This window comes from Rhododendron vialii, chromosome 9a, assembly GCF_030253575.1.
Source record: "Rhododendron vialii isolate Sample 1 chromosome 9a, ASM3025357v1".
Classification (NCBI taxonomy): domain Eukaryota; kingdom Viridiplantae; phylum Streptophyta; class Magnoliopsida; order Ericales; family Ericaceae; genus Rhododendron; species Rhododendron vialii.
Window position 1 is genome coordinate 25,275,314 of NC_080565.1, and position 144,179 is coordinate 25,419,492.

General features: G+C 38.3%; 6 protein-coding genes, 4 non-coding genes and 2 pseudogenes across 11 annotated transcripts; 5 read left to right on the forward strand and 7 right to left on the reverse strand.

The window, feature by feature from the left end:
- Positions 1–1,681: 1,681 nt before the first annotated feature.
- On the reverse strand, positions 1,682–6,976 carry LOC131299736 (uncharacterized). Its single transcript, XM_058325317.1, has 5 exons — positions 6,077–6,976; positions 4,589–6,019; positions 2,117–4,123; positions 1,956–2,042; positions 1,682–1,711 (listed from the first exon to the last, which is right to left on the reverse strand). The coding sequence occupies exons 1-5, from the start codon at positions 6,974–6,976 to the stop codon at positions 1,682–1,684; spliced, it is 4,455 nt and encodes a 1,484-aa protein (XP_058181300.1).
- Positions 6,977–7,046: 70 nt separating this feature from the next.
- LOC131302219 (small nucleolar RNA R71) lies at positions 7,047–7,153 on the forward strand. Its single transcript, XR_009191681.1, has one exon. It is a non-coding gene; the product is annotated as a small nucleolar RNA R71 (small nucleolar RNA).
- A 9,535-nt stretch (positions 7,154–16,688) lies between these two features.
- On the reverse strand, positions 16,689–30,816 carry LOC131301859 (phosphoglucomutase, cytoplasmic). Of its 2 annotated transcripts, none has more exons than XM_058328341.1 (19): positions 30,675–30,816; positions 30,410–30,502; positions 29,263–29,344; positions 28,204–28,259; positions 26,047–26,160; positions 25,874–25,936; positions 24,213–24,332; positions 24,003–24,103; positions 23,841–23,900; positions 23,642–23,741; positions 23,332–23,489; positions 23,152–23,247; positions 22,790–22,853; positions 22,619–22,700; positions 22,313–22,488; positions 22,143–22,219; positions 18,545–18,677; positions 17,088–17,204; positions 16,689–16,992 (listed from the first exon to the last, which is right to left on the reverse strand). In XM_058328341.1, exons 2-19 carry the CDS (start codon positions 30,488–30,490, stop codon positions 16,921–16,923), a joined length of 1,752 nt encoding a protein of 583 aa, XP_058184324.1. In that variant the 5' UTR covers positions 30,491–30,502; positions 30,675–30,816; the 3' UTR covers positions 16,689–16,920. The 2 variants fall into 2 exon arrangements, with proteins under 2 accessions (XP_058184324.1, XP_058184325.1); XM_058328342.1 differs by having other exon boundaries at positions 30,410–30,507; positions 30,675–30,757.
- An 8,080-nt stretch (positions 30,817–38,896) lies between these two features.
- LOC131301860 (HMG-Y-related protein B-like) lies at positions 38,897–39,892 on the reverse strand. Its single transcript, XM_058328343.1, has 2 exons — positions 39,724–39,892; positions 38,897–39,628 (listed from the first exon to the last, which is right to left on the reverse strand). Exons 1-2 carry the CDS (start codon positions 39,796–39,798, stop codon positions 39,125–39,127), a joined length of 579 nt encoding a protein of 192 aa, XP_058184326.1. The 5' UTR covers positions 39,799–39,892; the 3' UTR covers positions 38,897–39,124.
- A 13,813-nt stretch (positions 39,893–53,705) lies between these two features.
- LOC131299737 (uncharacterized) lies at positions 53,706–67,086 on the reverse strand (annotated as a pseudogene).
- On the reverse strand, positions 53,968–54,045 carry LOC131302226 (small nucleolar RNA snoR28). The gene has a single exon (XR_009191688.1). It is a non-coding gene; the product is annotated as a small nucleolar RNA snoR28 (small nucleolar RNA).
- A 3,973-nt stretch (positions 67,087–71,059) lies between the features above and the next one.
- Positions 71,060–104,214, forward strand: LOC131301861 (origin of replication complex subunit 1A-like; annotated as a pseudogene).
- On the forward strand, positions 74,338–74,415 carry LOC131302225 (small nucleolar RNA snoR28). Its single transcript, XR_009191687.1, has one exon. It is a non-coding gene; the product is annotated as a small nucleolar RNA snoR28 (small nucleolar RNA).
- On the forward strand, positions 81,210–83,031 carry LOC131301862 (uncharacterized). Its single transcript, XM_058328344.1, has 2 exons — positions 81,210–82,557; positions 82,692–83,031. The coding sequence occupies exon 1, from the start codon at positions 81,225–81,227 to the stop codon at positions 82,554–82,556; it is 1,332 nt and encodes a 443-aa protein (XP_058184327.1). The 5' UTR covers positions 81,210–81,224; the 3' UTR covers position 82,557; positions 82,692–83,031.
- Positions 102,627–102,719, forward strand: LOC131302183 (small nucleolar RNA snoR113). The gene has a single exon (XR_009191653.1). It is a non-coding gene; the product is annotated as a small nucleolar RNA snoR113 (small nucleolar RNA).
- A 3,744-nt stretch (positions 104,215–107,958) lies between the features above and the next one.
- On the reverse strand, positions 107,959–113,870 carry LOC131301863 (cysteine-rich receptor-like protein kinase 43). Its single transcript, XM_058328346.1, has 6 exons — positions 113,489–113,870; positions 113,162–113,301; positions 112,017–112,227; positions 109,304–109,538; positions 108,995–109,145; positions 107,959–108,539 (listed from the first exon to the last, which is right to left on the reverse strand). The coding sequence occupies exons 1-6, from the start codon at positions 113,547–113,549 to the stop codon at positions 108,150–108,152; spliced, it is 1,188 nt and encodes a 395-aa protein (XP_058184329.1). The 5' UTR covers positions 113,550–113,870; the 3' UTR covers positions 107,959–108,149.
- A 21,859-nt stretch (positions 113,871–135,729) lies between these two features.
- On the reverse strand, positions 135,730–140,557 carry LOC131301864 (myosin-binding protein 2). Its single transcript, XM_058328347.1, has 4 exons — positions 138,906–140,557; positions 138,644–138,799; positions 137,026–138,483; positions 135,730–136,454 (listed from the first exon to the last, which is right to left on the reverse strand). The coding sequence occupies exons 1-3, from the start codon at positions 140,197–140,199 to the stop codon at positions 137,063–137,065; spliced, it is 2,871 nt and encodes a 956-aa protein (XP_058184330.1). The 5' UTR covers positions 140,200–140,557; the 3' UTR covers positions 135,730–136,454; positions 137,026–137,062.
- Between the last annotated feature and the right edge of the window lie 3,622 nt (positions 140,558–144,179).

The following is a 144,179-nucleotide window of genomic DNA, read 5'->3' on the forward strand; positions in this document are numbered from 1 at the left end:
TCACCAAGTAAAAAAAACTAGAACAACATCCCATGATAAGCGCTAGCAAGAATTTGCAATAGCAAGAGACAAAAAGAAGAAGCTATGCAAGCTAATCAAAAGAGCGCCGACAAAGAGAGCTAAGGAATTATTCACAACTAACTGAATTAATAGAAATTTCATACTAAATTAGCATTAGATATCGATCACGCATCAAAAAGAGTTAGACGAGCGTACATTAGGATCAATTAAGGACTTTAATAGCTTATAATGACCTTGGTGCCAAGAAAAGGGAAACAAAAAGGGTAGCGGCCATAAATTTCTGCTTGGTTTCAACTACCCTTGGCCACTACCATCCCCTAAACTACCCAAACCACGGCCACATGTATTAGCCAATCACCAAACAAGGTTACGAAAATGAAATGAAGAAAAACTACTAGTTATGTCCTACTAGAATTACTACCACCGACTCCACCACACCTAGTCATAATTCTCATCCGGCTCCTCACGTTATTGAGCCTCGAGCTCTCCCTTCTCATCGGACTCCTTCACATCCGGAATATATGCTAGTCTGGATGTCTAACCAATCCTCTCATGATAGTATTCAACCCTCTTTCAAATTCGATTTTTGCTCTTTCATAGCACTTCTTTGATTTTTCTTTGAGGAATAGGGTCATTTGAGGTGAGATTTGTAGTGAGAGAGATTGAGGGGCTAATTCCAAGAGCTTTGGAGAGGGAGATGAAAATTTGGGGCTTTAACTTTTGAAGTGTGTGAGGGGAGATAGGGAATCACATATCAATTCTTCGTTCTTTTGCATCCCAACCACTTCTATCTGGTTCACACCATCCCAAAGCACCTTAGATCATTGACACACAATTTCACACAACCCTCCAAACATCCGGTTCCCTAAGCTTGAGCAATAAACGGAGACTCGGACTTTGGTTCAAAATTAAGGACAAGGGGACTCTTTTGAGGTTTTATCATGCAAAAATTGCCTTGTATCATTTCCTACATACGCCAATCAACTCCAATATGATGCATAAAAGATATCTAAACTACTCAAGTATGAACAAACGGAAATTATTTACGCAAGTGCGGAAAGAGACAAACAAGCATGGGATGCTTCAAAACGAACTTCAACTCTAAGCGATGCATACTACTTGACACACCTTGGAGCTCAATTTGTTCAACAAAGTTCATATATATGCATGCACATGGATTCAACACATAATCAAATTCGACAGGGTGCTCGACTCTTGCCATTATTAGGAAAATTGAGCATAATCTAAGTATCTAGCACTTGAAATCACTAATTACAAGGGAAAATTGCACAAAAAATTTTAAAATTTTCTATGCAAAATCGAAAACGCAAACCATAAATAATCTATCCCCCCCAACTTGAAATATGCAGCGCCCTCGATGCAAAGAGACGGAAAATAAGGGAAGGGAGAACAAAAATGTACCGACGGGGTGGAATGTCAACCACCCGATACCTCGACCAAGTTGGAGGATTTTTCGTCAATGCCACCGTTCGTCATCGGAACCGCTTCCAAGGCCCACTCTTTCGGCCCCGCCATCGGAACCATAGCTAGTCGCACAGAGCCATCGCCGGAGCTTTCTTGGGCTAACAACCGCGACACATAGTCGCACCCATGCTTAGGGCTCCTGAATGCCTCACTCACCCCGGTTTTTAGACCCAAACTACCAAGGCTGGTGCGGTAGCGTGTTACCCTGCAAAAGACTTAAGAACCAACTACCTAATAGGAGACAAACGACATTAGTACCGCCGGCTCGTGATAGCCCGGCCCAGAAATTATTATGAACAAGTATTTAAATCCACCGAATCGTCACGTGATTAAACGGGTACTACTTTTCTCCCCATGTTTCACTTAAGGTGTCGTAAAGCAAGTTAGACAACATCTTAAGCGAAGCACGGGTGGTTATACCGGACCACAAAAAATTTGCCCTTACTAACCGGAGCTGGGTACACGAACCTTGTTTGAATAGCGGCGTGCGAAGCTATAACCCAAGTCAATGATGGGTACCCCCGTAGAGGCCGGGCCTTCCAAACAATTAAGTCCAGAAGTACGCAAAAGCTCCCCGTGAAAACATTTTTATTTTTAGAACCTTTCAAACCAACGGATCATCCGGATAAACCGGATCAACTAACTCCTCCACCGTGTCCTCCACCGCAAAATTTTCCAAAAACGGTTTTAAACGTTGACCATTCACTTTAAAAATATGACCATTGGCGGGATTCACAACTTCAATGGCACCGTGTGGAAAAACTTTGTGCACAACATAGGGCCCCTCCCAACGAGATCGCAATTTTCCGGGAAAAACATGGAGTTTAGAATTGTACAATAACACTTTTTGCCCAACATCAAAATTCTTTCTTTGGATATTCTTATCATGAAATTCTTTGACTTTTGATTTATATATGTTGGTATTATCATAAGCATCCCGCCGGATTTCCTCGAGTTCGTTGAGTTGGAGTTTACGATGAACGCCGGCGTCGGGCAACCGAAAGTTTAAAGATTTTATCGCCCAATATGCCTTATGTTCCAACTCAACCGGGAGGTGACACGCCTTACCGTAGACAAGCCGATAGGGCGAAGCGCCTAGCACGGTCTTGTACGCGGTTCGGTATGCCCACAAGGCATCGGTCAGACGAAGTGACCAATCCTTCCGGTTCGGATTAACGGTTTTTTCCAAAATGTGTTTTACCTCACGATTGGCGAGCTCGGCTTGGCCATTGGTTTGTGGATGATAGGCGGTGGATACCTTGTGGGTAATGCCATACTTCTTCATGAGGACCGTAAAAGGCCGATTGCAGAAGTGTGACCCTTGATCGCTTATAATGGCCCGGGGCGTTCCGAACCTTGACAAAATATGCTCCTTGAGAAAATCAAGCACCACTGCATGATCGTTGGTGCGTGTAGCCACGGCTTCAACCCATTTGGACACGTAGTCCACCGCCAAGAGAATATAAAGGAACCCGTAAGAATTTGGAAATGGGCCCATAAAGTCAATTCCCCAACAATCAAACACTTCCACGACTAGGATATTGGTGAGGGGCATCATGTTCCTCCGAGTCACCGCACCTAGTTTTTGGCATTGCTCACAAGCCCGGCAAAATGCATAAGCATCCTTGTGAAGATTTGGCCAATAGAATCCACATTGGAGAATTTTGGCGGTGGTCTTTTTATGAGAGAAATGGCCACCACATGCCTCGGTATGGCAAAATGAGAGAATCCCCCGTTGATCGTCATCGGGCACACACCGCCGGATAATTTGGTCCGAACAATATTTGAAAAGATAAGGATCATCAAAGAAGAATCTTTTCACCTCACTAAGAAAAAGCCTCCGGTCTTGTGGGGTCCAATGGTCCGGAAGTCGCCCGGTGACAAGATAGTTGACGATGTCAGCGTACCACGGGCAACTTGAAACGGCAAAAAGTTGTTCATCCGGAAATGAGTCGACAATTGGAATCCTCGAGGAAGAATCCTCAAACTCAAGACGGGATAAGTGATCCGCCACCACATTCTCAACTCCCTTCTTATCCTTGATCGTGATGTTGAATTCTTGGAGCAATAAGATCCATCGGATTAATCGAGCTTTCGCATCTTGCTTCGTGAAGAGGTATTTCAAAGCGGCATGATCGGTGTAAACAGTAATGGGAGATCCCACCAAATATGACCGGAATTTGTCTAAGGCAAAGACGACGGCAAGCAACTCTTTCTCGGTGGTGGAATAGTTCATTTGAGCTTCGTTTAGAGTCTTGCTCGCATAATAGATAACATAAGGATTTTTGTCCTTTCTTTGCCCGAGAACCGCCCCAACCGCATAATCACTAGCGTCGCACATGAGTTCAAATGGCAAATTCCAATCCGGTGTTTGTACAATGGGAGGAGAAGTGAGACTTGATTTCAACTTATTGAATGCTTCCTCACACGCCGGAGTCCATTCAAACGGGGTATCCTTTGAGAGAAGATGGCACAATGGCCGAGATATTGCACTAAAATCTTTGATAAAACGCCGATAGAAACCGGCATGCCCGAGGAAAGAGCGGATGTCCTTGACACATTTAGGGGTCGGGAGGGTGGCAATAAGATCAATCTTGGCCTTGTCGACTTCGATACCCTTCGACGATACAATATGACCCAACACGATACCATGAGTCACCATGAAATGGCATTTTTCCCAATTGAGCACCAAATTTTTCGCCTCACACCTTGCCAACACCTTCTCCAAATTTTCCAAGCAAGATTCAAATGAGTCGCCGAACACCGAGAAATCATCCATAAACACCTCAACGATCTTCTCAATCATATCACTGAATATGCCCATCATACACCGTGAGAAGGTTCCGGGCGCATTACACAAGCCGAATGGCATGCGTCGATAAGCAAACGTCCCAAATGGACAAGTGAACGTCGTTTTCTCTTGATCGGGTAAGGCGACTTCTATTTGGTTGTACCCTGAATATCCGTCTAGAAAGCAATAATAAGCATGTCCCGCCACTCGCTCCAAAATTTGATCAATGAAAGGTAGAGGGAAATGGTCCTTCCGAGTGCTAGCGTTAAGCTTCCGATAATCGATACACACACGCCATCCGGTAGTGACTCGAGTAGGGACCAATTCATTGTTGGCGTTGGGTACCACCGTGACACCGGATTTCTTGGGAACTACTTGAATGGGGCTAACCCACTTACTGTCGGCAATAGGATAAATAATTCCCACATCCAAGAGTTTCAAAACCTCCGCCTTCACCACATCTTTCATTATGGGATTCAACCGGCGTTGGGGTTGGCGAGAAGGTTTGACGTTGTCCTCGAGGGCAATGTGGTGGGAACAAATTGAAGCATCGATCCCCTTAATATCCGCGATAGACCAACCAATGGCTTTGGTATGCCGCTTTAGAATTTCAAGGAGTTGGGATTCTTGCGAGCCGACGAGAGAGGAGGAGATCACCACCGGGTAAGTTTCATTTTCACCTAAAAAGGCATATTTCAATGTTTCCGGGAGGACCTTCAACTCGAGTTTTGGTGATTGAATACTCGAGGGAAGGGTCTTGCTCTCGAGAGGAGGCAACTCTTCAAATTTCGGAGACCATACGTCCGTCCCACAAACATCTTCAATGTCAAGCAAAGAACACAAATACTCCACCTCCAATGAGTCAAGAAAATTTTTTTCTTCGGCGGTAAGGCACACCTCCAACGGATCCTTACACAAGAAAGTGTCCATATGCTCTTGGACCAAAGAATCAATAAGATTGACTTCATGAACACACTCGTCATCCCCCATTTGGCTTCCGATATTAAACACATTCACCTCCATCCTCATGTTGCCGAAAGTGAGGTTTAGCAAACCGCTTCGGCAATGGATAACGGCATTGGAAGTGGCCAGGAATGGACGCCCAAGAATGACCGGAGTCGACGTTGACACTTGCGAGGAGGGCACAGGGCATGTATCCAACACGATAAAATCCACAGGATAGATAAAGTTATCTACTTGCACGAGTACATCCTCCACCATCCCGCGTGGAACACGAATGCTTCTATCAGCCAATTGAAGGGTCACCGATGTTGGCCTCATCTCCCCCAATCCAAGTTGTTCATAAATAGAATACGGAAGCAAGTTCACACTAGCCCCCAAATCGAGGAGGGCTTTTTCAATCTTCTTGTCGCCAATGGTGATGGAGATGGTTGGACAACCCGGATCTTTATACTTGGGAACCACGTTGGTTTGAATAATAGAGCTCACTTGTTCCGTCAAGAAAACCTTCTTTTGAACATTCAACTTACGCTTTTGAGTGCATAAGTCTTTGAGAAACTTGGCATACGTGGGAATTTGCTTGACGGCATCCACCAACGGAATATTGATTCTCACTTGCTTGAAAAGCTCATAAATCTCGGCATTGGTATTGGCACGGGCCGGTGCCTTCAATCTTTGGGGAAAAGGAGCTGGAAATTGAGAGGCGGGGCCTTTGGGTTCTTCCTCTTGAGATTTTGCCGGTTGCTCACCAACGGGAGAAGGCTCCGAGGTTGGTGAGTCAATAAAAACATCCGGTGCTTGCGATACAATAGGTGTAACCCGTGGCTTGCTAGGCTTGGGGACAACGGCCGTATCAACTTCCTTGCCACTCCGCAGTGTTATAATGGACTTGGCTTGCTCGGGACTAGGCACCGAAGAGCTCCCCAGAAAATGAGTTCCGTTGGGATTTGCTTGGGGTTGAGTCGGAAGCTTCCCCTTTTCTTGTTGAAGAACCCCCACCGTATTAGTCAACTTTGCCATTTGATTTTTGATTTCCCCAAGCGTTTGAGTGGTTTGCTCGTTGAGGGACGTTTGACTTTGCATAAAAGATGACATAATATCCTCCAAAGATCGCTTTTGAGGTTGGAATTGATTTTGCCCATGAGGAGGTCCCGGAGGTGCAAATCCCGGTGGTTGTTGATGTTGAGAAAACCTCGGCGCTCCTTGAGATTGAGAAGGCCGGAAAGCTTGGTTTTGTTGAGGCGGTGGAACTTGTGGCGGTCCGGGAGGTTGAGAATTGCTCCATCGGAAATTAGGATGCATCTTCCAACCCGGATTGAAAGTCTGAGAATAAGGGTCAAACCGTTGATTAACGGCGTTGACCTCCGATGGGCCGGTTCCTTGGAGAATATCCTTAACGGCAGGGAGCATTTGACAATCCCCCGTAGCATGACCTGCAACTTCACATAAAACACAAATGTCTTCCGCCTTGGCCACAGAGGCCACCCCAGCAACTTTGTTGAGTTGTAAAGTTTCAATTTGGCGGGAAAGCTGGGCGACCTTGTGGGCTAGCTCATTTTGCTCATTCAATTGAAATTTACCGGAATTGCTCGGAGCCGGATTAAACACATTCTTTTCAGAGGGGTCCGAGCAATCCCAGTTTTGAGTTTTTTCAGCTAATTCCTCAAAATAGTCCCACGCCGCTTCAGGGGTTTTTGCCATAACTCCACCAGCACACATGCTATCCATAAGGTGTCGAGTACTTTGGAAACATCCCTTTAACAAGTACTCGACCTTTTGAAAAGTCGGGAGGCCATGATGTGGGATGGAGTTTAGCAAATCCTTGTACCTTTCCCAATATTGGTAAAATGATTCCCCCTCTTTTTGTTTAAACGTTTGGATTTGATGCATGAGTTCCTTTGTGAGATGAGGGGGAAAAAATTTCATGTAGAAAGCCTTTGATAAATCCGCCCAGTTTGCCAAGGATTGGGGCCTCATGTTATTCAACCAAATCTTGGCTTTGTCTTTTACTGAAAATGGGAAGAGTTTTAGCTTTGCGGACTCAAGTTGAGCGGGCGTGGACACTATTGTGGATACCAATTCCTCGAATGCCCGCATATGAGTGTACGGGCATTCTTTGTCTTTGCCATAAAAAGATGGCATCATGTTAATGTGATGCATTTTAACGGTGAAGTTATTCGCCTCGGTTGCGGCCGGAAGGACTATAGTGGGCCGCGGAGTAGAACGGGCCGGATTCATATAGTCACTCATGGTCCTTTCGGGCACAACCGGTGGCATTTCGCCTTCACCGTTTCCGGCCATTCTTTCTCGAGGAGGGGTTCTTACAGAAAATGGAATTCTTTGGGGTGGTGGTGTCCTAGCTCGAACCCGACGAGGAGTTTTGGGTCGAGGAGGAGAAAAAGATCTATGAAGCCTTTTAGAAGTTGGGCTCCGAAAGGCTCCACGATGACCACCACGCATATACTTGAAAACCCTTTCTCGAGAAACAATGGACAACAAGATTAAAGTAAACAGACAAGAGGGGCTATGCCGCCACCTCCGAACAATAGCTTCGAGGGGCTATGCCGCCGCCTCAATAAGAAGAGCAATAAAAGAAAAGGTGATTTGTACTTACTCTAGCTTCGTTACACCTCACGTTTGAGAGGCTCAAGTTAGAGGTATCCACTAGATTAATTACAAATCACACAAAGTAAAAATTAACGAGATACTTACAATGGGTTGGCGAACCTCCAAAGATAAGCTATAAAAGAAAGCGCTCCCCGGCAACGGCGCCAAAAATGCTTGCGACCTTAATGTGTGTGGCAATAAGAATACCCCAAGCGTAGGGTTAGGTCGGTTGAAAGCATAATAAAACCCGGAAGTCCGGGGTCGAATCCACAGGGAGCGCATCCATAACTCGGTTCGGAGATTAGCTTGCGTAGAGATTTTAGCGTTAAGACCGCCAACCAAACTTCGGCGTTGAGACGGCCAACTGAGAGATTTAGGTAAAGTGGCTACTTAACCTATCTACGGCTTTTTAACTGGAGATTAATCTAAAGGCTAGGCTTAGGGATAGTCAACACCCATAACACAAAGGTAAGCTTGATTCCTCTCTTTTAAGTAAGGATGTTAAGCAAGTCTAGGGTTCTTTTGAGACATTTAGACAAACACAAAGAGGGACATAGCTTCAAGTATCAAATGTGGCAAGTAGCCTAACCCTTGCCTACATTTGATCAAGAAGATTAACACCTCTACGTTTCGATACATAAAATCAACCCTAACACATGCTTAAGCTAGAAAATGAAGTTTTACAAGAGAAGAACGAGCAACACCCATGGTTACGGGATGCTAACCATCCCACAACCTAGCCTTACTACACTACTCACACATATCGAAAGAAGACATGAAATGAGCAAGGGTAAAGGAAATGAGAAAATTAAACATTGAGATTACTTGAAATAAAGACAAGATCCTTGAAGAGGAGAGCAATTCTTACAACTTTAATGAAGCACACCTACCTCAAAACCCCACAATCAATGCTCTTTAAGGAGGGATTGAGAGTTAAAGAAGAGAGGAGGTAGAGAGAGAAAGCTCTAGGGCTGAAAAAATGAACGATCCCCCCTCAAAATGAGGTTAAAAACTATTTATAGCCCCAAACATTCGGGATACAAAAGTCCAAACTACCCCTGAAATGTCCAAAAGTCGGGCACAAAATCTGCAGAAACTTCCAGGTGCTACGGGTAGTACCATTTTTGGGCTACGGGTAGTAGTCTCGTTTTGCAATTTGACACAGCTTCTGATCACTGGCTACGGGTAGTACCATTTTTGGGCTACGGGTAGTAGCTGGACAGATTTCTTTCTCCTTTGGTTCTTTAGCCTTTCCATGCCCTTTGGGCTTCCGTTGTCCCGCACACCCTCCAAAGCTACTGTTCATCATTTTTGGGACTCGGCGATGGAGCGCCAAGTGGCCTCGGGTGTACGGATAACCTTGGAATTGATCCATGGCATCAAAACACGCCTTATTTCCACCTTAAACCTGCAAGGGCCAAAAACAACAACTCCGCGCAATATCATCTTAATAAAGTAAGTTAAGCACGTGTGTGTGACAAAAAATGAGAGAGATAAGCCCTATTATTTACATTATAGAGGGCTTATCAACTCCCCGCCATGGGGCAATGAAAAAAAAAATGTAAACCCAATGTTACCTTAATTTTATTTATTTATACTTGTTTCTTCTTTTACTTTCTATGACTTAATAGTAAGTGGACAACCAAGTTTGGGGTCGGGCTTGGGCACCGCAAACATCGGGGCCGGCACTATTTCTACCTAGTGACAGTGATGGCGACGGATCTTCATGGAAGTGGATGATGGCTTTGTTAGAAGGTGGCGGTGGTTGTCTTTGGCTGCGCCGTTGGAGGTTGTCTCATGTCGGCTTATTTGCTTTTGGTTCAACTCGTCTGTTACAGATCTGGTCTACTGCTCATGGCAGAGGATGGCGGGTTACGGCTACTGGGCGTAGGGGGGGACAGCGACTACAGAAGTTTCTATTTTGATTTAGGATTTTTTTTTCCTATTCTCTCCCCTGTTTCTTTTTCTTTTTTACATCAAAAAAGAACTTCATAGATAGATAAAAGTCATTACAAGAGTCATAGATAATAAATACAGCCCCAAAGACAAAAAGATACATAAACTTAAATCTAGATAGAGGAATACAACAAGCATATATATAAGATAGGCAACTCCCAAAGTAACCGTCATTTATACAAGGTGGGAGTGGGTTGTTACAAAAGATGACGGCTTTAAAGCACTTTAATGACATTTCACAACTGTCATCTTTTACTTTCAATTACATTTGTAAAGCTTCATCTTTATAGATATTAATGACAATTTCAAACCGTCATTTTAAGATTCAGACTTTTAATGACAGCTCCATAGATGATAGTTTCAAAACTGTCATCTTTTATAATTATTGTAGTAGTGATAAGATAGGCAACTCCCAAAGTAAAAAGATACACTTGAGAAAGCATATCTGTTGTCAAAAGATGGACGAGACTCGCAGAGGCTAGGATTGCTTGCAAAAATGGCAAATGGATAAACCTTTCCATCCTCTATTAATTAAGAGGTCACCCTTGGGTAAGCATTCGTGGCTCAATTGCCATAAGAAAAATTGGATTTTATGGGGGATTGGTAAGGACCAAATGAAGTTCCATGTAAAGTTTGGCCAAGAGAAGTGAATACATGAGCTGGGGGCAGAGGATGAGGAATGGAGCTAGTTTGAGGGATCGATAAAAGAAGAGAGTATGCTGAGTTTACATTGGAGTCTCCATCTTTAGAGTGACACCAGATGTACCTGTCATCAAAACCAAACTAAGCGAGTGGAATGGATACGATACGAGCAGAGATATCAAGAGGAAAGAGAGAAAAAATGAGATGCTGATTCCATTCTTTTTTCCCTAAGATGAAAAGTTTATCAACAGTAGCATTCCTAAGAGGAAGAAAAGAATTGAGAGGTGTGTCATCAAAAGACAGAAGTTCGGTTTAACAGGAAGAGGAGATGGGAGCCAAAAGTCATTCCAAATAGAAATTTATCCCCAGCACCATCCTGCCATCTAATACTCATGACAAGTACATCTCTACCTAGAAGAATGCTCTTCCAAGCCCAAGAACTTGAAGATGTTGATTTGACTTCTAGGAAAGGTATGGAGTGATAGAATTTTGAGAGGAAAAAAGACGAGAAAAGACAATTGGGATTTTCCAGAATTCTCCATCCCTGCTTGGCTAGAAGGGCTTGGTTAAAAAGTTTTAAGTCATTAATACCCAAACCCCCCTTAAATTTTGTATAATAGAGAGAATCCCAATTCTTCAAATGGAATGATATCTTGTTAGCGTCATCAGACCAAAGGAAATTAGAAAAAATAGAGGAGATTTTCCTAGTGACGTAGGATGGGAATTTGAGACAAGACATGTGATAGACAAGCAAGGAAGTAAGAATGTGTTTTATAAGGGAGAACCTCTACTTGCGACCTTAATGTGTGTTGTAATAAAAATACCTCAAGCGTAGGGTTAGGTCGATTGAAAGCATAATACCCGGAAGTCCGGGATCGAATCCACAGGGAGTGCATCCATAACTTGTTTAGAAGTTTGCTTGCACAGAGATTTTAGCTTTAGGACCGCTAACCAAGTTTGGCGTTGAGACGGCCAACTGAGAGATTTAGAAAATGGTTCCTTAACCTAACTACGACTTTTTAACTGAAGATTAAACTAAAGACTAGGCTTGGGGATAGTCAACACCCGTAACGCAAAGGTAAGCTTGATTCTTCTCTTTTTAACAAGGATGTTAAGCCTGTCTAGGGTTCTTTTGAGACATTTAAACAAACACATGGAGGGACATAGCTTCAAGCATCAAATGTGGCAAGTAGCCTAGCCCTTGCCTACATTTGATCCAGAAGATTAATACCTCTAAGTTTTGATACATAAAATTAATCCTAACACATGTTTAAGCTAGAAAATGAAGATTTACGAGAGAAGAACAAGAAATACCCATGGTTATGAGATATTAACCATCCCACAACCTTACCTTACTACATTACTCACACATATCGAAAGATGATATGAAATGAGCAAGGGTAAAAATAAGAGAAATACTAAATATTGATTAAACTTGAAATAAACATAAGATCCTTGAAGATGAGAGAATTCTTTGCAACTTTAATGAAGACCAAAAGTTTCGAAAGTAAATAGATCGTACCTAAAATCTTTGCTCAAATTATGAATGAGGAGAAAGGTGAGAGCTCCGTTAATGGAGGTAAAAAGAGAAAGTGCAAGAGTAAAAAATAACCTAACAAAATGAGGCTTAAAGGTATTTATAGCCCCTCAAAATCGTGTTACAAAAGTCCTAAATGCCCCTGAAAAGTTATAAAGTCGGGCACAAAAAACGTAAATTCTTTCCAAGCTGTACTGGTACTAGACTTGGGTAACAGGTCGTGTCGGGTCATGTTCGTGTCGTGTTAGTCGGGTTCGTGTCACAAACCACCCAACCCGAACCTGACCCATTTAGAATTCGTGTTTTTCAAGTCGTGTCATTTTCGTGTTTCATGTCAGAAATGCTCAACACTAACCCGTTAACTTCGTGTCCGGTTCATGTCGTGTTATCTTGTCTGTTGCCTAACTCTATATAGAATTACAGATATACCATATTATATATAATATATATATGTTCGTGTTAATGGGTGACACATATTAGTAACCGTGTTGGTCATGTCAATTTTGTTTCTCGCGTGTTCAACCCGAACCCGACCCATTTAAAATTCGTGTTCTCAAGTTGTGTCATTTTTTGTGTTTCGTGTCAGAAATGTTTAACTCTAACCCGCTAACTTTATGTCTGATTCGTGTCGTGTTATTGTATTTCGTGTCCATTGCCCAGCTCTAACCGGTAAAATTCCAGTACCGGTACAGGTCTTGTTTCTCAACAGTTTTGGACCGGGTCTATCCGAGGTGTACAAGTATAGTAATTCTCAATACTGGTACACCTCTGGCAGATTGCTTCCGAATTGTTTTCTTCCTTTCAACAGCCCCTTTGACGTCCCCAGTACTCCTTGACACTTCTTTACATGCTCTTTGGGATTCGATGCGGGATGCCACATGGCCTTGGATACTTCCAGGAGTCATCCTTGGCGTTCAAAATATCTTATTTCCACCTTTTTACCTGAAACTCACAAAAACACAACCTCCGTGCAATATCATCTAAATAAAGCAAGTATGTAAGAGTGACAAAATTGGGATCGATAAGCCCATTTATTTACACTATCGAGGTCTTATCAGCCTCCCAGCTTTATTAAGGAGTAATGAAACCCAGCCTTGACATCTGTCATCAATGTTAGAAATGATATCCTGAAAAATCTCTCTCCTCTTAGTGACTAAATCCAAGTTTATCCCAAGATACTTCCCAAAGTAAGGAGAAATGGAAATGTTAAAGGCAGAGGATGTGAAGGGATAAAGGGATGGAGGAGAGTTTGGGCTGATGAATATGCATGATTTTCACTGGATGAAAAAAGCAAGAAGAGCCAGAAACCATGTTTGGCAATTAAACTCTTCCTTTGGGCATGTCTTGAAGGATGAATCTGATATTAGGATTGAGTTTCATCAGCACATCAAATCTTTCTATTCTTCAGCTTCTCTCTCTTCCCTATATTCACTTCAGTCCTTTGTTCATTTCTCCACTCTCTCAAATGATCAGCTGGCTGTATTAAATCTTCCATTCTAAGCTTGGGAGGTTAAAAAAGCTCTTTCCCAAATGGCTCCCTTAAAAGCTCCTGGTCCTGATGGAATCCCACCGACTTTTTATCAAAAATGTTGGCCGCAGCTTTCTGTTCAAATCACTTCAGCTGTCCTTTCTTTACTCAACTCTGGGAGATTACTTAGAGAAGTTAACAAAACCTTTATTGCTCTCATTCCAAAGAATGGCAACCCAGTTCTTGTTGACCACTTTAGACCTATTAGCTTGTGTAATGTCATCTATAAACTCATTTCTAAGGTCTTAGCTCCAGAATCAAAATGGTCATTAGCTCTTTGGTTTCTCCATTCCAAAATGGTTTTTTTTCTGGTCGTGTTATTTCTAATAACACTTCTATTGCCCCGGAACTCACTCACTTTGTTAGAAATAAAAAGAAGGGCTCTGATTGCTATGCTTCTATCAAATTGGATATGAGTAAGGCTTTTTGACCGCATTTGATGGGATTTTTTGGAGCAAGTTCAGCATCTCTATGGTTTCCCACAAAAATGGGTCCATTTAATCATACAATGTGTCTCCACTGTCTCATATTATGTCCATGTTAATGGGTCTTACACTCTATTTTTTCATCATTCACAAGGCCTATGTCAAGGGGACCCTTTATCCCTCTATCTCTTTGTCCTATGTGTTGATATCTTATCTTCTATGATTGTGTGAGATTTTGAATGTTTTTCTTGGTGTTTAGGCCTTTATTGTGGTTGTTGTATTTCCTCTTTTGGGATGGTTGCCCATTCGTTTTACTCTCTTCATCAACAAGAAGTATCCTATCTTTTCAAAAGAAAGAAAAAAGAAAAAAAGAAAAGGAAAAGAAAAGAAAAACCACAAACGAATAATGTGAAAACAATTCCAAACAGATAGTACCCTCCAAAATGCACCTTTCATTGGATGTCAAAAGCGGGCCCCCAAATAAGTACATCACGGATGAAGGAGTTGGAATCTTGGGGGTACTGGAAATGAGAATTTTTTTGCTTTGATGGACCCCTGGACTGGATTTGAGTTAATTGCTAAATGGACCCTTTTGCCATCTCCATCCCACTCCACACTTTTTGACCCCTCTAAACTAAAGTGCTTTTCAGGGTCCACTGGAAAAATCCTCGTTTTTTCATTGGGCCACGTCTCTCCATGCTATCTTCACAATTATAGCATTGATTGATTGGAAGTTGATTAAAGGTCGTTGTGATTGAGAATTTAACAACCGGTTAGCTATTCTAATCTAACTATTAAAAGTTTGTTTAGCGGGTGGGAACAACCGACGTAACCCAAAAATTTATTTAGGACCCACAATCTTAAGGGATGTCAATTTTCATACCTTCTAATCCATTTAATGGATATTTCTATATTATGCAATGCAGGAGAGCTAAGCAAAGCCATCAAACAACTCTAATCAGGAATCAATTAGTAAGTGTGATATAGTTAGCCTCTATGATAGAATCAGTTAAGGGACCTGAGAGGCGGTCGTTTACCCTGCGGCGGATGTCAACGGTTCGAGTATACTTATCATCTCAGTTTCGTATAAATATTTATATAGTCTTTGAAAAAGACTTTCCATCAGAAAAAAGAAAAGATTAAACTATTCTTGAGATCTAATCATACACTGTTGCTCGCTATCGTCATGGCTCAACGAGGAAGTCAATCAAATCAAAAAAAGAAAGCAGATGAGTTCTTTTTTCTTTCATTGCTTAGGAGCCGGTCAAATCTTGATTTATTTATTTTTTAATTGTATGACATTGATTTCGCTATTTTCGTATTGCCACGTGATGCTCTACTCTTCTCCGCCACTCCTCTCCACCATACATTGATGTGAGTTTTATCAGAAAATGTATTGCTCCTACACCAATATGTGATGGGGAAAATTCCCAAAAGCACTGAGCAATCACTCGTAATTTGGTCATCATCTAATATGTTGTGCCGTAGAACTTCTACAAAATGGTGCTTTTGGCAAAAACTATGCAACGTTGATAATAGCCACATCCATCCTTTACAATCATTTATTTTCATTATCATTTACGTCCATTATTACTATCAGAGAATCTTATTCACTGACCATTCCATAAAGAAGGCTTTACAAAGGCCAATCGTGCACGTCCAAAGTGTTTTTAGACGGTCCGGATTGAAAATCAATTATGACCGGTCAAAATTGTAAACGAATCTCACCCATTGATTGCGCGAATGGATGGCTAAGATTACAGTCGCTCACCTGTTCACAGAGCCTCCGTGAATAAGTTAATCTCTATTACTATATTCTGTCACAATAAAAGAAGACATCATTTGAAAATAACCATAAGTCGGATGTTCAACTCCAGCTAGTCAATGGCAGATCCAGCAATTTTACAAGGACATGCATTGATCATAATTTTGTAAATACTTAACATCAAGCACAAAAAAATTCACTAGAATGGTATGCCTATGCAGAACACAATAGCATTTCATTTCCTCCTGTAAACACTCGGTCACTATTGTGGGAAGGGAAGAGATTGATCGAGAAATGATATCCACTCTTGGACAGTTCAGGGTTGTCAATGCGCGTAAACAAGCAACAAAGTGCTTTCCCCTCCTGTCACGGCCCACTTTTATATCATCTGTAAGGTTTTTGTATAAATAATTTACTTGTTGAACCCTAAAATCCACTAGATTTATTAATGAGATTCGTCTCAAGACAAATAAATGATTATTTTAAGAATTATATAGGCCAAGAAAAATAAAAAAAAAAAGGTTTAACTTTACCTCTTAGTATCCTCTCAGTTTCAATCTTCCAAGTCTGGAAGTTTCGAATCATATGGCTGGTGGTCAGCCCCTACCAGAGGAGGCAACACAGGGTTGCCCCTCTCCATAACACACAGCCAAGACTTTTCAAGTTCCAAACTCAACAAATGTATTCCGGGAGAATGATGAAGCATCAGATATAGATTTGAGGACAAACTTGAACGTCAAAAGAACAATCGAATTTTCAAAGTTAGAAGAGCACATTGGAGTGCACTTGAAAACTCTTTCAACTTACCACGAGTCACCAGAGTGTATATTCAATGTACATACCTTAGAATTGCTCGAATAATAGTAAGTAGTTGCAATCGGTTAAGCGACTAGTTCTTTTTGTAGGATAACCTAAGCACATGATTCAAGCTCGTATGTCGAAACATTAATGGACCAACAAATAGGCAGACAGAATGTCAACTCTTCAAACTAGTTATAAATCAACGGAATGATACACATTCATTTATTCTGAACAAAAATGGTTTTACCAAGACACAATACTCTCATGAGCCAACAGTAAAGGCAACATAGAGCCGAATATATGAAGTGAACACCTTAGTGCAGTAGTTCATGGCACAAGACAAAACTATCTTATTATTTTCTAGAATACGTACGGTCTGATGCTGTGTGTAGCAGTATGGATCTATGTAATAACTGTGGGGGCAGATCGGCCGGTGAATTCCTGCATCTTAGACAACTTGAGAGCAACATCCACCTGTGACCAAAATACCCCAAAAATAGTGAGAAAGTAACTAAAAATGGTGGAAACAAATTGGCAACTTAAATGTAACAATGTTGAAGATATCTCACAAGAGGAGCAAGTGCGTCTTGAGAATCTCTCCCGATTTTTGTGGGATCCTTCTCGTATTGTTCAATGTAAAGACGAATGGTTGCGCCTTCTGAGCCAGTTCCCGAGAGGCGGAAAACCTGGAATGCAATGTCAGAATACTTCAGGACGAGGAAAGTAACTGGCATGAGAACAATAATGCAGTGCTTGAATTTATTGTTCTGAAATGAACGGAGTTGGCATCACTTATTGATGAATCATGTCCGTTATTTCAATGTTTTGCTCCAGGTCTACAATTCAAGAATGGATTCCACAGTTCCACATTCAAATTACTATTTTACCTTCAGGAGTTAGCTTCCTATGATTTTATGAAGTTCAACCTCAAAAACTTTCATCTCAAAGCCACTCTCCACAGAGCTTAAGTTTCCAAAAAGACTTCTAATCAACGACACATTCTCGTAAATTTTTTTTTCTCAAAATCATAGACATCTGATGTTTGTGAAAGTCAGCAGTGAATAGGCTCATATTGTTAGATTTCTTGGAGGGTTCCAACCTAAAACCAATTGGCAATAGGTGGAGTAGCCTCTAGAATTTATTAACCAAGCTTGGGTGGCTTAGATGAGCGATGTGAGACAAGTCTAACACTCCTCCTCACGTCCAGCCCGGATGCACGTGGAGGTGACAGACCAGGAGCTGACTGACTGACTCGGGCGACAGAAATGACAGAGACTTTCCCACAAAAGGTGAGGCCACCCAAGACCTAGCTCTGATACCATGTTAGATTTCTTGGAGGGTTCCAACCTAAAACCAATTGGCAATAGGTGGAGTAGCCTTTAAAATTTATTAACCAAGTTTGGGTGGCTTAGATGAGTGATGTGGGACAAGTCTAACACTCCCCCTCACGTGCAGCCCGGATGCACGTGGAGGTGACAGATCAGGAGCTGACCTGACTGACTGACTCGGGCGACAGAGATGACAGAGACTTCCCACGAGAGGTGAGACCACCCAAAGCTTGGCTCTGATACCATGTTAGATTTCTTGGAGGGTTCCAACCTAAAACCAATTGGCAATAGGTGGAGTAGCCTCTAGAATTTATTAACCAAGCTTGGGTGGCTTAGATGAGCGATGTGAGACAAGTCTAACACTCCTCCTCACGTCCAGCCCGGATGCACGTGGAGGTGACAGACCAGGAGCTGACTGACTGACTCGGGCGACAGAGATGACAGAGACTTTCCCACAAGAGGTGAGGTCACCCAAGACCTAGCTCTGATACCATGTTAGATTTCTTGGAGGGTTCCAACCTAAAACCAATTGGCAATAGGTGGAGTAGCCTTTAGAATTTATTAACCAAGTTTGGGTGGCTTAGATGAGTGATGTGGGACAAGTCTAACAGGCTCATATAATATACAACCTTAATTGCAGCAATCTACTATTTCTGAAATTGACTTGGAAAAGTGAATGGGTAAAGAAAGCAACTCACCAATCGTGACCCATCTTCAAACAGATAGCGAATACCCTGATGCTTTGAGATGGAACCATCAACAGGATCTTTGTATTCAAACTCATCAGCCTCGACAACATTTGAGACATCTGAACGTACCCCCTTTATAAGACTGCACGAATGCACAAATAAACAGCATGAGCTCTTCAACAATTAACAACAAAAAATACAACCTTTCACCATAGAGGACACCAGTCTTCAATACTCTTTCTCAACAGGAAAATGGCAGTGCAGCCTAATTCATTCATATTCGGTAACCAAGCAACACAATACATACCAGATTGTCAAATCAATAATGTGGAAAAACTGAAGGACCTCAAAATGAGTTTTCAGGGCCATAGCCATTCCCATCGACCGACCAGAACAATGGATCACTCTCAAGTAAGAACAGGTTGGGGAGGTATGTATAGTTTGTTTGGTTAGGTTGTATGAACACGCCTTGATGAATATCCAGTATGCCTAATGTCTCTATCAGAACATGCACGAAAAGTATCATAACAAGAGTAGAACTAGAGGAGAGCCAAATAGAACAATTGCAAATAAAAGGAAGAAACTGAATATAGTTGGCATTAATTTGAAGCAAAATCAACTGTGCAGCCACGTTAGGAGTTAGACGTGATAAGAACCTTTGTTAGTGGTGCCATACATCATACTTCCTACCTACAGATATACAAACTGGCTCTGCAAGCTGAAGCTAACTAATTGTTTCTGCAGCCTGGTCAAGTTTCAGCCCTACATGTATATGCATTGTAGTTCTATATACATATATAAATACATACAAAAATACACGACCATATATCCTGGCAAATAGGGAATTCCACTGTTAATGAGGCTTCCTCCGGTTAAGTGGAGAACTTAGATCAGCAGTTGCACAAAGCATCGTGGAAACGTTGAGTTAATATGAACAGGCACTAGGTAAAACCATTTTAAAGATCATATTTAGACACCATTAATGGATTATTGTCTTCCAGCATGCAGGGCGATACCACAAAGGCTACACATACAAAAATACACGACCATATATCCTGGCAAATAGGGAATTCCACAGTTAATGAGGCTTCCTCCGGTTAAGTGGAGAACTTAGATCAGCAGTTGCACAAAGCATCGTGGAAACATTGAGTTAATATGAACAGGCACTAGGTAAAACCATTTTAAAGATCATATTTAGACACCATTAATGGATTATTGTCTTCCAGCAGGCAGGGCAATCCCACAAAGACTAGAAGCCCAGATATCAATATTGTTGGCCAGACAAAAGACGATTCATAAAGTACATACAATAATCGTAACAAAGACTTTTGTTAACCAAATCACTTCTATTTGATTTCTGCTTTGCAGTTTGCACTGCCGGCAATTCAACTATTTGAGACCCAAAAAGTGTTTGCAATCATCATTGCGTGAGGACACATAGTATACATACATATCTGTCATCCAGTTAAACTTGAACTAGGATTCAATACGAAATACAATAAAAGTGTAAAGGAATACAACAATCCTAAAAAAGACTTTTGTTAACCAAATCACTTCTATTTGATTTCTGCTTTGCAGTTTGCTCTGCTGGTAATACAACTATTTGAGACCCAAAAAGTGTTTTCGCTTTTCAATCATCATTGCGTGAGGACACATAATATACATACATAGCTGTCATCCAGTTAAACTTGAACTAGGATTCAATACGAAATACAATAAAAGTGTAAAGGATTTTCATTGGATATGTTTGTTCCATAATGCCAAAAACACTTCCCAACTGATAATGTAGAACCCAAAACCAAAGAACTGAACATGTCTTTTACTAGGGTGCCGAAAGAACCATCTCTCCTTTATTAACTGGGCATGTCTTCCAAACTAAAGGTCCAAAGAGAGAGAGAGAGAGAGAGAGAGAGAGAGAGGCGGAATTTCTGTGAATTACAATTTACAACATTAAGACTTTCACTCCTTCCATGCAAGGCAACCATTCAATGGACCTGGGTCATGCCAGTCATCTCCAGTATAGAAGGACAGGATGTGGCCACCTTAGGTCATGCTTTTTGGCCTAACGATTAGGCTACCTCTAAATAGAAATATTTATTAGAATACAACAATTAGGCAACCAAATCAGAGTTGACTTACAGATCACCAGAAAAATCTAGACCAACAGACTCAACTGGCCACGCAAGAGCAAAACTAAAAAGGGGCGCAGAAATCATCAACGAAGTACCACACTATAACTCCTCTGTTGGAACTTGTGGTTCATATGTTAATATGAAGAGATACTAAGAAGTTCTAGAAAGAGGCCAGATGCCGAAGCGGAACGAGTGGAGCGAAGTGCAACGAGTGGAGAGGAGCCCTAATCTAGTATTTGGCATGTATCCCAAAAATACACCTGTGGACCCTATTTCAGTTGATTGAATAAGAAACGACTGCCGCTTTCGCTCCCGTGGACATACCCGGTATTGGGGAACCACGTATATTCTGTGTTGATTTCTTTACTGTTTTCTATTCGCATATCGTGTGTGTGTGTGTGTGTGTTTCGGTCCTACATCCTCCATCCACTACCAAACCCCAAAAACTTGGGATTAGTCTCAACCAGAAAAGAGTTTATACGGAGCTTCTAAGTTTGAACTCTATCTCTCTCCAAAAGTTGCTTCATCTGGGGCACAATTTGGAATATGTACATTTATGACCCTAATTTTTCTCTTTGGTTCGTTACTTTCATTTTGAGTTTTGATAGTTCAATGTTTCAACTTCAAAGAATTCATGTATTCCAAAAATGTCATTTGAACATCTGTTACCACAAAATGCTAATACCAGCACAATTAAGGATTTTGAATTACACACTCCGAAACATTGTCTGCTTCATGGAACAGCAAATCTAGCAATCCAGACGATCCCAAAATTTCCTAGGAGTCGGAAAACAAATACATGACCTAAAATCTAGAGAGAACGAAGTTTTCATGGGACAAATCCATGGAGAGACCATATTGAGATTCTTCTGCGTGGCTTTCTTTATCTTCATTTGTTTACGATATTTCTGGAAGAGATTTCTCAGGCAAGAAAAGTTAAAAGCCGACATGCTTACGCAACTTAAAATCAGGATTTTACAGCATTTCCGTCTAACTACTTGATTGAAAATATTGTAGACTTCCACTTACGAAACAAAAGACAAGAAACATGGAAAATAAAGGAGGCTGAGCAAACGCAAGAACAAAACAAGACAGGACACCTAACAATTAGAGAAGGAAAAAATAACAGAAAATGAAGAGTAAAACCAAAAGAGGGTCTATAGAAGTGAAATTCGACAGAAAAGCAATGAAACATTATCACCCAGCCAGATCTTGGACTTTCAAACATCAATAACGTAGGCCTCGAGCCATCCAAAGGAGGGGAACTGAAACTAAAGATAAACAAATATGCTTGACTACATGCACATATAGACTGCAGACACATGTCGTAACATGTGTGCAACGTGTCGTGACATGTGCGTATAGACGACTGTAAGAACATTGAGAAGGAACTTTTAAGGATATTAAGAATGCTACTACTGGACACCCAAGAAAACTTTGCACCACATATCTTGAAAGTAGCACGAGAAGCATACTTGTTCACTTCAGTAAGATCAGATTGCAGCTTGACCAAATATGCCATCAGTTCTTTCGCCGCAACTGCATCAACATTCTTAAAGGGGAAAAGAAAAGTGAATCCATAAAAGATGCTTAACGATGTTAAAGAATCAAACATTACGTAACAAGCATCACAAATTATACAAACCTCATAATCATATCGAGTATAATAGTGGCGACCATAGGTAGCCCAATGCTGGCGGACAATGCCTTCAACAGTCTCAAGCTTTTCCCCATTGAGATTATCCTTATTTTTATAGGCAAGAATTGAAAGCCAAGCCAATACAGCCCAGATTCCATCTTTCTCACGAATATGGTCAGAGCCTGTTTAAGATAAATTGTAAAAACAGATCGTTAACATACTGGTATTACAATTTTTTGATGTCGCACCTGCTCACCTACATTATTACTCTTCATGTTAACTCAGTATTAAATAATAGGAACAAAAGCCCACCAGTTCCAAAACTTTCTTCACCACATACTGAACATAACCCAGCATCCATTAGGTTACCAAAGAATTTCCAGCCAGTAGGCACCTAGCATTTCAGAGGAAAAATAAAATTACACCTCTCATACCAATGGCATAGGAAGCCATAGATAATTCTTAGTTTGTGCGAAAGACAACCTCAAAAAATTTCAAATTTAAATGCTTAGCAACAACGTCTAGAGCAGCAGAAGTAGGCATGCTCCTGCAGGAAGAAAATCAAATCGGAGATATTATTTAAAAGGCCATATGAGTGAAATAAACAATAAGATGGTACTCATAAAAAAATAAACAATAAGATGGTCAAACTTTATAGGATGGCCATGGAAGAAGTACAAGTGCACCTTTAGATAAAGCAGCTATGACAGAATAGGCACACAAAAACTTTTTGCATGTGCCTAGATGAGGTATGTATTACTTGGATTAATATCAGATATAAACTTGCCAGCGGACATGAAAATAAGTTATTACATGCACACAAGTTAAGGAGAGATTTAGCAGACCTGGCAACTCCCTTCAGACCACCAGAAAAGTAAGGTATAGCTTGGACAGCATTTGCAGCAATAATAGCAACTGAATCCGATGGAGTAACAAAAAACCTGAAATTGCATGAGAAGTTTTTTGAGTGATAGATTCTCGGAATAATACTTGTTCCAAACAGAAGTCAAAGTATCTGATGTTACCTTTTACCAAGAATCATGTTACGATCAGCATCGCCATCAGCAGCAGCTCCAAATTCTGGTGGTTCAACTTCAGAGCTTGACTTACCCAACCCCATACGTGCAACTAACTCCTTTGCATAGGTCAGATTGGGATCTGGATGCCCTCCTCCAAAGTCTTCCTGCTCACATAAAGTGATACACCCAACAAAGCATGGAGCAAAATCAATATAATACAGGAATTAGTTTGACAATGTTATCCCAAACCAGAACTTACGCACGCCGAAAAAAACAAAAAACACAAAGAAGTTATTCAAAAAACAAAATTAAATACCTTGGGCACGCAGTTCAGTAATGACCTTTCTTGTGCACCAAGCTCCTCTACAAATATGCGCTTGGCATAAGCTCCAGCAACTCCATGAAGTGCATCATAACTTCAAATGATAACGAAGTTAAGCACCAAATACAGAGTGAAAAAGTATATCAGGCATGGAGAAGAGTAATTCAGACATTAGGAATGCGAATCCACATACCAGAATGTAAATTTTGGAGAAGAAAGCAGCTTTCGGATCGACTCAAAATCAAATATTGACCTGTGAAATCAACAGCAATTCTTGTTTTAGGACTGAAATCCAATTCGTAGTGAATATACTACGAAAAGAGAATATAGTAACGCAAATAATATAGTAGCATACTTCATCAATTTCACGTAATCAGTAGCTGAATCAAAAACATCAACATCGAACTGCCCCTCAGGTCCAGAAAAGCTTGTTATCCCTATTGCAAAGATATCCACCTGGAACATGTTTCAAGCATTATGAAACTTGGATTTTGAGATAAGGATACAATCAGTACAAGTGATGCAACATAAAATTAGTGTATATTGATAAGGCATCATATCATACATCTGGCAAGTTTTCTGCAATTAGGTACTCCTTTATGGTTTTTGTGTTCTCAAAGATCCTGTCGGTAATTCCTTCTGGAGCAGGTCCACCATTTTCCATGTTGTATTTGATTCCAAAATCCTGTTAAATAATATACAAGAGATCAGACCTTCAGTTTTGCAGTTGGATATCCAAAAGTTAAAAATGAAAATTGGACTTCAAAAAATCACTGGGTAAACAGTTCAAATGGCAGACTCAATAAAAATCCTTCTCAGCCAATTCACTTGCTTTTCATTTCCAGTTATTTTTTGTGTATTGCAGACATGCTTAATGAACTCTGACATGGATCCCAACAAGCAGCTATATATACATTAAAGTGAATTAGTCATCTCTGGGCCTCTGGCCAATGATTTATCCCTCCTTAGATAGAATGTGCTCATTCTTCTTCCTTCATTTTCAATTCACTGACTTCCTTCTTTGTTTGTGTGTCTAAGCGTGGTCAAAATAATTTGACCTTACAATATTTTTGGACTTTTTTCGAGTCAGTAATATTAAGATCAGCGGATTCATGTAGCCAACCCAAATTGATGGGGACTTAAGGCTCGGTTTGTTTTAGTTTGGTTTGGTTAGCAATTTCAAGATCAACGGTCAGCAAACAAAATTTTGCCTTTACATATTGTGTAAAATATGCAGCATAAACAAGAAGTTACGCCTACGGGTCAAAGTCCTATGAAGCACCGACACCTTTAGAGGTCGACGTATTGCAGTGTCGGACACGGGGACACGTATGGGACACGCCACGTGGTGTGTCCCATAATTTAAATTAAATTTTTGAGAGGGACACGGCTGGGGATACGGCAGGGACATCGATGGGAGCACAGTGGGGGTCAAAGTGTAATTTTTTTAAAAAAAATTGGGTAAAAAAATTTGGCGGTCAAACCGTAATTTTTTAAAATTTTTAGGGGTCAAATTGTAATTTTTCAATAAGGTTGTATTGAATGTCCTGTTTTGTTTGAATGGTATTGGAACTATGGATTTTTTCGTTTTGTCCACATTTTGCCATTTAAACTTGGAAAAACATTGAAAACAAATATAAATAAATATACACATGGCGTGTCCCCCGCCGTGTCCGTGTCCCCATTTTTTTAGAATTCCCGTGTCCCCGTGTTGGTGTCCGTGCATCATAGTGTCAAACACTTCAGAGTGAAACTCATCAATATGATACAAGAACTAGAAGGAAGAATATAAATCACACTCCATATTGGCACTGGAGCGAGTGAACCAAGGAGAGTGGGAGAATAAACAAGTGGTTGCTTAAGGACAAGAGAAAATCTTTTGCACTCTTAAAAGATGTTATCTTCATTTTCAACAAAATAAGCCCTTTACAAGGGAAACGACACATAGGCTAACCGAATCTTGCGCTAAATGCCAATCAGCAAATGCTATAAAACCTTGACACAGACAATTTCAGATAGCTAAATTAACAAAAGGACGAGATAAAACTGGTTATGCATGCTTGCAATGCATTTTTGTGGACAAGAAGATGAATACTCTAGAAATAGAATCACGACACCCGCTTGACTCTTTCTATCATAGACGTACAAAGTTAAGTGTTGATCGTCAACCTTAAAAAGATCCCTCAAGTTAACGTCAGGGGGCCAAGCAAAGCAGCTGGTACGTACCTCATGGGGACCACCTGGATTGTGACTTGCTGTCAATATAAATGCTCCGGATGCCTTGGATCCCTGCATTGAATTAAAAATCAAAGTTTACTAATTTATCTTTGAATAGGTTTTACGAGACTACGATAGGCAATTACAAGGAAAAATTAACGACATGAAACAAATTAACTTACATCAGACCCAACTCTTTCGCGTATCACAGCTGATACAGCAGGAGTGGACAGCAAGCTATTTTGACCAACCCAAATACGTCTTACTCCATTTGCAGCTCCCATCTTAATTATAATCTGCCAGTTTCCACAAGAATGATTCAGTACATACATAATAACAGAAAAAATTGAACAGCGAAGAAAATTTATTAACCTTTACTTTCGAAAGATGAAATGGTACAATAGGAAAAGAAATGCATCGAGGGAGGTTCAAAAAGTACAATGACTCTTCTACTACTGCTACTTGCAAAAACTAAACCTACCTCCAAGCCACTCTCTCTTTTACAAAATAAAACAATAGAAAATAAGCAACACATTGCCGACAAGGTACCAACAAATAAAAAGCTGATCAAATGTTCCAAAGCCCTCCCTAAAACTGTGCACTGCCAGAGAAAAAAGGTGCACTCACCAAGAAACTAGCCCCTTTCCAAGAAGATAGTGCATCCACCAAAGTCATGAAAACCCTGCAATCCGCCGGGGAAACCCCTGGATAACCCCAGTAAGATTGTCGCTGGAAAATCCCCTGAAAAACCATTGCTACTGTCCTGTTCCATCCCAGCCACCACCACGTCTCAATCAAATCCCCAAAAACCCCTCAAACTTACCCCTCAACTCGCAGTTGCAGTCATCGTACCCCTCAAAACTCTGGCCCCAAAACTCGATCAATCCCTCTACCCGCCTCAACCGAAACCCCAAAACCTCTCAACCCGCAAGCCCTCGAATCCCTAAAAAACGCTGGCCCCAGCCTAAAACTCAATTCGCCAGGCCCCAAACCCTCTCGGTCAAACCCCTCAAAACACCTATCCAATGCCAGAATGGCAGCCTCCAAAACCCCTCCTTTGAATCCCTCAAAGGGCCGATGCACCATTGTTACCCCACAAATTGCCTTTGAGAACCAGGAACACCCAAATCGGAAAGAACAAAAACTAAAATCAACGGGTTCCGACGAAATAGAAGATCTAAACTGAGGGAGATAACCGAGGGAGGGGGAAATGCAAAATGTGTAGAGAGAGGACACGAACAGAGAGAGAGTGTAGTGACATGAACTCATACAAACTAAACATTAAGCTCAAGGAGAGGTGAAAACACACAATTTGGATACTAAGTCGCAATAATTAGTTTGTTAAGGCGACTAAGGTCGGTTACATGGGACATTCACCGAAGCTCAAGAATGATGCAAAGTACAAAGTTTGCTAAACCTGAGTTTTTAGTCGTCACAAACCTTGACCATCAGGCTTGGAGTTTGTACTTAGCGATTTCACAGTTCCCACTATAAATGGAATGAAGATGCCATTACATAGCTTCATCAGAATGGACTTGATCAGGTACTCCAACGCTGAGCCAAACTCTAAAACTATAGTATCAAGTTGATACTATGAACACAACATGCAGCAAGTTGGAAACAACAACGCAATTGCAAACTAGGAAAACGAAACTGGACTTCAGCTTAAACACACCCAAGTTTAACATCAAATTTGAACAATTTTGCAGCCAGTATGATAGGGACGAAACTAGGTCATTCATATTGATCTGTGAGGTTATTTATTTGCGGTATTATTATTTTTTAAGGGATATTACCTCGTAGCTTTAGTTGTTTCTTTAGGATTCATCCATTAGACAATGTTGTTAGGTTGTTTTATCTCATTTGTAGTAGTTACCATCTGGGAGATCCTATTTAAAGGACTCTTCATATGTTGTTTTGAGTAGTGTCTGAAATCGAATTGATTTCTTTTTAGCAGGGATGTCAATACATTTACTTCCCCTTAGATGTGGATCTTTAGTGTTCCTCAAGTGTGGATTCCAAAGGTTTTATCTTTGTTTACCCATGTTTATTTATTGTCTCACATCATTGAGACAACTCAGGCAAGCCAGTAACAAGTGACATGAATCATTTTTCTGATTGTATATATTGCATTCGTCAATTAATAAAAACCAAGATTTCCTTACATGGGACTAACAGTACAGTAACATGCTATGGAATGATGGATTAAACAATAACGACACCCAGTCCCCCAAAAACAAAGATATATGCAGGTAATTAGGAACACATGCGACAGGCAAAATCTTTGAACAGTAAATCTGCACCTAAATCTGATTGGAAATAAAATGACACAAGATCACCTGGACGGCTTCCTTTGAATAATAGCGGCCATCACCAGAAACAACAAGTGTAGCACCTGCATCAAATGCAGTTACAAGTAAAATTAATCACTATACAACATTCGATAAGAAGCACTAGAACTATGACCTGAGTAACAGCCTAAAACATGTTGATACATACAGGTGATATAACAAAAAGTAAAGAAACAGTATCAGACGAAGAAAGTAAAGAATTAGCTAAATATTAAAAAAAATCTTCCCTAGAAAATGGAGCACTTTTAAAACCATTCCCTCCAACAACTATCAGGAAAAGATCTTTGTTCAGTTAGCTATCAATCTAACACAATGTCCCCCCAAAATACCAAGAAAACTCAATGCAATACCATCTAAAAAAACAAGAGAAGCTAGATTATGTCTCAATGTAACGAAAATGTTATCTGGAATTTTATGGTCTCTGTAGGGTGTCAAAAAGTAGATGATAGCTCAGGACTAAATTAACTGGCAATTGGCAATTCTCAATCAAGAGAGAATCACACATTCTGAGTCCTGACAAACATGCCCTTGAAATCTGTTCAAGTCAATGAGTGCAGACAAAGATTGTTTGTATACAGTGTACACAACCTTTTATAAAGCATCTGCAGATTCTGCACGAGAAAATGCATCACTAAGAAGTGTTTCCTGAAAATGCTATTTGAATGGTATGAAACAGCCAATGACAGAATATGTTGCACGTTGTTAATAATCCCCAAGTCCCACTGATGAAGGGACTTGTAATTTCCAACCCTCTACCAACTGCAGGTTAAAATGCAATAAGTTTTCCTAAGAACTATCCATTATGCAGAAATAATTGTGTGGGCTAATTCAGTTCTTCAGAAACAGAAACGAAAAACAAGGATCAACACGTAGCTGAATTAGTTCCTTGACAGTCCTCATTTAAAAAACGAAAAACATAATCAGAATAAATGTTATGTTACTTAATGCATCGAATACGAGAAAAAAACTCTTTACTCATCACAGTAATGTGATACTATCATACTGAAAATCCCGGTGAGTCCTAAAATAAAGGATCCAACCCCATACCTCTAACTTTCTCTGCTGAAAGCGCATTGAATGTTGCCTGCACAAAATTTTCCAAGTAATGTGCTTGCATGAACACTTTCACCTGAAAAAGTCCACCACTGTGGTATCAGATAACTAAAAAACATACTCCAGAACCCATAGCAGCTAAGAATAAAATGTGCATTGCCAAAAGAGCAACCTTCTGTAACATCCCAACGTTGATCTTATTGTTTACTGAACTACCAACACTCAAAATCAGATTTAACAGGGATCCCTAAAAGTTCGCCGAATGAAATGTGGCAAAACTTAACTACACAGAGAAAGTTCACACATGAAGGAGACCTGGACTCCAATCTCATGATGATGAATCCTTGTGGTCCGAAGCCCTTAGCATGTTCAAATATGTCAGATTTGTTCGAAACCATGATTAAGCCAAGCATCCAACAATAATTTGAAAGGGGGCCATATATGGTATTCGATAAACAAACATGCAAAAACCCAGTTACTTTCAATTCAATGTTAGTAGTATCAATCTAACAGATACCTTTAACCAAAACTATCATGAAAGTAACAATACGCGAGTATCTTCCTAGCAGTAAATTACAAGACTTAACATAGGCTTTCCTCGTGCTTCTGATTCAAACATTTATTAAAGTACTTTTCCCATGTCCAATATTCCGTATTAATTGTAGTCGAGAAATTATATCAATTATGACTTGAAAGTCAGTCACGACTTCATTACCGAACAGATCAAACGGTACTAGCAGTACATGATTGGGGGAAACCATTAAGATCTTATCAAGCTTAGAAAGACATTTTCATGGCTCTTTGTTTATGTCAGGAATAAATAATTAAAAAGTTAGAAGAACAGGCAACCATTTTGCAAAGATCAGCTGATCCATGAACACCTTCAAACACACCATTTCAGACCATAACAGCATCGAAGGAAACCATAACAGATTCATCAGATCCATAATTAAAAGATTCAAAAAACACAACAGATCCAACTCAATAGCCATTATCGAAAAAAGCACGAGGATCGACAATTAGGAAGTTATTTGACAGGTCAGCTGGGAAGGATTACAATTGCACATTGACAACGAAAGGAGATTAAAGTAATGATGAAGATGACAGTTAAGTGAAAACGAAAACGGGAATTGGAGATCACCTTCTTCCGCAGACCCGAAGTCCCCGGTTTCTGGCCATCGTAAGGCTTGGTTTCGACACGAGCAACCTTGAACATCACCATTTTCTTTGCAGTCTGTGCTACAGAGGGGATTTAAATTAAATCGCGATCAGAGAACAGGGAAATTGTAGAGAAAGCAAGAGAACAGTCTATATAAGCACAGAAGTGTTCAAAACAGACATGAGGGGGTATAGATACAGAGAGAGAGAGAGAGAGAGAGAGAGAGATACGGAGTATATGCTTTTACATGTTCCGAGGAGTGTTCCAACTTCCCCCAGAGAGAGAGAGAGAGAGAGAGAGAGATAAGCAGAAGCAAGAGGATTATTCGATTCGATGGGAAATTTTCAAACCGCACGTATTTTGTTTAGGCCAAGCGGCTTGCGGGGACGGATTGCACGTGGCGAGAGTTAATTGGATCTATAGCCCCAGTCATCTCACCCCGTCACCAAATCAGGGAGTAGCTCCCCTCCAGTTTTTTTTGGTCCAATCTACAGTCTAGTTTGGCCGTTGTGGGCCCATTCTGGGCCCATAATAATAATCAGAATCGTTCATTTTTTAGAGCTTGTTGATTTTTTTTGTTCACGTGAAAATTAGCTTGATTGAACGTTGATGAGTACATGATCGAAACAGTTTTGCACAAGAAAAAATAGGAATTTTAAGTTTTGAATTATTTTTTTCATCCCAAATTTCTTGAGCAAATCTGTTTCGATCATGTATTTATCGATGTTCAATCAAGCTAATTTTTTACGTGAACAACAAACTCAACGAGCTCTACAAAATGAACGATTTTGATTTTCGTTGTGAGCCTGAAATGGGCTCACAAAGGCCCAAAACTGGACAAAAAAACTGGTGGGGAGCTTTTTTTTTTTTTTTGATCCGCGAGGGGAGCTGCCTCCCACCAAATGACTCCTTTCCCATAGTGGATCAGCCGCATTACACCATGTAGTACAGCTAATTCGGTCGTCCATCTCGGCTCGAATTTAATCCAAACCCCTATAAATCCGAATCATTCATTGTTTAGATTAAAATACGAGTCGTCCATTGCCGAGATGGACGGTTGGATCGGCCGCACTACGCGCGTAGTGCGAGAGGTGCACTACAGCACTCCCAGACCCCATAGGCCCATATCTCCAAACCTTTTCATAGGTCCTCCTCCCCGAGCCAACACAAATGGTCCGAACAATTCATCTCGTAGAATTTGTGCGAAATTTGATAAATGTAAGAAATCAGTTTTATTCGACGTGTAGAGAGAAATAAATGCTTGGCATTTTATTTAAAAAAGACGAACTTCGGGTTTTAATCATATAAAATGCAATCGCTTCCTGCATCATTACAAGCCTAATGACACTCGTTTTCCGCACATTTACATTCCAATGCGAGTACTACAAAATGAGCGATTTGGATCATGGATCTTGGCTCAAGAATGAGGACTACAAGAGAAGTACTTCGAGGTATAGAGAGATGGAGAAGAGGAGAGGAGCTCGTCCCCGCCCATAATTTTAAATTTTTGTTAAATAATAAAACGTGGTGTAAGCTAAGCTGGCTTTTGGCCTACTCATATGTAACATGAACCGTTGAATTTGAAGAGATCCATGATATATATATTAGATTGACCCAATAAGAAAGAGATGTGCTACTTGCACCGGCCAAACCCCTACTGATGGGATACCGATGGACAGGCGGGATTCACTCCGGATCTCGCACGGATAATATCCCATCCTAAAATTTGAATGAAAAAATAAAAGATTTGATCGAGCACCTATACATATCGGATTGAGTTAATTTTTTATTAGCCCACTCGATTTGTTTTTAAATTATTAAACGGCTCGAATCATTCGTGTGGGTCCGCGTTCCCGTCGATACCCTATCGGTAGGAGTTTGGTCGGTGGAAGTAGCTTTTTTGAATAAGATACGCATATGATTGTATCTTTGTTTTCAAAAGTAGACTGTGCACAAAGGGGAGAGAGGTCCCTCCCGGTTTTTCTTGTGTCCATTCTGGTCCAATTTGGGCCGTTGTGGGCTCCTATTTGGTCTAAATAATAATCAGAATTTGTGGAACTAGTCGCTTAAAATATGCAGTCAAAAAAAATAGTTTAATCGATCATCGATAGCTATGTGAACGAAACGGTGTATGAAAAAATAAAAACATAAGTTTCAAATCAAATTTATAATTTTCAGTTTTCTTTTCACAAATATGTTTTCTTCGACATATTTATGTTTCCCATTATTCCTTCCACAAAATTGTTTTCTTCACATAGCTATAGCTATCGAAGAAACTTATATTTTTCATTTTTTCTTACACAAATCTATTTTGTTCACATAGTTATTAATGTTCGATTAAATTAGAGCCTAGGTATATTGTGTGTGTATCATACTGGATGAGCGCTATAAAATGAACAATTTCAATTATTGTTGTGGGTCAAGTAGAGACCCACAATGGTCCAAACTGAGCCAGATTAGACATGCCCTTGTTCCTTAGTTTTTTGGGCTTTTTTCTTATTTTGTCTTTATTCAAACAAAAACCGCATTTGATGGTTTTTTGGATTTTATCTTGAATGTTTCTAAAAACATTTAGGTAAAAGTGTCTTATTTTTTACTTTTCCACTTCCTTTCGTTGAGGTGAACCAATATTTCACAAAAGTTTGACACAAGACTATCAAACGCAATTTTTTTTAAAATAAAGACAACTCAAAAAAACTCCAAAAAAAAGCTTAGGAGAACAACCACCATAACAAAAACTGGATGGGAGCTCTCTTTTTTTTTTAACTGAACTGGATGGGAGCTTGATCCTCCACAGAGTAACCACTGATTTCGCCTCATGGTAAATTTGTTGAACACTGCTATAGCTACTGACGGCGTACTGAAGGCCACGCGGGGTCCAAAACGGATCCCACGCGAAAAATCCGAGCCATTCAGTAATTTTAAAAAACAAAACCGAGTGGGCATCATGGTTAATCAACTCAATTCAATATGTGTAGGTGTCCCATTTTTCATCTAATCTTCCCATTTTTTCAAATTTTCAAAAATGGGAATATTGGATCGAGCACCTACAAATATCGGATTGAGTTGATTTTTCGCGAAGTCCACTCGATTTTTTTTTAAATTATTGAACGGTTCATATTTTTCGTGCGGAACCCGTAGTTGACCCCGCGTGACCGTCGATATGCACGCCATCGGTTCCTTTAACTTTTTCGAAATTTGTTTAAGCTTATAGTTATTGATGGTCAATTTAATTTAACTTTTTCCATCAATAATGTGTTTGACAAACAAGGTCAACAAATGGTTCAAATCATTCAATTGGACACCGATCTTGTTTAAGTAATTGCGTTTCCTAGACCTTTTTTTATTTAATAATATTAGTAATTAATAATTACTAAGTCGACGCTTTATTCTATGTTACTCATGCGTTGTCAACATATTTGCTTCCTAAACTAGTAAACTTTCATATTCCAGAAAAAAAACCCAGGAATTTATTTTTTCTTTTATATGGCATGAAATTAAAAAGCTCTCCAAACATTGTCTACATGAGGGTCAATTACACTAACCTTTCATAACTTTCAATTATTGGAGAGATCTCTTATTTTAACAAATGAAATGAAATCAATCTCCCTGCAATTAATTCTCGGTTGGCGTCATAAATATTGTCCTACTTAGTATCATTTTTTTCCTATTTTGTGGATGTAGCCTTAATCCCTTTGTATTCGTTTGGGGAGCTAAGTTTCTTTTAAATTATGAATAACCGATTCTTGGAAATCAGCATCCGTGAACGTGTTTGAATGATTATGTGTAAATTGCATTTTAGTAAAGTATTTTTGAAAGTGTAATCTGAAGACTAATCTTAAATTTGTTTGGGCAAATTTCACTGACCTCCCCTGAGGTTTCTAACACCGACAGAAACCTCCCCTGAGATATCTGAAATAGCACTACCCTCCCCTCCTTTGGTTGACAATGCCAAAGGATCCCCCTCCGTTAATCTGCAGCTGTAAATTGGATGGAAAAAGATGATGGTGTCATACACTAACTTGTAATATACCCATACTACCCTCACGCTTACTCTCCTTTGCTTATAAATATATTCCCTCACCAACTTCATTTCATAAAAGAACACACCCAGTAAATAGAAAGCCAAAAACAAAGGCATAAATATTGAGCTAAGAACCCAGTATCCATCACATTTCAAATCTCTCATCTGTCTTATTTTATTTTCCTCCTAAAACCTATGGTGCTGCATTTGTTTTTGTTTTTTTTTTCCTCCTAAAACCTACCTATGGTGCTACATTTGCAACCACAGGTTCAAAGCCAAACAAAGGCATTTGCAACCTGAAAGCTCAACAATTATCAAGCTCAAAGTGTGGATTATGGATTGGTGCAAACCATTCATCAATTATAAAGCTCAAACTCTATGTAGCACAGACACGGACACGACACCGATACCCCAACACACAAATTTTTAAAAAATGGGAGACACGACACGTTAGGCTCAAAGTGTCATCCATGTAGCTCAAAGTGTGCAAATCCAGAGGAGGATCCCCACGGAATGTGTCCAAGCAAGTGTTCCAAGTTTCCAAGCATGTAATATAAGTCAAAATTAACGAAATGCTGACTTCTTTGCCATCATATTGGAATTTCATACATCCAAATAGCAGTCAAAAGATATAAGTTGCAAGTTTACAGTCATCCAAAGTACATAATAGGGCTATATCACACCATAACCAAGACTATACATAAAGTTGTATCCAACACAGGATCACAAAAGTGCTTAATCTAATTTTCTCTATACAAAGAAGTGGGATCCAAGACAAGGCCACATTAAACTGTTGGTAATCTACCCTATATAAAAAAGCGGTTTCTAAATATACTACCACATTAGCCATATAGTACCATATACAAAAAGTTAGTCTTCAGTATGTTCAATTAGCTCGCAAAAAAGGCCCAAACTTCATGATCATCTGCAAAGAACAGTGTGACTAGACTGTTACAAGATGAATTGGAAATAAATACATGTAATAGCCAATTGACATACTTGCTACTTACTTAGAAAAAAAGAGACCATTTCGATGGGGTGGCTTTGAGTGACACACTGTGAAGGTTGTGTCGGTCAACCATATTTTGGTCCAATAGGACTTTGACATCTTTGGTACTAAGTATCAAATTCTTAGGAAACACACTGTAGCCTTTACATGTGAATGTTATTCACCACGGCTGATATCCTCTTACGTGAATCTTACGCAATATGTAACAACCCTTTGATGCACATGAGCACAACTAATAACCCAATTACAAAAGATGGTGAAACATTCAGAGATATACAGAAAGACACAAGGTTATATACATGGTATATTTAATTTACGTGCACCTTTTACTCAAACAAAGTTCAGAAGAACCAATCAAATGAATTTGCAGTCGCTAGATTCTCTTAAAAATTTAGGGTGGCATAATTGTGCATTCGTACCCAAAAAAATACAAGCAAAGTAATCCCCAAAAATACATGGATTACAACCATATCAAAGGGAAACAAAAAAGCCCCAAAATCCCCAAATATCCAAACTTAACTAATCTGATTTCACATGATTTTTTTTTTTTGCACAAAATGCAACACCACTGAAAGCCCCAAAATGCATATCGAATGGAGGAGAAAAAATCTCCAAGTGGATCTTTATATACATAAGGGCAATTTCATCTTTTCGGGATCATTTAACACTCAACTTAATGCCGTTTGAGTTAAATTGGCAGGAAGGGGGTCCTTTGGCATTGTCAGCCAAAGGGGGGGGGGGGGGGGGGGGGGGGCAATGCTATTTCAGATATCTTAGGGGAGGTCAAGTGAAATTTGTCCAATTTGTTTCTATTTTGACTATTCATCCTTGTTTATGATTTCCTATTAGCCATTGGTTTTATGACGCCTATATTTTCATCAAAATATTACTTGACCCTCAATTTTCAAATTCATTTATTCAATTACTATAAATTAATTTTACGTATATGCATGACGGATGAATGGTATTGACCAAGTGGTTTGAAAATGCGAATTTCTATAGCGCTGAATTTTTCGTACTCAACCTTCTTCCGTTGTTTTTTAGAATTTTTTTAGAATGAGTTTTTCCATAATGCATTCTAGTACTCTTTACTCCTAAAACACTAACGGTCTGTTTAATTGTTGAATGGATGAGATTTCGGGTGGATAAGAAAGAAGAGTGGATAAGAGGTGATATATTATGAGAGGGAATTATTTAAGGAGGGGGATTACCTAATACTTGATTTGCGTAATAGTTGATATAGGTATAAGAGTGGATAATATGATAAAGTATTTAGTTGCCCTCATCATTTCATTGAGAATACAATGATTTGAGGGGTAATTTGATTTTTTTTCCCACCCGGATAAGCTAATCCTAGGGTGGGAGGTGTTGTTACCTAACACCCTTGGAGGGGATAAGCTCTCCTCCTCCTCCCTTCACCCCCTTCCTTCTCCCAGCAACAAACATCTTTTTAATTTCCTTCTCCCCCACCCTCCCTTATCCCCTCTCTTATCCTCCCAACAAACAAGCTCTAAAAACATACGGAGTATTTTAAAAAAAAAAAAAAAGGAAAAAAGTAGGCAGCCAAATACCCTCGAAAAAAGATAATAATCCGCTTAGGACATGTGCTAAACCATGAATTTTCGTTAGAGTTTTAATTGGCAAGGATGAGGTTGCAGAAACAACTCACTTTATCTCTTAAATCTCCTATTTAGTTAGCTTTTTTATTTGATATTCCTAGAAATGGTGCTAGAGTGACTCATTGAAGATGGCAAGTCGCTGTATCGTGAGGAAGAATGTGAGGGAGTTGGGAGTTGATTTGGGAGGTTTGGCTCGACAAAACGTCGAAAAGGAGGCGTTGCCAAGGCTATTGGAGATGCTCTTAGCTTTCCATTGGGAACGTGTTTTATTCACAGCAAACCATATATCTGGGCAATGGAGAAGTGCATACTCATTTCCCACTTGTAGGAGTTGAATTATATTTTTTTGGGAGCTGAATTATTATAATCTTCTTCTTTTCTTTTTTTTTTGGCTAAGCCTGAATTATTATAATCTTTAGTGAATGTACTTTGCCGAATGCCAACCCTTCACCCCATTTTTAATTTCTACCAACATTTAGTAAGATAAAGTTCAGATCCTTTTATATTATTTCCCTACTTGCACCCACAAGAAAGCATCACGTTCATTGAGGATATTTAAAGCATTTCTATGGAGTATGTTTCAAATAAAGGGCATTTCCCAAAGTTGGAAACGTTCATTGGAGCAGTCCAGATCTGAGCAAATTCAAATTCATTATAATTTATAAGCAACTTTTGGTGACACCAACTTAAGGCTATCCGCTAAAGTATTTACCGCCCCCCCTCTTTTTTTTTTTGGTTGCAGTTATTTCATAAGAAAAGAAAAGAAATGGTTGTAATTTCTAGCCAAATCACTCATTTGGATTGAGTATTTTGGTGAAAAATGAAAAGAAAAAAAAAAGGTGCATGTAAAAGAGATTTGATGAAAAATGACTTCTCTTTCTTATCTCACCATCTAAAAGGATTGTTAAGTAACTATCCACTATAAAAACATGGTCTCTCTTTTTTTTTGGTTCGACAATTAAAAATGTTCAAGTCAACTTATGCAGACATCCACTATTTTCATCTCTGGTCCAATCAAAACCAGATCATTCATGCAAAAACTAGGAAATTCATTAATTGCAAGATAATATGAGATCATATGTCCAGCTTACCTCTTTTTCCCACTCAATTAAGAGTTGAGTTTTATTCATCCTCCATTTGAAAGTAATTTTGACTTAATTAATCAAAATAACAAATTCCTTTGTCTTTATTTTCAAAAAAAAATTTGTATTTGTTTCTTTTATCAAACTTTTGTGATTTAATTGATTTGTCTCATCAAAAGAAATAAAAAAATTAAAAATTTTGATCAAAATTCATAAGTTTTAAAAAAATATATAAAAATAAGTCAAAAATTGCCTTTTGTCTTTATTTAATAAATTATGAATTTCAATTAAATTTTTTCAAAATTCATAAGTTTTAAAAAAATATATAAAAATAAGTCAAAAATTGCCTTTTGTCTTTATTTAATAAATTATGAATTTCAATTAAATTTTTTTTACTTTTTCAATTTCTTTCATTTTAACAAATTAATAAATTGTAAAAGTTTAACACAAAACAAACAAAAATTAAATAAAACAAAAAAAGTTGCTTAACTTCTTTATCCAAAACCGTGCTCAAAAAAATTAATTCTGAACTGCAACCCCAACATGAATATTTTACCCTTGCCAGCAAATCACAACGCCAGAAGCTTTGGCTAACCAACCTAAAAACTCGTCTCACCAGAACACTTTGATTTGAAAATTTAAAACAAAGCAAGAACAAAAGTAAAAAGCACAAAGTATAACCAGACAGTATCCATCTTTTTCACTTTTCCAGAGGGGGGAGAGAGAGAGCGCCCATAAAGCCTTAACAACCGCTGCATAAATTTCCGGATAAATTTACATCCCATCACAATTACAGTCACAACAATAACCTTACAGCACTCTGCCCACATGCACTCAACGGTAATAAAAAATAAACCAAAACTAAAAGGACTAAACCATAATTAAACCAACATAAGCCGAGGCCAAAAAAAGGAAAAAAACAAATTAGCACTAACACCCCTAAATCTACTCTACTCTATCAAATTAGCACTCTACCGGCGCCGCAACAACTTCCGGCTTCACCTTCGGCGGCCGCCCCCTCCCTCTCGCCGGCGCCGCCGACGTCACACCGCCCTCCACGGCGGACTCCACCTTCGCCTTCTTCGGCGGCCTGCCACGTGGCCTACCGGACGACGCCGGCTTAGCCTTGGCCTCCGACGGCGGGGCGAAGGGGTCTCTCGCCTTGGGCGGGCGGCCCCTGGGCCTCGGCGGCGACGCGACGGCGTCGGTCGTCGGGAGCGAGGAGGCCGTCTTGGGCTTGGGCGGGCGGCCGCGGCCTCTGCGCGGCGGCGCGTTGGGGTCGGGCTTCATGTAGTTGTTCTTGACCATCACCAGCTGCCCCCCCTGCTTCATCTTGTTCAGGTGGTGCGACAGCAGCGTGGTGTGCGCCGCGGGCAGCTCCCCGTACGTCGCCTCAATCTGCCTCGAGATCGCCGACTTGTTCGAGCCGCTCGCGTCGTTCAGCGCCTCGATCGCCCCCATGATCATCTGTCAAAAATCAACACAAAAATCAGCTCAGGTTACAAAATTCGAAGCAAAATTGAAACAAATAACCAGAAGATATGCATTGTCTCGACGCTTACCTCCGGGTAGAGGGGGAGGGTGGGAGGGGGCAGCGGGGGTTGGGGAGGGGGATTGTTGGACTGCTCGGCCGCCATGTGGTGGAGAGAGAGGTGTGTTTTTAGAGAGAGAGAGAGAGGTGTTTTTAGACAGAGAGAGAGAGAGAGAGAGAAGGGACTGTAGAGTGAGAGGTGGGGCTGGGAAGTTGAAGAGCGGGGGAAGGGATTTAAAAGGTGGGGGTTACAGTGGAGAGATCTGGTCTAGAGAGAGAGGGGAAAGGGAAGGAAGGAGCTGAGGTCTTTGGGGGGATGATCCAACCGCCAGGGGTTGTTTGTTTTGGTGAAGATCCGACGGTTGTGGTCGTTTTTGGTTTTACTACACGGATCGATGACATGGATGTTTGTCGCTCGATTTTTTTTGTTAAAAAAAAGAGGGGTGGAAGGACCGAACTGTCCCTCGTTTGAATTTTAATTTTCCTCGGGCGATAATCGGGTGATTCGGGTGTTGTGGAATTAGAGAGAGGGAGAAAAAAGAAAAAAGGTGTGGAATTAGACCAATAAGGATTGGAGAAACAAAAACCTGATCTGCTCTGTGCCGCGCCTGATTTTGAAACCCCACGGCATGTGGGCCCGTGATTTCGGACCGGTGGAAATAGATAAGGAGGAGTAATGATTCAGTGGTTTTTGAGTATCAAAACGTGGGGCTTGTTTGTTCCGGGAACTCAAAACTCATGAGTACGGTCACCAATAAATTTTATCCATAATCTCTATTCATTCCACTTTAAAACCTCCCTCAAAATCCAAATCGAACAGGGTCGTGGTGCTCCGACAATTTTTTCTTCCACACAAGTTCATGTGGGAGCTTGTATGGGGCATTGACGCGTGCTCCTAACAATTTTTACATCCACAAGTTCATGTGGGGTATTGTACGTGGCCCTGTTCTACAACCCATTATAAGAACTTATATTTTTTAAAAATGCAATTCAAGCTCAAAAATAATATGTTTACGCAAATAAATTTTTCAGCAATATGGATATTGTTTGATAGATCTCATTGAAATCTTTTGAACGATGCAAAAAAAAAATCAAAAAAATTATTTTTCATTTACATTACTTTTGAGTTTGAAAATGTGAAATAAATATTTATTTTTTAAGAATGTGTTTTGGAACGGGGTCTGCCTTGAGCCATGTATAAATAGCTAATTAAAAAGGGGTACTTAAGATGTGTTTTCGCTAAACTAAATGGACTAAAACTCATAGTTTCACGAATATCTAAAAGCATCTCCAACTCTTGACTTCAAATTGGGAATGTCAAATTTTTTTTGAAGGCTGATGTGGCATTTTGACATCTCCAATTTGACATCAAAACCTCATCTCCAACCCTTATGTCAAATTCTAGTTATTTGACATCAAATTATTCATTTCCAACTCTTATGTCAAAATACAAATAGTCATTTTTTGAAATTTGGTAGGCAATGTGTAGGTAGTCAAAGTTGGCATGCTTCCTCCCCCTTCATCCATGTCAAAAGCCACGTAGGATTTAGCCTAAAAAAAGGCATCTGGGTTAGTTTATCAATTAGTGTCAAATATTACCGTTACAAGCTCCGCATCAGATTTGACATCTCCCGTTGGAGATGCTCTAACAATTCATTCTCCTCGCGTACACCATAGTACTCTATTATTTAGCGGAAACAACCTTACTATTGTGATGGAGCTGGCTCCTCTCCGGTAGAGGTTCTCTCTAGCCCCCTCCGGCTTGCATTTTTGTGGGTCCATCCTGGGTCCACAACAATGATCGGGATCGTTCATGTCGTAGATCTCACCGAGAACTAGAACCTCACCAGAAATTATGTTGATCAGACACCAATCGATATCTGATCGGCACACGTTGTATGAAAAAAATAATAAATGTGTTGTTTTCCCACATTGGATTCAGGGGCCATTTATGTGTTTTTTTTTTTCAATATTAAACATGTGCCAATCAGCTATCAATTAGTACCTGATCAACATAATTTTTGGTGTAGTTAGAGTTCTCGGTTACATCTACAATGTAAACGATTCTCATCATTGTTGTGACCGAGGATGGGCCCACAAAAATGTAAATTGGAGGGGACTGGAATCTACTGAAGAGGAGCTGGCTTCGTAGTCCATTTAGTTTAGCAGAAAGAGCACCTTAAAGCATCACGTAGCGTTGCCCAGAGCACCCGTGTTATGTTTTCTTCAAGGAGAGATATGATGAGTGTTTCACTGGAGTTGGTCATATCTTATGGGGTAAATTTAGTGACCTCTCCTGAGATTTTCGACAAGTGCAGGAATCTCCCTTGAGATTTTGAGAATTGCACTGCTCTTACGTTACAAACTATATTTTCTAGATCCTCCCATTTCGTGAAGTTGATACTAACGCCGTTAGTTTTTTCTGTTAAGTGACTGATATGCCATTTAATACTCGAAAATTGGTACCGATGGGGTCGGTACCGAAATCTTAGGGACGGGCGTGCCGGGCTATCTCCGGCCACCGGACGGCCGATCCAAGCCGTCCAAAAATTCTATAAAAAAAAACAAGGGGGCCACATGGTAATCAACGACATCAGAGGTGTGTAGGGTGCTTAATCCGAGCACTCATTTTTCTGTATATATGTATATACACCTCGGATGTATATGTACAAAAAAAATGAGTGCTCGGATCAAGTACCTTACATTGCTCGGATGCCATTGATTCTTGCGAAGGCCCCCTCGTTTTTTTTTATAGAATTTTTGGACGGCTCGAATCGGCTGTCCGGTGGCCGAAGACGACTCGAAGCAGCCGTTCCTATGATTTCGGTACCGACTCCGTCGATACCAATAGCACTACTCTTGAATACTAGGCGAACTAAACATGACTTTTTCTTACTTTGTATATTTTGATTGGATAGAGCTTGGAATATTGAAATAAACTTACACTAACTATATATGATAAAATATACATATAAGTACTAGCACATTCGAGTATGGAATATGGGAAATCCATCTCTCTTTTTTCTCTTAGACGCATTATTTTTAAGAGAATGCACATGTATATTCCTAAAAATGATATTGGTTTTTTTAATAGATTCTTTCTTCATAAAAGAAGTCAATGTATTAATAACTTAATTATTCGCTAATATTATTTTATTTCCATTAGAGCTTTAATGTTGAAATCAAATTAGATTCAATTATACAAACGTTTCGTTAAACTAGAATAATTACTTATATATTTACATTATGATAGTCATTGTCTTTCTTTTTTCTCTTCAGTGTATATTTTCTCAAATAGAAGACACGTGTAGAAACCTAATCAATGGTATTTACAAAAGTTGTGACTTTCTATAATCCTTTTTTAAATCTTTTCTTCTTCTTCTTTATAATTTACCTATAGGCAATGAAGTAAAATTAGAATTAGAAAAAGCGGGGCGGTTCCGGGACCCATAAAAAAACCTCTAAAAAAACACCCCATAGCTTAATCTTATAGTTTTCGATCAAATTTTGATGATTTGAGCCACTCAATGTGTTTAGAACGTGATTTTAAGGGTACCCACGAAAAATTGACAAAAATATAACCAAGAAAGGCTTGATTTGAGTAGTTTTTTATTGAACCATTCAATAAAGTTCAATAAAAAACTGTTTGGATGAAGCCCTTCTCGGTTATTTGTTTTGCTAATTTTTCACTAGTACCCTTAAAATCACGTTCTGATTGCATTGAGTGGCTCGGATCATAAAAATTCCCCTGGAACCGCCCCGAAAAGCAGAAAAAATAATTTCTTTCTCATTCTATATTTCATCATTGGACACTATTTTTTTTTTTTTTTTGAACAGCCTCATCACTAATACACTAACATGGAAGATATAAGAAGGAAAAAATAAAGACAGACCAAAAGATCTTTGATAGGGGATTTATTTTTCATGTGATATGATAAAAACAGTCGTTATGATAAGTGAAAATTCAATGATAAGTTACATTGATTTCTTTCATAAGAATAAGTAAAAATCAAGAAAGTTTTTGTTTATGTTTTTTTTTTTTTGTCGAAATATGATTAGTTAGGATATACTTAGTGCATTTAGCTAGCTTGAAAAAAATTGCATATAGGGAAATAAAGGGAAAATTTCTCTTATATCCCTTCGACTTTAATCGAAAATTCAATTTGGTCATTCACCTTTTAATTTGGAACTCAATGTGTTCAGAACGTTATTTTAAGGGTGCCCATGAGAAATTGGCAAAAATATCACCGGAAAAGGCTTGATTTGACCAGTTTTTTATTGAACCATTCAATAAAGTTCAATAAAAAACTGTTTGGATGAAACCCTTCTCGGTCATTTTTTTTGCTGATTTTTCGCTGGTACCCTTAAAATCACGTTTTGATTACATTGAGTGGATCGGATCATAAAAAATTCGATCGGAAACTTTGGAGTGTTTTTTTAGAGGTTTTTTTAGGGCCCGGAACCGCCCCGAATTAAAGCAGAAAAAATAATTTCTTTCACATTCTATATTTCATCATTGGACACTTTTTTTTTTTTTTTGAACAGCTTCATCACTAATACACTAACATGGAAGATATAAGAAGGAAAAAATAAAGACAGACCAAAAGATCTTGGATAGGGGATTTATTTGTCATGTGATATGATAAAAACAGTTGTTATGATAAGTGAAAGTTCAATGATATGTTACATTGATTTCTTTCATAAGAATAAGTAAAAATCAAGAAAGTTTTTGTTTTTGTTGTTTTTTGTCGAAATATGATTAGTTAGGATATACTTAGTGCATTTAGCTAGCTTGAAAAAAATTGCATATAGGGAATTAAAAGGAAAACTTCTCTTATATCCCTTTGACTTTAAGCGAAAATTCAATTTGGTCCTTCACCTTTTAATTTGGAACTCAATGTGTTCAGAACGTGATTTTAAAGGTGCCCACGAGAAATTGGCAAAAATATAAGCGGGAAAGGCTTGATTTGAGCAGTATTTTATTGAATCGTTCAATAAAATTTAATAAAAAACTGTTTGGATGAAGCCCTTCTCGGTCATTTTTTTTGCTGATTTTTTGCTGGTACCCTTAAAATCACGTTCTGATTACATTGAGTGGCTCGGAACATAAAAATTCGATCGGAAACTTTAGGGTGTTTTTTTTAGGGGTCCACTGAACCGCCCCGAAAAGTAGAAAAAATAATTTCTTTCTCATTCTATATTTCATCACTGGACACTATATTTTTGTTTTTTTGAACAGCTTCATCACTAATACACTAACATGGAAGATATAAGAAGGAAAAAATAAAAACAGACCAAAAGATCTTGGATAGGGGATTTATTTGTCTTGTGATATGATAAAAACAGTCATTATGATAAGTGAAAATTCAATGATAAGTTACATTGATTTCTTTCATAAGAATAAGTAAAAATCAAGAAAGTTTTTGTTTTTTTTTTTTTTTTTCGAAATATGATTAGTTAAGATATACTTAGTGCATTTAGCTAGCTAGAAAAAAATTGCATATAGGGAAATAAAGGGAAAATTTCTCTTATATCCCTTTAACTTTAAGCAAAAATTCAATTTGGTCCTTCACCTTTTAATTTGGACAAATAAATACTTCTAGTTTCGAATTTGTTCCAATGTCAACCCTCTGTGGGCTTCCGTTAATGTTTTGGACGGAAATTGATCATGTGCCTAGCACATGACCAATTTTGAGGGGTATATTTGTCCATTCACGTCTCTTTCTTCCAGCAATTTTTCTCCTCTAATTTCTCAAAATCCCTGTCACTCTCTCATCTCCCATGTCACCACCACCAAAAACTCAGATCACCACAAGCCACCAACTTTCATCACCAAAAACCATCAGCCACTAGACTAACCACTAGAAACCACCTCAAGTAACAACAAACCGCCACCAACCACCACTCCCACCGCAATCACTGTGAAACACCACCATCCTTTTCACTACCACCACTAGTCAACACCACCAATCACCGCCAACACAAACTCGAATTCAAACTCCCAAACACTCCAAATTCGAATTTCAGAACCCCAATGTCAGAAACCCCTAAATTCGAAATGGGTTAATTTTAGAAATAGTCCCTCTAGTTTGCATGCAATCTCAATTTCGTCCCTCTAGTATTAATTGTGTCATTTTTAACCCTATAGTTTATATTTTGTCTCAATTTGGTCCCTTTCATTGACCGTGTTATTAGAACTAACGGAACTCTGGGGCAAAATTGACATTTCACTCGTAGATGGACGAAATTGAGACAAAATACAAATTAGAGGGACTGTTTTAAAAAATTTACATTTTATTTTTGATTTTGCAAAGACAAACTCATACCTAATATCTTTCTCACCTTTATTATTTTTCTTTGATTGAATAATCAAAATATATTTGGAGAAATAAAAAATATTATTTTAGAATATAATACAGATAATATTATGAAATTTGAAAAGAATACCTCAGTTAAATAACTTTGCATTGGGTTTTTTCTTTCAATGGATTTATCTTGATTTTTACAATCCCATTATGTTATTTTTTACGCTATTAGAAAAAAGAAAAATATTTCGCAAAAAAATATTTCATCACAACTTTTTCCTTATTCACCAAAAAAAAAATCTTTATTTTCGCATTTAGAAAGAAAGAAAAATGTTTCATATAGAGATTAACAAAGTATTTCATAACAACTTTTTTTTTTGGTAATCGCATAGAAAAGAACATATATAACGGGATTGTAAAAATTGAGATAAATCCATTGGAAAAAAATCGATGCAAAGATATTTAACTAAGGGATGCTTATCGAATTTCATAATATTATCTGTAATATATTTTAAAATAAAATTTTTAATTTCCTCAATACATTTTGATTATTCAATCATAGAAAGATTTTAGGTGTGAGTTTGTCTTTGCAAAATAAAAAAAATGTATTTTCTAAAATAGTCCCTCTTGTTTGTATTTTGTCTCAATTTCGTCCCTCTAAGAGCGAAATGTCAAATTTACCCACGAGTTCCGTTAGTTTTAATAACGCCGTTAGTTAGAAGAACCAAATTGAGACAAAATATAAACTATAGGATTAAAAATGACACAATTAATACTATAGGGATGAAATTGAGATTGCACGAAAACTAGAGGGACTATTTCTAAAATTAACCCATTCGAAATTCAAACCCTAACTTCAAACCCCCAATTTGGAAACCCCAATTTCGGATTTCAATCCCCCAATTTCGAAATTCAAACCCCAATTCAAATCGTATAAGAACCAAGCCCTTATCTCAATCGTGTCGCCATCCACAACCCCAACCACTCCTCATCACCATCATAAACCCCCACCTCCACCGCCGTACATCAGTCACAGAGAAGAGAGGGGATTTCGGATTCCCCAAACCTAAGAACCCTAGAATCGCGCAGAAAATTCGAATAAGAGGGAGATTGATGGGTGAAATTTATTTGAGAGAGGAGAATCTGAGGGGAGAGAGAGAGAGAGAGATAGCGGGGAGTGGGTTTTCTTCTTCGTTAGGTGGTGGCTGGTGGGAGATGGGAAAGGAGAGAGACAGGAATTTTCAAAAATTAGAGGGGAATAATGGTTGGAAGAAAGAGACATGAATGGACAAATATACCCTTTAAAATTGGTCATGTGCTAGGCACATGATCAATTTCCGTCCCAAACATTAACGGAAGCCAACCGAGGGTTGACATTGGAACAAATTCGAAAATAGAAGTATTTATTTGTCCAAATTGAAAGGTGGATGACCAAATTGAATTTTCACTTAAAGTCGAAGGGATATAACAGAAATTTTCTCGGAAATAAAGAACAAGATACAAGCACAATATATTAACTTTATAAAGTTATTATTATTACAATATTATGTATTAGTAATTATTGACATTTGACCAAATATTAAGTAGTTAATTGTAGTTCAACATAAAAAACCAATTAGAAGAAAAAAGAACAAAAATATTCGATTGTTTAGTTCAACTAATATGAAGGGCATTTCAACCATTTTATAGTAAAAACTAATTGCGTTAGTATCAACTTAACGGTTTTGGAAATCTACAGTAGTTTGTAAAGTAAAAAATGTCCTCAAGGAAAGTTCTTGCATTTGTCCAAAAACGCCAGTGAAATTTAACCTATTTTCAAATGAGTGGCCCATCAAAATCAAAACCGGCTGGAAAGGATCAGGTCATCTATAGTGACAGGGTTGCAGTGCATGATCTGAGCTGTTCATCTTAGTAATCAATAGTCAATGGTCTACTATTTTACTACTAAAAATTGATATGAATGGCTAGGTTGAAAAAGCTTCAAAATTTACCCATTCCTTTGTCTTGTGCTAAATTTAAGAATATAGTAACTCTTCATTACTGAAAAATTTCTTTAGAACTTCCAAGGTTGAATAGATTTTCATACTAAAGAATAAATTTGCACTATACAAGTTTTAGTGTTTTACCTGTGAAGTAATCTAGGCTAAACCTCCTTATTGACATTAGCCGCTTTGTTTCCAAAAAAGGCCCTTTCAGCCCCTTCAGCCCCGTTTGGGAAACTCACCCTAAATTTCCCTAAGTTGAAGTTTAAGCAAGGTTTTAGGCACTCTAGGCTTCATGAGTCTTTTCTGGTTAGGTCTCTTCATTACTGTGAGAACACTCATTGTCTATAGTTAAGTGCACATAACAATACAAAATAAGTACAAAAATCAACCTAAGTTAATCATAAAAATTAACAAGTTTAAACCAACTGCAGGAATGGTATAGGTCTAGAGCCAATACAAATACCTTGCCAGTTCCAGGAACACCATGAATGTACAGGCAACGTACAAGACATTGATCATCATAGATTGCACCTTTTATAAATGCGGTAATGTAGAGACCCCTGTTTTAAATTTCTATAATTTAGGTGCTTAAATGAAAATTAGAAAATCAGGATAATGTGAAAAGTCGTGTGAATATGAGATTTGGGGCGAATGTGCGAGAACTTGGAGGTGAGGGGCATTAGTGTAAAGCAAAGATCATGGAGTATATATAGGAGTGGGTGTGGGTGTGAGAACCACACGATCCACCCCTTCCTCTCTCTCTATCCGAACTCTCTCAACTCTCTCAGCTCTCTCTCTCTCAAACTCTCACATTCCAACACCCCAAAATATTTCAATCCCACTTTGATCCGCCGCAAGATTTTTCGCATTCAAGTGTTCTAGAGCTTGAAAATTCGTGGGTATGAGCTCGAAAAGGAGTATTTGGTTGATTCAGGATTTTCGAAGCTAGGGCTTGCTTGATTGAGCTTGAATTTCGTTCTTCGACTTTGAGGTAGGCATTTCTCACTTTTATTATGTGTTTATGCGTTGATTTGGTGTTTGAATCATGCCCTAGATCATTGGTTTCTTGTTGGAATTGTTCTTATGAAATCTGAAAATAGTGCACTGAAAACCCAGGTCCTACCAGTAGGAGTTTTGGCCCTACAGGTAGAAACGCTGTCCAGTAGTATCTTTTGGTGAAATTCTGGTCTCCTACTAGTAGGAGGTTGTGTCCTATCGGTAGGAAATGAAAAATCTGCATTTTTGGCAAAACTTCGAACGGGCAAAACTTTTTCATCCAAACTGGACAAATTTGATATCAAAATTCATGTACCGAAAATCTACTTTCCAATGGTGGTGGTCTCATCACCTAATTCTTAACTGATAAGGTTTGGTAGGCAAAATAAGATAGACATGTTTGTATACGTTGGGTATTCTCTTTTCCTTAGAATCGTTGAGTGAGACACAGATGTTCTTAGGTTTGTCTGAGTACATAATTGAACGGTTAGATGAGGCTAGTGGCATACTTAAGGCTTTGTAGTGGTCGTTGGGTTCCGTAGGAGCCTATTGATACCGAAACGAGAGTTTAGAGAACATAATGAATGTAGGTGGGCGAAAGTTGTGTGTGTTGACATGCGATGTGAAAGATGAATGTGTAGAACACTCTGCTAAGTTAAACAACGCTAGGTGTAAATACGAGAGACATTTCCCTCACGATTGATGTGTGGTACATCTCTTTCGTAGCTTGTACGGTTTAAAGAGTTACTAGGATGAAATCTATGAATCGTTGTGAGTAAGTACCCTTTGATGTATGATATGTACAAGCTTAAATGATGATATGAGAAACTAACGGCATAACGATAGTGAGTTGACTGAAGTGAAATTTATTCATACTACTTCTATGTAAATAAGTCTTCGTTGTGAGTTCACTATATGTGATTGAGATGAATGACTAAATTGTAAAGTGTATCGGAGGAGTTGTGGTATGGTGGCCTATGATGTTTGACTTGAATTAGCTCCATCAGTGAGGGAGGTACTAGCAGGGAGTAACGGGACTTCGTAAATAGCCCGACAAGAGCAAATGCTCATAATGTATTCAGGACCTACCAATGGGTAAGATGTCTGGTAGGGGGTATCAGGATCCCTTAAATGGCTCGGCAGGAGCTTTTACTGATGACACAAAATGATAAGGAAATTGTGACACAATGTGAATGAAAATGGGCTATCATTGTGAAAGTGTGAGTTATATGAAAGACATTGGCATTGCAATTCTTTAATTATGATAGTTTCATAAGTTAAGATATTGGATTAGTGATTCGAAATATGATGAGGGGCAGTGGCAGTCATGAAAAAATTGTTGTAAAGACCCATATTTTCACGAAAATAGTTTAAAGATTTTATAAATGCTAGAATATCGAATAAATGGAAAAATTGTGAGTTTATTTGATTTGGGGCTTAAATATAGGATTATTATTTGAGGGAGTGTGAATGTGATTGAGTTGAGTGCTATTATAAAAGGGGGTGTGTGTGTGTGATAGGAGATAAAAAGTCCCCATTATCTCTCTCTCTCTCTCTCCAGCCGACTCTCCCTCTCTCTCTCTTGCTTCATCTCACAAAATTTCACCCCAAAACTCAAAACACATGGTTATCAACCTCTATTCCACCTTTTAGACGTGATTTCAAGCTCGTGGTTCGTTGGATAGAGCTCGGAGAGGAGAAATCATGGAGGATTTCGAGTTTGAAAGTTAGGGCTCGCTAGTGGATCTTGGGTTTCGGCCTTGGAAGCTTGAGGTAGAGATTTCTTACTCACTTTGTGTGTTTATGAGTTGATTTCGTGCTTTAATCGAGCTTTGATCGTCCTCCTTTGTTCATTTGGAAAGCTATCAAAATCTGCAGAAATTGCCCAAAATCGCCTAGGGATTGATCCCTAAGTAAGAGGGATTGATCCCTCATTCAAAATTTGGATTTTTCCCTTCGGGGATTGATCCCCATGAGAAGAGGGATCGATCCCTCTCCTCTTTGAAAATTCTGCTCGCTTTTTGGGTTTCAATCCAACTTCAAACGACCGTAACTTCCTTGTCCGATGCTCGATTCGTGCAAAATTTATATCGATTCAAAAGTCTTAAAGTCAACTTTCATTTGCCACTAGAATCACCTTAAAAATCTTAGTACACAGAAAGTTATGACAATTTAAGTAGAGGTGTGTCAGTTTGTCAATGTCTGTGGTTATTCCTAAGGTTGCTCTCATTCCGTGTTATGATTCCCTATATAAATAGAACATGTTTAAGTCACTCTTGAGCATGATTGCTTATGTCCTAATGACTCGTTGTTTGACCCTGTTTCTTGGCACTCATTAGAGCATAATATCAGCGATGTTGGTTAGGAAAATATACAATAAGGTCGATAGGAGTACCGTGGACTATAAGGGATAAAGTGGTAAGTGTTATGAGTAGACATGAGCTTGTCTAATGATCCAATGGGTAGTGTTGTGACTCGTATCCTCGTGCCTCGTCTTGTTGAGCTCCCTAGGTTGTTTTGACACTCGTACTATAAGATTCTCGGTTAGAATCTAGCGGGTTGTGTATCGTGGAGTCATTATGGGTTCGGTGCGCGACGAAGGATGTCATGATTGACTTTGAAGAATAGCGTGAACTTGTAGTATTTACCAATGTACAATGAGATGTGTTTATGAGTTTGCAATACATTATGTGATGATGAATGAAATAATGTGACCTTAAGAAATGTTGTCTTCTTGTATACGGATTGATAATGCATGTGTGCATGTGTGAGTTGATTATTTTGAATTAAGGGTCCTGCAACGCAAGATGTGATAATGCAAAGACTCTAGAGGGCCCGCAACGCAAGGTGTGGTAATGCGAAAACCCAGGTGGAGAGAATTCATTGTGACGCAAGGAGTGGTAACACAGTTGAATGTCTCGCATGATGAAGAGAATTATGATTGACTTTGGGAGTTTGTGTTGTTGTTTGGACTATTTGTTACTTGAGACTGTGGCTGTTAAAAAAAGAGAATGAATGGTTGATTCTATCAAGGTTTTATTAAAGAAAGAAATTTGAGTTTTTTTTTAAAGAGAATTTTTATCAAAAATCCTTCGGTATTCTTGAGCGAATCAATGGATTCGGTATTTGGGCACAAATCAACGGACTCCAGTATTCAAGCTTGAATCAACGGAGTTTGACCTGTAATGGTCTTGAGATTTCTCTAAACTATTTTGGTAATCAAAAATGAATGTTTTATGAAAAAGAGATTTGATGACAAACGGTATTGAATGATGAGGTTATTTGTGGTATTCATTTGAGCAGTCATAAAATGGTTGAAAAATTGTCATGGATATTTAGACCGATGTGAGTTTGATGCTGCTTCTAGTTGATGTGTGAACGCTTGGGGACATCTGTAAGAAGTCCAGGATCCCACAGTCTTAGTCCGTTTGTTCATTGTGGTAGTCTTTTTGATCTCATGTCCGTTTGTTGAAACTCATTCACTTTTATTGTATGCTTCATCGCATGTATATATAACTTAGTATAGATTTCTCTACTAGGTTAGTATAGCTCAACCTATCATTTTCAGGTCAGGTACAAAGCAAAGAAGTTGGCATGGCGTGCATGGCGTGTTCATTGATAATGTTTTTCGAAGGTATTAAAGAGGCGATCATCTGTATCTGAGTTGAAAGAAGTATTTGGAAGAATGATTACAGTAAACTGTAATACAATTCTAGTCTTTTAATAACTTGGGGCCTTGAGCCAAGATTGTAACTTTTGAATTTAACTTTGAGAATAGAAAAAAAGTGTCATTTGGATATTATCGGTACTCTAGTAATGATTTTATTTATTCAAAATTATTATTATTTATGTTGAAAATTGAGGGCATGACAATCGTCTAGACAATAAGTCCTCGTGGTTGAACTAGAGTCTTAGTGTGTAGTCACGGTACCTCATTTATGTCGTCGACGTTGGGACAATTACTAGTTGTGTTTTATTTCTCCTTTGAGATACCGTACATTGCTTATGTTATTCATTCTACTTGTCATCCCATTTGCATATAATGGTTGTGTAGATTTCTTTACTGGGCTAGTATTGCCCAACCTATCATTTTTTAGGTGTGATCCCAAAGCAGTAGTATGGAGCAAAATACATGCATTCAAGTGCATATTTTCGAAAGAAGTAGTAAAAATGACTCATGGACATTTTGGTAAAACATATTTTGGGAATGTAATAGACTTAAACTCTATTTCTTTTATTAATGTAATATGTTCAAACTCTTGGAGTTGGATCTGTAATTTAATGATTAGGATATGGTGAACTCTTTTTGGGTATTATGTAAGATAATGTGAGGAGTTTTACTTATGAAAAGCTATCTTTATTTTTATTGAAAATCGAGGGCATGACAAGTAATCTATTCAACTTCTCTACATAGAGAATCACAACCCCTTATTCAAGTTATCACACCAAAAAAACTGAAACAATAGTAACTCGAGTCATACATACTTGTTCCTGCATGGTAGAAACTTGGGCAAAGTTGATAGCAAAAGTGTTGCTTTTGCTCTTTCAAGCTCAGTCTGCTTGTGGGATCTCACATGTCCAAGAATTCTCTTCATGCCTATTTTTTGAAGTCCAAAAATCCTTCATTTCCGTGAATTCTGTATTAGTTACAATAAGTCGTGAACATTTAGTTCTACAAAAAAGGCACCTTCAAAATATACACTAGAATGTTTAATAATGATGAATAGTCATAGTGCAGCCAACTGATGAGTAGTGGATGGTTCAATGGATAAATTATTCTTTTTCTTCTTCTTCATATTCCATTTCATCTTCTGTGTCCGAGTCTGAACCCTTGCAAGAATTCCAATCTTCATCATTATCAGCTTCTCCACCGTCTTATCAAATGATAAAATGAACCTATAAATTCAAAGAGAATGCCAAACTATTTCAATTACCCTGGCTAGGAAAAATTCTACTTAAAGATTGGAGATTTACCTCTTCTCCGTGATCAATATCTGCAAGACGCTTGAAACTATGCTAATGTATATCATACTTGTACTCACAAATGAACACGTCATCACCTTCGTTTTTGGCATCAGCATATTCTTTAGGGTTCATGAGGTAGTAGTGCCGAAGGACAGATTTCATCTATAAAGAAACAATCACAATCACTCAAAACTCTAAAGTCTAGACAAATTTTACCTCTACTTCGAACTAATATTCTAGTATTTATCCATCACGAAAACAAATTAACAGACTAAAAAGAAGAGATGAACCGTCAAATAAAAGCATTTTCATTCTGCAGAAAGTGAAAATGAAGAGAAAAACGAAATTTGCTACAGATTTGAAGTACCAAGCAACCAAATGAACATAACTCTCTTATTTTACAATGTCATAAACCCAATTGGAGCCTGGGGAGAAATGCTCTCAAACAGCAAGCTACTAGTGTTAACAAAAAGAACAAAACATCTAAGTTTTGCATGTGCAAAAAAGACTGGCCATAATTGTCCAATATAATTCCTGAACATCAAGAGACAACAAAAAAAAAAAAAAACAAGATAAAGCATATATCAGTGTTGCTTATGTAAGACTACTGTCCATAACGGTTGAATTTAATTCCTTAACATCCACAGACTACCCAATAAAATCAAGAAATAGCATATATCACCTCAATGCCAGCAAAATCATTAGTCCAATAAATCACCCTCCTCAATTTATGTGGCTGTCTTCCAGCAGCAGTTTCTTTAGGTATTATGTACCAACGACCCCTGAACCAATAGCTCCCATCCACCTCTTTCCACATACTACATAAACAACAACAATGTCAAATATTCCATCATAGCTAAACTTTGTTAACATGAGGCAGCATTTTATTCATTTACTTACTCCATCTAAGCTACATTACCTCTCAATATGGATGGCCCACAAATCGCTCGAAAGAAGCTTCTCTTTTGCGGTCTTAACCCTCTTCTTCCCCTCCTGCGGGCTAGGAAACTCCACATCCTTACCCAACTTCTTCGCCTCGCTGTACCCACAAACCCAATCCCCTTCCGAAACCTCCCTCAACAGAGGCTTCAAGCACTTCAAGTGAAACTCACCCAAGCAATCATCACAATCAATCATCACAGCCCTCTCAACCTTATAACACACTCTGCACTCCTCTGTCTCGGGGTCTTCCTCATCCGAGCACGCTTCCTCTCTCCTCTTCACATACACATTGTCCCCCACCAAAAATTCTCCTCCATCATACACAACTTTCCTATAGTACTTGGTATGTCCAAATTCCTCTTCACATTTCTTAAAACCCTAGCCCTCATCCTTTTCCCCAAATTCTCTTCCCCATATTTCTTTCTCTTTCTCACTTCATATAGATCAAGCGACATAGGAGATAACGATTTTTGACAACGAAACTTCAACCGAATCACTGCCATTTTTACGTTTTCTGACATTCTTAGCAAAATTAGGGCTTTGGCAGATTGGTGTTTTGGGTAGGGAAGAAGGCGGCGGCCGTATATTAGGGGACGAGACGAGGCGGGAGGAGCGGCGAGGGGGAGGGAGGGGCTGGGGGGTGGGAAAGGTTTGGGGAGAGGGAGAGGGTGAGGGTTTAGGGTTTTGAATTGGGGTTTTCTTGGATTTAGAGGTGGATTGGGTTGTTGGTTTTTTGGGGGTGTCGGCCATGGAAGGGTTAAGGAGAACCCTGCGATGGTGCTACGGTTGGGGGGAGGAGAGAGAGAGGGAGGGCACATGGTTGAGAGAGAGAAAAGGGGATGGTTCCAAAGAGAGAATTGGCGAGAAATGTTCCCTCCCATTTACAGTGCTTCCTTTTTCGTGAACGAGAGAGAGAGAGAGAGAGGGATTTCCTTTTATTCTCACCGTTTGCCATTTTTCAAAAAACTACTAGGAGTAGCATCTATAACAGAAATTTGGATCCGCTAAGGGAAATAAGTAATTATTTTTTAAAATAAATATTTATTTTTTAAATTAAAAATGATAGATTTTGATGAATGACATATTTCATAAAATAAAAAATAAGTACTTGCAAAATAAACCTTAGCGGAAACGGGGCCTTAGAGCATCCACGTTGTGATAATCAAATGGGTTTGGATAATCAAACTTAACAACAATGTTCAAAAAATACCCCACATTGTAATAAGGAAAGTTACAAGCCTTTTAGCAAATAACCAAATTTCACCCATTCCATAATCAAATTTAACAACTTTTACTAATAACCAAAACTCAATAACCAAACTTAATAACCAAACTCAAAACTCAATAACTCAAAAACACCCCACATTAGAATCGTCTCATCGAGACGAATAATTTGGTGTGATCAGATGCATGATTGAAATTCGTTTGCGATTGGACAAATGTGCATTGTGTATTGTGGGAGGGTTTTTTGGTTAGGAATGCAAAAATAACCAATGTGGAGATAGATGTTGTTAAGTTTGATTATGAACTAAATGGATAATCAAATACTGACGTGGCACATTTTGATTATTGATTTTGATTATTACCATTGCGGATGCTCTTAGTAGTCAAGGGCTCAAGGAAATTTTTTGATTTAAAAAAAAAAAGGACCCGAGGGCAAAATATTTGCACTCCTAGTTTTTGTTGTTTTGAAATTTATGATATTACCTTTCAATGTGAGAAAAAATCCAAAGATGAAAATCTAATCTTGTCACATTACATACAGGAGGAGAAAATGTGAATGCAGTTATTAAGAAAAGAAGTGTGAAAAAATAGAAAAAGGGACTGCCAAATAGCCAAATGCAATTTGAAAGCACTAAATACACTTTTTTTCAAAAAAATAAATAAAAACTACCCTATTCTTCCTAAATTTTTTGTCTTTTTCGTTTCGTTTCGTTTTTTTTTCGTCATTTTAATTTAGATTCGCAACATTTTTCGGGTTGAATCAACTGTCTAAACGAGAGAAATCTAAAAGTGTAAATATTTATGGCCAGAAGCAAAAAAAAATCCCTAAAGATGAAAAGGCACCAAACAACTATCTTTTTGCCTAAATTGTCGTCTAACTTTTGTCAATATCAGTCCATTTTTATACTGCTCTAATTTCTCTGGTCAAGATAAATGATTAATTCCAATAATTATGACAAAAAATCTAAACACAAAATTACGAAAAATAAAAAAAACCGAAAAAGTTACTAGACAAAAAAGTTGGGAAGAATGGGACAACAATGAACTGTTTCACTAAAAACTACTCCAATATCAATGAGTAGTGCTATTGGTACCGACGGTACCATAGGGAAAATGTACCGACGGCCACCGGACGGCCGTCTCCGGCCACCGGACGGCCGATCCAAGCCGTCCAAAAATTTTAAAAAATAAAACCGAGTGGGCCTACGCGGGAATCAATGGCATCCGAGGTGTGTAGAGTACTTGATCCGAGCACCCCTTTTTCGTGTATATACACGTATATACAAATATACACGAAAAATGGGTGCTCGGATCAAGTACCCTACACACCTCGGATGCCATTGATTCTCGCGTAGGCCCACTCGATTTTATTTTTTAAAATTTTTGGACGGCTCGGATCGGCCGTCCGGTGGCCGGAGACGGCCGTCCGGCGGCCGTCGGTACATTTTTCCTATGGTACCCGTCGGTACCAATAGGATTTCTGAATATGAATGTACAATGAAAATTTTGGAAGCAAATTATCTTCGGTCTTTTTTTTTACTTAAAATCAAAGCATCTCTTGTTGAATAATTATTCCGTAGAAGTTTTCTTGTAGTCCAATTTCCTTCATGCAACCCCCATGGAAGATTTCAAGTGATTGTGGTTCAAAAATTTGTGTAAAAGCTTCCTTTGACATGGAGCACTAAAACGTGCAAACTCCAATCTAGGAGAAATTTTTGTATAAAAGCTTTCATTAATGGCATGACTGAGGGGCAAAACAACTTTGCAAAACTCAAGTAAAATTTTGAGCCCCCTTGATGTAAGTAAATTCAATTTAATATAGAACGTATTATAGAGGAATTTTACTTAAAAATTGAGACTGAGTTTAAGAAAAAAAGGTGACGGTTTTTTTTTTTTTTTGAAAGAGCAAGAAATGCATTAATAGGAATAAGAAAAGTACAACTATGCTGTCGTCGTTATAATAATAAAGACAAGACAACGACGAGCGAAAACCAAACTAAGGCCTAAGGAAAAAAATATAGTGTACTGAACCGCAAAACACAAATTACGCAACTGCTATGATATCGCTAGAAGATAAAGGTAACGGTTGGAGATGCTCTTAATTATTTTTTATTTTTTGAAAAGCAAGATGCTGTTAAGACATCATTTCTTATGCCCAGTCAAATAAAGAGAAGCTATACAAGCAAGGCCGGCCCAAAGGCAAGGCATAAGAGGCCACCGACTTGAGCCTCCACATTTTGGGTCAAAAATGGAACACCCCTTTCTCGATAAGTATATATATTTTCTGCACGCAACTATAATAAGAATTCTTTTGGTAGTTTAGTGATAAAGTGTTAGATTTTCCACATAAGATGCTTGAGTTCAAAACCTGATAAAATAGGACTGCTGTAATTCAAACCTAAGTCCACTTAATATTATAGCAATTGCACAAACCATTAAGGCCGAAATATTGACCATGTTAAATAGTATGAATGAAAATGATACTATATAGACAAAAATTTCTATTTCTTATTTTTAAATTAAAAAATTTATATAGGACCTTATTCCACCATTTGACCTTGGGCATCCAAATACCTAGACCGGCCCTATATACAATTGAGTGTGTTTCCGATGGTCAATTTCATTTCACATAAACCATTTGCATGATACGCACAGGAAAATCAACCTCAACAAATCAAACAATAAAAACCAACCCTGTAGAGAAAATGTGTAGTTATAAAAAAAAAATTTCAGGAAGTTGGGCAAAACCAACGTACGTTCTTAAAAAAAGGATCCTAAACAAATTCCAGAACTGTCTCTCGAACTCTGAGCTTCCGGCAAACTTTTTCCCCTTCGTCGGTCACTCCAAGTCTTCTCTTTCAAACACATTTTCGTTGTGTTCAGATCATAGACTTTGGATGGATTTGAATAGAAATGGTTATGATAAGCAACCAAAAGAAGAAATTTAGCAAGCTTCGTTCCATCTTCTTCTTACCACTTCTGTCGCAACTTCTTTTTGTCATCATATACAAGTATACAACTCACGACATGTACAGGATCTGAACACGGCAAGCACAGCCTTACCTTGTAATTTCTTGACGAAAGGGGCGTATGAAATCTAGAACACCTCCGACCACATTTTTCTCCACCGTTGAAACCAATTGAGTGGAATACTGGAATTCTGGAAATCGTTTCACATTGAGGCTCTGATTTCGATTGATCAATGATCGGTAACGCCACTCAGTTTTATCTCAAGCTCAACACAATCTTTCTGCTCAGATTCCATACCACAAGCCTCCTCTTGTGAGTGTTGCTACAGGTACCGAAATTGGGGGACCGAAATCGGACCGACGGCCGCCGGCGGGCCGTCTCCGGCCACCGGACGGCCGATCCGAGCCGTCCAAAAATTCTAAAAAAAAAAACCGAGGGGCCCCACGCGGGAATCAACGTCATCCGAGGTGTGTAGGGTGCTTGATCGGAGCACCCCTTTTCGTGTGTATATGTAAATTTTACATATACACACGAAAAGGGGTGCTCCGATCAAGCACCCTACACACCTCGGATGACGTTGATTCCCGCGTGGGGCCCCTCGGTTTTTTTTTTTAGAATTTTTGGACGGCTCGGATCGGCCGTCCGGTGGCCGGAGACGGCCCGCCGGCGGCCGTCGGTCCGATTTCGGTCCCCCAATTTCGGTACCTGTAGCATTTTTGATTGTAAAAACCTGGGCCGTGTCGAACCTGAAAAAAAAACGTACCTTGTTTTTAGAACATTTTCCAAATCCACTTTTCGGAAACAGTTCGCTGAACAAGTCTTCTACAAATTGTCAAAATTTGAAAACAGAAAATGGAAGTGATAGCAAACAGGCTTAAGCTCTTAGCTCTCAAACACCAAAAAGGGAAACACTGTCTGCAGATGCGGGCAGGATTATCATGTGATATGCAATAAGCACTACACTGTTTTGATCAACTAACACCACACCATCTCTATGGTTTTCCTTTTCGTTTTTTACCAAAAAGCATCTCACAAACCCAAATATTTTCAAGACATTTGGTGGGGTAACAGATTCTCACCATAACCATGGTCAAACGTCAACACATTAATTCAGAGAAATGAACCAATAGCATTTTTTGACTTCCATGGACAAGGAAATGTTTTCATAATTCAACCTCGGTCAGTAATAACCGATGAAGTAACCTCAGCCGTATAAAGCAATGTACGGGATATCATGGATATGCCACATTGGGAGGTTGTCATAGACATTCTAGTTACCCTTTGAAAAGTTTCGCTCATTAGTTATCCCTCACATGTGTTAATGACCACTTATGTTTCCTAGTCGTAAAAAACACATGTAGAAAGTATCTCATCATGAAACAAATATGACAAAATAGGAAACTCAATGGTCAGAAAGAAGAAGAGAGGAGAAGGGGGGTGGGGTGCAGAGAGAGTACAGGAGCTGAATTTCACTACCTTGCACCGCAGTTGACTCATCTGGATAGGAATTGAGTCACCAAGCCATTTCAAGGATCCAACACGAAACAAGCGCCTCCTTTTGTCCATTGAGAAGTAATTTCTTGATACGAAGACTACGTTGTTTTTAACATCCTTCTCAACAACATACCTACGTGAGATGCCAAAACGTAATGGATGAAAGGAAAAGATTACAGATTGGGAATGAAACCAATCATTGAAGCATACGTATGGAAAAAATGAATTCTTTAAAGTTTTAAATATGGCTTCACCAACGGTGATAACCACGGTACTATTGCTCATCAATTTAGCTTCTGAACATCACAGCAGAATGCATTCTCAGGGCTAAGACAAAATGTGATGTATCCAAAATAATGCAACAAAAGCCGTAGCCCTCATCAAGCCATGGCGCGGTGAAATCAGCTACAGTTTCTTCAAGTCTTCGAGGCTTGCTTGATGGCTAGGGCATTGGGGCTTAAAGGTGTGGAAGCTGAATCGGATCATAAGCAAGCTATTCTTCTTTGTGTTTCTGAGTTGGTACCACCTTGGGAGGTGGACGCTTTGGTTTGAGATATTCAGGAATTAGCTCAGTTGGGTGATCTCTCGCTGAGATAGTCCGCCGGTCAGCCAACAAAGCAGCGCATGAAGTGGCGGCTTTAGCTTCGAGGCAAATTCTGGCCCAGAAGTGGGTTCCTTCTCCGCCAGAGGCTCTTTGTGCTATCTTAACTTTTGATTCTTCTTCTTCATCTTTGCAGCCTTTTGCAGCAGTTTCGAGGATCAACAAAAAAAGAAGCCGTAGCCCTCAGTTGACCCAGAACTACAGTTTGTTCATGATAATCAGTAGCTCAACAATTATGAGCCCCACGCGAAAATGGCATATAGTAGCCTACTTCATATAGTAGAATGCATTTCTCAGGGCTGGGACAAAATGTCCAGTATCCAAAATAATGCAACAAAAGCCTTGGCCCTCACTTGACCAAAAACATGAGTTTAACATTTATTTGCCCCATATGAAAATGGCATATAGTAGCCTACTTCATATTTGTCTTTGCTTTGACAATTGTACAAGTAATCAACACAATTGCTTACCCGGGCCCGCCAGGTAGTCGTAATCCTTGGCGTTGGCCAATTGTATAGAACCAAAAGCCACGGAGTTTTCCAAGGAAATCTCCTGTCTCTGCTTCCAACATGACACCTTCCATCTCCCCAATGTGTCTCGCAACAAATTCACTGAACTTGATCTGTCAGCACCCAGCATAAACATGTTTGAGGAACAGAAGCAAGCATTTCTTGCAACTTATCTTTTTAGATGGAGAATTTACAACTCATGAAATAAAACAACACAACAGAAACCAAAATGAAGAGGAAAAGGAGTGATTAACGTAATATTTGGCACAGACTAACATCAGAATGAAATGAAAATTCATTTGACAGAACCAAATATTTTCCTAAATACAGGGGATTCTACCCACACGTATGTCGGAGGTTACCAAGTCCCAGAAATTCACAATTCCGGCATAAATCTGCCAAACATTAGAGAAAGCATACCTTTCCAAGGAAGCATATTCCCTGAGAATCCTTTCTGTCTTTGTTAGGCAAATCAAGTTTTTCTGCAAGTTTACGGACTTCATCCTGCAGGTGATTTGGGAGAGAGAATATCAGAATATAATAAATCAGAAGGAAAGATGCGGGTCAGAGTTCTTCCAGCATATGGATACCTATACATAAATCATCTCAATCAAGTTCAATTTACTGTCGAGAAACAATGAAGAAGAAGCAACCGGTATACCTTTAAGAACTAAAACACGCAGCAAATATACACACAACACTATGCATACCATCTTAATACTATGATGCGACAAAACCACATTCATAACGTAAAATACTTGTGTGCCAATGGAACTGGTATCGACTAACCTTTGGAATACATCCAAGAGGGAAAACCAGTCGTTTAAGTTGAGATTGTGAGAGATGTGAAAGGAAGTATGTTTGATCCTTGACCTGAAAAGTGAAAAGCAAAGGTATAACAAGGTATAGTCCCAAAACTGCTGGCAAACATATTATACAGATCAACATTACATGACAATAAATACATGATTTCTATGCTCCAAGCTCATTGTAATCTGATGTGAACTTAAGGTAATACAAATTTGGAAGGGCAAAAGGTAGAGTTCCAAAAAATAATCCAGCTGGTTGAGTTACATTTTAGCTGTCAAGAAGGTCTTCACGCAATTGTTGCATTTACCTCTAAATAAGAAAACCAAGAAAGAGTATTTTATGTTAAAATACAGTTGCAATTTATGGAGTCCATGTGTTCTGAGGGGGGAGTTTTGTACACAAATCAGAAACATGCAAAAGACGGCGGATGGAGGAACAGAAAAAAATAGAATAAAGGATGTAATCCCTTCTCCATAGTGATCATAGAGTGAGTTAAACCCTTGCTTTCGGGCTTAAAAGGGTGTCTAGAACTTCAGCCTCTTTAAGTATCACATGTATCCCCACCCACTTCACCACTGGCTCCCTAGGTTGTTGTAATGCTAGAGATCCATGCCTGTAATGTTCTAAGGGCACCTAGTTGTGGCCTATGTGAGGTTTCGACCCTTCCATCAACCCACAAAGCAGTTTTGTCTTTGCTACCCAAACAAGTGTTCCTTGAAGCAACCCAGCGTAGTCAACTGGTAACGTACACGTGTTACCCACATGGCTCCTTGCAGCAGAAACTCAGAACCCACTGCCAACAGGCTTTAGATCCACAAAATGCAAAACATGCAGCTATATGAAATATAGGTGCCCAATGGAACAATTAATTGCAAAATGCACCCAAGTACTTTCATGTCATACTGAATGACAAGTCCTAAGGAGGGGGACAAGCACTAAGAGGATATTACCAGCAGAACTAGAGAGGCACTGATGTCATGTAAAAGTTTTCATAAACTGGAACTCAGCCCAAGGCATCATGCACAAAAAATGGAGGGAAAATAGTGTAACAGTGCTGTGAAGGTAAACACGTTTAATGCTTCATAATGAGGAGGCTGAGGCAATTGTACGGGCAGCAAAACGAAGTGGATGAGAAAAACATCAATAAATGAATACTTGAGAAGCCACTCCAATTGAGGACAAGATGGTGGTGAGTTGACGACAAGACTTTGGTGATATAAAGCAAGAAGAACGACTGCCCCACTTCGCATATGAGATTCAAGTAAAAGGCTAGATGTACATTGTACAAGATGTATGACAACAATAATGAAAGCAAAGGCTATTAGAGGATATGGATTCCTCTAATCAGCAAGAGCAACTTACCAATAATTCCAACTCTATTCTAAGGTTTTCAAGGAAGGGGGGGCGGGGGGCGGGGGGGGGGGGCTGTATGGAGACTGAGAGAGAGAGAGAGAGAGAGAGGAATTGGTGAAACATTGTAAAGAGAAGACAATGGGAGGGATTGGGGAACGATTGTTGCAGTGGATTACGGAAAAACCAAGGATGTGATTTGAAAGGGTGTTAAGAAGTTTCATTGCCATGAAGTTCAGCAGAGGACATCAGTGGTGAAAGAAGGAGAATCCCACGTGAAACTAGGAGAGAAAGACGGACCGTCAAATATTGTAGTTTTTCCTCTCTTTTTGTCAGAAGATCTAATATGCTATTTTATACATATGATGTACTTTTCTTGTATAAAACTTGAAAAGTATTGACCCAATTCAGACTTCTATGATAACCTTTGGCCGACAACTCTAAGAGGTTATCTACAAAAGCATCATTGTAGACGCCTGCTTGTTCAATAAATTTCTCAATTTCCCGAAAACAAACTAAAGAAACCTGAGGGATTGTCCAGTAATTTTAACTTTTAAGGAACGTCGAAGATGGCCAACCCAGTTTACACCACAAAAAGGTAAAAAAAATTACCCCCTAACAAGTTTATCGTTTTGAGTTATAAACAAAAAAGAAAGTTATGAAGAACTACTACCATTGCTCAAACAAAGAGAGCAGAGAACAATTATCTCACATAGATACCATGTCATTTGAAAGTTCCAAAACTGAAGGCTTATTCATTTGGTCTGTAGGCGAGTGAATAATGTTTGCATAATGTCCAGAAGCAACATAGTCAAATGCCATCCCACTAATAGCATCCATGAATGCACCTGGAAATCAAAGCTTCTAGCACGGGAATTAAGAAGATACTCGATCTGACTTATAGCTTCCTTGTTCATCTCCATATAAAATTTCAAGACAAAATTGAAACCAATGTGAGATCAATATAGCTTCACAGCCAACATTACATACCGAACTTAATCCTCATATTTGCAAAGAACATCCGGGTTAGGAGTATGGCCACGCCGATACTCCTCAACAATGTAGGAAACCTGAAATATGGACCCATAAGTTTTGATTTCATAGTGGTAAACATAAACATCTTTCTGCAACAGAAAGCGTTGTTGACAAGTGACAAAGCTTTTTTTAAAATTGAAGTACAACAACAAAGAGCAGAAGCAAAACTTTTACATACCACATTGTTCCAGTATTCATCTGTCAAATGCACAACTTCCAATGGTACATCCACCTGAAATCATTGTGTACTTTAGTGGGAAGAGTTATTTATCAAAAATGAAGTTAGAGTTCGAGAGAAGAAGACGAAGAGGAAAGAAGGAATACAGTGAAAGAAAGTAGGATCATAGTTCACCCATCTACAGCACATGCACTTTTATTATTACGTTATTCAACAAGAGAATGACCATAATACCCAGGATAATCATAACACACCAATAAGCCAATAATAACTAAAGAGCCAAATGCAACACTCCAACCGGAATAATGACCTTTCCTAGTGGCATGAGTAACTAAACAATGATATATCAGATAATGCAATCGACTGAATGGAAACAAAGTTAAACAACTACAAGCAGAAACGGTCGGAGTCAATTCAAAACAATATCACAAAGATCGAAGTATGAAACTGCACCTAAATGGGAAGATTAAAAGGATATCTTCGGAGAGACGTTTGTAGCTTGAATTCAGATTTTCAATCCAATTCAATCCTTTTTCACGAAGAAAATTAACTGCAGAAAATATCGAACATAAAAAAGACGAAAGCACCTGATTGCAGACAGCTTTTGCATACTTCAAATCCTCTTCCCAAGGGCATTCAGACCAAAAGTTTTCAAAGTTTTCCTATAAGAAAAAGAAAGTTTAGAACCAACTGCGCTGGGTGTCTAAATTTTTCCCAAATTGTTCAAATGCAGTGAAGAGACCCACCATACCATAGAGCGCATAAAGTTCATCAATATAGGACCAGTAGCCATAAAAATTCAGGAACACCACTGGTAGACAGTGATGAATCAGTCAAACAAAGAAAATAATAAAAGAAGTAAAAGAATCAGTGCCTCGGTGGTTCAAAACTCCTCAAGTTATCCAATACATTCTACATGAACAATTATCATAGAAATGAATACATCAGGCTCATGCCGTTTTCATGTCTTGCTTGTGCTCATACTTTGCCATGTTGCGTGCTCCAAAATGACAGCCCAATTCCACCTATTTACGTGTTTGTGCCATGCGGGCCCATACCATGCCGTGACGTGTCATGCTGACTTCTAAACGTGTCATGCCCGCACAGGAGCAGCCCAGTTTACCCCTCTACACGAGTAGCTCCAATTTCGCATTCTCTCTTTTTAAGTTAACTAGCCTTGCATTCCAAGGTATAAATTGACACTAATCATACTGCACACACACAATGTAAACGCGAAAAACTACAAACTTGGATGCCGGCAGGTTCGTGGCCTTCGTGATTTGACTATGCGACCTCTTGAGGCAGGCCGTTCAGTTCCACTCAGGGCGCGGACCAAGGGGTGCAAGCGGGGGCCGGGCCCTGCACACCTCCCAATTATCTCATTATTTCTAATACATTTTAGGTTTTGTTTGTAAAAATTATGAAGAAAGGTCCCCTCAAAATTGTGTGATTAGTATATAAGGATGATATTTTTTGTTAATTTATCAATACAAGTAATTTGATCCCCGCATTAAGAATCCTGCGTCTTCCACCCGGCCAAACCCCTTGGTTACTAAAAATGAAATCTTCATATTATATAATTGCTATGAACGAAGAATTTGAGGTACCTGGAACCAGATTTTGAGATAGAAAGCGGTGCAGGAATGCCCGGCGGCGTGGAGGAGGCGGAGCACAACGCTGCCAGAGACGCCGCCGCTGAGAAGAACGGCGACCTTGAGCCGCTTGTCGGGGATCGAACAGGATAGATAGCGAGGTTCGAGGTCATTATTGGAGGTCGGAGTGCGTGAGGTGTCGAGCACCGCGGAGGAGAGAGGGAGACGTCTGGCTTCGAAGAGCCTGGAATTGGAGGGTCGAAAGCGGAGGGGATTGGGAAGAAGAGAGAGAGGGAGGAAGAGTTTGAGGGTGTTAGGGTTTTGGAGAGAGAGAGAGAGCGGTGGAGAGGTGAGAGAGAGCGGCCATTGTTGTTCTGAACATTGTTGAGTGGAGAACTGGAGTCGGCTGCGTTCTGTCTGGGTGTTTTTGCTTTCAAATTTTTAGGCTTAAAGACTTATTTGGTCCTTACAAATAAGGCTCGATTTCAATTTCGTCCTCCTAAAATTTTTCGTTTCAATTTTACTCTCATAGTTTTAACACAATTTCAATGTTACCCTTCTTGTTAAATTTGGATGGAAATTGCTTGTGTGGCAAATGGTTAGGTGATTGTGGGACATTCTTTTACACAGTCATCCTCCACCTGTAAAAGAAAAAACCCTAAAAACCAAAATCCATTCCATATCTCTTCGTTTCCCCCCAATTTTTGCCTCCACCTATAAAAGAAAAAATCTTAAAAACCAAAATCCATTCCTTATCTCTTCGTTTCCCCCCAATTTTCGTTCCCCCAGCGACTAAAAACCCTAAACCTAAATTCCCCAAATCATTTCCCTCCAAATCCAGCGAACAAACACCTTTCCTAAATGTTTCCGCCGAAACCCACCCGTTAACTCGACAATCTTGACGAAATCAAGAGAAGAAGATCAACGCGCAAGGGGTCAACAACTCGAACAGGAGTGGTACATGCTAAAGCTAGGTAAATCAGTGGTATTGAGGTTTTTGGTTTGTTGGCTAAATCTATCTTAAATAATACTTGGGCAACAAATACTAGTGTTGTGGTATTTTTATTTTTAAACACCATCTTTTTATATTGTATTCGTTGACAAAGGCCACCCATGTGGTGAGACTGAGAGTGATTTGTAGAGATCATTCTTGGGCCTTTTTGTATTCGTTGAAAAAACAAAGAATATTTTGGCCTTTTTTTTATTACTTTATAAGTATCTTTTAGTAATTTAATGTTTTTGTGGTCCTTAGTATGTTTCTTGTTGACAATCAATGCATCTGGCTTTCTATGGATTTTATAGTCCCACATTGATTGACTTTTACTGTTTTTTTTTTAATTTTTGTTTTTTGCATTGAAGAGATGGCTGGTTTGTTTACAGTTGAGGTACACCATCTAGATCGATTTGTTGAGAACCCAGTTCGTTATGTGGAGGGAGTTGTAAACCATGTTGATGACTGTGATCCTGATTTATGGTCCAAGTTAGAGGTTGAGGACATTGTAGAAAGGCTTGGTTACCCTAAGTTCAAAATGTCGTGGTATATAATTCCTGAGCTTGGGTTAGAGGAGGGACTCAAAGTTATAGGAACTGATAAGGATGCAATGCATATGGTAGAGGTTGTCAAGAGCCATGAACAAATAGAAATCTACGTAGAACATGTCATTGATGAACTAGATGCAAATGCAAATGTCGTGCCTTTCCCTGCCTTACCTCCCCTTGAAATGCCTGAAGGGGTTGAAATACATATTGACGAAGAGGTTGTTAATGGAGAAAATGTGTATTACAATAGTGATACAGATAAAAGTTTGTTAGACCTAGACTATCTCCTAACTGATGATTGTGATTATGATGACGTGTTGTTTGACAAGTACACTGAAAAAGAAGATGAAATACAGAAGAGCAAACCAAGACTAATGAGTTATTTGATAGTGACACTGAGATGGATAATAGGGTAAATACCAATGACCAAACAAAAACTGATGATGTGCATGAAGAAGGATTGAGGTTTGACTATGGGAAGGATTGAGGTTTGACTATGAGAGTGAGAAGTTGATAAGTAGGGAAAGTTCAAATGAGTCAAAGTTCAAATGAGTCAAAAGTTGAGTAAACAGCTGAGATGAATGAAACAATGAGGTTATCAAGATTTGAAACTTTTAATCCACCTGAAAGAGTTGAGAATTTGAGGTTTAAGGGGATGTTGTTTAGCTCAATGCAACAATTCAAAACAGCAATGTCTTAATATGCTGTGCATGGTGGATATGGCATCAAATTTAAGAAGAAAGACAGGTCTAGAGTAAGGGCAGTGTGTGAAGATGGGTGTACCTTTAAGGTTTAAAGTAGAAAGGTGCCAAGGTAGGAAACCTTTCAGCTAAAGACTTGTGAACTGGAGCATAAGTGTAACAGGACTTATAAGAACCACAATCACTTGAAATCTTCCGTGGGGGGTTGCATGAGGAAAATTGGACTACAGGAAAACTTCTACGGAATAATTATTCAACAAGAGATAGATCCTTTGGTTTTAAGTAAAAAAAGACCGAAGATAATTTGCTTCCAAAATTTTCATTGTACATTGATATTGGAGTAGTTTTTAATGAAACAGTGCATTGTTGTCCCATTCTTCCTAACTTTTTTGTCTAGTAACTTTTTCGGTATTTTTTATTTTTCGTAATTTTGTGTTTAGTCTTTTTGTCATAATTATTGGAATTAATCATTTATCTCAACCAGAGAAATCAGAAAAGAATAAAAATGGACAGATATTGACAAAAGTTAGACGACACTTTAAGGCAAAAAAAACAGTTGTTTGGTACTTTTTCATTTTTAGGGAATTTTTTTTTGCTTCTGGCCATAAATATTTACACTTTTAGATTTCTCTCGTTCAGATGGTTGATTCATCTGAAAAAATGCTATGAATCTAAAAAAAATGACCAAAAAAATAAAATAAAACGAAATGAAACGAAAAAGACAAAAAATTTAGGTAGAATGGGGTAGTTATTTATTTATTTTTTTGAAAAAAGTGTATTTAGTGCTTTCAAATTGCATTTAGCCATTGGGCTGTCCCTCTTTCTATTTTTTCACACTTCTTTTCTTAATAACTGCATTCACTTTTTCTCCTCCTGCATGTAATTTGACAAGATTAGATTTTCATCTTTGGATTTTTTCTCACATTGAAAGGTAATATCATAAATTTCAAAACAACAAAAACTAGGAGTGCAAATATTTTGCCCTTGGGTCCCCTTTTTTTTAAACCAAAAAATTTCCTTGAGCCCTTGACTACAAGGCTCCATTTCTACTAAGGTTTATTTTGCATGTACTTATTTTTCGTTTTATGAGATATGTCATTCATCACAATCCATCATTTTTAGTTTAAAAAATAATTACGTATTTCCCTTAGCGGTTCCTAATTTCTGTTTTAGAAGCTACTCCTAGTAGTTTTTTGAAAATGAAAAGCGGTGAGAATAAAAGGAAAGCCATCTCTCTCTCTCGTTCACGAAAAAGGAAGCACTGTAAATGTGAGGGAACATTTCCCACCAATTCTCTCTCTCTGGAACCACCCCCTTTTCTCTTCTCAACCATGTGCACTCCCTCTCTCTCTCTCCTCCCCCAAACCTTAGCACCATCGTTGGTAGGGCTGTAAATGAATTGAGCCGTTCCCAAACTGTTCGAGGCTCGGTTCGGTAAAGGCTCGTTCGAGTTTGACTCGTCTACTAAACAAACTGAACCTGAACCTCCATTTTAGGCTCGTTTGATAAATGAGCTGAACCTGAGTCTAATAGTGTTCAGCTCGGTTAAGCTCACGAACTTAAAATGAAAATGTCATTATTAATACTTTGGGGGTCTATTCATTAATATTATATATTTTAGGAATATATGTATAATTTAGGGATATATGTATAATTTAAATGTTACCACTCCTTAACTCCGGTATATTGTCATAGTCAGATAAAAAAAAAGGCAGCAACTATTTGCAACAATTTATTTTTTTCATTAGCCAACTGGGTGTTTCACTTTCTATTTGAAAGTTTTTTTTGAAACAAAAGATAAATTCAAGCTAAAAAATTATGTATTTATGTAAATAATTTTTCTACTAATATGAATTTTATTTGATAGATTTCATTGGAATCTTTTAAATAATGCAAAAAGAATCGAAAAATTATTTTTTATTTTTATAATATATGAGTTCAAAATTACCTTCTTTTTAAAAAAAAAAATTTAGAAAAAAAGTGGAACGGACTCTTCACATAAATACATAATCCATTCCTAATATTTTAAACTTAAAATTTTCTCCATATAATCCATTAATTTCCCCAAATGTTTCCATTATACCTCTGTTCTCCTAAAACACCTAAAATCGAAAACAATCGATTCATCGCTCCTTCACATAACCCACTCAACTCCAAACCCACTGCCACTAGGAGTCCCATAGCCGCCATCTCCACCACCGCCACTCGTTCTCCTCCTCTCTTCAGTTATCGTTCTCTCTCTCTCTCTCTCTCTCTCTCTCTCTCTGGGTATATACATACAATAACGGCAATTAGATCCCCGTGTTTTTGTAGCAATTTTGGCAATTAGATCCCGAAATTGGTAGCCAAAAATCGTATTACACGGTTTTTTAATGTTGAAATCTGTACATAGTTGTTGTCTTCACTGAATCTTTCTTTATAATTTTGTATGTAATGTCTTCTGATCGGGGTAAATAATCCTGTCCTTCTGCTAAGCCTTTCTATGGCGATCCATTGTATAAGGGTTAGAGGGAGGAAGTGCTATAAATGTGTTAAATTACATTGTATGTAATGTCTTTATAATTTGAAGTTGTGAGCTCGAAAAAGTTTTGCTCTTGAGGATCTTTGCTCCTCACTGGACTTTTTATAATGTACCCGGTGATCTGTCTGGATATGCATAGATTGTATTGTACTCGGTTCTCTTCTTTGTCAATTTCTTCTTGCTTTCCAACATTCTTCAGCTGGTTTTTGTTGGAACATTTTCCCGTTTTCACCATTTTTGTGTCTTTGTTTCATTGTTTCATTTTCCTGTATACCACAAGGATATTTGCATGATGCCATACAAATTACGTGGTTGCTAGGGGGCACAAGACACTGTATAAAAAAAACAGAAACTTGAATATAGTGCTGTGATACATGTGCACTCTCGTAAAAGACAACTTAGGTTGTTTTTGGTTCATGGATTTGTAGAAGGATATACCTAGAGAAAGCAAGATCACAGGAAAATGAAACAAAGAATTTAGAGTCTTCACTTTCATTATCTTATTATCTTTTCCTTCATGATTTACTTTCCCTCCATTAATCCCTCCACAAATGCATCATCAAAACATAGCCTTAAAGAATCTGCAACTGGATATGCTACTGAAGTTATTCATAAGCCATGCAATAGGGTTCTGGTCTCAAGTCACTGTCTCATTGGTATAAAAACAGGAAGAATTAGCATAGACAAGAACCTGGAGTAGCAGAAATATATCTCCATTGTAGATCTTACAGGAAAATGTTCCTGTTTTTTACTTAACTCCTAATTAACATTTTTCTCTTATTATCTTTTCCTGTTTTTTATTTTCCGGAATATTTATGTTTTTCATTATCTTTTCCTGTTAGTGAATCCTGTTGCTGCTCAATTTCCTCTATAAAAATTGTTCGAAGTCGTAAATTTTTCTCACCGAATTGAAACATGCATCTCCCAGGGTGGGATGTATTCTTCCTCCTCTGTTTTTTCTGTTATTTTTTTTTCTGAGAAGCAAGTGCGAGATAATACATATACTTGTATGTACGGGAGATATTTTCAATGGTCAGTAGACCCAATTTTGATAGTAAGATCCAAAAGTATTATTGGCATTCGTAACTTGTTTTACCTTTTCGGACTTCTAAGTTTGCATTACTGTTATTATATGTAGGTTATTATGCGTCCACCGCGTCTAACGAGCCGAACTCGAACTCCATTGTCCAGGCTTGAATCGAACTCGAGCCTGACTTACACCTTACCGAACTGATCCCAAATATCACAAGGTTCGGCTCGATTCGGTTCGTTTACACCCCTAATCGCAAGGTTCTCCTCAACCCCTCCATGGCCGACACCCCCAAAAAATCAACAACCCAATCCACCTCTAAATCCAAGAAAACCCCAATTCAAAACCTTAAACCCTCACCCTCTCCCCAAGCCCCTTGCACCCCCCAGCCCCTCCCTCCCCTTCGCCGCTCGTCACGCCTTGTCTCCTCCCCCGATCTACGGCCGCTGCCTTCTTCCCTACCCAAAACACCAATCCGCCAAAGCCTTAATTCTGCTAAGAATGTCAGAAAACGTAAAAATGGCAGTGATTCGGTTGAAGTTTCGCTGTTGTTGTCAAAATCATTGTCTCCTGTGTCGCCTAATCGATACGAAGTGAGAAAGAGAAAGAAATGTGGGGAAGATAGTTTGGGGAAAAGGAGGAAGGCTAGGGTTTTGAGAAATGTGAAGAGGGATTCAGGTGTACCAAAGAAGAAGAGGGTATACTACAGGAAAGTTGTGTATGATGGTGGGGAGTTTTCGGTGGGGGACAACGTGTATGTGAAGAGGAGAGAGGAAGCAAGCTCGGATGAGGAAGACCCCGAGACAGAGGAGTGCAGGGTGTGTTAAAAGGCTGGGAGGGCTGTGATGATTGAGTGTGATGATTGCTTGGGTGGGTTTCACTTGAAGTGCTTGAAGCCACCGCTGAGGGAGGTTCTGGAAGGGGATTGGGTTTGTGGGTATTGCGAGGCAAGGAAGTTGGGTAAGGATGTGGAGTTTCCTAGCCCGCCAGAGGGGAAGAAGAGGGTTAGGACCGCGAGAGAGAAGCTTTTTTTGAGCGATTTGTGGGCCGTCCATATTGAGAGGTACATTGTAGTTTAGATGGAATAAGTAAATGAATAAAATGCTTCCTCATGTTAAGAAATTTTAGCTATGATGGAATTTTTGACATTGTTGTTTATGTAGTATGTGGAAAGAGGCGGATGGGAGCTATTGGTTCAGGGGTCGTTGGTACATAATCCCTGAAGAAACTGCTGCTGGACGACAACCACATAACTTGAGGAGGGAGATTTATTGGACTAATGATTTTGCTGACATTGAGGTGATATATGCTCTTTCTTGATTTTATTGGGTAGTCTGTGGATGTTAAGGAATTAAATTCAACCATTATGGACAGTAGTCTTACATAAGCAACACTGATACATGCTCTATCTTGTTTTTTTGTTGTTGTTGTTGTCTCTTGATGTTCAAGAATTATATTTGACAATTATGGCTAGTCTTTTTGCACATGCAAGATGCTTTGTTTTTTTTTTGTTATTCTAGTCACACTTGGAGCTTGCTATTTGAGAGCATTTCTCCTCGGGCTCCAATTGGGTTTATGACACTGTAAAATAAGAGAGTTATGTTCATTTGGTTGCTTGGTACTTCAAATTTGAAGCAAATTTTGTTCTTCTCTTCATTTTCACTTTCTGCAGAATGAAAATGGTTTTACTTGACTGTTCATCTCTTCTTTTTAGTCTGTTAATTTGTTTTCGTGATGGATAAATACTAGATGGATAAATACTAGAATATTAGTTCGAAGTAGAGGTGAAATTTGTGTAGACTTTAGAGTTTTGAGTGATTGTGATTGCTTCTTTGTAGATGGAATCTGTCCTTCGGCACTGCTACGTCATGAACCCTAAAGAATATGCTGATGCCAAAAACGAAGGTGATGACGTGTTCATTTGCGAGTATGAGTATGATATACATTGGCATAGTTTCAAGCGTCTTGCAGATATTGATCACGGAGAAGAGGTAAATCTCCAATCTTTGAGTAGAATTTTCCCTAGTTGGGGTAATTGAAATAGTTTTGGCATTCTCTTTGAATTTATAGGTTCACTTTATCATTTGATAGGATGGTGGAGAAGTTGATAGTGATGAAGATTGGAATTCTTGCAAGGTTTCAGACTCGGACATAGAAGATGAAATGAAATATGAAGACGAAAAAAAGAATAATTTATCCACTGGACCATCCACAACTCATCAGTTGGCTGCAGTATGACTATTTATCGTTATTAAACATTCTAGTCTATAGTTTGAAGGTGCCTTTAGTGTAGAACTAAATGTTCACGACTTATTGTAACTAATACAGAATTCACGGAAAGGGAGGATCTTTGGACTCCAAAAAATAGGCATGAAGAGAATTCCTGGACATGTGAGATCCCACAAGCAGACTGTGCTTGAAAGAGCAAAAGCAACACTTTTGCTGTCAACTTTGCCCAAGTTTCTACCATGCAGGAACAAGTATGTATGACTCGAGTTACTATTGTTTCAGTTTTTTGGGTGGGATAACTTGAATAAGGGGTTGTGATTCTCTATGTAGAGAAGTTGAAGAGATTACCGCATTTATAAAAGGTGCAATCTGTGATGATCAATGTCTCGGACGTTGCCTGTACATTCATGGTGTTCCTGGAACTGGCAAGGTATTTGTATTGGCTCTAGACCTGTACCATTCTTGCAGTTGGTTTAAACTTGTTAATTTTTATGATTAACTTGGGTTCATTTTTGTACTTATTTTGTCTTGTTATGTGCACTTAACTACAGACAATGAGTGTACTCACAGTAATGAAGAGTCTGAAGTCTGAAGTCGATGTAGGACATATAAAGCCTTACTGTTTTGTGGAGATTAATGGTTTGAAATTGGCATCACCAGATAATATTTACAGGGTTCGGATTGCTTAAAATTATCCTTGTCTTGTTTTAAACAACATTCTCTTGTTGCCCGATAAGATCTGATAATCAATTCTACCTCTAGGTTATTTATGAAGCATTAAGTGGTCATAGGGTTAGTTGGAAAAAGGCTCTCTCCCGTTGTTGAATGAAAGATTTTCAATTGGAATCAAAGGTGGCAAAGAGGACAACCGGCCTTGTATTCTTCTCATTGATGAACTTGATCTTCTTGTAACCAGAAATCAGTCGGTAAACCTTGTGTTTCATGGAGTAAATTTTACAAGCAGTCATTCAACTAACGCTCAAAAAATTGTACTCATGATTTGCTCTTTCTCTTTGCAGGATCTCTACAACATTCTTGATTGGCCCACAAAGCCTCATTCCAATTTAATTGTGATAGGTACAAATTTGTTCAAATTTGTTTTTTAAAACAGGTTATTTTGGCAGCTGAACTAACCCCTTATAACATTGTTATCAACTTTATTTCAGGAATAGCAAATACTATGGATCTTCCGGAGAAGTTGCTTCCCCGTATTTCAAGCCGCATGGGCATACAAAGGCTTTGTTTCGGCCCCTACAATTATCAGCAGCTCCAAGAAATCATTTCAACACGTCTTAAAGGAATTGATGCATTTGAGAAACAAGCCATAGAATTTACTTCAAGAAAGGTTGGGCTCAGTGCTACTTCTTCCTCAATCGTTGATTGCAATTCTTTGCTTTATATGTGTTAGAATGGATGGATAGATGGACACTCAATCTCAAGAGTTGATTCAAGGAGTTCTCATCAATGCCTATGGATCACATTTTCTAAGAATTCAGGTAGCAGCTGTTTCAGGAGATGCACGCCGTGCCCTTGAGATATGTAGGCGTGCAGCGGAACTTACTGACTATCGTACTAAGAAATCAGCATCAGTTCCCAATGCTGCTTCTGCTGGTAGGCTAAGTCTATGACTATTCGTATGTTCCTACATAAATTACCAAGAAAACGAGGAATGGTTCATTTAAGCATTTCTTTCAACTTTAGTCGGAGAAAAATGACCAGGTCATGTATACCATGGTCCCTTGTGCACAATTTGAGTCACATAACCCTACTGAACTAGTTGTGAATTCTCCCAACACACCAGTATCGTCCATTTTGTGTTCATGTGGCACCTCTATATGAATAACACAACTTGATTAGTTATTAGCTTGAATGTTTCAGACAAAACCCATGTAGAGTTGCTCGCATACTTGGATCACCATGTGAGTGGACTATCAGGTTTATTTCTCATATTTCCAAGTTTACCCAGCGTTGTCATATACTTCTATTTCACTTAAAATGATGCTTCCAACTCTATTGTGTCATTTTGTGTGTTGTTGGAACTGAACTGATACTCCAAGTAATTCAATCCCACATCATAATGCCATTATGAAGCAACTAGCAGGCACTAAAATGTTTCAGTCTATTCTACCTCACAAATAGGTCAAGGACCGTTTGATCGCAATTTGTTGGGTAGTATCTAACACAGGAAATTAGTCGGTAGTCAGACTCAGGCAGTTAGACCAGGGCTATCCAGTATCCAATAGAGCCTCTTTTTTGGCAGTAAGACCAGGACCATCCATCAATGTCCTGTAGTAATGGCTTTTCCATTTTTCCTTGGAAATGTAGAGTGTCTTGCCTCCCTGGGACTCTTTCATATTTTCCGTTTCATGCTGCCCCGGCTTGTTATGTTTGTATTTGGGCGCATGGAACAGTCTCATCATTAGTGGGGATTACATGGGCACTTATTTTTTTTGACCAGTCTCATCATCATCAGAATTTGCAAAATAATGCATTTTGTTCACAAAGAAGCATCATGAATTTGTTCCTAAAGTGGACAGCCAATTTGCTGCTTTCCAGGGAAAGCTCTTGTTGGTATGACAGATGTTGAAGCAGCCATGCAGGAGATGTTCCAGGCTCCTCATATCCAAGTGAGTTGCGATCCTACTAATGGAGTGCTAAGTGTAGATTCTGTTTCTTATTTCAAATTTCTTTTTCTCTATGATCATAGAATGTGTTAATCAAATGTATAGTATGGCAAGACTAGTGGAGATTACCGATTGGGAATAGTAACTGGGGTTTTCGGAATCCATACCCATAACTATTTATCAAACAATCTTATGCAAAGATTTTTCTTTTGATTCCTGCACAATGGTTTAGAGGTCAATCTTAACCACCGTGGATGATGTATCGTTAAACCCTTTTTTAATAACAAAAATATATTCCTCCTCTGCTTCAAAGTTTAAGCCAAAATCATCAACTGTATCCGCAAAAGCAAATCACAGTGGATAGTGGATACCCCGTACTTAAATATCAATTTTAACAAACCAAGCAATTCAATTAGTATGATGTTATCAAATCATGGAAAAAACCTATCTTGATTGAATCCATATCCAAGTTAATTCATAATAATTTGTTGAGCCAAGAACAACAAATACTGTACGCTCGGAGGAAAAATCATATGCATAAAATCATTCAATAAAGTTCATGGGGTTTCATACTCAACCCCATTTGAAAGGTTGAGCCACTCATGGAGTCAAAACACAAACACGTAATAATAAAACTCCATTGAATAAAGCTCACAAAAGATGGGAATATGTTTTTTACTCCAAAGCTTTTGTTTCTTCTTGCTCTTCAGCCGTGAGAGTTCTCTGATCCCAAGAGCAGCCTCACAATCTCCACAGCTGAGGTCTCTGTGAGAAATGTTTCTTTCCAAGAGAAATTTACTTTCCAAACTCTCCTCTAAGTCTTGGACCCGCTTCCACCAATTCCGTCTTAATTTCCTTGGTAGAATTCTAGTCAAGGTATAGAATTTTAAATCAACCAAATCGCTAATATCTATCAATCATTAAATTAGCACTTGTACACCTTGAACAATTTCTCCGGCCAAGTCAATACTTGGCCACGTACAACCTACTATGGTTCTGTACTAAAATCCTGAAATATGCATTGGGGCAAACTCTGGTGCTTCTCTTCTTGATCTAGATCGACTTTGGTCTTTTAATCCAACGGCCGGAATATACTGAGTTATCATCTTTTTCCTGCAATTTCGACAATATAACACAAATCACCAAAAAGATAATAATTAGTATCTGATTAATCACAATAAAGGACTATAAAAATGAATATTCAGGATTATAATTACCAATATTTTGCGCTTATCATTAAGCTTCTGCTGTAACTCCAATTGCAACTGAAGAATTCTCATTGGCTTGGTTCTCCAACATATTGAGACTTTTATCCAATTGAGCTCTTGAAAGTCATATTTGTTTGATAGCTCAATACCTGTTGTTGGGGTTGGTTGGTCTCATTTCATAACAACTTAAGCTTTCATGACAATCATTTATCTAGAATGGTATCAGAGCTTTGGTTTCTGGAAGGTATTGGGTTATCCATTTATATGTTGTTAATATAAAGGATCATTGTGTTGTATGTTGGAGGCCATCTGTCATGAAATCTTGTAATTGAGTAGTCCATTGACGTTGCTTTCATAGTTTGTTGTGCTTTTGGCTCGCATGAATGCTTGATTACTTATTAGCTTGAGTTTTTGCCAATGTTATTGTTTAGCAAAAAAGTTGTAATATTCAACTCTTCTTTTATTTCTCATCTTCATAGAATGGCTTTTTGATATTCAACTCTTCTTTTATTTCTCATCTTCATAGAATGGCTTTTTGATATTTCAATGTTTAACTCCAATTAATTTTCCCTTTCTCCAGGTAATGAAAACTTGTTCTAAACTGAGTAAAATCTTCTTGACGGCTATGGTGCATGAGCTCTATAAAACAGGAATGGGTGAAACAACGTTTGAGAAGGTCTTTTTGTCAAGCTTACTAATTCTTTTTGTTATCTTGCTTTCTACTCTTTGTTTTGTGTGGCATTGGCAATAATGTTTAAAGTTATTTCAGAATCTTTTATTGACTTTTGACTCCATGAAGTATGAACTAGAGGTGTGAATCGGGCTATTTTTTTCTTTCTTCTCATTTTCACTTTTCCTTACCATTTCTTTCCCTTGTTTGTTGTGTCTTTAACTCTGTTATGGGAGAGGTTTGGTTCTGGGGTTGAAGTATGGAATTCATGGTAACCTAAAAGCAAATAATTAGTTGAATTAGGTGGATGTACATACCATTATACCTTCCATGAATAGGTGATAACTGATGCTAGAAGCTTTAATAATTCAAAGTGTCCATGTCCTATGCTGGATGCATTTTCCTTTAGTGGGGCTCCTATGTTTTTATGTCCTTTCCCTAGTATCTAATTTAAGATAGAGTTCTTCATGGAGAAAATATTTCACATTTCTTGCGCGCCAATGGCCTTTCTATTGATGCCTTTATTTGGCTATACGACAGCATTAGTTTAGATGCTTACTCTCACACTTCCTGTATGCAGCTGGCAATGTCTGTTTCATGTCTTTGTACAAGCAATGGAGAAGCATTTCCTGGGTGGGATACACTCTTGAAAGTTGGGTAAGATTGCTCTCTTTTTCTTCTCTTGCTATTCACATGTGTAGAATTTTGAAAGGTGTGTGAGAGACAATTTCCTTTTGTTTTCTTGCTATTAACAATTTAAGGCTATCAGTCTTCCCAATTACATTTTGACAACTTAGAACATTAATTTATAGGGCCACAAATCGAGTTGCGTAGGGTCCAATTTTTGCTTGTACTAGGTAGCAATTTGTCCAAGCTTATTGGACATCAAGTTTGTACTTCAAACCCAATTATAGTCCTAGGTCTGCATTTGAATATTTTCAAGGACAATTGTCACTCTTCTCTAGTACTCCCTCCGTCCCAATTTGTTATACCTATTTTGACTTTCACGTAATTTAAGAAAATATTATGATTACATTGACTTCTTGTAAATTTTACCATTTTGCCCTTTTGACAATTCTTAGTACTGTACCAAATTTTATTTTTTTAAAAAAAGATCCGAAATTATGTATTGGAGCCAATTTCACACTGCGAAATTCTTGTCATGTCAGTGAAGAGAGAATGGCCTCAAATTGTGCCGAGAGGTGTTATTGGTACCAATAGCATATGACCCGATCATGAACCAACGGATACGCGGGGTCCACTTCGGGTTCCGCACGGATGATCCAAGCCATTCAATAATTTTTTTTGAGAAAAAACGAGTGCGCCCAATGAAAAATCAACTCAATCCGATATGTGTAGGTATTCGATCCAAGCCTTTCATTTTTTATTCAGGTTATAGAATTGTAATCTGAATAAAAAATGGAAGGATTGGATCAAATACCTTCACATATCGAATTGAGCTGATTTTTAACGGGCCAACTCATTTTTTTTGAACAAAATTATTGAACGGCTCGGATCATCTATGCGGGACCCGAAGAGGACCCCACTTGCCCGTTGATTCATGATCGGTTCAAATACTAACGTTTTTGCCCGCCATATTTGCTCCACACTTTGAAATTACTCCGGCTTGCCCGCCATATTTCTCCACAAAATTACTCCAGCTTGCCCGCCATATTTCTCCACACTTTCAATTCAGATTTAAATTTTGAATTTAGGTGGGAGAAAATTTCTCCTTAAATCTCTCTCCCATATCTTACCCCAACTTTAATGGATAACTACACTCCCCACTTTTTCCTCTCCACCAACGTGAAATCCCTTCCCATACTTAAGCTTCCTAAAAATCCTCTTCTTCCATACTGATCAGCTCCACTTAAATCTCTCTCGCATTTCTCTCTTGTTCCTACTTTTTCTCCATCAAATTTCTACTCCTCTTAACGCCAAAACTCCTTCCATAATCTGCTTCCTAAAAATCCTCTTCTTCCTAATTTCTCTCTTGTTCCTACTTTTTCTCCAACAAATTTTCACCTCTGTTAATTAGCGTCAAAGCAAAAGATATGCCTTCTTTGCTTGAACCATCTTCTCTCTCCCGTAGAGAAAAAAGGAACCTAACTGATCAACAAAGGCGAGAGATTTTGGAGATTCTGTTTTCAAAGAGTGCATCTGGGAAATTAAGAAGGGGGTGTCTCAAGGAGGTAGCTACAATGTATTCCGTCAATCCGAGGACAATACGACAAATTGTGCAGAAAGCAAATTCTTGTATTGCCAATGGATTGACAGTTGATGTACCCCCCAATTTGCGAGGACGAGTTGGCCGCAAGAGAGTGCAATTGGACCTCAACAAAATCGCTGCACTTCCGTACAGCCAACGAACCAATATCCGTTCAATAGCAGAAGCCCTGAAAGTGCCGAGAACGACAATCCATCGGCGAGTTAAAGATGGAGTGATGAGGCCGCATACCAATCCATTGAAGCCATGCCTAAGTGAAGAAGGTAAGAGGGCACGACTTCAATTTTGCCTGTCCATGCTTGAGCCATCTAGTTTTGAAAGCCAACCAACTTTCAAAAATATGTACAATTACGTGCATATTGATGAAAAATGGTTTTATATGACTAAAGAGTCGGAAAGGTATTATCTACTTCCCCACGAAAATGAGCCCCTACGAACTTGCAAAAGCAAACATTTCATTACAAAAGTTATGTTCCTAGCGGCCGTAGCTCGACCAAGGTTTGACACCACCCGAAATCAAGAGTTTTCTGGTAAGATTGGAATTTTTCCCTTCACATACAAAGAACCAGCCAAACGGACTAGTAAAAATCGTGTGGCGGGTACTTTGGAAACAAAGGTCGTTGTTTCGGTTACTAAAGAGATTATTCGCAAGTGTTTGATCGAAAAAGTCTTACCTGCTATTCGAGCGAAATGGCCACGGGGCAATGGAATCGAAACAATTTGGATTCAACAGGATAATGCGAGGCCTCACATTCATGAATTTGATGCAAAGTTTCTCGAAGAGGCTTCTAAAGACGGATTTGATATTCATTTGTCATTCCAACCTCCCAACAGTCCGGATTTAAATGTTCTTGATCTTGGTTTTTTTAGAGCAATTCAAAGTTTGCAATACCAAAAAGCACCAAAAAATATTGATGAGCTTGTTTCTGCTGTTGTAAGTGCTTTTGAAGAATTATCACCTCAAACGCTAGATAATGTCTTCTTGACATTACAAGCTTGTATGATTGAGATCATGAAGGTTAATGGGGGAGTTGGTTACAAGGTGCCACATATTGGAAAAGGTGGATTGATGAGAGATGGTAACCTGCCTACTCAACTTCAATGTGACCATGATTTGGTGGAAAGTGTTATGGCTCATCTACAAAATGGAGGCAATTGAAGTATGCTAATGTTTTCTTTACGGTAGTTTTTTTTTTTTCAATTTTAATGATCTACTCATTTTAAGATTTTTTCCACACAACAGAAAAATTGGACGACTAATTTCTTTTCCTTTTTCTTTTCAAACGTTTTTCAGGTTGGATGACATCTTTGTCAAGAACTTTGTTTTTGTGTTTTTGGATGGAACTTCAAGCAACTGAGGCTGTGATTTTCTATGGAGCTTGAAGCAATTGTAAATGGCTGTGATTTTGTATGAAAATCGAAGCACTTGTAAAAAAGTCTGCTGCCTATAAATTTTTTTGTAAAGGGTCTGCTATGGTAGCAAACACAGATCCTACTCCCTTTTTTGTTTTCATGTTTAGGTATAATTAACCTTTTGTAAGCTTATTACCAATCCTTTTGGTTGATACTGGTGGCTATGATCCACATAACTATATGTTTTGGACAATAAAATGAAGTTGTTTTGTATCGAAAAATTACAGGCCGGTCCACTTTTGTGGACCAATACACGCCCAAGTCTAGCACAATTTAAAAAAGCTCCGTTAAAGGATCAATCAAGTCGGAGCATGTGTGAATTTCGTGTGAAATTGAGAAACACTGTGAAATTGTGAATATACGGTCCTGGGTGGTGTTTTAAACAAATTCACCGGCCGGAGGTGGTCGCCGGAAAAAGTCTCCGGCCGGAAGTGGTTGCCGGAAAAAGTCTCCGGCCGGAGGTGGTTGCCGGGAAAAGTCACCGACCGAAGGTGGTGGTGGTCATTTGTTTCTTGGAATTTTAACCCTTTTAAATGTGGAGTATAAAAGAAAATGAGGGGCAAAATGGTAAAATTGACATCCAAAAATGGAAAATTTTGAAATGAGCATATCATTTTGGGACATCCCAAAAAGGAATAATGACGTAACAAAGTGGGACGGAGGGAGTATTTGTTTAGTTCTTTTTTAGACTTCCGTGATACTATGAGGATACAAGTAGACCCTTTCTTGTCAATTTTGTAGTAGCTAATTGTAGTGTTCTGATTTATCTTGTCCTCATTTTGGTGATGACTTCCTATGTGCTGGTGTGCAATTCTTTGAACAGTAGATTTGCTGTCTGAGTTCCTCAGGGAAAAAAAGGTTCTATGATCTAATTTCATCTCAAGTCTTAGGTGCACCTCCAAAACAAATTGTGGTTGATGATAGCTGGGGGCTTTTATTGTATGTTATAATGATAATTCAATCTTGAGGTGCGGGAGTTTCGAAATTCATCCTACTTTCCCTTCTTTTTCTTTTTTTTTTCTGGCAGCTGTAAACTTGGTGAATGCAGAATCATTCTTTGTGAAGCAGGAGCAAGGCACAGGTTGCAGAAGCTGCAGCTCAACTTTCCAAGGTCAGTTCTCGTCTTGACTTTGTTGACCTGGTCAAGTTCCTCAACATGATAAAAGTTTATAACTAAACAGCATTTGGAATTCGAAAATTATGTTGTCATTTAAGTCCAGAATGGAAAAGGGCCTGAGTTGTTTCTTTTATCTTCGTTTGTGAGTTACGGACCTATGGTAGACTTACTGATATGACTAGTGTTTGTTCACCTCCACATCAAATAATCTCTGATGGACTGTGTTGTGCTACTTTACTCTTATAGCTTGTCAGACATTAGGCAGTATATGTAGGGATGGCGACGGTGCGGTTTGGTTTCATTATTGGCAAAACCAAAAGCGGAACATAAACCTAAAACCTAAAACCAAAACCATAACTGAAACCGCTGGTTTTCATTTTATTTAAACCATGATCAAAACTACGGTTACCACTTCGGTTGGGTTTTTTCACCGAAATCGGTGGGTTAATGTTTTTTTAATAGAGTTAAAGACATTAAATATCCAACAACAAAATAAAAGGAAAAGATCTAGATAGACTTATGTTGGATGTAACTTATACCTTCTCATACCACGAGTTTATTTATGTTGAATGTAACTTCTATTATTTGCTTTGCTGTATTGTTTAAAAGATAAACACATGCATTGGATTTTACTGTGATTCATTCACACCAAACAACCCCCCCAAACCTAAGATGTGGACTGAAAGTTGTACTGGATGCTTACGCTGTTGCACATTTATTTTTCCGAAAGGGAGGCACTTTCTATGGTTTTTATCATATGAAACCAACATCGAACTGGCCGGATTTCTGAAATCAAAACCCAAAACCACGGTAAAAAAATTGGTTAAAAACCGTACCAACCGGTTTGGTACGGTTCGAGTAACCAACAGTTCCGGCGAGATTGTTATCCCTAACTATATGAGCCTTGCAGGCCTTTCCCCTCATTGTCAGGGTTCGGATTGGGTTTTTAACATGGTATCAGGCTCTGGGCCAGGGGAGGCCCTAGGGAAGTGGGGATCCCCTGCAATATCTTGAAGACTGTACACTTTCCTAGTTAGGTTTTCATTGTGTGACTTCTAAACAAAATTAACAATCTAACTCAACAAGGTAGTCAGTATTTCCTTTCTAATTATTAACTCTTGTCCTTCAGAGTTGCGTCAAATTTAGAAGTTTCAGGCCAGCTTATATCCTTAAAAATTGATGTCACTTGTGGTTTCCTCCCTCTATTTGATCGAATGTAAAAGATTGGTTTTCGTAACTATGTAGTTATTCTTGTTTCTTATCTTGGTTCGAAGTCCATGTACATGAGTCTTATGAGTCTCATTCAGTGTCAATTGGTTTTGAGTTTGTTGCTTTAAGGATTGAAACTTACATGAGTAGTCTGGAAATCCCCTAGTTCATCGGAATGAGTTACTTGGGACTACCTGATTTGATATTTCACTTGCCAATTTTGCACCCGTAGGACTAGAGAAAAACTTCATCCCCTACCATAAAACTTGACACCGTCGTTGACAATCGCATTTTTAATGCCACCAGGAGTTCTTTGAAGTAATCCCGACACCCCTTCAGCGTTCATTTCCAGTTCCACTTGCATTTTATCCAAATAGTTTCCATTCCATTTAGGTATGGCAGTAGGGGTCACAATTTAGATTTCCTCTGAGGACAACAGTTGCACCGAGTTCACCATAGGTCTTCTGGGATCTAGGTGCAAGATGCAACATGAAGTGATAGTGTTGTCAGAAAATGAGAAAATAACAAAAAAATTATATAAAGTAGATATTAGCAGGAATGAAAGCAAATTGTAATTAATATCTGAAATTCTAAGATGATAAATCTTAGGAAGTGTCTAGATTCAAAAAGTCAATTAATCGTCATGATTATGCTCCCATTTTTCATTTCCCATGTGCACCTTTTCTAGTGCGTTTCATTCTCCAATTAGCAAAGTTGTCAAACTCAAGTATATAAACCTATAAATCATAATTTGTATGAATGAGTGAGAGACCCGAAAACCAATATCTATGTGTCATGTGAGCAATATAAACTAAACTAAACCAAAACCCAAAACTAGCCCCAAACCATAATTGAAAATCCATTTTAGGCCCAAAGACCCATTTATAGTGAGCATTACAGACCAAAACATGAAGTCAAAGGAGAAGAGAGAGAATCAAATAATGATTGCCCAAAAATCGGAAGAGGAGAAAGAGAAGGAGGTGGAGTGATTTACAAATTCGGAGGTGTCATGGGGGAAGTGACTTGACTTTTGGTATTGACGTGTTCAGCGCAAAGTGCTAGGGGTTTTTTTTTTCATTGCAATTTGGGAAGAGGCTCGCGCCTTGTACACCCAACCCCCAAAACCATAGGCGTGCATCTGTTCCATTTGACGTGCGCCTTGTCATTATTGTCTTGCCCCACCTTTATCCACGAGCACTGCATCTTGATGAGCCTCACACCTAGGTTCCCCTTTCCAAACTATGGTGGGGAATGGCTCCGGGATTTAGGAGGGAGCTTGGTCTCTTGCTAAGTAAAGTTGGCATGGAATCAACGGTAGAGATTGTGTTATGGTTGAGTGCTTTGATGATGGTTTGATTTTAAGAATTTTTCTAGTGTTCACTGTTGACTTATAGTGGAGGAGGACAATTTGTTGGCAAAAATTGTTGGAGGAATTATGTTGGTGGTGGAGCAATTGTGCCTTACTTTCTCCCCTTGGCAATATTTCCTTGGTCAAATGGCAATGATAGAGTAGGTGGTGCACCATGTTTAATTCCAATGGGAATTGTGCCTTATGCCAACGTTACCACATTTTGGAGCAGGTGGTGCACCATGTTTAATTCCCATACCATGTACCGGCATAATCGGACTTCTAGGTGAAATGATATAAACTTTTGAGGATCGTCTTATATGGAAAGTAGTTGTGCCTTGTGCTAATAATTGAATTGGTCTAGGTCAATCAACCTCACAATCCACAGCCAATAAAAAAAAAGAAAGAAAACTCACAGTCCACAGTTCTTTGGTGTTTCTTTCCTTCGCTTTTCTGAATCTTAAAGGTGTTTGCATAGTAATCCCTCCTTCCCAATTTGTTTGTCCATTTTTTGATTGTCCCAAAATGTTTGTCCATTTTGAAAAGTTAGTGAGTGAAATTCTATGTAATTCCTTTTTTGGTCCCTTTTTGAATTTAAAAAGTCGAGGGACACTGTAGACATAAATTTTGAATAGTAGAATTTATCCACGCTTCGAAATCCATATCTCAAATATCCACTGTTCAAGCGAACAGTGTTGATTTTTTTATATGCAGGCTCCTATTTCCGATTTGGATTTCAAATCGTTAATTACATAAAAATAAAACCTCCGATTAATAAAGAATAAAGAACAGGAAATAGACTGGAATAATTTAACTTTATTGATGATTGGGGTTTAAAACCCTTGTTTACATCTAAACAGAGAATACTGGATACATTTAGAGGGATTGGAACCCTTTACCTATCGCTTGATATGCTTACTCTTACTGGTCTTCGAAATTTGTTGAAGATTGCAGGTGGTAATGAGCGAGTAGGTTGCTTTGATGGTTGTAGATCGTAGTGGTTTTGCGTGAATGGGGTATATCTTCTCTCTCTCCGTATATTTTCTACGTTGAGGGAAAAGAGGTGTGATGGTGAAGAGTTGAGAGATGAAGTATGAGATCTGAGGTTTGAAACTTGGGGTCGATGAGAGATAGATGAGAGATGTTAGGTTTGATCTGAGATTGAGGTCCCCTTCCTTTGATGACGGACCTCATATTTATAGGAGCTTCATTCATCATCAGATGCTTGGCCGCCAAATAATTCATTTGAATTCGAATAGTTGTTGCCAGAGAATAGATGATATCATATCTTCTCAGCCTCTTCAAATTTTGAATATTGGTTGCGTCAGATGACATCTATCTTATAATATTCTTCTGCTTGCACAGAAGTATTTTCTTGGACTCTACGTTTTATTTGATTTGAGACGTTAACCCATATTTGGTTTGTAGGCTCTGCGAAATGCGGGCCTATATGGTTTAAACCAATATTTGATTTGTAGGCCTTGCGAGATATGGGCTTACATGGTCCAACTGATTTGTAGTCCTGCTACTTCTTCCGCAGGCTCATATATTCGTTAGGCTTGTCGGGCCAATACATGTTTGTTGATTCGCGGACTCGCTGGGTCAACACTTATTCCGTAGGCTCATATATTCGTTAGGCTTGTCGAGCCAACACGTATTTATTGATTCGCGGACTTGCTGGATCAACACTTCTTCCGCAGGTTCATATGCTCGTTAGGCTTGTCGGGTCAACACATGTTTGTTGATTCGCGGGCTTGCTGGGTCAACATGCTTTTAGACTCTTTACATGCCTTTTAGTCCGCAAGCCCAACATAAGATATTCATCAATCTTTGGTTCAAATTTATGTGCCAACAAATGCCCCTCGTGAGTCGTGCAAGCAAGTTTTGACTTGCACGAGTCACGATCTCTTGGCACTTCTTGTAGTAAGATGGTCTCCATATCTTGAATGTGCTGCATTTTTGCGAGTCCTTATTTACTTGAACTCGAGCTTTTGGTGGCCTTGTCTTTTGACTTTGCAAGGCCTGCACCTCTCCTTTTTTGTTTACCCTAATTTTTGCCTAGGTCGTCTTTTTTTTTTTTTTTTTTTTTTGACCTAGCGGGATTTTTTAATTTTTTTATACCCTAATTTTGCCTCGGCTGCCCTTGCGGGTTTTCAACCTAGCGGGGCTTTTTTTTTTTATTTTATATTTTCAACAACCATTTTCATGAGCACTTTATTTTTGTGCTGACCCCCCCTTTTTTTTTTTTTATCATAGGCTTTTATATGGCCTCACCTTTATGGGGTTTTGAATGGGCGACCCTTTCCCATGTATGATTTCCATATATCATGAATATTGTGTGTAGATTTTTTGTAAGCCTCGTAGGCCTTTTTTTTTTTGTATAACTTCTTTGAGGGTTTTGCATCTGCAGGCTACCCCTTCTTTTTTTTTTTTATTGATATTTTGGTGTGGACAAAGCCCAGTATTTCATTGCAGCTAACAGCTTTTTTTTTTTTTTTTTTGTGTGCGCACGCGCGCGCGTATCTTTTCTAAGAATCCAAGTCTGAGTAGGATTTCTTCTCAGGTTCCCTTCTTTGCAGTAGAACTCTATAAATTATCCAGCAACTTCTTTTTTTCTACTGGTTTTTTTTTTTGTATAAATCCATATCATAATAGGATTCCAAAATCTGCATACTCTTGTTTCCAATAGAGTTTGAAAAGGACACTTGTTTCTCTTGTCTTGTCCCATTCTTGGACTCTTGCCTTGGCCTATCAGATTGATGCCTAGATTTTTTTTTAATAAGAAAGCTCCAACAATTCCAATAAAAGCTGCGAATTTTCCCCTTATAGGAGTCTTTGATTAGAAGGTTTGGAAAGAACTCTTTCATTAAGGCTTCTTGAGAGACCTGACTCATTTAGAAGTCAAAAGATATGCACTGGCTTTCCAAATTTTATCCCATGTAGAGTTGTTTTGACGACGACTTCTCTTTACCCAATAAGTCATATTGGCTTCTTATATACAGAGCTGCCTCTGTAAAAAAACCTTCTGCACATCTACAGATTTCGTCTTTTGCAGTAAGGAATTTTCTTCTTTCCTCAAACTTCAATTTCTTTTCTTTTCACAGCACTTTCTTCTTTGCGGATGCTTTTCCTTTTTTTTTTTTTTTCATCAAGCAAATACCAGGTCTTTCCCCTCCTAGCTTTAACAGATTCCTTGCTCAGGTAAGTTGGTTTTTTTTTTTCTTTTCTTCTTCGTTTTTTTTTTTTGCCATAGTAACATCGTTTTTTTTTTGCTACAGTAATTCAAAATTTTTTTGCTACAGTTTTTTTTTTTTTTTTTGCAGTAGTTTCCATTCATTTGCTGCAATTTTCTCTTTTCGACAAGTCTTTTTCTTTGACTTTGTAGCTGTGCAAAGCTTTTCAAAAGAAAGTTGTCAAACAGCTTTTCTCCAAACATCATAAAAGCAGTCTTACAAAATCAAACATAAATCTTCTTAAGCTCCAGCAGGTCTCCTTTTTTTAATACCAGAACTTTTAACTCTTTTTTTTTTTGTTACGAGGAAAGCGGCTATTTTTTTTGCAAACTTATATACTCCTCTTAACAATTTCCATAGTCCACATGGTGTATTGTACTGGAATGTATTTTCTCCAAAAGAGTTAGGCCAAAACCAAGCTAAAACAAAAGGCTGAGTCTGTCACATTTATTTATTTTTTACTGTTGTAGGACTCTTTTTTCTTAATGCCCTTATTTTGCTCCTTGTCTTGATTTTCAGGGCCTATTTGCGCAATTCTATTTGCCGTTGCTTGCAAGGTAACAAATTTGTTGTTACTCGGCTCAATTCATGTATTTATGCTCCTTATCTGGCTCTAATTCCTTTCGGGGAATTTTTGTCACTTTTGGCTTTAGTCTCTTGTGAGAGGCTTTTGTCAGGCTCATCTCCAAATCCATTTGGACTTTTCTCTGATACCCTTGTTGTTGAGGATTTTGTTGACTGGTCTTTCGATTTTCTAACAGATTCTCCTCTCATTTTTGTCTTTTTTAAGGCCTTTGAGAGGTTTAATCATGTTATTGAATTTGAGGATTCTCTTGGCTTGTTCTCCTTCAAAGGTTTTGTAGAAGATTCCTGTAAAAGGGTTCAACATCTGTCTTGAAGAAGGCTTTGCTGAAAGGGAATTTTTCTTTATTTGTCTCTGAGACTTTTGAGATTTCTCTTAATGGCTTTATCTTTGCATTGCCAAGATTCTGTCGGAGAGAATATTCTTCATTTGTCTTTAGAGGCTCTCAAATGAGCTTCCTTTTGGCTTTGGCTCCCAAAGGCTTGTGTTGATCCCCTTTCTATGGGTTTGAAGCTGTACCTGACATCTGCTTCCTTACAGGGGCTTTTGTTGAGATCCAATTACATTTAGGGCTTTCGAGGGTTTTCATCCTCTTTTGTCCTCATGGGATCCTTGTTGAAAGACTTTTAAGGATATTCATCTTTATTTGTCTTTTGCTGTGAGTGTCTTCATTTGAACTTCATTGGCTGTGCAAATTGAATTGACCCCTTTTCTTTTCTTTTTTTCCAGCATCATTAATTTTTCCCTAAAAAATGCTCGAGATCTTCTCCTCTTTGTCCAAGCTCACAAAGCATGTCACTATTCATGAAGATGAGATTTTGCTCAAAATCTAGAGTTGGAGTTGTCTTCATGCAAGGCTTCGCAATCTTCTTCCCAAAGTGACTTAGTCAAGTATTCTACTGTGGAAGAAGCACTTGATGCTGTTAATAGTTTTCCACCCTTGAATACTAATACTGTCGCTTTGGTTTATTTGAACTTTGTTTTGTTTGGATTTTTAGACTTTATTTAGCCGTATACAGTTTAAGCTCTTGCGGGCTAGGAGCATGGTTTATTTATTGAGATTGTTTGAACTCTTGGTGAGATTATTTTGCCATTCACAGTTTAGACTTTTGCGGGCCACGAGTATGGTTTGTTTGGTTTGTTGGGGTTGTTTTGCCGTTCACAGTTTAAACTCTTGCGGGCCAGGAGTATCCTTAGATTTATCACCTTGGATTTCGGTGAGGTGTTTTAGCAGTTTAGCCACATACTGCACCATTGGTGGTTTGTTTATTTTTTTTATGAAGGATCTAGGATTAATTGCATCATTACTAAAGATGTATATCCCAACTAGGTTGGCACATACACCCCAGCCAATCACGTGCATTCCTAGAACCACCCATTTTTTGTTTGCCCTAATTTTTGCCTAGGTTGGGTTTTTTGACCTAGCGGGACTTTTTACACCCTAACTTTTGCCTAGGCCGCCCTTGCGGGTTTTTAACCTAGCGGGCTCTTTTTTTTTTTTATGCCCTAACTTTTGCCTAGGCCGCCCTTACGGGTTTTCAACCTAGCGGACCTTTATTTAAGGAAAATACCTTTTCAAGAACCTTGCATTGGTGGGAGGGATGATCCGCTCGCCATCCATTGTGATCAGCAAATAAGCCCCATTAGAATAAACCTTCTCAATGACATAGGGCCCATCCCACTTAGGCTCAAGCTTTCCTTTAGTCCTTCGAGATATGACTATTGGTCTTCTAACCATCAACACCAAATCCCCTTTCTTAAATGAACGAAGCCGGACTCGCTTATTGAAAGCGTTGGCCGTTCTTTGCTGGTATATCTCCAAGTTTTGTTGAGCATATAGTCTTCTTTCATCCAAGGCTTCAAGCTCTACCATCCTTATTTTTGCACTTTCTTCTTCCGTTAGGGATTCGGCTTCAAGCTCTACCATCCTTATTTTTGCACTTTCTTCTTCCGTTAGGGATTCCTATATTGCTACTCTTGAAGAAGGTATTTGTACTTCGAGTGGCAATACGGCTTCCCCCCCAAACACCAAGGAATAGGGTGTTGCTTGAGTTGGAGTTCTATGCGAAGTTCGATAAGCCCATAATGCTTCTTGTAACTTCTCATGCCAAGTTCTTTTATTTCGCTCAACCATTAGCAGGCGCATGGTATCGCGAAGAATGGTTGATCTTTATGTTGTACTTGGAATATAACTTGTATATTGGACCACTTCTGAAGGGTTGCCCATTATCAGTTATGATACTATCTGGGACCCCAAACCTATAGATGATATGGGTTCGGATGAAATCTGAGACATTCCCACTCTTCATTTCTTTCAAAGCAATTGCTTCTGCCCATTTTGAGAAATAATCTGTGGCAGCTATGATGTATTTATCACCCGCAGAGGATGATGGCTTGATAGGCCCAATAACATCGATGCCCCATGCTGCAAATGGCCAAGAGCATGTTGTCACATGTAAAGGCTCTGGAGGCTGATGGATAAAATTTCCATGATATTGGCAAACTTGGCAACTTTTTGCATAATTAATGCAATCAGAAATCATGGTTGGCCAGTAATATCCAAGGCGTTTTAATTGCATATGTAACTTTGGACCACTTTGGTGTGCTCCACATACACCACTATGAACTTCCGCCATAACTTCATGAGCCTGTTCATTGGCTATGCAATGCATATACATTCCATCTAAGGATCTTTTGTATAATGCGTCCTTCCACATGATAAATTTTGTGGCTCGACGCCTTACCTCTGCCCTTTTTGCTTTATCTTCTGGAAGCCTACCATGTTGGAGGTAATTTATAAAGGGCTCACGCCAATCTTCCTCACCTTCTTTTGTTGTGGCTGCAAAAACTGGCAATACTTCTGAGATTTCAGTTAAGGGCCGTAGAACTCTTCTTTCTCCAAATGTAACAGTTATTGTCTCCCTATCAGGCAGGGAAAGTGAGGCAGCCAAACTTGCCAAGGAGTCTGCTTGAGCATTTATTCTTCTTTTAACATGGAAAATGTTAACTTTCTTGAATTGTGAAAGCAATTGGCTAGCCCTTTCGTGGTATGGGGCCAAGCTTGCTTTTTTAACAATATATTCTCCACGCAACTGTTTTATCACCAACTCAGAATCTCCATAGACTAAGAGCTCTTCGATCGGTATTTGCAATGCCAATTCCAATCCAGCAATTACAGCTTCATATTCTGCCTCATTGTTTGAACATCCTTCTGTCAAGGCAAAGGAATAAGGGATTATGGCATTATTTGGTGTGACGAACACAACACCGATTCTAGATTTGTTATTTTTTAGATCTTCTTGCTTTTGGCCATTCGGACTCCTTGTTGCCCCATCGAAGTACATCTCCCATGCTTTTTGAACTTCAACTTGCATGACCTCTTCATCTGGTAGATTAGTGGCTAGAGGTGAATCATCAGGGATTGGGTGAGGTGCTAAAAAGTCTGCTAAGGCTTGACCTTTTACTGCTTTTTGGGAAACATATTCAATTGCAAATTGTTGGAGGATTACAGCCCATTTTGCAATTTTCCCAGAGAGTATTGGCCTTGACAGTATATACTTCAAAGGGTCAGCCTTTGATATCAATTTGACTTCATGCTCCAAGACGTAATGTCTTAACTTTTGCAAGGCGATCACCAAAGCGAGACATGTTTTCTCAATCGGATAGTAGTTGAGTTCTGCACCAACCAAAGTACGACTTAGATAATACAAAGCCTGTTCTTTCCCTTGTTCGTTATGTTGGGCCAAAAGGGCTCCCAATGAGCAGTCAAGAGCAGCAATGTATAGCAACAATGGTTTTCCTTTGGTTGGGCTCATAAGTACCGGGGGTTTCATGAGATATGCCTTGATACTATCAAACGCGTTTTGGCATGATTGATCCCATTCGAAAGGTATACCCTGCTAAGTTAGAGATGAACCTTCTTATATAGGCTAATCTTCCTTGTAACCCTTTCAACTCCTTCAAATTTTTGGGGGGAGGCATTTCGAGGATAGCCTTGATTTTCGCAAGATCAATTTCGATTCCTCTGCTTCGAACTACAAACCCAAGGAATTTACCTGAACAAACCCCAAAAGCGCACTTTAACGGGTTCATCTTGAGCTTGTACCGCCTTAAGCGTTCAAAAATTTGCTTCAAGTCATCCAAATGATCTTCTTTATTTTTGGTTTTGGCGACAAGATCATCAACATAGCACTCAACGATGTTATGCAACATATCACCAAATATCACTGTCATTGCTCTTTGGTATGTTGCCCCTGCATTTTTTAGACCAAAAGGCATCACCGTATAGCAAAAGATCCCTTTTGGAGATCTAAAAGCTGTCAACTCTTCATCTTCGGGGGCCATTCGGATTTGATTATAACCCGAATATCCGTCCATGAATGACAAGGTTTCGTAACCTGTGGTTGCATCAACCAAAAGTTCGGTGATGGGTAAAGGAAAGTCGTCTTTAGGACAAGCTTCATTGAGATTGCGGAAGTCAATACAAATCCGTATTTTCCCATTCTTTTTCGGGACTGGGACTATGTTTGCCAACCAAGTCGGGTATTTAACCTCTCTGATGAATCCGGCTGTAAGGAGTTTATCGACTTCAGCCTCGATTTGGGACGTCAATTCTGGCCATGTCCTTCTTGGTGCTTGTTTAACAAGCCGTTTCTCAGGATGGATTGTGAGTCTATGAACTGCAACTCCAGGATCAAGTCCAGGCATCTCGTTGTAGGTCCATGCAAAAACATCGCGATGCTCTTTTAGAAAGGAGATGTACCTCTGAGCCTCTCCCTCTGCCAAGTTTGCACTGATGAAAGTTGGCTTATTCTCTCCTTTATCACCAAGATTGACTTCGCGAAGCTCGTCAATTGTAGCCTGACCTCCTTCTTCAGATTGTGTTGGTATGGGATATGTCTCATCTTCAATCCCATCATCTGAGGCCCCTTCCACTGTAATCATATTTACAGAGAGCTTTTCTTCCGCGGCTTGATAGCCCAATCCTTCCCTGGTGGCCACAATAGGACTTCCTTGCTAAAGGGATTTGGCTTGTGCATGAGTTAGCACAGAGTCAAAAGGTGCTACTGTTTGTGTGGATACTTTTTCGGGATCAAGACCAGCTTTCACTAACATTTTTGTAATGTTTGCAGCATAACTTGGTCTTATTGGACTTGATATCTCCACAGTTTTGAGATTATCATCTTGAACTTTCTTTTCCGTGTCACCAAGTGCATGGAACACTATAGGCTTCATGCCTTTTGCTTTCGCAGGGACTACAAATTTACGATAGTTCTCCACATATGTGCATTCTGCCTTTTGTAATGGCAAGACAAATGCATCTTTTAACTCCAAAGTTGGGTTTATCGGAGCTAAAGCACTTGTCCCTGGCTTCCTTTGAGACTTTGGAATGTAGCGAAATGCCCTCTTTGTCGGAGATTTCACGCTTTTAGTATCTGTTTCTATTGAGCCCTTCACTCTATTTTGCGAAGCCTTTGTGTAAAAACGAGCATCCGCATAGTAAGCTTCAACCCCATTAAAGGGATCATTATCCGCAATAATTATCCCTTCATTTATAGGTGGAGGTAATGGATATTTGATGCACTGATGGTAGGTAGAGGGCACCGCCATATGATTATGTGACCATGGTCTCCCAAGCAAGGCATTGTAGGAAGTGTCTACATCAATCACCAGAAACTCGGTATCTTCCTCGATGCCACCAAATTTAGTTCGCAATTTGATTTTCCCCATGGGGCGTTGTTCATTTTGATTGAACCCTTGAATCACCAGATGACATGGGTGTAATTGGGATAATCGAACCCCTATTATGCCCAAAGCCCTTTTTGGCAGTAAATTTACTGCGGACCCACCATCAACCAAAACCCGAGAGATTTTGGTGTTAAGAACAAGGCCAGTGATGAACAAGGGTCGATTGTGATCTGGTGTTTCTGCATACATATCCTCATCACCAAATGCTACTGTAGACAGGCATGTAGTTGTGCTCTTTTGCCCCTTTTCTTGGACCTCCTTGCGAAAATCATCCGGATTGGACAAGGCATAAACCAATGACTTTCTAAGTTCTGGTGACATCATCAAGGCATCATATATGCTTACCAGAGCTGGGATCTTCTTTAGATGGGCAAGAACATCATATTTCACTTGCTCCTCTTCTTTTGGGACTTCTTCTTGTGTAACTGGTACTTGCAAACTTTGGCTTGGCTGATTGCGGGGCTGTCTTTTATAAGTCAGATATGTCTTGCACACATGGACAACCTCCTTCCCATCCCCTTCTTTAGGCTCGTCGCTTATTTGCACCATGTTCACTGACCCAACAGATGAATTTTCGTCATCCATGATCATTTCTTCTCTTTGGGGATGCCTTTCCTTTGCATTTTTCTCAGATATCGTGAGTCCCATCTATAAAAGTATTGGGATTGTATGAAGGCATTTTTCATGACCTCCCAACTAGGTATAATAAACCCAGCAAGAGAACAATACCAATCAAATGCAATCCCATCTAGAGAAAGAGGAAATTGTCGTAGGCACAACGCTTGATTTTGAGCAGTTTCCCCACATTGTCTCAAAAAGAGCTTTATATGCTTTTCAGGATTACCGTACCCTTCATAGATAGAGAAATTTGGGAGCTCATATCCTACAGGGAACGGTGTTTGCTGAACCCATAGAGGGAGCAAATCTCTAGGTCTCATACTTCCCATGTCTCGTTGGTCCAATGCGGATTCGAGCTTTTGCTCCGCGGTTCCTTCTAGCAACTCATATGTTTGAAGTGAAACACTTTCATCCTGTAATGGCTCCCACATTTCAAGTTCCATTGGCCATGGTGTGTAGAACCTCCTATAAAACCGTTCTGCCATTGTGTCCCAATCAAGGATTGAATTGGGAGGAAGGCTAAAATACCAATCGGCTGCCCATCCTCCTAATGAGAGTACAAATTGCCGCAGAAGTAGTGCTTGACTTCGTACCGTGTTTCTACATAGTGCTAGGAAATGCACTAAATGGCGCCTTGGACATCCAACTCCATTATACAAGGGAAAATGTGGTATGGAATATCCTCTTGGGAATAAGACCATTTCAACCCATTCAGGATATGGGTGATTTAAAATCTGTTCTCCACCAATCGCATAGTTTTGGGGAATTCTAGACTTTTCCTCTTTCAAAGCTACAATTACCTTCGCTTGATTTGTTCCCTCCCTTCGAGCAAAAACTCTTGCTTTTTCATCATCCTCTGGACAACTTTTGATTTGTATATCCGCATCTTGAAAATTCACATCCACCGAAATTACGTTGCATGAAAAATCAAAATGGTCACTGCACTTTCTCCATCGTATGTTCTTGCTGGCGAAGGGTGCCTGGGAGAGAAACTTGAGTTTACGGATGACTCGAGGATATGTGAGGATTGAGTAGAATGTTTCCACATCTCGTCATCCGATAGACTCAACTTCTTATCTTCAAAACGAAGCCGCTTTCGAGAAGTTATCACAAGTTCCGTACCCGATCTGTATCCCATGTTTCTTTGAGACGGACTTACTACATACTCTGGAGTATTTATGTAGAGCATTGGAGGTACATGGGAGTACTTTGGTGAAGCCATTGTCCTTTCAGGAGTCACACGAGCCTTAGGGGTTACCATGAACTCTCCCACCGCGAGATTTGGTGAAGTAGGAAAATCTGGCATATGAATCGAACATGAAACATTGCTTCCTTCTTCTTCATCGTCACTTATCACAATAGGGGAATCTGGTATGTGAATTGGACTTGAAGCACTGCTTTCTTCTTCTTCTTCATCATCACTTATCACAATGATGTTAAGGCATGGGACCTGGGTTATTGCCTCGTCTTTCTTCTTCTCAAAATAAGCTTTTAGCTCTAGAGATTGAAGTTCTTTAGGCAAAAATTCTTCAAGAGTGATGGTAATGCGAGGAGATTGTTTCAAAGGCTCATCGGGGACAAGCTTCACTTTCTTTGCTTTCTTTTGGCTCTTCTTCTTATTCCTCGCGTTTTTACTCACTTTGGTCCTTTTTACCTTTCTGGACGTTTTTGGCTTTCGCGCTCTTTTCGGAACAAAGGGTGCCTTGGCTCTGGATAAAGAACTTCGTCTTTTTTTCATTCCTTTTGATTGATATACAACCCATTCACCCTCCTCATCGTCATCGGCTGTAATTGGGTTCGCTGTCACTTTCTCAAGAGAGGGAAGCTCAATAACCCTCGAGTCAAAGAGTTCTTGAATCTTGTCTTTCAAGACAAAGCAATCCCTTAACGGATGGCTGATAAGGCGATGATATGGGCAATACTTTGGATCACTTTTCTTGCCTTCTTCATGCGGCCTTTTCACATCGGGGAGTGTAATCAACTTCTGCTCCAAGAGATCTTCGAACATATCCTCTACCAAGTCATCTGTAAAGGAATACTTCTTTTCCAATCTTTCCTTCATGGTGACCTTTTCAGTTTCCTTCGGTCTTTGCGCTCCAACCACAACAGGAACTCTTTTCTTGGTTTCAACTATTGCAGCCGCTGAGGTTTCAAGCCTATCTACAACCCTCGGCCTTCTTCGTTTGCCCAAGTGTAGTTCCATGTCATGTGCTTTGGTACATAAGTCATTGAACCCTTCAAAGGTTTGAGCCATGAGCGCCGTAGAAAACTCATGTCGAAAATTATGGAGACACGTGCGAATGAGTTCCAACTGCGTGAACTTTTGTGGGCATGCAAACGTTAAAGCTCGCCATCTTGCAATGAAGTCCGTGACTGGTTCGTTATCTCGTTGTTTGGTCTCAATGAGCTCTGGTACCCCAACACGTCTTTAGGTATTGCAGAACTGTTTGAGGAATTCTTTAACCATGAAATCCCAACTTTGGATTGATCCTTCAGGGAGATTCGAATACCAAGAAAATGCAGAACCTTCAAGAGATTGCACAAAGAGTTGTAAACACAAGGCTTCATTCTGTGCTATTGGCCTGCATCGCGAGAGGAAATGGGCAATATGTTGTCTCGAATCTCCCGTTCCTCCAAACATTTTGAAATCAGGCTGGGAGAAGCCATGTGGGAATGAAACGGTATCCACCCATGCCGGATAGGGCTTTGTGATCATCTGAAAGCCCTCGTCATCCTTTTCTTTAGCCTTCTTTACTTGCTTCTTCACCATGTCATCGATCATGGCCATGAGCATCGGGTTTGCATTACTGCTCATTGGGTCAACGAAGAAATGTCCGTTGCCCCCAGTAAACTTTGTTTTCGGGACTTTGAATGATTCCTCCTCAAAGGCAGATTTTTTCTGTTTGTCCCCTGTTACTTGGGCTTGCAAACTTTTGATCTGTTCCATCAGGTGAGACATTTCTTGGTTCCTTCTCGCTAGCTGTTCCTGTAGCGAAGCTACCTTTTCTTCCAACAACTGAGGGTTTGAACTTTCTTTATCACCCACTTCCGTAACCATCACGGAAACACTTCTTGGCTTCTTACTCGTGGAGGATGATGATTTACTGCTCGCGGGGGATGACGAATACACTGAGACAGAGTCATTCCCTTCGCTTATAGTTAATCCCTTTTGTTGTTCTTGCTTTGCCATAGACCTTGTTACTGTCCCTGGCATAGGCATCAAAGTAGCAGTTCTTTTTGCTTGTTCAACCAACTTGGCAAATTGTTCCTCCGTGGTGGTGGTGGAAACAGAATCTCTCTCACCATCAAAAGAGTTCAACTCTGACTCACTTGATTCTGTGGAATACTCAAGGTCATCATTATAACTACCCAGAGCCTTTTCAATTGCTCCCATAACGTTGGCTGCTACAGACTTTTGTTCTCCCTTTTTGAGGGTTTTGTTCCTCCTTTGCCTCTGTCTTTTTGGGTTTGAGGCTTTAGTGGGGGTTTTTGGTCGAACCCCTACAGGCATGGAAGAGAAAACTTGTGTCTCCTGGATTTTTATGATTGATGCAGCGTTTCTCACAATTGGACTTACGAGTCGATGATTCGTCACGGATGAATTATGTAAAGCTGTCGAATTGTTGGTCTTTCGTTGAGCCAATGAATCCACCACTTTCGATTGGGCTAACGAACTAACGTGATTTCGGGTTTGTCTGATCATCTCCTTGCCAATGTTCTGGATGATGGAACAATTTTCCACAGATGCCCTCTTTTGAGCTTTTTCCGCAATCATAATGGAGTGCTCCGCCTGTGTAATCAAAAGACCCAGTGTGCTTTGAGTTGTACGGGCCTTGGCCAGGATAACAGCGACTGCTATTGCTTCCTTAGCATCCTCTGCTTTTCTAAGGAAGTCCCACGAGCACTTTGTTGCTCTTACTGCCATATATTGTTTGGCAGCCTTTAACAGATCTTCGGCTACTCTTTTGAGGTTTTCAGCCTTTTGGAGTAGGGAAGTGCTATTGTTTGTTTGAGCTCGCGGTAAGACAACCAAGAGCTTTCGCTCTGGAGCCTCCCCATGAGCAGGCACTTCTGGTAAGACAGCCAAGAGCTTGCGCTCTGGAGCCTTTCAGTAAGCAGGAACTTCTGGTGAGACAGCTAAGAGCTTGCGCTCTGGAGCCTTCCAGTAAGCAGGTGCCGGAGAGACTAACACGTCCCTCCAGGATTTTTGAATCCCCGTCGTGTCGGAGAGACTAACACGTCCCTCCAGGATTTTTGAATCCCCGTCGTAGGATTCATCGGTGTCTTCACAGTGAGTCCGTTGTTGGCCTTCATGATTGCAGCTTCCATATTCGAATCTGTTGAAGCAAGGGACACTGTTAAAATAATGAGTTTTATAATTTGTTTTATTCTTCAAAAGATGGGAGGAGAAATAGGTCCCACCGGGCGTGCCAGAAATTTGTAGACATAAATTTTGAACAGTAGAATTTATCCACGCTTCGAAATTCATCTCAAATATCCACTGTTCAAGCGAACAGTGTTGATTTTTTTATATGCAGGCTCCTATTTCCGATTTGGATTTCAAATCGTTAATTACATAAAAATAAAACCTCCGATTAATAAAGAATAAAGAACAGGAAATAGACTAGAATAATTTAACTTTATTGATGATTGGGGTTTAAAACCCTTGTTTACATCAAAACAAAGAATACTGGATACATTTAGAGGGATTGGAACCCTTTACCTATCGCTTGATATGCTTACTCTTACTGGTCTTCGAAATTTGTTGAAGATTGCAGGTGGTAGTGAGCGAGTAGGTTGCTTTAATGCTTGTAGATCGTAGTGGTTTTGCGTGAATGGGGTATATCTTCTCTCTCTCCGTATATTTTCTACGTTGAGGGAAAAGAGGTGTGATGGTGAAGAGTTGAGAGATGAAGTATGAGATCTGAGGTTTGAAACTTGGGGTCGATGAGAGATAGATGAGAGATGTTAGGTCTGATCTGAGATTGAGGTCCCCTTCCTTTGATGACGGACCTCATATTTATAGGAGCTTCATTCATCATCAGATGCTTGGTCGCCAAATAATTCATTTGAATTTAAATAGTTGTTGCCAGAGAATAAATGATATCATATCTTCTCAGCCTCTTCAAATTTTGAATATTGGTTGCGTCAGATGACATCTATCTTATAATATTCTTCTGCTTGCACAGAAGTATTTTCTTGGACTCTACGTTTTATTTGATTTGAGACGTTAACCCATATTTGGTTTGTAGGCCCTGCGAAATGCGGGCCTATATGGTTTAAACCAATATTTGATTTGTAGGCCTTGCGAGATATGGGCTTACATGGTCCAACTGATTTGTAGTCCTGCTACTTCTTCCGCAGGCTCATATATTCGTTAGGCTTGTCGGGCCAATACGTGTTTGTTGATTCGCGGACACGCTGGGTTAACACTTATTCCGTAGGCTCATATATTCGTTAGGCTTGTCGAGCCAACACGTATTTATTGATTCGCGGACTTGCTGGATCAACACTTCTTCCGCAGGTTCATATGCTCGTTAGGCTTGTCGGGTCAACACATGTTTGTTGATTCGCGGGCTCGCTGGGTCAACATGCTTTTAGACTCTTTACATGCCTTTTAGTCCGCAAGCCGAACATAAGATATTCATCAATCTTTGGTTGAAATTTATGTGCCAACAGACACCTTTCGTGGTAGAACTTGGTGAACTGGGCATACTTTTTCCCAACCTTCAATGGGCCAATGGGCTTTGCTTCTGTTATGATTTGTTTTCTACTTTCTTTAATTTAGTTGGGGTTTGAGGCTTTGAGCTAAGAATTGTACACCCACCTTTTGGGCCTAGTATTTTATGGGATTTGAAACTTACATAAGTAATGATTTTGTTCCCTTAAATGGTTGCTCTCCGAAAAATGTACAAACAAGTTGGGAAGGAGGGAGTACCATTTTGGAACAATTTTTTCACTGGCAATGATGACAAAAAGGCCGGACTTACATCTGCCTCCAAATGGTTGGTAGTAGATTGACGAAACATTTCCTAAGGTATTTGCTGAGCCAGTTGTTTGATTTGGACATGTCTGTAGTTGCTGATCTTATTTTGGGTTTTGATGCAATTATTTTCTTCTTGTTCTTGTAGAGCTCATTAAAATGTTAATGCTAGCACAAATGAATCAACATAAAAGAAATATACTAACACTAATCAGGGTTTTATTTTGCTATGTTGAAAAAATAAATAAATTTATGATTATTTGTTCTATCAATTTGTAAAATAGAATAATACGTTGAAAAAATTCAATATAGTACATATCCCCGCATTTGTATTCTAAAATGGATCCATAATCCATATCCATGTATCCTCAATTTTTATGTTAGGTATCAGGTGCCTAGATATACACCCGCACCTGATACTTGCACCCGAGTTCTTGTAACATAGAACTATAGAAGTATTCAAGCCTTGGCGTAGAGTATCGAATAGAATAAAAAGGCAAAAGTTTTAGCAAACACTTTAGCAAATATACAGCCCCATGTTAACCCAATTACCTAAGAAACTAAGAGAGGGCAACCATGGCTAATAAAGACTTTGAAGCTCAATAAAATAATTTGTTTTTAGTTGAACCTGATAAATTAGTAATAGATACATAATTGTATGCATACAAACGTTGTACACACACACACACAGTTGATACCAGATTACCAGGCGATTTAAGTCGATACAACACAAAAACATGGGTGATTTGCGTGCAACATCAAAATCGAAAACAAGTATTTACTTATTTGTGTGATTTGGCTTTGAACAGAGATTTGGCCTAATCTCATTTTAGTCCTGCCCCATTGAAAATAGAAGCACTTGACACATCCTGGGTACTTTACCAAATTGGGGGGGATCCATGTAACACAAACAATTGGGTATATTTAGGAAAGGGAATTGTTCGAATTTACCTTCAATTGTGTAAGTGTACTCTGCACACTTTCTTTTTTAACTGGCTATGATGACAAAAATGATGGTTGGTAGTAGATTGATGAAATATCCCCTAAGGTACTTGCTGAGCCAGTTGTGTGGTTTGGATGCGCGTTTTTGGGCGCTGATCTTGTGTTCTAATAAAATTATTTGTTCTCGTTAACTGTAGAGCTAAGCATATAACCTATTCTTGTTCTCGATGTTCTGGTTAGGATCCCTAACTGAACTTCCTGTTTGGGACTATTACCTGCTGACTCTAATAGCATCCAAAAATCATTCTAATGTTTGTCCTGTCGTTCACCTTTTGTTGCAGTGATGATGTTGCTTTTGCACTGAAAGACAGCAAGGAGCTACCCTGGTTGGCCAAGTATTTGTGACTCAAAATCTGAGAAACTAAATGGAGATTACTTATTTCTCGCTTTTTTCTATTTTCATCAGTTCTTCATTCTCACCATTTTACGGAAACATTTGGATAAACCTTTCCTTTTTTCCTCCCTTGTTCCCCCCATCCCCCAGTTTTGAATTTGAGAAACATTGTTTGTGGTTTGAGGCACTCCTCCAGTTTTATCTTATCTGCGAATTCTACTAAGACCAACTCATTGCATTTTATTTTTTTTCTTGATTATGTGGATCCATACTGTTTTTCTGCATAAGATGTCAAAAATTGAGCTCTCAGCACTGGCAATGCATTTCAAATGAAGAAAGACTGCATATAGAGTTAGCCTCTCTAGGCCTTCTCCTTCATTAGGATTTGATAGGGACTGATGAGAGCTTTAAAGGGGGAATCGTGGAATCGAGAAGGGTTGTGCAGGATGCTTATTTGGGTTTTGCAGGAGCTTTATTATGCACCTTCTTCTTCTTTTTTTAGAGGTTTTTTTAGGGGTGCCCGAAACCGCCTTGAAAAGCAGAAAAAATAATTTCTTTCTCATTCTATTTCATAACTGAACACTATTTTTTTTTGAACAGCTTCATCACTGATACACTAACATGAAAGACATAAGAAGGAAAAAATAAAGACAGACCAAAAGATCTTTGATAGGGGATTTATTTGTCATGAGATATGATAAAACAGTCGTTATGATAAGTGAAAATTCAATAATAAGTTACATCGATTTGCGGATCAAAAAAAAGTTACATCGATTTCTTTCATAAGAATAAGTAAAAATCAAGAAATTTTTTTTTTTTCCTGAAATATGACGAGTTAGGATATACTTAGTGCATTTAGCTAGCTTGAAAAAAAATTGCATATAGGGAAATAAAGAACAAGATACAAGCACAATATATTAACTTTATAAAGTTGTTATTATTACAATATTATGTATTAGTAATTATTGAAATTTGACCAAATATTAAGTAGTTAATTGTAGTTCAACATAAAAAACCAATTAGAGGAAAAATAGAACAAGAATATTTGATTGTTTAGTTCAATTAATATGAAGGGCATTTCAACCATTTTATAGTAAAAACTAACTGTGTTAGCATCAACTTAACGGTTTTGGAAATCTACAATAGTTTGTAAAGTAAAAAATGTCCTCAAGGGAGGTTCTTGCATTTATCCAAAAACGCCAGTGAAATTTAACCTATCTTCAAACAAGTGGTCCATCAAAATCAAAACCGGCTGGAAAGGATCAGGTCACCTATAGTGATGGGTTGCAGTGCACGATCCGAACTATCCGTCTTGGTAATCAAAAGTCAATGGTCTACTATTTTTTTACTACTAAAAATTGATATGAATGGCTAGGTTGAAAAAGCTTCAAAATTTACCCATTCCTTTGTCCTGTGCTAAATTTAAGAATATAGTAACTCTTACATTACTGGAAAATTTCTTCAGAACTTCCAAGGTTGAATAGATTTTCATATGCTAAAGAATAAATTTGCACTATACAAGTTTTAGTGTTTTACTTGTGAAGCAATCCAGGCTAAACCTCCTTATTGACATTAGCCGCTTCGTTTCCAAAAAAAGGTCTTTTCAGCCCCTTCAGCCTGTTTGGGAAACTCACCCTAAATTTCCCGAAGTTGAAGTTTAAGCAAGGTTTTAGGCTCTCTAGGCTTCATGAGTCTTTTCTGGTTAGGTTGGTCTGCTCAATGAGCCTGAGGTATGCTCTTTCCCATCTTTGACACGACAAAGTTCATTTAGACAGCCAACATATTTTTAAAAGGAAACATTCAAACAAGGGAAAATTTCAAAAAAACCTCTGAACTTTCTGACAACTCGCAAAATAACACATGGACTTTCACTACTAACAAAAGGAAAATTCTAAAATCAATCCAGTGGGCTGACAATAGTGAGAATGTGAATGTGTATTAAAGGGTATAAAAAGTACACAGAAATACATGTTTTCCTTGTCTTATAATGTATTTATCGTTAGCCCATTAGGCTGACAATAGCAAGACCGTTAACAAAAAAACATCTAAACTTAGCATTCCGTTAACAATTAGGCCCCTTCCGTCCAATTCCGTCTAATCCTAATGGATGGAGCTAACGGAAGGCGTTAACTTTTTATTTTTTTTTACTTTTTACATTCAAAAATTACTTTTAACTCTTTCTTTTTTTATTGGTAAATAAATATGCAATAAAGTTCTTTTTTTTTCTTACTATTTATCAAAAATTCTCTATTTTTTACTATTTATAAAAATAACTTTAACCACCATCTTTTTTGTTACTTTCAAATTTTACCTTTCCCCTTCTCTCTCTCTCTCTCTCTCCCTCTTTTTTTTTAGAAATTTAACCCCAAACCACCAATCAATCCCACAATCAATTGCCAAAGCTCTAATTTCAGAAATTCAAAATTACTTTTAACCTCTTTTTTTTTAGCATTCCTATTTTTTACTTCCAAAATTACTTTTAAACTCTTTATTTTTAGTAGTAAATAAATATGAAATAATGTTTTTTTTTCTTACTATTTATCAAAAATTACTTTAACTCTAATCTTTACTATTTATAATAAAGAGTTTAAGACCCATTTTTACTTTCAAATGATCTCTCTCTCTCTCTCTCTCTCTCTCTCTCTCTCTCTCTCTCTCTCTCTCTCCACTGATGAAAATCTTCCCCCTCTTCTCTCCACCGATCAGTTTGGAGAAACCCAAAATTCCTCTATCAGTTGGTTGTGGGGTTAATTGGTGGTATGAGATCGAATTTCTAAAAAAAAAGAGGGAGATAGAGTGGGGGATGCGGGGAAGCAAGGGGGTGTTAAAATAATTTTCGTAAATAGTTAAAAAAATGGGGGTGAATAATTTTTGGAAAAGAGCAAGGAAAAAAAAACTTTATTGCATATTTATTTATGACTAAAAAAAGAATGAGTTAGAAGTAATTTTTGGAAGTAAAAGTAGTAAAAAAAAAAGAAAAGGTTACAAAGAGGAGGTTAAAAGAACTTTCGAATTTTTGAAATTGTGGGTAAGACTTTAGCGGTTGGCTATGGGGTTAATTGGTAGTGTAGAGTCGATTCTAATAAAGAGAGAGAGAGAGAGCGCGCCGGGGGGGGGGGGGGGGGGGTGGGGTTTAAATTTGAAAATAAAAAATGGGATTAAAATAATTTTCGATAAATAATAAGAAAAAACACTTTATTGCATATTTATTTACTAATAAAAAAGAAAGAGGTAAAAGTAATTTTTGAATGTAAAAAGTAAAAATAAAAATAAAAAGTTAACGCATTCCGTTAGCTCCATCCGTTAGGACTAGACGGAATTGGACGGCAGGAGCCTAATTGTTAACGGAATGCTAAGTTTAGGTGTTTTTTTGTTAATAGTGAAAGTCCAGGTTTTTTTTGCAAGTTGTCAGAAAGTTTAGGGGCTCTTTTGAAATTTTCTCTTCAAACAAAGTTAAACCTTGAACTATTATCATCAAAATTCCGATCTCTCACACACCAAAAAAAAGATCACTTCCAATAAAACGTATTACTCCGCGGGTATTCAATTGACAAATAAATCAGAAGGAGTCTACAAGGGTTCAAGTCTCCGTTGCGTTTTTAAGTCTCAGCTCAGATTTGTTAGCCTGGCTAGCAAAATTTCCCACAATCTTTACCCTACAACAAAGTTCAAGTCATGTCACAAACAACATTTTGAGGCTACGATCTTCTAGTGTAGCACTCAAAATAAAAATAAAAATAAAAATAAAAATCTCGCATAGATTCTGGTCAAAGGGTTCTAGATTCTTTACGAGTCCGGAATCCAAAAGGCTCGATACCTTTACAGAATAAGATTTCATTATCAGATTCAAAACCTACTAGGTTTTGCCGAACTGTTAAAATAGTTGCACTTCGCTATGAAGTTCAAGCTTTGAGTATTTCCACAAGCAAGAGCTCACGTTGTTTAAGAAAAACAAAAATATATCAAATCCAGCTAAAATGAAGAGGAGCACTACGTATATTTACTGATTCATTGCCCTCTCCCATGTCAAGTATAACCACCAACCTAACAACACCTTAGTGTTCATCAAATACTCCAAGAAATTTACAAAATCAACAAAGAAACAAAATAAAGATATTTATAAATGAAGACTAACATGCCAACTCTCTTACAAAGAATATGAGCCTAACCTTGCATAGGAAGCTTTCCACGAGAAGTTGATTGCCGGCTTGTACGACGTGATGTGCTCGTAGTTGTGGCACTATGACTGTCACTATTTATGGTGGAACCAAACGTATCGGAATCAAAATTGCCCGAATCGATTGATGCAGTGGGCCTACTGGATCTCCTATACCTAGAACCGGGATATCCAGGTCTCCTTGGTTTTTCTACTAGGGTTCCGGGTTTCTTTGAGAGCAATAACATGACACGATCCATAGTGGGTCGATCGGGATCGGACTGGGTACAAAGCAACCCAATTTGTACACACATTGCTACCTGATCAGGGACAGCTGATGATGCCAGTGCGGGGTCCATAACCTCCAAGCTCTTGCCTTTCTTGTACAGCTCATATGCCTGCACAAATAATTGATTATCTTTCACCTTGGCAATGAATTCAGGGACGATTTTACATGATAACAGAAGAATGAGATTGGCAAAGAGTTCAGTTTGAGCCTAGCCACGTGGCCTAAAATACTTAGCCCAAGTTAGTAGTTGTCACCTACATGGTTCCTTATATGCAGACTTCCTATACAGGACGGGGTGTCACAGCCTATCTGTTCGAACCTGACCTATTGTGGTCTGACTACAATTATTTATCACTTATAGACCCTACAAATGCGAAAACCACACAGGTAGGTAAATGGTTAAGCACTTGCATTTTTTACCATCATAAAACACCTAAAAGAAGTTCAACCATTCCATGGAGTTCTATTATGATTAAAAGACCATTACTGAAAGGGTTCTATTAAAAACTACAGCCCAAAACTAGGATCACATAAAGTCATTGTCGAGGACGATCAACTGCTTACCCATTCCAGTAGATTTTCAGCATCCAAAATTGGGATGAAACTCGAGTTCTTCTGACCGCTTATCAGCTCCAAAACGACGACCCCAAAGCTGTATACATCTGCCTTCGGAGATAGACGTCCATGCATGACGTACTCAGGAGCCATATATCCACTGTTCCAAGTAGAAGAAAAAGAAGAAGCATCTATTAGTAATAATAACCAGCAAGTCTCCACGGAATTGGATTCACAACAAATATCAAAAAAATGGCTACAAAAGCCTACAATGCCTTTCGAAATTACTTAGTAAAGCTTAGATGCTTGACAACATACTTGGTACCAGCTACACGGGTATTCACATGTGTTTCATCTTCAGGGAATAGGCGAGCCATGCCAAAATCAGCAATTTTTGGAACCCATTTATCATCTAGTAGGATATTGCCTGCCTTGATGTCACGGTGGGTGATTACACTGGGCGAACCTTCATGAAGGTAAAGCAAGCCCCGAGCAACGCCCATGATTATGTCATACCTCCGCTTCCAATCAAGTGCATCTCTTCTCCCAGACTCTGTATCAGGACCGTCGAAAAATTGCATCACAATCACAATTTCTCGTATTGAAACTTACAAATAAGAACCCAAAAAAACGAGAGAGATATGCTAATAACAGACCAATCAGCGGTAATTAAGATGCCAAAAGTTTATTGGAATATAAGAGAAACATATGGCAAATTTTGTGCAGTTAAGTGAGTGGCATGTAGCCTCAAAATCACAACTCCTAATAACGTCTTGGTCTCCTTCCGTTTAGATTCAAGAAGAATACCATCAAAGTTCCAAGTCAACAGAGGGGCTCAGTGACACTAAAGAACAGTGAGGAGACAGCTGACAGCACTGGCTGTAAGAAACAAAACTTTTTTTTTAATCAGCAAAAGTAAAATTTTATTAGTTCTTTTATTTCCTTGGAGAATAATTGCATATAGGAACAAAGAATAGTACTAGGTTGTAGATGAGAATCCTACCAACCAGGGAAGACTTCAACTAAAGGGGAAAAGGGGGGAAATTTTGGTTCAACTACAGCTGTGGAAATTGCAGAGCATGGTATTCATTTCACAACTGCCTCAGATTCACAATGATGAAAAGTTCTAGAAATTAGAACAAGGTAACTATTTCATGGATTGAAGATCTGAAGACACAAGACTGCCCTAACAAAATAGTTGGAAAGAATAGTTTCCCAAAACCTAACAAATCTCAGTAAGGAAGGAAATCGATTTACAACAAATTTGAACTATCTATTGTGACAAGATCAATTTCTTGATCGCGAGTTACATGCACACAATACATACAATTCATGGACCCGTGTTAAATGATATTTCCTCCACTTCTATGTACTAGACTTTAAACAAACAATTCTGAGTCCTTTTCAAGAAGGATTCTTCAAGTGTTTTAGAGCCACTCTACATACAATCAACTTTTAAGCAATTGAAATCGAATAGCGTTTTGTTACACATTAGATATAGTTCAATAACTGAATCAGATGAAGAGAAGATGCTACACATCTCTTCCCAAGCAAATACCAACAATGCACTCTGGCCAACTAGGCAACTACGCAATTTACATCAAAACTACAACAGTTTAAGACTTCAAGCTAATTCTTTTGTTTTGTTTTTTTTCCCTTTCCCTGGTAAGCAGCTGAAAAATACCCGGTGGCGGAGCCAGGATTTTGAAACGGGCGGGGGGGCTTAATAGACATAATTTTTTTATCGGAACATATACTTAATATATCATAAGCTTTTTGCTTTCCAATACATTACATTTATACATTGAAATGATTCTAGCCTAATGCAGTTGAAGTATATCAATCATTTAATTTTTCTATTAGGCTACTTCAATTGTTACGTGCTTATTTTTTATTTATGAAAGAAATTGAAAAATGAGAATGTAAAATAACCAGTTTTTTATCAAACCAAACCAAACCAAAATTATTATGATTATAAGTAGTTATACACGAAGAATTATCAATAACATTCAAATTCAGGAATATACAAACTAAAAATTTTAAAACTTGGACGCTCGGGGAGCTGGGGCTAGGGCCCCTCCGGGCCCCAACATAGCTCCGCCCCTGAAAATACTTAAGAAGCTGTTGAGTTGAGACCACCTCAGAGCAAGCAATGTGCAACATTGAGTAGAGTATTAAGCCACACAAACAATACAATAAGCAACTAACACACAAAGAGGAAAAGAATAACACAAGCTTATTTGACACCAATTAATATCGGCTACATTCCAACCTTAGAACAAGCATGCTTTCTTCTTATTATTTCTTCCAAAAAATGTTTTTTCACTCATGGGCTCAAAGTTCTTCTCAAAAGGCAAATGGAATGTGATATTTCTCATTATAATTGTTTGGTGACCAAATTGTAGCCACAGTTACCTCAGACGGTTAGTTGGAACCTTTAGGATTTTGCAAAAGGCATGTCCCAAGTTTGGAACAGAAGGTACATACTAAATCTACCGATCCCAAACCCCGAACAATGGGGTCTAATCTAGGCATGCCTTTTCTGTGGGGAATTTTGGTTTGTAAAATACAAAGGTGGCTGACAATAAACCATAAAAACCTGCTATTTTAAGTTAGGACGACTGCTTAGTTCTAGCCAAGGTAACCACCTCTTATTCAATTTATTTACGAGAGATGGGACAAATGGGGGTGTAATCAAAGCTCGGAAAGGGGCTCGAAACCAAGTGTGCAGTGAATGGCAATGCAACCGACTTGCTTCACCACTCACCAGCTATTATCTTCATTGAATATCCAAAATCATCCAGGATTTTGAATTGAACCCAAGTTACATATCATGAAACTCAATAATAATCAACAATTCATCAATCAACAAGCAAGCACACTAATTGAAACTTAGCACCTAACCATCAGCACAAATATTGCCTGGGTAATCACTAAATGATGTTTAACACTTTCAACTCGCAACTAATAAGTACTCCATAAATTAAGCTTGACAGGGATAAGAGGTGATCAAATGAAGAAAAGATCTTACTGAATAGATGCTTGTCGAGACTCTCATTAGCAACATACTCATATACAAGCAGCCTCTCCGGACCATGAGCACAATAACCCAACAGATTCACCACATTCCGGTGCTGCACTCGTGCCAACAGTTTTGCCTCGTTCGTGAACTCTTTCTTCCCCTGGCCTGAGCTATGCGAAAGTTTCTTCACTGCAATCTCCCTTCCATCCTCCAACTTGCCCTATATCTCCATAACCCCAACAATCACAAATGCATACAGATGATACGATCAAGACTATAAACCGACAAGCATATATATACACAACAGTAATCTTTGGTGGGCATATTTGTGCACCGTGCACCAACTCATGTGGCATTTTAGATGGCCTATTCTCATGTGTTTTGTCATGCATTGGCACTACATTAGGCAGAACAAATTCGTTCACTATTTACCTACCACTCTCCTTTGTCCATTAACTGTGTTCACCATATCGGAGTGAAATACGGGTACTTCTAAAACCATGTCATAACCATATAGAAAGTAGTATTTCCTTTTCTACAGACATGAATTTAGTTTGATGAGACTTTTGCCTATGTTTGGCATGTTTTTAGAAATAAGCTTTGGAGTTTGGTCATTTATTTAACAATACGTCTGTAAGCCTTACTTCTACTTTATTTTTGGCATTGAACAGTAGTTTGTATGTAGGATCCTTAATAAGCTAAGCCATTTAACTAATTCTTTAATCCGCTGCATAATTATTAAGCATTATGCATTCTTTATAACCATCCAATATATCGTTTTCCGAACGTATCCAGATTCTGTTCATACCGGTACACCTTACTTGATCTAGGTTTTCCCTACATGCCTGTATTGTAAAATTACCGGTACTCATGGCAACTGAACCCATGTTCATAAACCTACATATGGTGCACAAATATAAACACACACAAATGAGTTAATTTTTTTGATAACTCAGATGTGCGAGCCAACTTAAGTGCACACTAGGGCCCAATCTCACCGGCCACTTGCAGGGAGTCCAATTAAAGTAAAGTATGGACGACCCCAAAAGAGTTCATAGCACATCAGAGGTTTCGAACCTGAGACCTTAGGACGGAACAATGCCCTAAGTCTCAGGCCTTTGACCACGTAAATAAGTTTATTTTGTCGTGATTACCTTGAAAACAGGACCAAATCCGCCTTGGCCGAGCTTGTTATCAGGGTGGAAATCTTTGGTGGCGGAAGCTAGGGTTGCGAAGGAGAATTGCTTCTGCTCCTGTGCAGCGATCTGCTCCAACTCCTGCTCGTGGTTTTCGTCTGGTTTCATCGATTACAAACCCACCAAACACAAAAACGAAAATAAAAACAAAAACAAAATCAGAGTTAGAACCCAAAAAAAGAAGAAAGAACAAAAAAGCCCAATTACAGAAAAATAAAAAAAGCATCAGGAAAACATGTTAGTAATAGGGAAGAAAACAATTGTAGTAGTAGTACAAGTAAGTACCTTTGGAAGATCTGAAAGGCCTCAAGAGGGTTTGCATGAAGTTGTTGCCTGGTTTGGACATTATAATCCCATAATAACGAAAGATTGAAGAGTTTGGGGAGTTAGTTGATTTCGTCGTCGTACTCCTGCGTTTTCTCTGCGCGTTCGTTAGGTGATGGCTTTGGGGGGAAAACGACAGTAGTGCTTGTTTATTGTATTTTGGTTTTGACCGGTGGTAAAGGAGCGAAACCAGTGACAAGAAGTACTAGTATTTTGATTTCGTCATCGATGAGGCACGCTGAGCTTAAGGGGAAGGGCCACCCACTCGTCATCCTCCCAGGTACCCATTGTATGACGGGACGGCACTCTCACCGTGTAGGCTTCAGTTGGACATTCAGAGGTCTCTCCAGGCAAAAACAGTCCAGGCCCCTGTTTGATAAGTACCACATGGTAGAGAGCATCTCCGGCCTTCACTTATATTTTTTCTTAAATTTGAGTCAAATTTTAAATAAAAATTTATTTTGGGTAGACACATCTTCAATCATCAAATTCAAATTTTACATATCTTTCTTTCTCTTTCTCTAACTAGCCGAATGGGTCAAGGCAAAAGTTATCTCAGATTTGGACAAAAAAATGGGTAAAACTCAAAATGGGGAAGGGTTTGGGTCAAAGATTAGAGAGAGATTTTTGTGCTTTTTGCCCCATTTTTAAATTTGAGTCTTAAAATGAGTCAAGGCTGGAGATGCTCTGAGACCTCATGCCTGACTTACGCATATGTGAGGCCCCTATATTATATGAGAGGGCATTACAAATAATCGTGACATTGAAGGTTTTTTTCGTACCTTCATGTCTTCTCAGCGTAGTGTATACGATAATCTTTGAGACACGGCCATGTGACGCCGGACACTCTCTTCTACCATATATTTACCGAGTCCTGCAAAAGTCTCTATAGTGGAGATTCGGGAGAATCGGTACCACCATATATTTACCGAGTCTGCAAAAGTCTATAGAGGAGATTCAATGCCATATACGGTTAAGTATTGAGTCCTGAAATGTTTTGTTGTTCTCCTTAATTTTTGGACATTTTGACCTTATTAAAAAAGAATTCGCGTTTGTTAGTTTTCGCGCCAAACTTTTTTACTTTATTTTGAATGTTTTCAAAAATATTTGGGTAGAAATCATAAATTTTCACCTAAAATTTTTAATAAGACAAAACTTAAAAAGCACAAAAAGCTCCTCAGAAAGCTAATGAGAATAACACTATAGTAGAGATTTGGAGAAGGGTGTTGGGGCAGTGGCGGAGACAGTTTGTGACTAGTGGGGGCACGAGCCCCCCTACTGTAATTTTCAATAATTTCAGTTTTACCTTCAAATTATTAAGGCCATAATAATTTGTATCAAAAAATTATATACATTTTCTCTCTTATAAACAGTTACATCTCAAGTATCTTTGTCAAGTTTTTTTTAAAAAAAAAAAAATCTTTTTTACGTCTTTATTGTCCATAAAGACTCTCTATGCATATTGTAGCAAATTTTACATTTTAAGTTAATATTTCTATATTATGGTTGTTTACTATTAGTAGTAAAAAATAAAAAATTCTAAAACCATGTTTAATGGTGCCCCACAGAGTCAAATTTTTTACTACACCATTGTGTTGGGGCACCACATAATGATGCCTCAGGATTACTCTAATCCTGTTCGTTTGGAATTTTGGATTTGGATTTGTAGGTTATTAGTGTAGAGATAAATAGAGTAATGAATGAAAATATAAGTAATGATTGAAGAGAAATAAAAAGAAAAATAAGAATAATAATTAAAAAAATAATAATAATAATTAAAATTCAAAATTCAAAACCCTTAAACCAACGGTATCGTCTCTGGGGCAGGATTGAATTGCTAGTGTTGTGGGACCCTTCATGGTACCATGTTTGGTGCACGGATGTGGACCGGAGTCCGTGGGGCTATAAATCCCCCCAGATTTGGAGCAAGTGTCTTTTTCATAATCGGATTGTGGGTCTATAATGTCCAATGACTATACTGCCCATAAAATTTTAGGTAGATCACGAAAATATCCCTGCGAAGTGATAAAATATGATGGTCGACTCTCATTGCCTTCAATATACTCCCTCCATCCTAAAATTTTTGTCTAGTCCGTAAAATGAGAACTAAAAAATAATAAATTTTTTTCAAGAAAAAATTCAAATTTTTTCATAAATTAAAAGAACTCATCGATATCTAGTGAATTTTTGAAAAAAAATTCTTGTAAAAATTGTATTATTTTTATGTCCTATTTTTGCGGATCGGACAAACATTATAGGACGGAGGGAGTAGAAGTTTAGGTCAATATTTTGTAGAAAAAAATGGGTTTTGATTATGAAACTATTATTGGTTGACCAGCATTTAGTTTTTAGAAGACTTTTGATTTCCCATGTATTGTTGATGTCAAATGATAGGATACTTCATTGACAATATCGAAGAAAATACATAGAACGGGAAGCCATCCCAAGAGAGGGAATATAACAACCACAAAGGAGACCCAAACACCATGCAAGACATTCAGGATCTCATACAACCAAATGCGCAAAATAGATGGAGCATATCTCCAATCAACGCAACACCAGACAAGTGACCAACAAAACACCCACGTAGGGGTGAGGGAAGCCCCCACAACCAGAGAGAAAACGGAAAGAAACAAAAACATCAACAAATCAAAAACCAACACCAGACTGACACCTCTAAATTCAGCAGCCCAAAAATGCTGGTCAAAAACTGCAGCCCGGAACCTCAATCACCACAGCAACCACACCCCACCGTACAACGACATCAATTGCTACATCCGTCTCAAGAAACTGCGACCCCGTCAGGGCGCAAATCTATGCGCCACCAAAAGCGACGAGGCCCGGCTTGATAACAGCAATGGAATTGCAGGAAGATCGGATAGAAAAGCACACAGTGAAGAAGATCGGAATGAGGAGCACGCAAGCGGACTGCTTTGATGAGGAAGATCGGAAGAAGCCTCTATCACATGGCATCAGCATCCCACAGACAATATCGACGTCGGAGCATGCCGAGTTTAGGGGGAGAGATTTGGAGTAAAGAGAGGGGACAGGGGGAGGGGGCGCTGAAACTCATAAAGAGAGAGAGGGAAGTTATGACTTCAAGATAGTCGGTTTTGTGCGATTGTTGATTTCCCATGGATTGCTCTATACTCCATTTGTCTATATAAAGATATATGCGAAATTAGAAAAAGACATACTTGAGAATTGCTAAAAGAAAATAAAAATAAAGTTATAGAGAAAGATAATGAGAATATGGTATGTCTGGAAGATCGATCTCAATAGTTCTTGAAGAATTAATTATGTATACATATTGTGTTCAATATTTGTTTTACTTTCATGCAAGGTTCTTTAATATTTTAAGGTTTTTTGTTTCTTAATGTTAGACCGCTTTTCTACCATCTCTTCTAAAACCAATTGGTGGTAAGAAGGGTTTCAATTAAGTCTTTTATGGCATTCGACATTGCACCCGCAAGTCTGTTTTTAGAGCGGTCGCAGGGAGTGGTATTGTGTAACCAAATCCATGGGAGCACTGCGGGCCCAACAATCCCTCCTTCACGATGACGCTCCCTCGACTCGAACTCATGACTTCCTGGCCCTGATACCACTTGTTGGACCGCTTTCCACCAACTCTCCTAAAACCAATGGAAAAATGACGGCCCAGGACGTGTTTTAATAATTAATACCAGACAAAAACAATCTAAGAACATTTGTTAATTCTGAAAATGTCCTCGGCGGATATTAATTATCAAAACACGTCATTGGCCGTCATTTTCCCAAAACCAATTGGTGGTATGAAGAGTTTCAATTAAGTCTTTTATGGCATTCGACATCACACCTGCAACTCTATTTTTAGAGTGGTCGCAGAGAGTGACATTGTATAACTAAATCAATGGTAAACTCTGAACCCAACACTTAACTTTGAAGCAAAATTGAAGTGGGTCCGACACATTATTTGGGATGGTCCAAGAGTGAAATTTGTTCACTATCCTAAGGAAATTACAATGGTGTAAGTACTTGGTCAAAATAATTTATGGAGTGAGAGAGATTTAGCTCGAAAGAAGTCCATTTGAGCATGAGTAAAAGGAACTTTACCTTATTTGAGACCTAAGGCAAAATATGAGTGTGAGGCGTTGAAGAGTTGATGTGCTGATGCTAATCCTAATATATTTTTTGTTTTTTATTTGGAAATTATTCGTGGTTTTTTTTTTTTAGATGTCATGTTATTTCTCTGAAAACAAAGAGTTAATCTTATGAAATGTTTAATTAAAAAAAAAATTTATTAGGTCTTTTACCTAAATAAGTCTTTTTCATCAATTGAAATAATTTTCGAAAAGTCAAGACCTACATAATTAATACATACATATATCGAGCGGGCACTGTATGAGTTGGGTCACCTTTGTGCTTGTATTAATTCTTTTTTGGGTCAAATCCGCTGGAGTATTTTATTTTCGAAAAGATGCTTTCCCTAATAACCTAATTTCGTACTCATTCGGTTCCGGTCAATATCATCCTTTTGGATCCGATCAGTTACACCTTTCCGGCGATATACAGTCACTAGCGGCAGACTTACTAAGGGGCACGTGGGATCACGTGCACCCACACCCTTCCATACTATGTTTTTCAACCAAGGTTTTCTCTTGTTTGATTTAGGGTGCAAAGTATATTTTGCTTAATTATGGATCTTTTCCGGATGATCCAAGACGTGTATAATGCAGAGATTGTCCAATAATTTGTCCACACAAAAAAATAAAGTTGATCGGACACTGATAACAACTTGATAAGAACATTTCGTTTATGCAAAAAATGGTTAGACCATGTATTTTTTGAGTATAAGTATTTCGATGGAGTTGTTTCAATTTAAAGTCTAATCAACATAGATTTTTTAATGGACAATTTATATGACGAGCCCTATCATATGAACAGTTCGAATTGATGAAGGGAGATATACTTGTGGACAAATTGCACTTGCAAGGAATCTTGGTCCTTTGATTAAGTTACGAAAGAAAAACAGAGTGCTTAAGAAGAACAAAACATTAAAAAAAAAATTGGAAAACGTATTTTGTTGCTTTACCACTCAAATGAAAAAATCTAGCAGAGAATACACATGTGTGGATATGTTTAAAAACTTTTGGAATGGTGTATGATTTTCCACTTTCCATTCTTAAAAAATAAGTACTTATTTTTAGTTTTCAAACTTAAAAATAATGTATTTATGAAAATAGTTTTTCAATTTTTTTTACATCGTTCAAAAAATCTAATCGAAATCTATCAAATAAGATCCATATTGCATATTTTTTTATTTCAATAAGTTCATTATTTTTAAGCTTGAAAATAGATAATTAAAAATAAATATTTATTTTAGAAACCGGAACGGGCTCCTGTTGATGGTGAAATTCAATAAGGTTATGAATGATTATGTACCTCCACTATAAATAATTTCTTGGTCCATCACTGACAGTCGCGACCTATGACTTTTCCGCTTGGAGCTGGTGCGGCCCATGGCTGTTCGATTAATCCGAACAGGGTGATCGTTCACACCCATTCTCGTTTATGAATTTAGTGCTCCCTCGTCCATTTTTGCCATCCAATTTGAGTATTCCAATGTCCATTCTCAGTCCAATTTCGTTCAGTTTCAATGTCAATTTTGTTCCGAGTTTTTGGGAGAAAGTGCAAACACGTTTTGGTTAGCTGGACGTTTAGACTGTCGGGCTTCTTCTACACATGATGATCGTTGTCTCCATGAGAGGCAGACGTCCGAAAATCAAAACTACCAAGCGAGGGCGAATATTGTTTTAAGAAAACAGATACACCGCTAGCTTCAATCACAACCTATTTCTCTAGCATTATCAACTTTCTCAAGCCTTTGGATTTTGGCAGTCTATGAATTTACTTCTTTTTTTTCATTAAATATCGACACATAATTTTCAGTTAGTGTTAATATTCATTGAATTGATTTATTTAAAAACAACAGAAATTAGTATTTAATTTCTGCGTACTCAAATAAATAATCCAGCATTTTTTACTTTTTAAATTTCCGTTGCACCCAAAAAGATGTAACATTATTTTTTGAAGACTTCTTTTGTGCAACATTAACCTACATAATCGTGGACAATGACAAATTGAAGAAGCCATAGGGCTAAAACGTAAAAACAGCATGAGAGAGAGAGCGAGAAATATGATGATAGGACGTTTCTCTTTCTCCAAAAAGTACTTTTTGGAAAAAGAATATAATTTCAAATTTAAATATAATGAAAATGAAAAATATTTTTTCAATTTTTTTACACCGTTTAAAAGATCTTAATAAGATCTATTAAATAAGATCCATATTGGTAGAAAATTTATTTGCGTAAACACATGATTTTTGAGCTTGAAATTATCTTCTTTTTTCAAAAATTTCTTTTTGGAAAAAGAGGAACACCCCCGACGTCGTCTAAAATTTCAACTGCAAAGATCCTATGTATCACATCTTTTATATAAAAAAATATGTAAATCTATACAAACCTTTCTTTTATCTGAAAGACAGGCATTTTGTCAACTTAGATTTACAGGTTCGGCCCTGAAATTTTCGAGGCCCTAGGCGATATTAGAAAATGGGGCCTCCCATATTTTCCATATATATTAGTTGTTCAATAAGTGAAGCTTAAATGTACCTATGGCTCAGCAGAAGGTGTGTGAAGCATAGGGTTGCGTGTTTGAGTCCTGAAAAAACTGTCTTATACTGTAGCATTTTTTTGGGGTAAAACTTGAACATTTGTCCATGAAAAAGAAGGAAGGAGTGGGGGATCAAACTTGCAACCTTATGGTAAGAGAGCAAAGAACTTACCACCAGAGGTCCAGAGCTACACTTGCCAATTTGTAGAAATTTGTATATACAAAATATTTAATATATTCCAAGATTTTGGGGCCCTACAGCTGGACCAAAAATGGGAAGTCCAAAGCGACTGCTTGGTGGGTCTATGCCCAGGGCCGGCCTTGTAGATTTATAATGATGATTAAAACACCACTCATGGTTAGGATTTTTTTTAGATTCATCCTCCAAGATACTCCTGAGACATTAGGGGTCGCTTGGATTCAGGAAATGAGAGGGGATGAAATAATAAGGGGGATGAGGACTTGATGTAACGTTTTTGGCATGGTTTGGCAAACAAAAGCACAGGTATATTAAACCATCCCAAGTCACTATTGGGATTAAATAATAGTACCTCCGGATATTATTTAAGGATTGGTTTTGAGGTGTTCATATTTTACACCCCCTCTTCATCCTCTCTCCCTTTATTTCAATTACAAAATAACTTTATTATCTCATTTTATCTCTTATCCAAATCAAGTAGTATTTTATTTTTCTTTTTTAATACCTCATCAAAAGTAAGAGTGCCTTTTTATCCACCATCTATAAAAGTTAAATCAACGTGAGCCCACCCTCTATAAATAGTACATCCTTCCATAAATAATACCTTCAAAACTCATCTCGTATCCAATTGAGCTCTTAATTTAATTAACACAGTCAGATGTCAATCCAGTTTTAAAAACTATATATTTGGACAAACACTTTATTTGGGATGTTTAAGAAATGTCAGACTTTTTCTTACTAAACTAGTCAAGTAAAACAAATTAGTTTTGTTTGGGTGCCCTGTAAATGTGGAAGGCCGGCCTATCTGTTTTTACTTTTTTGATTAAATTTTATTCGACACGCCGAAAAAGGCTTTGAATTCGTCCAACCAATTTAGTCTATACTCAGCGAAACACTCTTGACAAGTGCGGTAGCCTAGCCAAACGCAACGAGAGATGGCGCACAGCGCCTGTGCGGGTGTTCTACTGTACCATTTTGCGCATCATTTGAACTGTTCGTTCATCAATCCGATGGTCATTTTACCTAGTCAAGACTCCCAAAATCTACCCATAGCAGCTTCAATACTTACCTCAACAATTTACATCTTGCAACTGTACATTGCCTAAACCAACGAGGCAGTACTGTTCATTCAATACCTGTATTTTATTATTACTTTTTCCTCTCTCATTTTTCTCACAACAAAAGTGCTACACATACAACGATTGTGTAAAACACAACACACAATCAATCTCTAGCCGTCCATTACTGTAATAAATGGTCACGATTCACTCAAACTTTTTCCCATAAAAATTAGACTTTTTCTTGGAAGAGTTTGTTTAAAATCTAGACCATCCAAATACATCTGGACGGTCAGAATTAAACACAAACAACACAACGGTTGTGCAAGTAGCATTTTTGTTATTTCTTACCCCCTCTTCGTTTTTCCCAGTTCTAAGGATTGTCCGGTCTTAATTTTGGGCTTCTCTTGAGGTCCCCAAAAATAATCCGGGTGTGGAGGGGTGTTTTGTGGACGAAAATACCTCTCGTTATCCCCTTTCCGCATCCACCATTCAACCAACTTCTACTCTCCATTCTATCCAAAATCATACTTTCCATTTAAACCTATCCTAAGAGCCCGTTCCAGAAAGAGAAAAAAGTCCTTATTTTTTAAGAAGGCAATTTCAAGCTCAAAAATTATGGGTTTATTGGAATCTAAAAATATGCAACAAGGATCTTGTTTGAAAGATCTCGATGAGATCTTTTATACGATGCAAAAAAAAGTGAAAAAATATTTTTCATTTACATTATTTTTGAGTTTGAAAATGTGAAATAAACTGCTTATTTTTAAGAACGTTTCTGGAACGGGGCCTAAAACTCCTTATTTAGTTTCAGGACTCTCTTAGGGTGCTCATTGAAAGGTCGTAAAGCTAAAAATCCATTATGACCATCTAAGATAAAATGATCAGAAAAATAAGATCTTCGCACAAGTTTAAATAAATTGAAAATTGAAACACTTAATTTTTAACTATATTTTTTAATATATAAACGGTGTAAAAAAATAAGTGTTTCAATTTTCAATCCATTTGAATCGGTGCGAAAATCTTATTTTTTTGATAATTTTATCTTAAATAGTCATAATGAATTTTTAGCTCGGCCTTTTAATGAGCACCTTAAGAGAGCCGTAAAACTAAATAAATAGCCTTTGGGTGCTTGTTAAAGGCCTTAAAATCAAAAATTCATTACGACCATCTATGATAAAATGATAAAAAAATAAGATCTTCGTACCGGTTTAACCGAATTGAAAATTGGAGTACTTAATTTTTTAATTATATTTTTTAATATATAAATGGTGTAAAAAAATAAATATTTCAATTTTCAATCCGTTTGAACCGGTGCGAAGATCTTGTTTTTTTGATCATTTTATCTTCGATGGTCGTAATGAATTTTTGGCTTTAAGGCCTTTCAACGAGCACTCAAAGACTCCTTATTTAGTTTCAGGACTCTCTTAGGGTGCTCATTGAAAGGCCTTAGAGTCAAAAATCTATTATGACCATTTAAGATAAAATGATCAAAAAAATAAGATTTTCGCATTGGTTCAAACGGATTGAAAATTGGAACACTTATTTTTTTACACCATTTATATGTTAAAAATATAGTTAAAAATTAAGTATTCTAATTTTCAATCCGTTTGAACCGGTGCGAAGATCTTATTTTTTTGATCATTTTATTTTAAATGGTCATAATGGATTTTTAGCTCTAAGGCCTTTCAATGAGCACCCTAAGAGAGCCCTGAAATTAGAGAGACGAAATTGAGACAACCGTAAAACTAGAGGGATGACTACGAAAATATTTTATAGATTAAATGAATTTATTTTATAAAAAATGATAAATACGAACCATTAATTAAAAAAATGTTTTTAATATAATTTTTTTAGCATAGACATTTTTAATTAATTTATTTTTTTATACTTCCAATTGTCCAAAATTAATTAAATATATTGATTTTTGAATTTATATACTTATTTTAATACATAATCAAATTTAACACTGCACATGGATAAAATAGTCATTTGACAGCTTTTCCCATCATCTACCCTTTCTTATCCCCCCCATTCTATAAACCATCCAAACAAAGTCAAATTTTACTTCCCTATTTAATACCTCATCCAAACCACATACTATTTTATCCCCCGTCCATAAACATCAAATTAATGTGGGTCAACCCATCAAAATTAATACCCCATACTATCTTATCCCATTTTATATTTTTTATTCTCGATTTTTTACTTGCATCCAAGCAGGCCCTAGAGAGGAAAATTAAAGAGGTTGGTGGAGGCCAATGTACCAAAAGCTAGTTAAAGTACAAAATAACACTTTTAGACTAATTATATTGCCTAGGATTGTTGCACTTGCTCTGAAGGAATTTTCTGTGATGCCACAGTGTGGTATTGGGGCATTGATGCTCTAGCAAATCTTTGTCATTAAATAAAAAATCGGTGAATATGAGCTATTGGATCAAAATTTCACACAAAAAGTAAGGTGAAATTCCCAAAAACAAGGAAGTTTTGCAATTTTTCCTCCAAAAAATTGTATTTTTACTTACTGCAAAAAATGACTATACATACTATGTTTTATAACCATACTTACCACAAGATATGACAATACCTATCACAAAATAAGGCCAACTAGTCATTCAGGTAGCAGAAGGCGCATGAAGATCCAACTATTGTGATTAAATAAGAAAGATTCAATGGTTCAGCTAGACAGTTGGGGGCATCGATACCCTAATGCCACTGTGGGGTATCACAGCCAGACCCCACTTTCTTTCTCGAAAAGTTTACAACCACAAACTCATTACACAAATAAATACATACGCTCACATTTATTTGTGCCACACACTTTGAATGTGTAATGTGTGTGAGTCCCCATGTAAATCTAAGTTTGATTGTGTAAATGTTTGTTCTTTTTTTTTTTCTAAGCAAAAAGAATTCATTAATCTTTATAAAGAATTATAAAGATTACACAAATTAAGGGCACACCGGCAAAAAGAAGCCACCCGAAACCTAAAAGAAGGTAAAACGCCAACTGAACACCAAAACACCCACAAAACCGAACCTAAAACATTAAGACACCAAATCGAGCCCTATACAGAAACTCCCAGCATCAATCAGACAAAAAGCCAATAAATGGTGCAGCTAGTTTGTTGGTTAACAACATGTAAATGTTTGTTCTTTCCTTTTCTTTTTCCTTATGTAGGCTAGTCAAACAAGATAGGTAAGAAAATGCAAAAAAACCAATCTCTCTTAAGGTTTTGTCGATCCAAACAAAGTAGTGAGAAAACATTATGGGTGTGTTTTATTAACTAAAATAAGTACTTATTTTTTGAATTAAAAATGATATACTGTGAGAGAATGTTGTAAATCAGAAAATAAATACTTAAGAAATAAGAATCTGAGCAGAACGGGGTCTATAATCTTCTCTTATATTTCTCACCTTGTCGAATAATCATAATCATTTATTTTCATTTCTCACACCTAACTATCCAAAGAAGCACGAGGGAATTTCCTTCTCTCCTTTCTCAATGTCACTTCGAAAGAAACAAAACTACTGCAATAATAAAAAGTCAAAGGAAGTTTATCTACCTAATTTGATTTTTAATTACGAGAGAAGGAAACCCACCAAATTCTTGACCAAAGTGGTATCTCTAGAAGCTAACAAAAGGACAGTACATACGTGAATATCTAAATATACTGTAACTTTCTTAAAAAGATATGCAGTAATGATTTTATCTTAGTTGCGTGATTATTTTTCTTTCTTTTTTTCAATGCTAACGTGGTGTTGGGAAATTTCACCCCAACTCAACGACGACGCGAGTGATGGATGAGCCCTAGTGACTGTCCTACCACGTTTTAATTTCTAATAACATTCTTATAGTTTTTTTCCACCAAAATTGTGCAATTATATAAGTTTGCCCGCCCAACATAATTTTGATGAATACAAGACTTGCCCAACCAATTATTTTTGAAAACATAGGCTCTGTTTGTTTTGATGTAAAATGTTTTACAATGGAAAATGTTTTCCATGTAAAATATTTTTCAGAAAATAAATTTTAAACTTTTATTTTCAGGTGTTTGGTTGGCATTTAAAAATATTTTTAGAAATCAACAAAATACGGAGTAGTGTAGAGAGATCTAGAGGGGACTTAAACGGTTGAGAGATATGAGAATATTGGAATGAACGTGGGTCAGGACTGACGATCGAGAAAACTGAGCAGTGAAAATTGCTGTAGAAGACAGCGGGTTCATTTTGGAAAACAACTTACGGAAGATTTAAGAGTAAGCCATTTTCATCCAATTAATGGAAAATGTTTTACATGTAAAATGTTTTTCTCATTTTTTACACAACCAAACACCGAAAAATAGAAAAAATATTTTACCGGAAAATATTTTACACCCAAACAAACGGAGCCGTAATGTTATTCTTAGTGATGTTTTTATTTTTGGTAATATTATTTTGCTTAGAATAGGGATGCACGATAATTGATAAGCCCTCAATAATGTAAATAATGGGGCTTATCTCTCTCATTTTTGTCACACACGCGCGTGCACAAATTACTTGATTTGAACGATATTGCGTGAAAGGTGTTGTGACACCCCGCTTTCCGGTGGCCGGCGGTACTGCAGGAAGCAGGTTCCGTCCGGACGGGAGGGGGCAAGTCATGGTTTATAAGAAAAGATCCCTCCTACTTGTACAAGGCCTTTTAAATACGCGAGGGCAGGCCTAAGCACATAGGAACTTCACAGTTAAGCGTGCTCATCCTGGGGTAGTCCAACAATGGGTGACCTACTGGGAAGTCTATGGGCTTTGGGCGTCTAAAGCGGATAATATTGTTCAAAGATGGAGCGGGTCATTACAAATGGTATCAGAGCTCTGCTGCCACAGACCCCAGAGGAGGTTGCTGGGCATGTGCAACGAGGACGTTGCATCCTTAAGGGGGGTAGATTGTGACTCCCCCCTTTCCGATGGCCAGCGGTACTGCAGGAAGCAGGCTCCGTCCGGACGGGAGGGGGCAAGTCATGGTTTATAAGAAAAGATCCCTCATACTTGTACAAGGCCTTTTAAAGCCGTGAGAACGGGCCAAAACACATAAGAACTTCACAGTTAAGCATGCTCATCCTGGGGTAGTCCAGGGATGGGTGGCCTACTGTAAAGTCTATGGGCTTTGGCCATCCAAAGCAGACAATATTGTACAAAGATAGAGCGGGTCGTTACAGGTGTGTTTTAAGCGTTTTCAGGTAAATCGTGTGAATGAGGCGCATTTGAAGACCATGGATAGCCTCGAGTGTGTCCAAATACCCAAGATCACGTGGTGCTCCGCGACCGAGTCCCAAAAGTCATGAAAAGAAGCTTTAAAGCATACTCGGGATGCCCAAGGGTCAAGAAAGTGAGGGAGATGCGAGGATGTTACCCACAGCAATTCATTTTCCAACCAACTGAGGGTAAAATCGTCATATCTTTTGATGTACAAAATATTTTTGATCCAAACTACTTGGGTTAGAAAATAGACTCAACAAACTTTCCAACGGTTCAAAAAACACCCAAATTTGAGTTTGGGAGTGTCCGGAGCGAACCAGTGAAGCTGTGCAGAATCCAGCAAGTAGGGGGATCGATTAGCCTGTGTATGGGGATCGATCCCCAAGGCTCTTCGCGAACTTTCAGTGGCATTTTTGTAGTTGTTTTGTAAAGGGGTATATATATCACCCTTAGCCCGCTTTTAGGGCATCTTCCATTTTCCTTTTATCTCTCTACCTCCGTCATAGGTTTAACTAAAAAATCCATGTCTAGGGCTTTGATTTTATAAAAAATTGGCATAGGGTCCATTATAGCATGTTTCTAACCCACTAGATCTACTGATCAAGTTTCTAACCCACTAGGTCCACTAATATGTATTTGATAAAACATAAAGTCCACTACATTTAAAAAGGGAAATAGTACCAGACAAAATTACACTTTCCATTCAAATCCCATACTTTTAGCCCATTATCCTCCATTATCCATTTTACGTTTGAAATCTCGGCAGTTACGTTGGAATAGAGCCACAGAAGATTCTCCTTTTTTGATACATTGTATATAACGTTATTGTACATATATAACGTTATATACTCGTTCATCAGTTCACATTTAACGTGAGACACTTACATTTTACGTTATATACTCATTCATCAGCTCGCATTTAACATTATATACTCATTCACTCATGACAGAAGACCACATATAACAATATTAAGGATGCAAACCTAAAATGATTTTGGTTGTTTAGGTTTAACCTTATATAATGCACATATAACGCCATATGTTTTACTTTATTGAAATGGTACGTGCGGCGGCATTATTGACTTGTTTCTAATAACCATATATGTTTATAACAGAGTCTTGTTCTTCATATACAACGTTATATAAGCTTCTGTCTCTTATAACGTTATATATGAGCTTCTGTCAAGAGACATATATGGATATTTATGAGTTTCTGAAATCTTTTTTTATTATAATACAAGAACATATAACATTCCACGTTTACATCTGAACGTACATATATTAACATAAAATGGTATATGTTCTATATTTTTTTGGGAGTTTTGCTACACAAAACTCCCATATAACATTATATTTTTATTTTATTGAATTGGTCCGTGCAGGGCCTCAATGACTTGCTTCGAGTAACAATATAATATATGTTCTTTTTTTGTTAGGAGGTACACAAGTCAGCAGCTTTCATATAATGATATATATTCTATTTTTTTGGAGTTTCACAGCACAGAAACTCAGATATAACGTTATATATTCTACTTTATTGAATTAGTCCGAGCAATGGCCTCATTGACTTGCTTCTGATAACCGTATATGTATGAGTTTCTAGAATCTTTTTTATTACAATGCAAGAACATATAAATAATCTTATATATATATTTACAATGCAAAAACAAACAAAGAGCCTTATATGTATTACTTTGCCACATAAATAAATACACAAAAAAAAACGTAATATGTGTGACAAAAAATAAACATATAACCTTATAACGTTATACATGAGATTCTATCCTTTCTAACTCTAAAAAAAAAAGAAAAAAGAAGAAGAGGAGATCGCATAACTTCTTTCCCTTTGTCGCCGTCGCCTTCTTTACAGTCGACTTCACAGGTAACTTAATACTCTTCACCCCTTGAACAACTGCACAAATAATACGTCAGTAAGGCCGCTGTGCGGACTAATTGAATAAAGTAGAACATATAATGACCAAACTTTGATATAACCATATCTACTCGCAATCAAAACCCTAACTTAACCTAGTCAAACTATTCATATAATCATATATACGAGGAGAATCATACCTAGTGTATCAATTGCGACGTAGGATCACACACAGTTTACATTCACATGCTATAACAAAATTGGAATATAACCAAGATTTATATAACCATATATACAAGCAATCAAATCCTTAACTTAATTCAACCATACCCTAACGGATCAAAGATTAATATAAGCACATATACTCACAATCAACACCCTATCTTAACTTAACCAATACCTAACTGATCAGAGTATGATATAACCATATCTACTCGCAATCAAAACCTAATTTAATTTAGTCAAACCATTTATATAACCATATATACGATGAGAAACATAAACTGCTTAGAGCAGGGTCTCAGAGTTTGATATTACCATATCTACTCGCAATCAAAACCATAAATTAACTTAGCCAAACCATTCATATAACTATATATACAAAGAGAAACATACCTAGTGTTTCGATTGCGATGTAGGATATGACAAAGGCGATGGAGAAACGAAGGCGGCGATGGCAACGGCTTCCGACTGAAGCGAGGGCGAATCAAAGGCGATGCAGACGAACGTGGGTGAACGGAGATGTACGTGGGAAAAGGCCGGCGACGAACATGGGAGAAGGCTGACGACGAACGTGGGAGAAGGCCGACGACGAAGAAGGGCCGACGCCGAAGAAGCCCGACGAGGATGAAGAACGCCGACTACCAAGAAGGCGACGACGATCTAGTGTTTTGTAATGGGAAATCGTCTATGGTTTATGCCGAGTCTTGTTCGTCTAGAAAAGGGGGGGAGGGGGGATGGGTTTTATAATGGTATGTCTGTTTGAAATGGAGGAAAAAACGGGGCAAAAGATGTTTTGAAAGCAAGGGTATATTAGACTAACCAGGGTTATTATATCTTTACTAATAGGTTAGTGGACTTAGGGGGTTATAGAATTTAGAAGTGGACTTAGTGGGTTTGGAAAGTGGTATAGTGGACTTATGAAAAATTCTCCCTTGATTTTAGCTTTGATCTTGTAAGTTTTTCAATAATCATGTAAGTACTCTTAATTTCAATACATGTTTTAGTTATTAATCTCATTTTTCTCCATGTTCCTAACATTTCCTTCATCTTTCTTGGTTAGTTCATCTCTAATGGAGGGGTAGCCTCCTTAATTGGCTTGGTCATGGGGTGATTTCTACCCTGTGACTTGGGTAGTTTAATAGCTTCTCTTATTTCTTGTGCTCAATGTGGTTTGTGAATGAATTAAGTTCATTTTTATGTAACAAAACCTAGGGTTGTTAATCTCTTTGATTATGTGTAAGTAAGGACTCGATCTCTTGCCACATATAATACTTGGAGCTATGTCACTCTAGGTGTTTGCCAAAATACCTCAAAGAACTTGTTGAACTCTAATATTTGGTCTAAACTTAGGGTTGTAACTTCTTTGATTGTGTGTAGACAAGTCTCCTTGGCACACCCAATGCTTAGAACCATGGCACTCTATGTGTTTGATAAAATGCCTAAATGAGTTCCTTTCCATTTCCGAACCCCGTTGTATGAGTTAAACTTAAATTTCATGGTTAAATCTTCCTAGTGAGATTAAATGACAATGACTCTCATTTGAGTTATCAAAGAGAAGTATTAAACGGCCTAAGTTATGGGCGGAATGAACCCCTAGACCTTGCCGCTTTTAATTTCTAGTCAATCTTCGTTTTCAATTAAAGTTAGGAGGTGGAGACTTTCCATCACTCAAAAGTTGGCCATCTCAAAGCCAAACTAAAAGTTGACGGTCCTAACGCTAAAAACCCTTCGTAAATCAAACCTCCGGCCTAGCTCCATTGGCTCCCCGTGGATTCGACCTCGGACTTCCGAGTTTGTTATGCTACAACCGACCTAGCCCTACGCTTGGGGCATTCTTATTATGGAACACACTTTGGTCAAGCAAGCAATAATGCTTGCGGTTTGGAGTACTGATTTTTCTCGAAAATGGAGGTAGAAATAGAATATTAGGTTGAAGTTGATTTTTCTTCAAAACCAATTGTTAGACAAAATAGATTATTTTAATACTCTCAAATGAAGAAATGAAGGTAAAAATAATTATTGGATTGGAGATGCTCTTAGAATACTTCGAGGGAGGTAACAAATTTGGATATTATATTTAATTTTAGTGACATATGTGGCAAGTTGAAAATCATTTGTACCAAGTGTTCTCCAATGGACTCTTCAAACTTTAATTTTTTACTGCTATTCCACTTTAAGGGACCACCTTACCAAAAAAAAATTCATCAATTCACCAATTACAAGTATTATATTTGATAATGTGACATTTGAAGAGTCAGTTTGAATAGTAAGAGAGCTACATCAAAATAGCGTAGCATGTTTATTTTTTACTTGGCAGATAGTGTAGCAAGTTTACAACCTTTCTTGGAGTGTTTTTGCTAACATGGCTCTTCAAATGTAGTTTGATTTTCATTTTGCAATCTCCGTCGGAGACGTTCTTATGATTAGTAAATTATAACAAATTTATTTTATAGTGGGTCTCATGAAGTTCATAAAAGAAAAAAATTTAATGTTTGAAAAGTCCCTTGGAGTGCACTTGTTGCAAAAAGAGTCACATGGGTCACCAAAAATAAATTTAATGTAGAATTTTACTACCTCTCGCTCCAAGGATTGAAATATTTAATTAGCCATCAATCTATCCTTTAAAATTAGAACCCATGACATTTTATTCCAGACTAATAAGTTCTAGAAACTGAAACAACAATTCAATTTGTATGAATAGTAGTGTGCAGTTTGCAGAGAAAAATGTTCCACTTCATTTTCTTTACTAGTATTCTTTGTTGGGAAATTGTAAATGAAATTGGATGACCATTGGCCTTCCAAGGCTTTTGGCTTTCCCGAACTCATCTATTTTCCCAATTTATGGTGGAGATTTTTTCCTTATTCATTGCTGCAATTCATTCCCTGAATTCATGTCAAGGCAGCAGCACATCAAGGGACACTTTTTGGTTATATAAAAGGAGCGAATTCAGCTTTGACGCACAGTATCAGAAGTTCCATTCGAAATTTGTAAGTTCATTCTTTGTGAGAGAGAGAGGGGGACATACATAAGTTTAGTTCGCCAAGACTGCTCACAATGGTATTCTGTGGGTAATGGCCCTAATCAGATAACTCCTGGGAGACAGACGTTGGTTCAATCTCAACACCCTCTACTAGGCGACAAATCTGTTTTAAGGACATTGTGTAAAACACAGGCTTTGGTTTGCTTTTATATATTGGTTTTATCGTCATTTTCGTTTGCAGTTTGTATCTGTTTCGTGCTTGTAATCTGTACCTTTCGGTTTGTACATAATGCAATTGTTCTCTGGATTTGCCAAACATTCTTTCCTGTCTGCAAATCAAAGAATTTTTTTGAACTGAAATTAGAGATTCAATAACCACATTATTTCAAATAATCCGAATCAACTTATGAAATATGGTCGACATTGAATATTTAATACTTGATAATTTTCATTTTTCTTTCTTAACGAACAAATGTATCTAAAGATAATTACCTAGACAGACACACATATATTGAAAGATTGTTACTCGAGCCCAAACTCTGCCCTTCCCATCAAACTATAGCCCAAACTCGAGCCCAAGCTCTGCCCTTCCCATCTCGATTCTTGAAAGATTGTTACTCCTAATAACTAATGCCAAAAAAAATAGCTAAAACATGGGTGATTTAACAAAATCCACTTAATTCATCTCATGACCCCTTTCGGGATATTTCGGAAAATTTATTCAGTGCCACTAGGGCTCTGCCATGTGGTGTTTATGCCCCATTTTCCACCACAGGCATATTCGTATGGGCCTACAAATAAAGTGGGTACGTAGGCCACACCTTAATCACATAATCTTTTAAAATGGCCGTCGCTCGCGCTCTCAATCACCACTCTGCGCTCGCACTTTCAATCATCGCATTCACGAATTTTAGTTGTTTTGGATGCTTTCATGCTCCCACACCCGTACCCGCCCAGTGACTTAGGGCCACACTCTAACAGGAGGTGAAAAGGGGATCTGGTGCCCTAGGGACACTGAACAATTTCTCGTATATTTGGTTCTTAGTATATTTTTTGTAGAAGCTGCTGGCGATCAACCACTAATGACGAGTTAATATTTTTCTAAGTGCCGCCGAAAGTCACCAAACCACAGCCTAAAAATTGAAACACGACAATCAAGTTTACAGCTCCCCACATAATTTAATAGGTCAATGATTAAGAAAGTTCTGTACTAGATTAAGTATTTTATCTTAATGCCTGAACAATTACCTAATATTTGTGGCTGCGCACTTGTGCTAGATTAAGTTTTTTTATTACTCCTTCCGTCTCTAAATAAATGTCTGGGACTGAAAACTTAAGACTTTAAAAAAGATGCATTTTATTCGTTGAAACATTCAAGTTTTTTTCACAAATCAATAAATATTAATCAGTTCTTTTAAGTTGTGAAAAGAGTTGAAAATTTTAAACTAAAAAAAATGCTTCTCTTTAAAGATTTAGGTTTACGAACCGGACATTTATTTAGGGACGGGAGTATCTAATTAATATGTTCGGAGCTTCAGTAAGAATACTACGCCATTTTTGTGCATGTGTCATTTACATGTTGATGAATGTCTGTCCTTTTTTGCTTTGCCACAGTCTTCCCTTTGACACGATTATAAGGACTCTAAATCCACGGTGGATCTCGGAGAGGACTAAATAGCCATAACAATTTCCCCACCAAGGACTAGTTGCATACAACCAAACTTCACATGAGAGAAAAGTTTCAGAAGGTATCGTCGGCATGATTCAAACTTTGGATCTCTTGACTACCCAAACACTTTGAAGTTAAGTCATGAACCGCTAGCTCACCATCCTCGCTGGTAAGAGAGAATTAATTCCTTTTACAGTCGAATTTGGATCTCCAATACAAGGAAAAGAGCCGATAACTGTTTTACGGGCTTGCAAAGGAAGTGTATGCTGTATGAAAAAATAATTCGCTTAGATTCCCTCATCCTGCATTCATCCTATGATCCCATTTTATTATACTAGCAAATGACATTAGATAAACATCAGATTCAAAAAATTGTACTCCCCCGTCCTAAAATATTGGTCCGGTATTTTATTTTGGGCCGCCCCGAACTGTTAGTCCCTTCAAATAAATAAATCAATGTACTTTATTTTATAACTTTCCAATTCCCACAAGGCAATCCCCCCCCCCCCCCCCCCCCCCCGCCCCTTTTTTTTTATATGACAAGAACTACTCTAATGCGAAGTTGTAATGATTATGAGCCGAATTGAAAAAACAAAAATTTTAAAAAGTGTAATGATTATGTCTTGAAAAAGGCTGGTCCGTCCTCAAATAGTCTGTTCCCTAACATTTTGGGAAAGATGGAGTATATATACAAAGTTTGACACATCTCAATTAAAAGTGAAGATGAGAAAACAGTTTATTTAGATTTTTATAGGCCATGTTTGTTTTGGGGTTTATCTATCTCAGGAACTTAAAATTGCATTACCTTCCAATGTACTTTCAACTATTGAAACAATTGATCATAACCAACCAAGCCAATATTTTTCAGTTTCTAGAGATGTTTTAGGACAATAGATAGTGGATTATTTTGGGGTGACACAAGGCTAGCTAGATGTTATATATAAAGGACTTTTCATTGTTCTTCAAATGGGGGTATTGAAAACTCCCATACGACTCTGGCTTTACGCATTGATTTATTCATTGTCCATTTTGAATAGTTTTGAATACTCCTAATCGATCGTGACCTTTGTTTGCATATTTTAGAGTGCAATTTTGTTCACCTTCCTTAAAAAAGGATGAACATTATATACTCTTTTTTATTAGTTGAAATAGTGTGGACTTCATCACAAAGTGATATAATGCTTACCATGCAATACACTTTTTGATAAGCATGATATCATTTTGTGGTGGGATCCACATCGTTTCAACCAATAAGAAGGATGGTAATGTTCACCTTCCTAAGTGGAGGGTGAACAAACCTCAACTCTATTTTAGGATACTGGACAGTGGACAACCACAAAGAATTCTATTGTCCATCCCTTGGAACGCCTTGGGGTTGTGTTTGGATCAATAATTCGTGAAGAAACTTGTCAATCGAAAGAAAAAAAAAACGAGAGGAGACTACAGAAATAACTTGCTTATTTTATGCACCATGTACTTATGAATTTCTTCGCACATTCATCATTCAGTAACAGTCTGGGAGCTACGACTTTATATGACAAGGGTTTTATATGACAAGTGCTACACACCCTGACTGCTAAACTAGCCAAATCGCGATTTTTTTCCGAGTAATTATCGGCCTACACCCTAAGTCACACAGTGCGTACGGATGCAGAAAGGGGACTGCGAGAGCGTCAATATTTGGAAGAACTATAACTCAAGCATTTCAGAGCATGTATATAATAAGTTCATATTTTATGCAATTTGTTTAAACATGCAAAAATGTTGAAAATAAAATGACCAATCCTGTAATAAAAATGGAATTAAGCTTATGGCCTGGCAGTGATGCGTTTTCGCTAAATTATTGGACTACTACAATACTCCGTACTAAAGTTGTTTATGCTAATAATATTTTATTTGATGTATGTGAGGAGAATAACCTGTCTAAAAATTTGTGAAAACATAGGCCATTTAATTTAGTGGAAACGCCTCTGACTTTCCGTAGGTAAAGTGTGTAAATGTGGCGACATATGGTGCGTCAAATAAACCATTGCGCTTGTAAGTTCACGAGTTAGATCGGTGACCTATGTCCGGCCAGTTTCGCACTCATTTCCTCAATTCGTGAGCCAGCGCGCGGTTCGGTACCCCCCATGCACGAATTGTGTGACTATGCCTACACCTAACAGAGATCGAGTTGTTTATTGCTTAAAGCATAATCCACATCACAAGCAATCTTTGCTTCTTATTATACTCTACTTATACCAGTGTACATTCTATATCAATGTTCGAACTTAAAAACAAAGAAAAGAATGAAAGTCTGCTTCAAAACCAGTATAAACAAACACTCACTTTTATATACTTACAAACAAATGTGGTACAAGTAGAGTATGATACAGCTAAAACAACTTTACTCCTCCAACACATAAATAAACAAACATCATGTGTGATGAAATGATGCAGGAGAGAGAGATAGAGAGATGGAAAAGAGGAGTCACTTACTTGCCCTTCTTTTCCCTCTCCACAAAACACTAAAAAAAAACCAACTAAAGATTTCCTACTCCTTTAAAGGTGTGTCAAAATAAACTAGTGCTATAAGGTACCTGGCACTGGAATCTCTGTTGGATCACTCCAGCTTTGCAAGCCAGGCCTTCTCTCTCTCTCTCTCTCTCTCTCTCTCTCTCTCTCTCTCTCTCTCTCTCTCTCTCTCACAAAAATACAAATGACAGAGTGGCTCTCTCTCTCTCTCTCTCTCTCTCCCTCTCTCGCTCCCTCTCCCTCTCTCTCTCTCTCTCGCTTTCACTCTCTCTCTCTCTCTCTCTCTCTCTCTCTCTCTCTCTCACTAACCTACACACACATAGACTCATCATCCTCCTTTCCCTTAAAGGTGGAGATGGGTACACAACTAAAAACCCACAAAAATTTGGGATTACTTGGACCCAAAAACCCAAGAATGAAAAATGACCAAAACAGTCATTTCAAGAACTTCCCTCTCCCACAAAGGGGACTTCTTTGCTTCAAGACTCTGAATTCAATCAGCATTTGATCAACAAGCCCATAATCTGCATTCAGAAACGCAATCAAGATATGAGACTACAACTTAACAATAGAGTACTCAATTGTGTGTAAGTTATAACACAATTATCTCAAAAGGGGTGAGTCAAATTAACTATTTTCTTGTTTGGGGTGATGGTAAACACAATTTCGTTCACAGAATACAGTAAATCAAATGTTGCCTCATCTTGGATCACGTCGAAGCGCAACTTCGTACACGTAAAACAACGAAGAAACGAAACTACAACTTGACACTAGAGTGCTTAAATGGGTGCAACGTTGACATAAAAAAATAAATAAAAGGATTAATCAATAAAAGGATCATGGTTAAGCGCAGTTTCACTACCGGGAACACAATCAAGAAACGAAACTGCGATTGATTCAGCTGAACACTAGAATTCTAAAATGCGTATACGTACAATAGCATGCAAAAGAGGTTGATTCGCTTTACTTACTGTCTTCGTCGGGGTAATGGTTTAGAAAAATTTCATTCTTAGAAACACAATCACGAAATGAAAGTACAGCATAACACCAAAATTGCTAAAATGGGTACAATCAACAAATGGTGAATCAAATTACCTATTGTCTTGTTTGGGAATGATGGTTAAGAACAACTTCATACTAGTAGAGTACCGTCGCTTAAATTCTTCACCCGGTGATCCACATCCCTCAAATCGCGAAGATGCTGCAAAATCTCTTGGAGAAGATCCATTCCCTTTTCCCCTTTCTTCATTGAGCTAATGCAATGCTTTAGGAACTCTCTATCGGCCTCAAGTGCTTGTAGCCTCTCATACAGATGATCCACCTCCTCTTCAATCGCGGGGCTCTTGTTTTCCAGCTCGATTTTCTTGACAGCAGAAGCTTCAAACACATCAGAATGGAAACCATTCACATGTCCATTCTCTTCCGTGGCTTCACTTTCTGCGCTAGTCGCGTCGAAAAGTGGAAGAAGTCTCTTCCCCTTTCCACCCACGAGTCTAATTTCCTCTTGAGGGTGTTTCCCGTTCATTTCCTTGTGAAATCCATTCCCAACCCCATTTACTTCTTCCCCACCGAAATCGTGTTTTCCATTTTCTTTGTAAAACTCCTCAATAGGCCTTATATCCGCAAAATGTTGTTCCTCTTCACCATCATCATCGTCGTCATCATCGAAAGTAAAAAGCTTCTCTTCCAAAACCTTGAGTTGCTCCAATATAGACAACCTTTCTTGCTCAAAATTGGCCAAAGATTCCTCCAAATTCAAAACCGCATCGACAGGCGTGTTAGGGTGGTTTCCATTTTCTTGATCAAATCCATCTTCTTCCTTTGCGTCTTGATTCAAGTCAATAGATAGACCATCACTATCCCCAGCATTACTAGAACAAGCAAATGAACTCTCACTCCTATTACAACTACTACCACCACCACCACCACCACTACCATCCCTACTTCTCCTCAAAATCCTCATCTTTTCTTTGCTCTCATATTCCAACACCCTCTTTCTATACACTTCCAACTCTCTCTCTGCCTCTTCCTTCTCCCTCTCTCTCTTCACCATAAGTTCGTTCAACAGCTGCAACGCTTCTTGATCGTACTCCGATTGCTCCTCCATCATCCTTTGGTACTGCAAAGCTTCCATCTGCATTGCAGCCTTTTCCTCTTGAAGCCTATTAATCATTGCCATGGTTTGGTTTGCAGCCACAGCAGATGCACTCCTCTCTTCTTCTAGTTCCGCGTATAAAGCATGTGAGGCCTTTCGTTCGGCCTTTAAGGCCGTTTTCAAGTGTTCAATGGCATTGACTCCGTCGCCTCCTTCGAATTCGCTTATCATGCTTCCATCTAAAGACTCTTCCGTTCCAGATTCTCTTTTCTCAAGCAACAGCAACTTCTTGTGCAGGAGGTGGAGATTTTCTATCGAAGTGGGCGTATCGGGAACCCTTTCCTCCTCAATATCATTCAACTCCGAGCCTAGTGAAGTTTGATTGTGCATCACATTGACTTGCACCTCAACTGACATGATTTTCACATCTACTAACTCTTCCTCAACTTGCTTGCAACCTATTTCAAGAAACAAATTCAACAATGTAGAGGTTTAGAGCAGCTACAACAAGGCAAAATTCAACAAAAGTCAACCTAGTGAAGTTTGATTGTTCATCACATTGCTTTGGTGTTCGATCACTGAGATTTTTCTCGGGTTTGATAAGGGTTTGAGGCTTACCAAAGCTGGTTGAAGGGTCATCATCTATGGATGTATAAGGAGGAAGAATTTCCTGATTTTGAAATTCATCAGTGTGTTCAACGTCAGGAATTTCGGTTCCTATCGAGACCTCTGCTTCAATTTCATTGATTGGCATTTGAAGAGAATCTTCTGTTACTGAAAAAAATAAGTGGGAAATTTTTCAATATCTTAGTGTAAAATCAACATTATGAAACATTGATGAAAAAACTGAAAAATTTATAGGGTCCAATTAGTAATTTACCTGCTGGAACATCTGAATCATAGGTGTGTATGGTTGAGGTTTGGGGCTCAACATGTTCATAAACCTCCCTCACCAAATCACATTCTTTGGGATGGAAAATAAGAGAATTCTCATCCTCTTCTATTTCCATGGATTCAATCATTGAAAATTTGGCCTCCTCATTAATCTCAAAGGCAGAGAGCTCTGCGTTGACTCCACGATTGCCGCCGGACTCGAGACACAAATTGGCCACATGATTTTCATCATCATCTTTCTCACCAACACTGCTGTTACTCTGACTCTCATCTGTTTCGGAATCGGCAGACTCGACCGGAATCAACCGATAACCGCCATGTCCGACAAAGAACTCCAGATGCTGAGGTGGGACTTCAATTGAAGAATCTTGTTCCTCACAAAATTGTCCCATTTTCTCACCAGAAATAAAATCCTCCATGGTATTTGAACCATCCCCTTCACCAGACTCTTGCTCTGTCTCTGCCACATGTTTTCTTAAATCCAATTCTTCATTTCCCTCAAAGATTATATTCTCCTCCTCACCCTTTTCCTCTATCCCATTGTGATCTTTGAATTGTTCTATCACAAAAAATTCTCCATTCCCGGCCTCTTCTATCTCTCTCAATCCGAAGTTAGGTACAGAAACAGAGCAATCCTTATCCACCTCTGCCTCATCCTCTCTATCCACCATAGAAACTGATATGATTTGATCCAGATCGTTCCCGTCTGCAATCCGATCTTCATCACCGGGCTCAGTGATCAAATTCCCGTTCTGGGTATACTCCAAATCACTCAAAGAAGGCTTGAGCACTACGTAAGGAGAGAGAAATTCCTTTTCTAAGCATGCTTCACAGCAAGAACACTTCAACCCCACTTTCTCTTCTTCATTTTGTATCCTTCCAAGCTCTTTAAGCCAAGGAAATAAAGCTAAAGTCTTTGAAATTCCACGGCTAAATGGTTGCGGTGGTGAGCAGTCCTCGCACATGTCTTGTGATCGGGCTAATTTCTGGTGGTTGGAGCAGTAACCCAACTGGGAAATCTCTTTGGCGTGGGACTCACAGAGAAGATCTCTGAGGGAATTCTTGTTTCTCGTGGAATCGAAGAAGTGGTCGATGCGACAACACCATGGGCAAGGTGTTTTGAGGCCGAAGTAATCGGCAAATTTGATGATCAAGTAGGAGAAGAGAGAGTTGAGGAGGAGGAGGATTATGAGGATCCATTCGAGGATGGCGTAGATGAGGATTAGGGTCAGTCTGTTGGTGTTTCTGTGCAACATGGTTGCGAATTTGTTGGCAGCCATTCTGTCTCTTTGTACATACAGGAGAGAGAGAGAGAGAGAGAGAGAGAGAGAGAGAGAGAGAGAGGTGAAAAATAGATTTGGTTTGATTGTGAAATCACAAGAAGAACAGAGTAGTTGGAGCCAAACAGAGAAGAAACAGGGGATTGGTTGTTCAGAGAGAGAGAGAGAGAGAGAGAGAGAGAGAGGTGGAAGTGGTTTTAATCAGATTCAGAAAGGGCGGTTTGAATGGGGAGGCAGAAAAAGAAGACTTGAAACTTTAGAAAAAGAACCATAGTTGGATTCACAAAATAAGAAATGCTTTTTAGATGTTTAGTAGTATATTTAGTTTTCATTTCTTAATTTTGACAAGGTTTCAAGCAACCATATTCCCATTCAACATTTTCGTGTGGAAGTCCATACTTTGATTTTGGTATCAGAAAATAGGGTTTGTTTAGAGGATTTGGAGATTAAGATATGAATTGTAATCTTGCGTATGAAGTCTACGTGCATGTCTATGTGTTGTACGAACGCCGCATAATTAAGAATGTGAATTACATATCTTCCATCAAGATATTTTGGTATTTGAAAATGGAGTTGTTTGTTTGGAGGACTTGAAAATTGAGATATGAAATATAATCTCACTGTGAAATTAAGAATGTAAATTATATACCTTCTATCAAGATTATACCGAGTTGATCTACGCAAACGCAAAGTTTGTGGTTGCAGGAGGACAATATTGAAAATGAATGTCACAATTTCAACCAAAAACACACATTTTATCTTGGTCCATCATTCGCATTCTACGCAACATCATCTAAAGATATTCTCCTACAGTCCACCCATATCCTACGCAAAAATTAAGGTAGGAGATCCATATAGGCGATAGGGTTAGCTTTGGATCCAAACACTTTTTTCCCTTGAGCATTTCCTGCAGCCATCCACTTTTGTTTTAAATAACAGGGCCCACTAAGCATAAAATTGAGTCGGTGGGGCCGCACTCAAAGTAGGTTATTGGGTCCCAGTATGAGGACTGCTAGGTGCTGGAGTTCATCATTCATGTCTCCTTTTTTAGGAGTAATTCTTTGTTTTCAACTCTAGGTTTTTTTTTTTTTTTTTCTTGGGTCAATGGAAATTGTCTATTTTTCCTATCAAGATCATAGCTATTGCTTACTTGTAAGACTAATTTTTTGCATTTTTTCAAACTTTGATTCTTCACAAACACGTAATCGAAATATAATTCTGTAGAGAGGTCTTACAAAGACGATTTATTTCGAAATCTTTGTATATAGTCTGAACGAAATTTGCCTAAGTAGTATTGAGTTTTTAGTTTTCAATCCTCTTAATGGAGATGCCCATCGTTATGTTTGAGGGTGGGTTCACTACATTTTGTTAAATTCACGTTTTATTTTGGGGATTAATCACCATTTTGACGAGATAAGTTTAAAAAGTAAAAAAATATGATCAAAAGCACAAAAAAAATCCCTAAAGACGAAAAAACAACAAAATTGTAGTGGATTATTATTATTTTTTTGTCTGCAGAGTACAGTGTCGTCTTATATGATTTTTCTAACTTCGGTCCATATTTTCAAACTTTTCTAATTCCTCTCGTAGAGATGAACAATTAATCCCAGAAAACTTGGAACAAAAAGTAACAAAAATTAAGTTTCAGTCAAAAAATACCGAAGACAAAAGATATAACGTGAACTCACCCTGACCTAATTAATCCATTGGTAATCAAGAGGAAGAAAAAAAAGAGATGGGAATCAAATATGGAAAATCTCAATCGAAAAAAAGCTCATTCAAGTCATGCGGTCTGGGTGTTCAAACTTGAATGCTCTGGACTAGAAATTGAAATGATTCCATTTTGGCTCCATGGTGTATTTAATGGCATGGTGGAGTTGAATTCTTTGGTTTCCTCTCTTCCTTTTTAGGCATTACAAAGCGTGCCTCATAATACAATATTTTTTTTTGAAGAAAAAACCCAAAAAAGATAGCATGCCTGATAATTTACCATATTAGTTGTTTCTCCCCTCCGACTTTGGCAGATTCGAGGTCCCTGTCATGAGGCTGGGCTGTACAGGATTGCAGTATGCAGCTTAGTCGTCTATTTAAGTTTTTAAATGTTCGGATTAAAAACTTCATAGAAGAGTTGGTTTTTAATTCGAATCGTTGAAAACACTTTTGTACATCTGAGATTGTTCACTGCAACCATGTAGCGCTCAGCCTCACTACCGGGACCCCGAATCTGACTTTGGCATACTCGAGAATTGTGTTGATAGGTGTAAATTTTATTTGTGCTTTATTTCTTTTGATTGGCATGCACTACCCCAAACTCGATTTCAATATGCATTGCAGTATGTGTTAACAGGAGCTCGTGTCTAGGTAATTAATGTGATGGCTTGTTGCAGTCTTTTGTGATGAATTCTAAATTATGTGAGTGTCATTGGATTTTTCTGAAATAGAAGTCCTGTTTGAAGGAAGAAAAAAATGAGACAGTAATCAACGGGGCTAGCTCAGTATCATCTAGGGGACTGTCTATGACACTTTCTAAGTTGTGATATATATATCTCTCCGGAAGAATCATTTCTTTAGCTCTCAATTTTTGCTCTACGCTTCCGTTCTTACATCCTTGCTTTCACACATTTTTACTCTCGTTTTCGCTCAAGCTCATGCACACACATTATCTGACTTATGACGTACGCATTCCAACGAGAACAATTCTGAAATAGGTGTTTCTTTCCGTTTTTTGGATTTTAATTTTTATATAATGAAAATTATTTAAAAAAATAGTGTCAAATCTATCTTTGTGCAACCAAGTGACTTCTTAGTTATTGGCCTGTAAATCCAGTGTTCTTTAAAAAAATAAAAAAAATAAAACCTCAGGTGTTCGGCCAAGTACTCTCTTATATATATGGAGCATGGTATTCTGGACTGAGAGTCTCATCACTGCAAGTAGAACAATTATCCTTGGATTTTTTCTGTTAACATAATATTGAGAAATATTATGTTACCATGTTTTGTAGGGTCAATTATTTATGTTTCTTAGTTGGGTTGATTTCTTTATAATGCATATTTCTTATTTGGTTTAGATTTCTTAGTGACCAAGAACATTGTAGTCTATATATATAAAGGCATGTTAGGATTATGATTTGACACAAGCAATAATACATTATTTCTCCTTTCTTCACATGGTATCAAAGCTATAAGATCTAGGCCCTGTGAAATTTTCGCTCTCGGTGAGCGGCCTAAATTTCGTCCCCGTCCGCCGGGCATTTGAAGTAATATGTAACCGGCTTATGCACTCAGATTTCACCTCAAATCTTTACTATCATGGCTTCTCTCGCTCATGGCTGTTTTTTGGCCCTCCTAACCATTTATCTTTCCTGACTTCTCCTCGTTTCTCTTGGCTGGCTTGGCGTGGCGCGCGTGGCTGCTCCTGGTTTCGTTTTTGGCTCGGTTGTTCTTGGTTTCTTGTGACTTTTTTAAAACTCAAGTTAGTAGATCTACTTGAGTTTGAGGGGGATGTTAACATAATATTGAGAAATATTATGTTACCATGTTTTGTAGGGTCAATTATTCATGTTTCCTAGTTGGGTTGATTTTTTTATAATGCATATTTCCTATTTGGTTTAGATTTCTTAGTGACCAAGAACATTGTAGCCTATATAAAAGCATGTTAGGATTATGATTTGACACAAACAATAATACATCATTTCTCCTTTCTTCACATTCTCCAATTTCAATAGTGGCTAAAATATGAAAGTGATAAAAAAATAAAAAACAATAATTCTGTTGACATAGACAAAATCAACACAGATTGAGCGCAGATTTTTTGTGGGGCCCACTACGGGTCACACACAAATGATTCGAGTCGTTTATCAAATTTAAAACATTTTTTCAAGGGCCCTGCAAAAAATCAGCTCAATCTAATACTTACAGCTGCTCGATCTAATCATCTAGCTTTTCATTATCCTGAAATCCGAATAAAAAGTTAGATAATT

Excerpts from the sequence above, each read along its gene's own strand:
- LOC131301862 (XM_058328344.1), top strand. The coding sequence starts at position 81,225 with ATGCCTTCTTTGCTTGAACCATCTTCTCTCTCCCGTAGAGAAAAAAGG.
- LOC131301860 (XM_058328343.1), bottom strand. The coding sequence starts at position 39,798 with ATGGCGGCCGAGCAGTCCAACAATCCCCCTCCCCAACCCCCGCTGCCC. Across the intron at positions 39,629-39,723 it reads CCCTCCCCCTCTACCCGGAG|ATGATCATGGGGGCGATCGA; the intron begins GTAAGCGTCGAG and ends GATTTTTGACAG.
- LOC131299736 (XM_058325317.1), bottom strand. The coding sequence starts at position 6,976 with ATGTGTGCTGGTGGAGTTATGGCAAAAACCCCTGAAGCGGCGTGGGAC. Across the intron at positions 4,124-4,588 it reads GAGTCACTACCGGATGGCGT|GGTATCGAAGTCGACAAGGC; the intron begins GTGTGTATCGAT and ends GTATCGTCGAAG. Across the intron at positions 1,712-1,955 it reads GGTTCGTGTACCCAGCTCCG|GGTAACACGCTACCGCACCA; the intron begins GTTAGTAAGGGC and ends AGTCTTTTGCAG.
- LOC131301864 (XM_058328347.1), bottom strand. The coding sequence starts at position 140,199 with ATGGCTGCCAACAAATTCGCAACCATGTTGCACAGAAACACCAACAGA. Across the intron at positions 138,800-138,905 it reads TGATTCAGATGTTCCAGCAG|TAACAGAAGATTCTCTTCAA; the intron begins GTAAATTACTAA and ends TATTTTTTTCAG. Across the intron at positions 138,484-138,643 it reads TGACCCTTCAACCAGCTTTG|GTTGCAAGCAAGTTGAGGAA; the intron begins GTAAGCCTCAAA and ends TTCTTGAAATAG.
- LOC131301863 (XM_058328346.1), bottom strand. The coding sequence starts at position 113,549 with ATGTCCAAACCAGGCAACAACTTCATGCAAACCCTCTTGAGGCCTTTC. Across the intron at positions 113,302-113,488 it reads GCCTTTCAGATCTTCCAAAG|ACGAAAACCACGAGCAGGAG; the intron begins GTACTTACTTGT and ends CGATGAAACCAG. Across the intron at positions 112,228-113,161 it reads GATTTGGTCCTGTTTTCAAG|GGCAAGTTGGAGGATGGAAG; the intron begins GTAATCACGACA and ends ATGGAGATATAG.
- LOC131301859 (XM_058328341.1), bottom strand. The coding sequence starts at position 30,490 with ATGGTGATGTTCAAGGTTGCTCGTGTCGAAACCAAGCCTTACGATGGC. Across the intron at positions 29,345-30,409 it reads CTTCGGGTCTGCGGAAGAAG|GTGAAAGTGTTCATGCAAGC; the intron begins GTGATCTCCAAT and ends GGACTTTTTCAG. Across the intron at positions 23,248-23,331 it reads AACATGATTCTTGGTAAAAG|GTTTTTTGTTACTCCATCGG; the intron begins GTAACATCAGAT and ends ATGCAATTTCAG.